This window comes from Procambarus clarkii, chromosome 64, assembly GCF_040958095.1.
Source record: "Procambarus clarkii isolate CNS0578487 chromosome 64, FALCON_Pclarkii_2.0, whole genome shotgun sequence".
Lineage (NCBI taxonomy): Eukaryota > Metazoa > Arthropoda > Malacostraca > Decapoda > Cambaridae > Procambarus > Procambarus clarkii.
Genome location: NC_091213.1, coordinates 16,144,807 through 16,288,985, shown reverse-complemented (window position 1 = coordinate 16,288,985; position 144,179 = coordinate 16,144,807). Strand labels below are relative to the sequence as shown.

Below are 144,179 nucleotides of genomic sequence, written 5' to 3'. Positions count from 1 at the left end.
AGGTAAAGAGGAACACAGTTTATTAAAGAATCTCAGGATCAGGGTCAGGAGCAGGGTCTGGATCAGGAGCAGGGTCGGCAAAATCAGGGTTAGGGGGCATGGGTAAACTTAGTAAGGAGAGAGGGAAGGGAGCGAGAGAACAGACCAGAGGCGGACTGACGGGGTCCGGAGGAGGAGGAGACAACTGAGAGGGGCAGGCAAGGACAGTTGGAGGAGGGGGGGGGGCAGAAATCAGGGAGTGCACCTCAGCAAGGGCAGCAACAGAGAGGGAATCGGGGGCGGAAGAAACCTCCATATCTGGGACAGGGGGTTCGACCATTGAAATGGGAGGGGATGTAGTGACAGAGTCAGAGGGAGGGGGTGAGGAAGAAAGTGAAACCTTCTTACCCGCCGGAGAGGAAGGAGAGGAGCCAGGCTTACGTTTCTGACTCGAGGAGACAGGCGTTCCAGTAACAACGTACTGGGCGACAGACTCAATGGTCTCAGCAGGAGAAGAGGAACGAGAGCGAACAACACGAAGATTGCTGGGAGGATGATGGATATCAGCCTGGACAGACAGGTGGCGTGGAGGGTCAAGAGACTGGGGGGAGGGTCTGGAAGAAAGAGTGGGGGGAGATGGGGAAGAAGACAAAGGAGATATGGCGGACTGGGTAGGAAGGGGGGAAATCCCAGATGGAGAACCGGGAGGGAGACCATCTGGGACAGGAGGCAAAGGAATAGGGGGAGGAGGTGGTGGGTGTGGTCGGGTTTAAGGCCTGGAAACGGTTGTGAGACTGAGGAAGACGGGAAGGACAAGGAGAGGTAGAACGCAACACGCGAGCATAGGAGACACCCGCAAAAGGGGTGAGACGACAAACTTGGCGTCTTGCTTCAGGAAAAGACAGACGATCACGGTGCTTCAAGTTGAGGACGGCTTCCTCGAGTTTGTAGTGCATACACGAGCGTGAGAAGGTAGGGTGGGCTTCACCGCAATTGAGGCAGCGAGCCTGGGGAGAAGTGCACTCGGACTTAGAATGACTATCGTCTCCACACATGGGGCATAGATACACAGTACTGGTGCATTTGAGGACACTGTGCCCGAACTTCCAACACTTATTGCATAGTCTAAGAGAGGGAATGTACTGCTTAACGGAGCATCTGGCACCAGCAAGAATAATAGAGGGCGGAAGGGCACTACTATCAAAGGTGATTTTTTACAACTCGAAGGGGCTGACGGCGACGACCACGAGGGGGGGTCGAGTAAACGTGTCCACCTGGAGGACAGACTGGCCTTGGACTTCGAGAATATGTTTAATATCCTCATGGCAATCTTTGAGGCCCCGAACACCAGTTGCAACATGGTGTGGGAGGGGAACAGTGCCAACACTGGCATTTAACCGAGCGTTCTTGGAGACCCGAACAGGGGTCTCTCCAATGCAGGACAAAACGGCTAAGCGAGTAGCTGCATCCTAAGAAGGAGCATCGACGACACACGTACCGTAACTGGTGGAGTTAAAAGTAACAGAGGCATCTACTGACTCAACAAGGTGTTTATGGAGGGAGAAATCGTCAGGAGAAGTAGAATCCAGATGGTGGAGATCAAAGTATTTAGCCCACGTAGCGGGACCAAACAAGGCGTTGTAAGTACTATTACGGGAAGGAATCGTGCGAGTGCGGCCGTGGCGGGAACGGCGTTGAGAACCCCCGGAGTTCATGGGGGTAAAAGGCGCAGTAGTCACAATGAGAGACGAGCTGTGCCAGGGGACGAGGTGGTCACCACTGGAGGCTGGGGACTCGACCCTACCGCAGAGGAGGGAGGGGAGCTGAGGGGAGTAGTCAGGTCGTCGGGGCACAATGCAGCAGGGGCTACAGGGCCTGGTCTTCCAACACAGTCCGACTCGGGGGCTTGGTCGCCCACCCCACGAGCCTGAGAAAGTACAAGGGAAACATTATCAGCCATGAAAACGAGGGAAAACTTTCATTCACGAATGTGCCCCCAAACCCACCATGGAGCCACAATTAGAGGCAGGACACCCAACAAGAAGCTATCGCCGATCTTGCCGGGGCCCCCCAGGGGTGCGTCGTGAGTATACGCCCCACAAACGCCACCTTAAGAACCGTGAGTCCGTCGAGAGTGGGTTCAGTGACGAAAGGAGGATTGACAATAAAAGGTTCCCCTCGCTCGAGACGTTGGGTACTACAGTTCTATGGGTGCAAGAGTATTCCTCCTCAAACACCCGGGCGTCAAAACAAAAGAAGGTCGAAAGAATAATCAAAACAGGCAAAAGGTCGGCAGGAAATGACAGTTTGATAGAAGAGGGGGGGAGGGATGAAAATGAAACATGAGGAAAAGGAAAAGGTGTCTGGCAAAATTGGTAAAGGCAGCAGCAGGAGCATAAGGCTGCAAAAGGACAGAGGACTGACCCATGGAGCATTACACTTCAGCAGCTGCCCACCAAGCCCCCTCACAGCGACAACGAGCCAGACACTGAGGGGGAGATCTTCTTGAAGTTCTTGGGGTACTGCTGCTCGCAGAATGCTCATTGACACTCCAAGACTGAACTCATCGGCGCCTCTTAAGGCAGTTTCTTAGGCTAACTATTCAGCTCTACCATGCATTCGGAGGCCAACATACGATGGAGATCACTGTAACGGACTCGGTTACCATCCTTATAATTTGTTGTGTTCGTGTCGCTCTGGACACAAGCATGTTGCAGTTACGCCTTAAAGAACTTTCTTATATTTGATTTATTGTTTTATTTATATATTGATTTGATATTATATATATATTGGTCATATAAATATTGATTATGTTGGGCTGTTCTATTGTTTTATATTATTCTACTGGATTATTTTGAAATGAGTTATTACTTGCTAGATCCCCCCCCCCTGGATTAATTTCTGCCCTTGCCCCTGATACGGTAACTGGTCCCCCCCCCCCCCCCCACCTTTTTCACATGTCCGGGTTTTCCCGCTAAAGTTCTGCTCGGTTTGGTAGTTACCTTACTTCGCTACAGACTAGTTTCCTGGAAGATCTTATTCTCTTCCTTTCCCCTTAGTTTGCTCTAGACACTCCTATCCCCTGTGCCAGTGTTCCTTTTCAGAGTTTTCCGCAGGGTATCATCCTGGCTTTATCAATTAATGTCAGTTGCCCAGTTCGCTCCCGGAAAATGTTTCCCCCCCCCCTCTTACAAACTAATTCCAGCAGTACCCTTAAGGGGTAGGTTCCTTGCCCGTCACGTTCCTATTGCATGCCAGCTTCTGCACACCCTTACTGCCTTAGTACTTCCAGAACCGACTACGGAAGGCGCACAAGGTACACCATTGATGAACGAGGAAAAGGGATGGAGCCCAAGGGCAGACTACTGCACCCATGAAGTCGACACCACCCTCACCGCTGTGGGGCGGGCCACAGCGACAACGACGGACACGGGGTCGACCCTGGGGAGTTGGCCTCGGTGAAGGCGGCTTCCCACTTCCCACACCCGCCCTGGGGCCAGCCTTGTAGGATTGGTCCCTGTGAGGGTGGGCTCCAGCGATGACCAGTCTTACGACATTGTGCACAGCGCCCCTACTTAGGTGTACAATCCCTGCTGTACGATCACCTCACAAGGACATTGCATGAGGGGAACACCTTGCCCTCTACGCTCTGGATCGTCGCGATGATGCCCTGTTGGCCTCACCAAGGACGCTGTTTAACTTGCAGCATGTTAACTGCCTAGTAAAACGGATAGTTTAACTTTAATTGTAAACAGCTAGTTTAACTGCCTAGTAGAACGGGTTTGGTAACTTTGTCAGTCAGGCGGAACCCGGCTGTTTTTAATGCCCTCTCCTGGGATGCGGGCATGGTTGCTGTAACAGAAACGAGTGGCCATATTCCTAGTTAAAGGTTGGCAAGTAAGAAATTATCAAAAGAAGGCACCAAACCGGGAAGGCTATGTAGCACCATCAAATATGCAAAATAATCAGAGGACGCTAAATATCACCAAGGATGCCAATACGAGAACAAAAACGCATAAGGCGAACGATATCAAAAGTATCCGAATCACCAAGAATTCTATCGAGGGACAGGTGACCGCAAGGGGCGGTCGGAAAGCAAGACACACGCTCGTCCTGGAACTCAGGACATTCAAGAAGGACATGCACGACCGTAAGAGGGACAATGCAACTAAGACAATAAGGAGCAGGGCGGCGCTCCATCAAGTGACCATGGGTTAAGCGAGTATGGCCAACACGCAACCTCGCCAGAGCTGTTTCCCACCGCCGGTTACGGTGGAAGGAGGATGGCCACGAGGAAACACAACATTTAAGAGTACGTAGCTTGTTACCAGTAACAGACAACCAAGAAGCCTGCCAACGGGTAAGGACTAAGGAATGGATAACTGGGTAAAAGTCGGAATACGGAATGCCTTTACGAGAGATGGGACAAGAGCGGACAGCTTCCTTGGCGGCAGCATCCGCACGCTCATTTAAAGACACACCAATATGGCTGGGAACCCAACAGAACTCAACCGACTTAAATTTACTGTGAACGAGAAACAGCCAATGCTGGATCTCGACAACTACTGGATGAACCGGATTAAAGGACCCGAGAGCCATGAGGGCACTACGAGAGTCAACAACAACTACAAAGGAAGACTGACAACGAGAAAGCAGGAGAAGAAGAGCATAGAGAATAGCATAAAGTTCCGCTGTAAAGATGCTAGTCTCCGGAGGCAAGCGACACATATAAGTGCGATCAGGAAAAACAACAGAGTAGCCAACACCGTCCGCTGACTTAGACCCATCGGTGAAGACAGAAACGGAGCGGGAGTGAGAAGAAAAGTGCTCGAGGAAAAGGCGTTTTAGAACCGTAGGAGGGGTAAAAGCTTTAGTGATACGGGTCAAGGATGTACAAAACCGCGGAAGAGGGGCCCCTCCACGGGGGCAAAGAAGGAACAACACGAGGAGAAACATCAGAAATACGAATGGAAAGAGAATCCTGTAGGCGAGATAACCGGACAGAAAGAGGGAGGTGGTGAAGAGGAACAGGAACCGCAGGAGGGGTAAAAGTTAAAGCACGACAGAGGCGAGAGGAAGGATGTTGCAAGGACCGCGCAAGATAGCGAAGACAGTAGCTATCACGGCGGTCCTGGAGAGACAGGAAGCCAGTGTCAACATACAAGCTAAGAATGGGAGTCAAACGAAAGGCACCAGAACTGAGGCGCAACCCAGTATGGTGCAAAGCATCAAGACGGTGAAGAGTAGAAGGAGAAGCAGACGAGTAAGCAAGGCAACCATAATCGAGCTTAGACAGGACGAGAGAGGAATGTAAAGCAAGGAGAGTGCGCCTATCTGCCCCCCAAGAAGTATGGGACAAGACCCGAAGGAGGGTAAGGGCCTTAGAGCACTCAACACGGAGGTAAGAGATATGGGGAGACCAAGACAAACGAGTGTCAAGGAATAACCCCAAAAGCTTTGCGGAATCTTTGTATTCAAGGGGATTACCATAAAGGGACAAAGAGGGACGAAGAACAACCCGTTTCCGCGTAAAGGTCATGGCACAAGTCTTAGAAGTAGAGAACTTGAAGCCATGATCTGTGGCCCAAGACGACACGGCATCAATTGCAAGTTGAAGCCGGCGTTGAAGGAGAGGCGAATCATCACCCTGACAACAAAGGGTAAGATCATCGACATAGAGAGCGGAGAAGACACCAGAAGGAAGAGAGGAAAGAAGACCATTGAGGGCAACCAGAAAAAGAGTAGTGCTCAGAACACTACCCTGGGGCACACCTTCGTATTGCTGAAAAGAGGGAGAGAGAGTGGTACCAAGGCGCACCCGAAAGGAACGACGAGAGAGGAAGCTGCGGAGAAAGAGAGGGAGATGACCACGAAGGCCAAAAGAATGAAGTTGAGATAGGATATGATAACGCCAAGTGGTGTCGTAAGCCTTTTCCAGGTCAAAAAGGACGGCAACAACGGAGGTCTTCGCAGCAAAAGCAGTACGAATATAGACCTCCATGTTCACCAGGACATCTGTCGAGCTGCGGCCCTTGCGGAAACCAAATTGAGAAGGGGAGAGGAGGTGATGGTGTTCCAGAAACCACATCAGACGAACGTTAACCATACGTTCAAAGAGTTTGCAGACACAACTGGTGAGAGCAATAGGGCGAAAGTCCTTAGGGGAAGTACCCAGAGACCCCGGTTTGCGAACAGGGAGGACAACGGCATCGAGCCAGTCCTCAGGGACTGACGACGACTCCCAGATCCGATTATACAGACTCAGTAAATACTGAGACGTGCTCGGAGGGAGATGGCGAAGCATCTCATAATGAATACCATCGGAGCCCGCCGCCGTAGAACCGCAGAGGGCCAGGGCAGAACGAAGTTCAGAGAGAGAGAAGGGATCATTATAGGGAAGCTGAAGATGAGTGCAGAAATCTAAAGGACGAGACTCAAGGACAGGTTTACGAAGAAGGAAAGATTGGGGAAGATGAAGACCAGAGTTAACAGAAGAATAGTGGGAACCCAGTTCGGAAGCGACCTGCAACGGGTCCGCCACAAGAGTATCATGGAGGTGAAGGACCGGTGAAACATCGGGAACGAACTTACCCGCTATCTTGCGGATACGCTTCCAGATCTGGGCCAGAGGGGTTTCGGACGTAATTGTTGAGACACAAGATGCCCAACATTCACGTTTAGCCGTACGGATGGCCCTACGGGCCACCGCACTCGCTTTCCGAAAGAAAAGAAAAGAATCGGTCGTCTGCCTACGGCGGTGCCTCTTCCAGGCTGTACGCTTACAGCGGACAGCCCGAGCACAGTCCGCATTCCACCAGGGAACGCACTTCCGTGGACCCCGGGAGGAAGAGCGAGGGATAGAGCGGAGGGCAGCGTTGAAGACAGTGTCATGAAAAAGGAGGAGAGCGCGAGAGAGAGGCAGAAGGGAGAGGTCAGAGAGAGTAGCACTGAGGGAAAATAGGGTCCAGTCCGCCTTAGCAAACTGCCACCTAGGGAAAGAGAGGGAAGGGCGAAAAGAGAAAAAGGAAACAAGGATGGGGAAATGATCACTTCCATGGAGGTCATCAAGAACCTGCCACGTGAAATCTAAGTAAAGAGAAGAAGAGCAGAGAGAAAGATCAAGACAAGAAAGGGTGCGAGTCCGAGAGTCCAAATGAGTGGGCTCACCAAAATTCAGAAGAGACAGGGAAGAAGAGAGGAGAAACGGCTCAAGAAGGCGACCCCGGGTATTCGTCAGAACGTCACCCCAAAGAGAATGATGACAATTGAAGTCACCCAGCAGGAGCACAGGCTCCGGCAAGGAGTCTAGGAGGTGTTTCAAATCAGGAAGAGAAAGCGGGACACTCGGGGGGAGATAAATGGAACAAACAGTGTACCATTTCCCCACAAAGACACGAGCAGCAGAACAATGGAGAGGTGAAGGAAAAAGTAAAGGAACAAAGGGAACATCAGCACGAATCAAAAGAGCAGAAGAATTAGAAGCCGCAGCAACAGCTGGGGGGGGGGGGGAGAGAAAGGAATAGCCACGAAAACGACCAGGACGAGCACCAAGCATCGGCTCCTGGAGACAGACACAAAGGGGCGATTACCGCGAAATCAGAAGTCGGAGTTCGAGGAAATTAGCGTAATAACCTCGAACGTTCCATTGAAGAATGGACAACGACGAGAAGAGAAAGGACAAAAACAGAGAACAAGGAAGAAACAAAGGCGAAAGAGCAACAGAGCACGTTAAAGAATATCAGGGTCGGGATCAGGGTGAGCAAAGTCAGGGTTAGGGGGCATGGGTAAACTGAGCAAAGACGGAGGGAAGGAAACGGGAGAACAGATCAGAGGTGGGCGGGCAGGGTCCGGAGGAGGAGGAAGAGGAGGAGACAACGGAGAGGAGCAGGCAAGGACAGCAGCAGGAAGAGGAGGGGTAGAAAGAGGGGAGCGTACCTCAGCAAGGGCAGCAACTGAGAGGGAAGCGGGGGCTAAAGAAACCTCCATAGCAGGAACAGGGGGCGCAACCACCGAAATGGGAGGGGAAGGAGCGAGAGAGGCAGAAGTAGGGGCCGAGGATGAAAGCGAAACCTTCTTACCCGCCGGGGAGGAGGAAGGAGAGGAGCCAGGTTTACGCTTCTGACGTAAAGAGACAGGTGTTCCAGCAACCATGTACTGGGCAACGGATTCTAGCGTCTCAACAGGAGAAGCTGAACGAGGGCACACGTCACGGCCGTTTGGAGAGCGATGGACATCAGCCCGCACCGACAGGCGGCGGGGAGAGTCAAGAGACGGAGGGGAAGGATGGGAAGGAGGAACGGAGGGAGACGAGGAAGAAGACACAGGAGACACGACAGACCGGGTAGAAGGAAGGGGAACCCCAGACAGAGGACCAGGAGGAGGATCCTTCGGGAGAGAACCCAAAGGAACAGAGGAGGGGGCAGTGGGCGCATCAGGGTCCAAGGCCCGGAAACGGTTGTGAGTCTGAGGAAGGCGGGAAGGACGAGGAGAGGAAGAGCGCAACACGCGAGCATAAGAGATATTAGCATAAGGCGGGAGCCGGCGAACCTGGCGTCTCGCCTCAGGAAAAGATAAACGCTCCCGGTGCTTCAAGTTGAGGACGGCTGCCTCAAGCTTGTAATGGATACACGCACAGGAGAAGGCAGGATGGGCCTCATCGCAGTTGAGGCAACGAGCCTGGGGAGAAGTGCACTCCGACTTAGAGTGACCTTCGCCACCACACAAAGGACAGAGAGAGACAGTCCCGGAACAGCGGAGGGCACCATGCCCAAACCTCCAGCACTTGTTGCAGAGCCGAGGAGAAGGAATGTACTCCTGGACAGAGCACCTCGCACCAGCAAGAATGACAGAGGGTGGAAGGGTCCTACCATCAAAGGTAATCTTCACAACCCGGAGGGGTTGACGGCGACTACCACGAGGGGGACGAGTAAACGTGTCCACCTGGAGAATAGAATGGCCCTGGGCAGCAAGGATATGTCGAATATCGTCGTGGCAGTCGCGCAGGTCCCGAACACCGGTCGCAACATGGGGCGGGAGCAAAATAGTGCCAACACTGGCATTCAACTGAGCGTTCTTCGAGACCCGAACAGGGGTCTCGCCAAGGCAGGATAAGGCAGCCAAGCGGGAAGCAGCATCCTGAGAAGGAGCAGCAACGACACGTGTACCGAGACGAGTGGGGTTGAAAGTAATATGGAGGCATCCACGGAATCAACGAGATGTCGATGGAGGGAGAAATCGTCAGGAGGCGCAGAATCAAGAGGGAGGAGATCAAAATATTTGGCCCACGAAGCAGGACCAAACAAGGCTTGATAGGTAGCAGAACTGGAAGGAATCGAGCGAGGGCGGCCGTGACGAGAACGGCGGTGAGAACCCCCAGAGAGAGAGGTTAAAAGGCGCAGTAGTTACAACTAGAGAAGGAGCCGCGCCAGGGGACGAGGTAGTCACCACTGGGGGCTTGGGGCTCGACCCAACCACAGAGGAGGGAGGGGAGCCAGGGGAAGGAGTCAGAGAGGCCAAAGGAGGAGCAAGGTCGGGGCCCAATGCAGCAGAGGCTACAGAGCCCGGTCTTCCAATACGGACCGACTCGGGGGCTTGGTCGCCCACCCCACGAGCCTGAGAAGGTAAACCAGAAGCAGCCGAAACAGGGATTATCATCATTACGAAAAGAAGAATTCATTCACGAATGTGTCCCCACACCCACCATGGAGCCACAATTAGAGGCAGGACACCCAACAAGAAGCTATCGCCGATCTTGCCGGGGCCTCCTAGGGGTGCGTCGTGAGTATACGCCCCACAAACGCCACCTTAAGAAACCGACAGTCCATCGAGATCGGGTTCAGTGACGAAAGGGGGATTGACAATAAAAGGTTCCCCTCGCTCTCGACGTCGGGTACTACAGTTCTACGGGTGCAAGAGTATGCCTCCTCAAGCACCCGGGCGTCAAAATAGAAGAAGTCCAAGGGAAGAACCAGAACGAGCAAAAGGTCGGCAGAAAACGGCAAGCAGATAGGAGAAGAGGGGGGAGAAAAACGAAACAGAAGGAAAAGGAAAAGATGTCCAGCAGAATTGGAAAGGACGGCAGCAGGAGCACAAGGCTCGAAAAGGACAGAGGACTGTCCCAAGGAGCATCACAATCCGACAGCTGCCCACTAAGCCCCCACACGGTGACAACGAGCTGAGCGGGGAGGGGGTAAAGGTTGGCAAGGAACACTCACCTCGCAAGGTCTAGTTGGTGGGCTCTTGCCTCTCTATGCTCATGGCACGTCGCGATGGCGCTCTGTTGGCCTCGGCAAGGAAGCTGTTTCACTTGTAGCATCTGTCTAGTAGACCCGGTTTGGTAACTTCTTAAGTCAAGGAAACCTGTCGCAGGCACGGTTACAGCCACAGTGCGAGTAGTCACATTCCTAGTTGCAGTGGCCAGCCGCTGCTCGCCCTTCGGGGTTGGGGGTTCCGCGACATTGGCCCTCACGGGATGGGGGGTGCTCCGCCGGAACCCCCAAAGTGCTAAGCCTGCAGATAGCTAAGAAATATTGTCATGAATTGTAATTAGTGTAAATTTAAATAATGCAACTTTCAATTACTAACTATAGATGTAACTATTAATTGTAATTGATTTAATACTTTATCATGATAATGATTGTTCATTATAATTATTCTTTAATACTCTACTGTTATGCATTAGTCACTAATTATTTATCATTTATCCTAATTAGCTATTTGATTCATTAAAAATAATTGCTTATCATTATACTATTTATTATTATTATATTTATTATATGATAATTTATTATTTATTATTAATTTATTATTTATTATTTAATTTATTTACTATTATAAAATAAACAAGTTTACTATTACTATTATATATTTACTATTTACTATTATAAAATTCAACTTTTGTATCTTACCTTGTATGGATGTACCTTACCTGAATAAAAAAATTATTATTTATTATTTATTATAAGTTCCCAATCTGAGCGCGTTTTCTTCCAACCTCAGAAAACGGACCATTTTTTAGTCTTTTTGGTTGTGTGTTGTATATGGGTGCTGAAGTTGAGTCTCTTGTCTATGAATGACCAAGGAACATTCCATCAATTTTATTGCTGATATTTTATACTGACTATCTTCTTGAGCTTATCTTGAAATGATTTAGGGGCTTTTATAGTGTCCCCGCGGCCCGGTCCTCGACCAGGCCTCCACCCCCCAGGAAGCAGCCCGTGACAGCTGACTAACACCCAGGTACCTATTTTACTGCTAGGTAACAGGGGCATAGGGTGAAAGAAACTCTGCCCATTGTTTCTCGCCGGCGCCCGGGATCGAACCCGGGACCACAGGATCACAAGTCCAGTGTGCTGTCCGCTCGGCCGACCGACTATCCGAAGCTTAATTTCATTTGATGATTTGCTTACAAATTAGATGTAGTAGCTCTTTTCTATGTTTAGTGTAAGTTTGTTGGTTGACATCCATGAGTACTCTTTTTTTTTTTTAATTCGTTATTTACAACATTATTTAGTGTGTGTGTGTGGGGGGGGGGTGGATTAGGGTCGGAGTAGATGAAGGTATATTGTCAGCAAAAGGTACAGTTTTAAGAATTTTAAGAGACATATGGCAGATCATTGATGTATATAGGAAATAGGGGAGGTCCTATAGGATGCTGTCCTGCCCTAGCGCCGCCCAGGGGTTAAACTTTGAATCGGAATGTTTAATTACGGATATTTTAGTCTCTGCCAGATGTTAGAGTATTTGGTACTCTTAGTTAGTTAAAAACACTGTGTTGATATAAAGCTAGGATGTTGCAATTATACTAAGAATTGAATGGTGGCTATTAAGGGTTGTATAGGAAGTTTGAGTAACATTGTTTACAGTACAATGAGTTACCAAGCCGGCACTAAATGCATATGGAAGCGTTTGATGCTGTCTCTCTTTCTCTCAGCTACACGATATAGGCATGGGCGGTTGGAATGGCATGGTCCTTTTCTTCTCTAGTTAAAAACCTCATTATTACTGAGGAGGTATTACCATGTTTACCAAACAAAATATCAACATTTTTGGCCTGACAAAAACACCCTACTGACATTCAGCAACTAGCTGAATGATGATGAGCTAGATGATGATACTAAATGATACTAGATGATGAGCGTGAATTGTTAACTAGTGCCTCTTAGAGCACAGTCTCATCATTACATCATTATAATAATAAACATACTTTTCATTCTTATAAGCCTAATGTTACCAGTCAAAACCAGTTTCTAAAGCACCTGCTACTTGCATGATCTCTTCTCATACTAAACCTAAGTTTGAGAAATCTCAGTCAGGAACACAACACCCCAATAATGTAACTTAATTCACTTTCAATGGGTGTGACAGGGGTCAACTCCTGATAGAGTTTGTAGTCATTGTAAGAGGAAAGGTCATGTTATTAATTCATGTTTCCAACTGCATCTCGAGTTAAGACCTACGGGTCTAGTTATGTGTAAGGGTTTGCAGAGTAAAAATTCAAAGTGTGTTAAATTAAATCCCAATTGGGTAACTATAAACCATATATGTTTCCAGGTGAAATATTGTGTAAAAAAAGAAGAGGTACATGGAAGCCAGTTATGTCGAGTGATACTGGTGCTTCCCAAACTCTTATTTTGAACAGTGTTCTCTCGTGTGTGGAGATGAGAGACATTAGTGAGTCTGTAGTTCTTCAGAGTATTGCAAGTTTCCAGTCAGTACCTATGATTGACATTAATCTAAAGTCCAAAATTATTCTAGGATTGTGCACAGTTGGTGTTAGTAAGCAGTTGCCTATCCCAGGTGTGGATGTTATCCTGGGTAATGATGTGCCTATTAACAATGTTGTTGGGAAGATTGGTCCCATTATGTTACCAAAACCTGTTATTTTAAGTGAACAGCCAGATGTAATGGATGGTGTTATCTACCCCTGCACGTGTCCAGTTCTGTGAGTGTTACGTTTGTCAGTTCTGTCATTACAAAGGTAAATGTTCTAGAGACCAGGAACCCTTCAACGGTGAAGTGGGAAGTGCATTTTCCGGATTCATTTTTGGCCAATCTGGATGTCAAGAGTGAGTCAGATGTAGAGGCCCCGCCATGTCCTAGCCTAGTGGATGGTGATGGGGAGTTGGCCAGAGTACCACTTACTTGCCCGCTCACTCCAGAGTTTGTCATTGGCTTTGTGTAAGTTAAGTAGGACTGACCCTACAATATCTGAGAGTAGTGAGGAGACAGTCTGTGATTCAAATTCGTTGTTGGAGAGTGTGGGAGATCACCAAGATGATCAACTTCTGACGAGTAAATGGAGACCCCTTGAGCCTCCCTCTTCAGTTGACTGTGAGGGTGTGACCCAGCTCCGTGACCCGGGGGCTCACCCAGAAAATGGAGTTTCATTACATTCAACGCTGGTTTTCTGAGGGAAGCCCTATCGGCTCTCTGGAGCTAGCCACCCAAAGAAAATCATAAGGAAGCATAGTTATTGTAGACAGTACTCTAAGCATCTCAAGATTATGTCATGGGAGGACAATTTGGTAAATATTGTGTAACATTTACTATTGGTAATATGTTTTCTAGGCCTAAATTGCAGTGCTGTGGCCAGTTATTCTTGTTAAAAGTGGATCAATTGTTTAGCATTAGGTAAATCCAGCCAGATTGTTCTTAGGCTTTTATGGCAACCCATTGTTGACCCATAGGAGCCATTCTCTCTTGTAGTAATGGACTGTATGTCGCCTTTGCCCAGAACTAGTGTTGTGAATAGAGATTTTACTACAATGAGTTGTACTAACAGATTTCCTGAAGCAAATGTTTGGAATTCTAGAGCAGTCTCTTATTTTGCATCTGGTACGTTTCTTTACTGTAAAAGTAGTTTCAGAACAAATGTTAAGTTCATGTGTAGTCCTGATTCCCAGAGCCAAGGTGGTGGTATACGGTTTCGACTGACTTTGAAGTATATGTTCAAGGCAACAGGTGAGAGTTACAAGTTGGAGTTGAACAAGCTCACATGTTCGGTTTGTTGAGTGTGAAAAGAGACATATTTTCCTTGGACGTTTCCAGGGTAATCTGGTGTTCATATACCAGAACTGGACCCCTAAGGCTGTTGTTGGAGTATTTGAAGTCACCAGGAAGAAGTATTTTACTGAGTGTACTCACTTAGTTGTACTCGCCTAGTTGTGCTTTGCATGGGTTGAGCTCTGGCTCTTTGGTCTTACCTCTCAACTGTCAATCAACTGGTGTACAGATTCCTGAGCCTACTAGGCTCTATCATATCTACATTTGAAACTGTGTATGGAGTCTGCCTAATGCATTTCACCTTTTGATTAGTTTGATACTGAAAAAGTTCTTTCTAATGTCCCTGTGGTTCATTTGGGTACTCAGTTTCCACCTATGTTCACATGTTCGCGTTCCACTCGTGTATATACTGTGGGTCATAATAAGTGCTATCCAAGTTCCAGAGTGGTTCTGCTACTTTCATGGGAGGCCAAGATGGCTATGATGAACTGTTTTGTTACAAAGTTCAATGTCAGGAGATGTGAGCTTGTTCTTGTGAATATGATACTGTGTTTGGGAGCTTTCATGTCATTTCATTCTGATATGATTTGTCCTACACTGGTTGTCACCTGAATCAGTTAAGACAGGTGATCATTGCAATTCTTCTTCTTCTTCTTGTCTGCTTCAACAGGCATAAGAGGTCTACTTCTAAGTCCTGTTGTCTTAAACCTTTCCCTTAAACAGATTCAGATTCAGATTCAGATGTTTATTCAGGTAAGGTATATACATACAAGTGATGTTACATTAATGGATTGATATATAGATAGAGCTAGTACATACAATGCCTAAAGCCACTATTACGCAATGCGTTTCGGGCAAGAAAAACATTAATATCTAGAACTTAATACTAATTGAGCATAAAGAATAAAAGATGTTGAGAACAAATACAAATAAAGATAAAAAAAAAAGGGGGAACATGACTGAAAAAGCAGCACAAATACAATAGGTTGACAAACAGTGTTGATTACAAAAAAGAAAAAAAAAAAAGAAAATAACAGACATGGGTTGACAATAGAGGAGTGAGGTAGATTACAGGGAATTTATTAGGTAGTGTTTAGTTTTTATCTTAAACTGGTTGAGAGAGGGACAGTCTTTAACATGGTTGGGAAGGTCATTCCACATTCTAGGCCCCTTGATTTGCAGAGCATTTCTAGTTTGATTAAGACGTACTCTAGGAATATCAAAACTGTATTTATTTCTGGTGTGGTGCTCATGGGTTCTGTTACAACCTTCTATGAAGCTTTTAAGATCAGGATTGGCATTATAGTTTAGCGTTTTATATATGTATAATACACATGAGAGAATGTGCATGGTCTGCACATGGAATGAAACTATGGTCAATAGAAATGCACATGTAATTTTGGAGCATTCTATATCTGCCATCCACCGGGACAGGCCCCCAGAAAGGTAAGCGTCCCAAAACAAACCCCGTTCTAGTTAAAAACGACGAAAATAAACAAACGAGTGGCCAGAACTCCCCAAATAAAACCGAGCAAACAAGCATGACGTCACACGAGCCACTTGGAGTTGCGCATCCCCCTCCCCTGGAGGGATAAGGGGGAGCCCCAGACCCCTGTGCTGGCGATTCCCACACCCCAGTTCCGAGGCTGGATATCACAAACGCAAAAACCAGCAACTGGAGGGAGGGAGGGTTGCCGGGGAGCCTCCGGGACTCACCCGGAAATGGCGTTTCATTACATTCAACGCTGATTTTTTTGGGGGAACCCCTACGGCTCCAAAGACTGAAAATAAAGAAGGGGACTTACCCGGGAGGCGGTCGGTGCTCCCCATCTCAACTCGAAGTCAAGACAGGCTGCAGCTGACGACCCAAAGAAACACAGGCCCGACTAGGCCCTGGAACGTTAAGGGGGCCAAGAGAATCAAATATGTCAAAAATGAAAACTGGTTCGATTTCAATCAAACTTTTTTGACGAGTTATATATGAATAGGGTTTCATCTGGTTCAAGTCTCAGCATCGTAGCATAAATAGGAAGGGAGAAAAAAAATATTGAAGGTGTCAAAATTTTTCAAAAATGGTCAAAAATGATTATCAAACACGTGTCAACTGAAATCATGTCTGTGACTTAGCTATCACAATATCATATATTAAAAAAAAATTGTTAAATTTTTTTTTCTTATTTGTTTATTGGACGATTTGCATGAAACTTATACACCTGATGGCACGTAAACCTATCTGTAAGGGTGACAAAGGGGCCAGGAAATTGGTTGATGTCAACCTCAGCCACAGATGGCAGCACCTTAGACTTTATTTTTTACTTATTTATTTCAAGTAACCTAACACTTTAATTTTTTATTCAATTTACATGAAACTTACACCTTATATGAAGAAAGTATGTCTCAAAAATATGTAGTCATTGTTTTTTCCTAAGTTCATTTATTGATTTTATAATAGCAATAAACATGTTACATTTGCATATATTTTTTTTTTTGGGGGGGGGGGGTCGCATTAGAAAGACTAAATATGTTTTGGAAAATCCCCGACTACAGATCCTTTATTGTATGCTAATGTGTCAGAAAAGTGTCATAGAATGTTTATATCTGAAACGTGTGGTTGCATATACACACTTGAAAATGTGTAATAGTCATTGAAAAAACAAAAAACAAAATAAATCTCCCTTTTTATTTAGGCTGCAGTACTGAAACTTGGAACAATTGCAGCCCTTTTCCTATACAACTAGTCAAAAAATATTGGTTGACACTGAACAACTTTTAGTAAACTAATCTCTTGACCCCTTAACCTTTTAGTTGTGCAAGACATCATATGATGCATTGAGTGACTTGCAGTAACTTGCACTCAGCATCATATGATGTTTTGGAGTACCGGGCAAGATTTAAACAGCCCGCAGATACACGGGGTTCACCACACCTATATCAAGGGTCTTGTAAACAGACGCCATTTAAAAAAAAAATTGTGGGCCAAATTCCCGGGTGTGAGGGGCCTCAGTATTGAGTGAGCTACCAAGCCTGACGCCCGCAGCATGAGCTCACAGCACTGCTGTTCAGCTTGTGACCACAGCATCGCCTAAAAATGCCATAATATACATGTTCTTGCTATTATCTGTATTTAGCTTTGATATTATTCCAGAAGACCCCTGACTGTGATAAAACTGACCAGGGTTCTGATAATTGCAGGATTGTGGTGATATTTAGCGCTGTGCTCCATGGAGGGAGGAGTAATGCCGTGGGAGGGAGGGTGGTGGCGTTGTCTTCTGACTGTGTGTGGCCACCTTTTATTGACTGTACTTACCATACCAGCTTAGTGATTCGCTATGGTGAACACAAATGTAGATACTTATATGTAACGTGTGTATAGAGTGTAATAAGAGCAATAGTAGTAGGTTGGGAGCCGCCATTTTGGTGAGGAAGGTGCATCGTCTGCACGACTTATCATGTTGTTAATTGGTGACTACTATGGTCTTTGGGCACCATACCAGCTTACTTGTACAAGTATAGTGAATAAAACAGGTAGATACTTATATATAATGTGTGTGTATAGTGTAATAACACCAAAACAGTATTGTTGGAGGAGAAATATTAGTGCGTCTGGCCTTGAGGGCGGCCGCCACCACCTGACTGTGTGAGTAGCTTCGTCTTTGTGCCTTTACTCACCATACAAACTTAGATGTATACTTATGGTGAACAAAACATGTAAATACTTATATATAACGTCGGTGTATAGTGAATAAATGCAAAAACAATATTGTGGGAGGGGAGTGTGGGCGAGTGAGGTGTTGAGGGAGGGAGTGGCAGGCTGGTGTGTGGCGGTCACTCCTCGCTACTTTTTGACTCATAATAGTAACTTAGTGGTTCGATATGGTGAACAAAACATGCAGATACTTATATATAACCTGTGTATATAGTGTAATAACCGACAAAGTATTTGTTCACTGTTTGATGAACATAATTATTGAATCAACAATATGCATACCATATTTTTGAGTACAGCGATGATTCACTCATTTTATCATATAAATATACCACACTACACACTATTGAATAATATTACAGGAAAAAAACTACGAAAAATCAAAGACATTGAAATACTTAGGTAATTATCTCTTTGTGGGGCACTCCTGCCTGACAGCTGGCGAGCAACAGATCATCTGGGACGCACGCCGAGTCAGCGCCTGTTTTTTGCCAGAATTCACCACCCTATAGCGGGCAATATATGCCACTTAGGATTTTTTTATAATTTTTCCCATGATCAGTGAACACAAATTAACAGGTTTAGAAGAAAAAATAATTTTTTTTTTTTTTTTGGTATGAGCCTGTGGGTGACAAATGCTAAATAGCCCGGCGCCATACAAGGGTTAATTGAGGTATCATACAGCCACGACCCTGTTTGACCGCCAAAAATCCCGCGCCCAAATGTCAGCCCAGGACATGCTACCAAAGATGGCAGCATGAGCAGCAAAGTTACGAACATCAAGGGCATGGGGTTAGACCACAGGCTAGCTAGACTTAATAACTCTGCGGACGACCTTAGAGACCCGTACCCGCAGACAGGGAAGAAGGGAAACAGGAAACAAACAGAAGGACCGCCAGGAAACTTCATACTGACGCCGAGACGAAGCCCACAAGTGGGACACCATCAAGGATGCCACCTGAACACCTTACAAATGGTGATGAACTCAAGTAAAAAATTCCAAATGGGAAGACTGGAGGAGAAGAGTGAACCAGTCTTGTAACGGGACGGGCAAATCTCCTGAAAGAGGCGGAGTCGCGGAAAAACCTCTGGGTTCACACACCGGGCAAGCAAAGCCTGAAACCACGGCCGGGACCGCCACCACGGGCCCAAGAGGACTACCCACACGTGGTAAGTCTCCAAGCGAACCAGGACCTGGAGCAACAGCTGAACCGGGAGGAAGAGGTACAGGCACTCCCACCTCGACCAGTCTTGCCAAAAGGTGTCGATCCAATTTCACAATTTCACAAATATTGGGATCAAAGAAGACTTTAAATAACAAACCAACACTCCTGTCCAATAACGATGGTCAGCTTTCAGCCTCAGATTCTGCTATTGAGTTCAATAGGTTCTTCTCTTCCATTGGGTCATCCCTTGCAAATGATATTCCATCTTCCAGTACTGACGTTAAGGATTATCTTACAGGTAACTATCCACAGTCTCTGTACCTAAAGCCTATTAATTCCACTGACGTCAATGAGATAATCCTTTCCCTTAAAACCAAGTCTAGTGCCCTTGAGGAGATACCAACTTTAATTTACAAAAAAAGCCTCCAGATCGTTATCCCCTGCTAAAGATCTGGATATCAATCCTGCCAAACTTGTCAAAAAATTTTGAAAAACTAATCTATAAGCAGCTTTACTCTTATCTAGCCAAACACAACATACTTAGCCCTTGTCAATATGGCTTCAGACCCAAAAAAAGCACTAATGATGCACTTATTAGTATGCTTAACTCGATTCATACAGCTCTTGATAAAAATGAGTTCCCTGTTGGGTTATTTGTAGACCTGCGTAAGGCTTTAGACACTGTCAACCACCAAAACCTTCTTCTTAAATTACATCATTATGGAGTCAGAGGACACTCCCTGCAATACCTCAAATCCTACCTTACTGACAGGCTCCAGTATGTTTCTGTGAATAATTCAATTTCTCCCACCCTACCCATCAACATTGGTGTTCTTCAGGGCAGCATACTTGGTCCTCTCCTCTTTCTCATCTACATTAATGACCTTCCAAATGCCTCCCAACACCTCAAACCAATTTTATTTGCTGACGACACAACCTTCATTTTCTCCAGTCCTGACCCCCTTGCTCTAAATGCCACAGTAAATACTGAGCTAAATAAAGTCCATCTTTGGCTAACTGCCAACAAACTCACCCTTAACATTGACAAAACTTTCTCTATTCTGTTTGGCAATAAATCCTCTAATCAAATAAATCTCAAAATTAATAATACCCAAATTTGTAACAAATTAGATGGCAAATTCCTAGGCATTCTCATTGACCACAAGCTGAATTTCCAGGGACACATTCTAAATATATCAAAAAACCAGCGTTGAATGTAATGAAACGCCATTTTCTGGGTGAGACCCGGAGGCTCCCCGGAGCTTTACCGGCTGATATGCTAATGTCAGACTTTGGCATCAGTCATGTGTATGGAGTTCTAGGGCCTACCGGGGACCACGAGCCAGAACCTGGCCCCCTCAGAGAGGCAAGGGGAGCAATGGCCTATAGAAACCCCCGTGTGGTTGGAAGCATTCTATGTCTGCCATCGACCGGGTCAAGCATCCAGAAAGGTAAGCATTCCAAAACAAACCCCTATTCTGGTGAAAATTGCTACCTAAGCCGAACTAGTGAATAGAACTCTTCAACAGAAAACACGGAAACTAGTATGACGTCATACGTCACCGCGCCGCTGTCTGCGCAGCTCCCCCCTCCCCGGGAGGGGGAAGGGGGAGCCCCAGACCTCCCACGCCGGCTATCCACCCATCAGTTCTGAGGCTGGATGTCAAAACACGCGAAAAACGCCGACCGGAGGGAGGGAGGGTTGCCGGGGAGCCTCCGGGTCTCACCCAGAAAATGGCGTTTCATTACATTCAACGCTGGTTTTCTGGGGGGAGCCCCGTCGGCTCCCCGGAGCTAACTACCCACAGAGGAAGGTCAAAGGGACAAAACCGGGAGGCGGACACCACGCACCCCCCAAGGAGGCGAGACAACCGGCAGCAAACGCCAACCCAAGGCGCCACAGCCCCGAAAATCCCGGGAACAACACGAGAACCACGAGCAGCAAGGCCCCTGCACGAACACCAAAAATCCATGCCCGAAAGACTGCAAGGCCACGTCGCCCAGACGGCAGCGAGAGCAGCGAAGCCACGAACGCCACAGGCATGAGGGAAGAACACAGGCAGCTTAGCCGCAAGAACACGGCTGACCACCCGGGACACCATCACCCGCGAACCGGGAAGAACAGAACCGGATCAACGCAAAACGCGCTCCGGACCCAAACGCCGTGGCACGCAAACAACAGCAGAGGGCCGCCACTGAACCCAAAAACGACACACCCCCGGCCCGACCAACAAAGCACCAACAAACCCTGGACCCCTCCAGAATGCAGCAGCCCCACCCCGCGCCAGAAAAGATGGCGACTGCTGCCATCAAACAACCAAAACGCTAAAACCGAAGGAGCAAGAAAACACAGCGAACCGACCCCCAGAGGCAAAGGCCCAAAGGAAAGAGCCGACGAAAAAACACACCGGAACCGAAGGGGCACTACCAACCGAGGAGAAGACAGAGCACGCTGACCAGAGACCAGGATGGTGCAAGCGGCGCACGAACAGGCCGGAGGTGAAATGACGCACAAGACAGCTGACTAACGGTGCAGAAGCAACACCAAGACCGAAAGCAAGCTGAAGCGGCTCCGCCTGCGCCGCACGAAAAGAGGCGACAGTATGTGGCAAGACGACGGCCCCCAACCCCCACTAGAAAACCAAGCCGAGAGTAAACCAAGCCAACAAGAAGGACCCACCGAAGAAGGGACAGGAAAAGGAAGGACCGCCAAAATACCCCATACTGCCGCCAAAAAAGCACGCAGGTGGGACACCTACCACGAAGCCACCCGACCACCAACCGGAGGCGAGACCACGAGGCAGAACATAAGCAGCCCCGACAAGGCCCCCCCGAGCCCAGGAAAAAGGCGGAGCCGCGAGAAGATCTCGGGCGCGACCACCGAAACCCAGGCGGCACAAGGAGATGGAACGTCTGCCGAACAGAAAAACTCCGAAGCATGCAAGCCCGCCAGGAGTTCAGAAACGACGGGTCCGACGCGAGACATCGCAAGAACCCCCCCCAAAAAAAATAAAACAACAACAACCGGCAGGGCAAGCTAGGAAAACCAAAGAAGGCGGAAGGGTCGCCGCCAGAACAGGACCCGAACCAAGGGGCACGAACAACTGCAACAGACCGAGACAAAGAAGCACATCACAGGACACAGGCTGACCAACGCCTAAGAACACACGCAGAACATTCCTGCTGCAGAAGAGGCAGGAAGAAAGAGCAGAAGCACAAAAAAAAAAAAAAAAAACCAGGAGAACAACCAGGGGTGGACAATCAGGCAGGGACAAAAACCCCACGCAATCCCCAGGCACAAAACGGCAGCAAAGCGCCACTCCACAACCGGACACAGGAACAAGGACACGCCACCGTGGAACACGGTACCAATGCTCACGTGCAGCAGCAGCAGCAACAGGCACCACTGCAACATGCAACATGTAAATAGCAACTCCCCTCTGCAAAGGCAGAGAACGGAGCAGGCAGACCCCAGACAGGGCCAACGGAGACACGACAAAACCCTGCAGGCCCAGAAACCTGCACCAGGCGACCGACGGCGGAGAAACCCCGCTCGATACCTGCAGGATGAGGTACTGGGAGCTCTTTTACACCTCAAGCCCGGCCCAAGGTCAGGCCAGACCGGCCAGAGGATGGCCCACCAGGTAGCTGCTAGGAGCAGTCCACCGGCCCACATACCCCCACAACCAGGACGGGCCGGAACTGCCATACGAAAACAGGCCAGTGCGCCCTGGAAGTCCACGGACGAACCAGCAAGAAGGCTTATGCTCGCAAGTAGGTCGTGTAACAAGCACAGACCACTGATGGTAATACAGTGTTCACCAAAAGTGCCAATAGCACCACTGCACTCCACTGGTACTATCCCGCAAGTTCTACCAGATAGGCGGGACCCAAGAGCCAGAGCTCAAATCCTGCAAGCACAGCCAGGAGCCTCACCAGGTGAGTACAGAACCAACCCTACAACCCCCACACCTCACAACATTAAAAAAGGAGGGTCCCCTGAACGACTCCAGCATGGGTTGGACATGCACATGAGGGGGACAGGAAGGGGTGATAAAGGGACAGTCACTGGTGTGCGAACGGTCTCAGTCGTACAAAATTATACCTAAATAAAGACAGGTATATGAACACCGCCGCATCCAGCGCCCGGCCAAAAGACGCCAGACCGCAGAAACTCACCTGGCGAATGGTGGCTCGAACTTGACACGACTCAACCGTGCCCAGAAGAACTTGGGAGCACCGCCAGGTGAAGACGCCAGAGCCGGACCCGCAGGAGAACAGGGAGAGGCGAAGGAGGCGGTCCACACCCATGACACAGAAAACCGCGGTGTCCTCCCCACAACTGGGAACCAGGACACCCCTGGCGCAAAGGGGCACATACCGCAGCCAGGGAGAAGAACGAGAGGCGAAGCACTGTAGCAAAAAAGGGCGCAAAACCCCAGCACTGAACCATCGCCCAGACCAAAACAAACTCCACGGCGCATGCGCATAACACGCTGGCCGAACCGCACACCCTCCCCGCGGGAAGGCGCCAGCCAGGACTATTGCACGAGAAAAAGAGCCAAAAGAGGAAGCAGGAACAATAAAACCGGCCAAAGAAGCAAAGAGCCCAAAAAAAGGGAACCCAAACGGGCGACAAGTAGCCCAAACGGCCGACAAGTAGCCCAAACGGCCGACAAGTAGCCCAACCGGGCGACAAGTAGCCCAACAGGGCGACAAGTAGCCCAACAGGGCGACAAGTAGCCCAACAGGGCGACAAGTAGCCCAACAGGGCGACAAGTACTAGGAGCCGACAGACGTTCCAATAATGCGGGAAGTAGCTAAAAACCTTCCCGTACCCTCGAGAACACAGAAGCCAACACTAGTCCCGAAGGCACACGAAGGCGCAGGCGCACCCGAGATCAAAAGTCACGCAGAACCCCATCGAACGGGGAAACATGACAAAAACACCGTCCCAAAAAGCGGGGGAGGAAACATCCACCCACAGGACGGAACCAACCGACTCAAAGGCCAAGGAACCGAGCCCGGGGAGGGGCCGACGTCCAACAGCACGTACGGCGAGTGGGGAGGAAAGACCCCACTCCGCGTAACCACAAGCCCCGCCTAGAGGGGGATAAAACCCCCCACGGGGTCTAACGGGGCCAAGGCCCCCCCAAGTCAGCCCCTCCCCAGCCCCGGGAACCTACACGACAGGCCCCGGGGCCGAGCCGTTCCCCCAAAGCCCCGGCCGTACCAGAAAACCGGGGCAGCCGTGAAAACACTAAGGAAGGGAGCCCACTGGCAGACTCATACAACACGGCTGGAGGAACAGGCCCAAATGCCCCCGTCACTACCCCGGAAGGGGAATTCCCCGAGACTGCCCGAGTCTCAACACCACCAAACACCCCGCCCTGAACCTACAGACGGTAAGGAACCGGATGCAGGCAGGAAGGGTGAACCAGGGGAAAAACGAAATACAACGGGGCAGCCCCGGGGCTCCCGGGGAGGAAACCACGAGAACGTTGCCACCACCAAGGCTCAAGTGCAACGCCCCTGCTGCCCGCACCCGCTTTGTTAGCACAACTGGGTAACCGAGCCACAACGAGCAACCAAACTCGCAGGACACCGGGTCGAAGGTGTCACCGACCCCACAGGCAGCAGACGGAGGCAAAACAGAGAGTCACCCAGAGACAAAAGGTGAGAGCAACCCTCAAACTCGCTGGAAGCGAGGGGGGGGCTCTGGGGTCACATCCATCGGACCCGCGCGCCCCCAGGGGTTTCCCAGGGTCCCGAGCGTTTACTTTAAGAGGACTCGCGCTCGGGTAATCCCAGGCAGGGTACTGCTAACCGGCACCCAAGCTACCAAACAACTTTCTAAGAGCTGAACCCCCGGGACGTGTACACTCACGGGGACCTAGCAGGGGGTACCACCAGAAATACTCAGAACACAAGGGACACAAGGGGCAAGAACGAAGGCAGACCCCCCCACCAGGTATATAAACAAAAGAAAAAGAAAACCCCGCAAGAGGACAGCGTACCCAAGAGGAACAGAGCCGGCCGCTATGATTGGTAAAGACAAGCTGCACAGTACCCCGCGCCCCACCAGTGCAAACACTGCCCCTTACTCTAAGGCGAACAAGGGAGACAGAACACCCGAGCACACAAAGAGCGGCCGAAAACCAAGCGGTAAACGGCCAAGCAGGGGCAGGACCCAAGGAACTTGTGGAAGGTGGCCCCAAGCCCCAAGGGCAGTACTTACAGGGCACCTAGGGAAGGGAACCCTAGGCGCATGCAGCCCGAGTACTGAAGAATCACACCCGGCTCACGCACCACCTAGAAAACAGACACCACACTCTAGGTACAGTGCTGAAACAACCACTGGAGCCGGAGCACATAACCATTGCCTATAGCATCAGCCGAAGAACTGATGGGTGGATAGCCGGCGTGGGAGGTCTGGGGCTCCCCCTTCCCCCTCCCGGGGAGGGGGGAGCTGCGCAGACAGCGGCGCGGTGACGTATGACGTCATACTAGTTTCCGTGTTTTCTGTTGAAGAGTTCTATTCACTAGTTCGGCTTAGGTAGCAATTTTCACCAGAATAGGGGTTTGTTTTGGAATGCTTACCTTTCTGGATGCTTGACCCGGTCGATGGCAGACATAGAATGCTTCCAACCACACGGGGGTTTCTATAGGCCATTGCTCCCCTTGCCTCTCTGAGGGGGCCAGGTTCTGGCTCGTGGTCCCCGGTAGGCCCTAGAACTCCATACACATGACTGATGCCAAAGTCTGACATTAGCATATCAGCCGGTAAAGCTCCGGGGAGCCGACGGGGCTCCCCCCAGAAAAAGTTTCAAAAACTGTTGGCATTCTTTCTAAGATCAGATATTATGTACCCCGCCCTGCCCTGGTGACTCTCTATTACTCCCTCATCTATCCATATCTCAACTATGTTATTTGTGCTTGGGGTTCTACTACCCAAAATCATTTACGTCCTCTAATTACTCAACACAAAGCTGCTATTAGGACAATAGCCAACTCTGGCCCCAGACATCACTCGGTACCCCTACTCAAATCTCTGAATATGTTAGACATTAAGTCACTGCACATTCTCTCATGTGTATTATACATATATAAAACGCTAAACTGTAATGACAATCCTGACCTCAAAAGCTTCATGGAAGGTTGCAACAGAACCCATGAGCACCACACCAGAAATAAAAATAGTTTTGATATTCCTAGAGTACGACTTAATCAAACTAGAAATGCTCTACAAATCAAGGGACCCAGATTGTGGAATGACCTTCCCAACCATGTTAAAGACTGTACCTCTCTCAACCAGTTTAAGATAAAATCGAAGCTATACCTAATAAATTCCCTGTAACCTACCTTACCCCTCTATTGTCAACCAATGTCTTTTTTTTAAAGAGCGCTGTTTGTCGACAGAATTGTATTTGTGCTGCTTTTTCAGCTATGTTTTCATTCCATGTTTTCATTTTACTCTTTATGCTCAATTAGTATTAAGCTTTAGTCATTTAAGTTTTTCATGCCCGAAACGCTTTGCGTAATAGTGGCTTTAGGCATTGTATGTACTAGCTCTATCTATAAATCCATCACTCTTTGTAAATTCTCTTGTATGTATGTACCTTACCTTAATAAACATTTGATTTGATTTGATTTTATTTGATCCTGACAGCCTCGCGGTCGGGGAAGGGCGCCAAATATACCAGAAGATGCCTCGACCACACAATGCAAAGAGGTCCACCTCCGGGAGCCCGAATGTCTGGCAGAGCCAATTGAATGAGTCGGCATCGACTGTCTATTCCGTGGACAGGTGAGCGAACAGGTGCAGGCTGTTCGCCAATGCATTGGACACTCCCCGGATGTGAACCGCCAGGAGAGCCAAACCCCGAGAACTCAGCAGACGAGTCACCTGAAGCGACCAGCCCCAAAGAGCCAAGGACCGCATTGAACCCCCTCGGTTCAAGCAATGAACCAACAGGGAGCAGTCCGAATGGAGCAGGATCGTCGATCCGTGGGTGACCCGAACCCTCCGAAGCTTCGAAACCCTCCGGGAATATTGACCACAATTAAAAAAAAAAAAAAAAAAAAAAAGCCGTGTGTTTAGGAGACCCTGAGGAAGCTGATGTGAACCCCGTGTAGCCACGGGAGTTTTGAATGATACGCTATACCTATAAGATCCCTGAGGCGCGTTGCGTACCATCCATCGAGAGCCTCAAGGCGCATTGCGCAGTGTAGTGGTTAAGGCCCAGAGCAGCCCAGGGGTTAAAGTGTGAAGACAATGATTCAGGATTTGATAAGGGGAATGTATATTGTATAGTTGCCACAGTGATTGGCGAGTGTTCTCATGTGAATAGTGTTATGTCATATTTGGAACTTTGGATTAATTAGAAAAAGACTTTGGGCCTTCAGAAAAAAACAGTGTTGAATGTAATGAAATGCCATAGTCTGGGTGAGCCCCAGAGGCTCAAAAAAGTGTAACCCAAGAACGAACAGAGCCCCAGAACTCCCCCCAAGAGAGCCAAGGTAACAAGCAAATCACCATTAACCCAACACGCCGCTCGTCCAAGCAGCTTCCCCCCCCCCCCCTTACCCCCCACCGAGCCGGTCGCTAGATCGCCAGTTCGGAGCCTGATGAAACGGAAATAATAAAAAAAACCAGCATTGAATGTAATGAAACGCCATTTTCTGGGTGAGTCCCAGAGGCTCCCCGGAGCTATCCATGGCTGATATGGATACCCTAACTATTTTGCATCAGTCGATGTGGGTGGAGTTCTAGGCCTACCGGGGACCACGAGCCAGAACCTGGCCCCCTCAGAGAGGCACGGGGAGCAATGGCCCATAGAAATGCACATGTGATTTGGAGCATTCTATATATCTGCCATCGACCGGGACAGGCACCCAGAAAGGTAAGCGCCACAAAACAAGCCCCTATTCTGGTTAACAACAAAAATCGACAAACGAGTGGACAGAACTCCCCCAGGAAAACGAACTAACAAGCATGACGTAACACGAGCCGCGCCGCATGTCTGCGCAGATCCCCCCTCCCCGGGAGGGGAAGCCCCAGACCCCCGTGCCGGCGATCCCCGCCCCAGTTCTGAGGCTGGATATCAAAACCATGAAAAAACCCACCGACCGGAGGGCGGGAGGGTGCCGGGGAGCCTCCGGGACTCACCCAGAAAATGGCGTTTCATTACATTTAATGCTGGTTTTCTGGGGGGAGCCCCTACGGCTCCCCGGAGCTACTTCACCAAAGACTACCTAAGAAAACAAGGGGACATACCCGGGAGGCGGTCGGGGAACCACTCCTCAACACGAAGTCGAAACAACAACCCAAGGACCCATCTGGAATGCAGCAGGCACATCATGCACCAGAAAAAAGGGAGAACGGCCGCAGACGAAGAAACCTATGACCACGACCATAGGAGCCAAAAACCACTGCGCCTGAGAAGAGCAAGAAGCTCTGCCACACGACCCCCAGAGACCAATGCCCACATAAAAAGAAAGCCGAGGCAAAGCAAACCTGACCCCAAGGAGCCACAACCACCAAGGAGAAGAAAAACAGGAGAGCACCCTGTCCAAAGACCAGGACGACACAGGCAGTGCATAAGCAGGCCGGAGGTGAAACAACGCACGATACAGCCTGCGAAACGGCGCAGAAGGAATATCGAAACCGAAAGCTAGCAGCAGAAACCAAGGTGCCAGACCCAGGAACGGCCCCAAGCACCACTACATCCTCTGCAAGCCAATCCTATGACAGCCCCAGGAGGGAAAAGAAAAACGCAGAACCAAAACGAAAATGCCACAAGCGTGCAAGTCCACCGCCACTAGTGCAGCTGACAGGGAAGGAACCCGCATAAGGAGCCGTCCCGCACCAACATCCCGCAGAAGGGCAGGAGCGAAAAGACTCATTAATAGGAGCAAGAACGCCCCCGGGAAAACGAGTAGCGCCGAGACAGCGCGAAGAGAAGAGATTAGCACAAAAGAACAAGAAGGCCAAACACCCAGAAGCTGCCGGGAAGAGGACCCACAAGCCCTAGAAAGGACCGGAGGGAAGCTCAACCAAATGACGACAGACGTACCAGAAAACGGGAAGGAGCAAAACCGTCCCGAACCTTCGAGAACAAAAAGAAGCAAAGGACGAAGGCACAAAAACCCCGTCGCACTCGAGACCAAGTCATGCAGAAACCCCAAGAAGTGGGGGACATGACAGAGAAGGCCCGTCCCGGAGAAAAGGGGCGAAGACTGTAGAAAAGCACCCACTGACAGGACGGAAACAACGGGCACAATGGACAAGGAAACCAAGCCCAGGGAGGGGCCGACGCCCACAAAGCACATGCAGAGAGGGGGAACGGAAAAACCCCACACCACAAAACCAAGCAAGCCCCGCCCAGAGGGGTAGAAACACCCCGGCGGGGACCAATGGGGCCTGAGGCCCCTCACGTTAGCCCCACCACAGCCCCGGGAACCCACCCTGCAGGCCCTGGGGCCGAGCTGTCCCTTCAAAGCCCCAGCGTCAAGAAAAACCCCGGGGCAGCCGTGAAAACACGAAGGAAGGGAGCCCACTAGGCTCTGGAACTTGAACCGAAACCAGAGGATAGGCGAGGGGCGAGATGAAGACCCCAAGCACATCCCCAGCCATCACAGTGAGGTGAGGACAAGACAGAGAATTCAAGGAACATGGAAAAACCAGGCCCGGCACAGCAAGACCGGCAAGGAAGGAAAGCCCCAGAGGGAGCACGGAAGGGCCGAACATAACGCCACAACCAACCCCAACACGCAGCTGCAGTACCAAAACCGCAGCAAAATGTCACCACACTCCCCAAGGAAGCGACAGAGAAGATAGATAAATCGTACACGAGTGGCACACAAGGGGATACAGGCGGAAACCGAGCACCCAACTGAGCCACAGGGACAGTAGAAGAACCGTGTGCAGTGTAACAGGCAAACAAAGGAACACATTAGGCAGCCCAACATGGGCTGTCCCCATACACAGCCCCAAGAGCAGAGACGAGAGCGCCCAAGAAGCACAGAAACCGCCGAACAGGCAAACGACAGGGGAGAGGCGGAACCAAAGAGCCAGAACCCAACCTGCAAGCACAAGGAGGCGAACACAAAACCTCCGACACAGGAAAACTTACTACCAAACAGGCAGTCCCACCGTTGCACTGCGGAACAAGGTGGAGGCGGGGCCCCGAACTCAAGCAAGGTTAGACAAGCATAGGAGAGGGGCAAGAGGAGTACAGGCAGGAGCCGCCTCGAAAGGGCCAAGAGGCCACCCGCAGACACCCGTGAACCGAGGAAGGAATAAGGTGGAGAGAACAAGAGCTACCCAGTATGGGCTAATAGCCCTGCAGTAGGCACCTCGGGTGATACGGCCCACGTTCTCAAGTACGTATGTACACCCATTCCTACTCCCAAAAACAAAAACAGCGTCAGGACGAAGGAGATGCTAAACCGCACCAACTCGCCTGCAGAACATAGGCGCTGAAGGGCCATGACGCAAGCTTTCGAGTCCGTATCCGCCGGAGGCGGCCAGGGCGCCCCTGCTGGAGAGGAGGGGAGCAGCGAAGGAAGCTCCCACCCTAGAACACAGGGAAAACCTCCTGACTTCCCCACACCGGCACCCCATAACACCCCCAAAGCAACGGGGCACGGATTGGATTAAAAAAAGAGCGAGAGGCGAAGCCTCCCCCCCCCCCCTGAGAAAATGGATACAGAACACGTGCGCACACCGCCCGGAACCAAAACAAACTCCCACGGCGCATGCGCAGGACGCGAAAGTAGCCCAACAAGGCGAGAAGGAGCCCAACAAGGCGAGAAGGAGCCCAACCAGGCGCGAAGTAGCCCAACCAGGGCGCGAAGTGGCCCAACAAGGCGAGAAGTAGCCCAACAAGGCGAGAAGCAGCCCAACAAGGCGAGAAGTAGCCCAAACCGCTACAAGGAGCGCAAACCCCGGGACACGCAGGAGGTAAGCCGCAAAGGCCAACTGCACCGCAGGCGAAGAGATGCGGTTAGCCGAAAACCTCCGGAAGACGGAACCGAAGAAACCACAGGGACACGGAACCGAACCCGGGGAGGAGCAGAACCCAAGCCCAAATCGTACGCAGAGGGGGGAAAGAAAACCCCACTCCTCGCAACAGTAAGTCCCGCTCAGAAGAACGGAAATCCAGGCGGGGCGCAATGGAGCCCAAGGCCCCCATGTCCGCTCCTCCCCAACCCCAGGAGCCTCTACACCAGGCCCCGGGGCCGAGTCAACCTCCAAAGCCCCGGCCCCACAAGAAAAAGCGGGCAGCCGAGAGAGCTGAAAGAGAAGGGGCCCACTGGCCAGACCCCGGAGCATCGGCCGGAGGAACAAACTCGAATGCCTCCGCAGCTACCCCGGACGGGGCAACCTCCGAAACTGCCCAAGTCTCAGAACCTCTAACCCCGCCCTGACCAGGAAGCCTGCAGATGCGTAGCGGCTGGAAGCAGGAGGGGGGAAAACAAGGGGGCGTGGAAGAACCAAGGCCGAAGCGACCAAAACCCCCAAGTCTGGGTCCCTACACAAGCGGGGCAGTATCGGGGCGTCTGGGGAAGCGACAAACCTGAGCGCGTCGCAACATCCTACCTTGCAACGCGCGAGCTGCCTGCACCCATGGGAATTCATCAGCAGACAGGGTGAATGGAGTCACGAACAAGCAACAAAGCTCGCAGGACTCGGGGGCGAATGTGTCACCGACCCAACAGGCAGTATGACGGAGGCAAAAACAAGGAGAGTCACCCTGAGACAAAGGGACAGAGCAACCCTCAACTCGCACAAAGCGAGAGGGGATGCAAGGGTCTCCACTATCGGACCCGAGAGCCCCCGGGGGGTTTCCCAGGGCCCCTAGACTGGGTCTGCTAAGGGTTATCCCAGGCAGGGTACTGCTAACCGGCGCCCCAAACTACCAAGCAAACTGCTAAAGCTGAACCCACGGGACGTGTCCACTCGCGAGGGCGAAGCAGGGGGTGCCACCACACAAACGAACCTAATATAAGGGGGTGGGATGTAACACAAGGCAGACCCTCCTACCAGGCAAAAACAAATATAAAAGAAAAACCACACAAGTGGACAACGTACCCAGAGGGAACAGAGCCTGCCGCTGTCATAGGTGAAAACTAGCTACGCAGTACCCTGTGCCCCACCAGTGCTATAACTACCACTTACCCCAAGGTAAACAAGGGAGGGAAAACCCCCAAACCCTCGGGGCAGCCAAACGCCAAGCAGCGAAAAGCCAACAGAGGTAGACCCAAGGCGACTTGTGGAAGGCAACCCCAAGCCCCAAGGGCAGTACTTACAGGGCACTCAGGGAAGGTGACCCTAAGCACATGCAGCCCGAGTACCTGAGAATACTACTCCCAGCTCACACGACCACCGTAAGAGCAGCACTGCAAACAAGTCACAGCACTGAGACAAGACCGGAGCTGGAGCCACACGACCGTGCATGATCCCATCAGCCGAGGAACTGGGGCGAGGATCGCCGGCGCGGGGGTCTGGGGCTCCCCCTTCCCCCTCCCGGGGAGGGGGGGGGAGCTGCGCAGACATGCGGCGCGGCTCGTGTGACGTCATGCTTGTTAGTTCGTTTTCCTGGGGGAGTTCTGTCCACTCGTTTGTCGATTTTTGTTGTTAACCAGAATAGGGGTTTGTTTTGTGGCGCTTACCTTTCTGGGTGCCTGTCCCGGTCGATGGTAGATATAGAATGCTCCAAATCACATGTGCATTTCTATGGGCCATTGCTCCCCGTGCCTCTCTGAGGGGGCCAGGTTCTGGCTCGTGGTCCCCGGTAGGCCTAGAACTCCACCCACATCGACTGATGCAAAATAGTTAGGGTATCCATATCAGCCATGGATAGCTCCAGGGAGCCGTAGGGGCTCCCACAAGAAAAATGCCGACCGGAGGGAGGGAGTGTGCCCGGGAGCTTTCGGGGCTTACCCAGAAAATGGCATTTCATTACATTCAACGCTGGTTTTTAGAGGGAAGCCCCTAGCACTGACGGCAGGACAACCAAACCTGCAAGGTGGTTCCTGTCTGAAAAGATTGTACTTCACTTGGAGTGTCAGAGAGAAGAGCGACATGGGGGAAAACAAGCTCCACAGGACTCAGGATTGTAGGTATCACTGACCCAACAGGTAGCATGAGAGAAACGGAAAGAATGATCATTGCCCCACGGCACAGACATAAGCCTCAATCTCGTACAAGGTGAGAGTGGGTTCAGAGGGAATATTCAAAGGTCACGCTAAAAATCTGTGGAGGATTACCAGGGCCTGAAGGACTGACCAAGCAAAACACCCAGGCACTGAGAAGCTTGTCGGAAAGAAATAAACCAACAAAGCCTAATTAATGCATCTATGAAGGCAAACTTCAGTGTGCCATGTAAAACAAAAAAAACCCTCAAGAATAGATCTAGACAAGGGGTCAAAAGACCCTTGAAATAACTTAGGTAAGACTCCCACCATGGTGGTTCAGTCTCTAATGAACGAACTCCTGAACACACTAGAGAAAAGAACTGTCAGTGCAGGGGCAGCACTAGTGAGCACACAGGATAGCCCTGAGCACATACAGGTCCAAGCATCATTTGAGCAAGGTCCACACAACAAACTGGACAGAAAACATGCTCATGAAACTATAATACAGAACAATATGAAGCAAATGACTCCTGCAGCTTAGAAGCAGTGGGACCCGTACAACTGGTTGACGACCCTGGAGCCCTAGACTGAATGACCATAGTCATACATATAAGTAACAGAACTGATGTGTGACTGGAGGAGGCTTGGAGTCCCAGTTACCCCCTCCACCCTCCTCTTCTATTGGTTAGGCTTACTAACCTATTGGTTAGTGTTAGTAAGTTTGCGCTAGTTTCAAGAGATTCAGTTGTTTGTTTACATTGAGAAAGTTTATTTGGCAGTTTTAAGTTTTTTTTTAACTAGCCAGAAGTCTATATTGGTTCACTGACTCTCTGGATGCTTTTCTAGTCAGGTGGCAGTGTCAACTGTTCTCTGCGTCCCTATGAGGGGGTCACGTTCTGGCTCATAGTTCCCAGTAGGCCAAACAAAACTCTGTGGCTGATGTGACCTAGTAGAAGTTGGAAGCCATCTCAGCGAGATGGCTTCAGGGAGCCACATGGGGCTTTCTCCGATAAATGCAGATTGTGAGAATATCCCTCACCTCACCTTTTCCCTTATAAAGCACTAGGACTATATATTTAAGTTTGCGAGCTTAGCACGCAGTATATCCTTTCATGACCAAATATTACATTCAGTCCAAAAAATCTACCAATTATAGGCTATTCATGCCCGTGTCACCTCTTGGGTGGTATAATCTTCATCAATCAATAAATCGTATTTGTTAGATGTGATTACAGCCATTGTAAGTAAAATATCATCTGTAATATAGTCTACTCTCAACTTGACATTACTCTAAATACATTTTATATATATTTTATTAAATACTGTGATGAACATAGGTTATGTTACACATTCCTGATGCACATCAATATCAATACAATTCAACATTCCTAATACAAATGAAAAGTCATTCTTACATTTAAAATGAATATGAATACTGTACACTGCAGGCATGTCAAACATGCTGTCTGCGAGCCATATGCGGCCTTTTGCAAGCATACCTGCGGCCCACACAAAGGATACTGTAATTTTATATATAATAAAACAAAAAATATTCTGCAATAATTTTTATTTTATGACTTCAATTAGTTTTTGTGTGTGGCCCTTCATGATAACATAAATGTGACCTATATGACACTCGGGGAAACCCTCAGTTTGACATTCCTGCTGTACAGCATCTAATAATTCAACTCGTCCTTGCATTTAAAAATAATCTGAATACAGTATTTCCAAAACAGTAGAATAATGTAAATTTTGAACTAGACAGATTTTTGCTTGCATGCAGCTGATTACATTCAGTTATTAAAATAACCTGTAAGAGCAACTAGCCCTATGATTTTTATAAAACATTTAAATACACATTGCTGTACTGCACTGTATATGAAGCTAGAGAAAATAAGACTGGTACAGTACCTAATTGTCGTATAAAATGTCCATCTTAAATTTAAAATTCTTTATGGAGTGGGATTGTTTTAGATGCGATATGAAATATAAAAATAAACAAATGCTACATAATGAATGATTTTCATTACTTTGAACTTTTTTTCTTTCTTTTCTTCTTTTTTTGATCATCTGAACTGGATGATTTTGATGAATCTGAAGAACTGGAGGAGCTGGAAGATGAGCTTGTTGACGAGTCAGAGTCTGAGGAGTCAGAATCTGAATCAGACGATGACGATGATGATGATGATGAAGACGATGATGATGATGACGAAGAGGAAGAGGAGGAATCAGAATCACTCGAGTTGTGTTTCTTTTTGTCGCGCTTCTGTGACCTCTCTTTATGTAACACCATCTTTCTTCTGAAAACAAATGAAAAAAATACATAGAGCCACCTTAACCCTTAAACTGCACAACATATCAATAGTTGTGGTGAGTAACTGTCATGGAATTGCACACCACAGCTATTGATGTGTTGGAGTATCACGCAAGATTTAAAAGCCCCACGGCTGCACAGGGCTCACATCAGCTTCCTTATGGCTCTTGTAAACAGACGCCATTAAAAAAAATTGTGGGCAACATTCCCGGGTGTGAGAGCCTCAGTACTAACTGAGCAACCAAGGATGGCACATGCAGCATAAGCTAACAGCATTGCTGTTCAGTTTGTGACCACAGCATCGCCTAAAAAGTCCAAATATATAACTTTTATTATTTAGCCATGATAATATTACAGAAGACCCCTGACTGTAATAAAAATTACCAGGATTCTGATAATAGCAGGATTGTTGTGATAATTAGCACTGTGCATAGTATGCTGGGAGTAGTAATGCTGAGGGAGGGAGGGAAACAGCGCCATCTGCTACCTCTGCATGGCCACTTGTTATTGTCTGCACTCACCATACCAGCTTTGTAGTTCTCTATGGTGAACACAAATGTAGATACTTACATATAATGTGTGTATTAGTATAATAACAGCAAAAGGAGTATGTTGGGAGGAGCCATTTGGCTGACGGAGGTGGCGTCGTCTGCTTGACTTGTCATGCTGTGTAGAGGGTGACCACAATGCTCTTTCGGCACCATACCAGCTTAGTTGTAGTTATGGTGAATAAAATGTGTAGATACTTACATATAATGTGTGCATATAGTATAATAACACTGCAAACAGTATTGTTGGGGGAGAAATGATAATGCATATAGCCTTGAACCAGTGAGGGAGGCAGCCGTCAGCTGACTGTATGTGTGTGGCAACCTCTCTTATTGTCTGAACTTGAAATACCAGCTTAGCTGTACAGTTATGGTGAACAAAACATGTAGATACTTATATATAATGTCTGTATATAGTGAATAAAAGCAAAAACAGTATGGTGGGAAGAGGAATGTTGACGCGTGAGGTGTTGTTGAGGGAGGGAGTGGCGGCGAGTGACTGCCTGGTTGGTGTGTGGCGGCCACTCCTCGTTGCTTTTTGACTTACCATACCAACTTAGTGGTTCGTTATGGTGAACAAAACATGCAGATTTTTACATATAATGTGTATATAGTGTAATAACAGCAACATTTTTTTATTGTTTTATGAACATAATAATTTAACAACTAATATGCACACTATAATTTTGAGTATAGCAATGGTTCACACATTTTTATGCTATAAATATTATAAAATATTTTATTTTTTTATTATATAAATGTATCACACCACACACTATTGAATAATATTACTGCAAAAAACAGAAAAATTCAATCAGAGACATTGAAATAATTAGGCAAAATATCTTTGTGGCAACTTCCGCCTGACTACTTGGGTGAAGCAGACCGCCTTGGACGCTTTCTCTGTCAACGCCTCTTTTTTGTCAGATTTCCTTGCCCTATTGCGACCAAAATATGCCACCTACGATTTTTTTTTTATTTTTCCCGTGATCAGGACCAGAAATGAACACTTTTATAAGACAAAATATTTATTTTCTTAATTTTTATGTCTTATGCCTATCTTTCTGGGTGTCTAACCCCAGTCGATGGCAGAATAGAATACTCCCAAAAAACAGTGAGGCTTCCTTGGGCCATTGTTCCCTGCATGTCTCTGAGGGGGCCAAGTTCTGGCTCATGGTCCCCGGTAGGCAGAACTCCAATTGAATGAAGCCCCAGACTAATATAGGTAATATCAGTCCGATAGCTCCAGGGAGTCAACGGGGCTCCCTCAGAAAAATTCCCAAATAGATCGGTAAGCAAATAAGTCCCCCACATGTACAAATATAAAGTTACTTAAAACTATGAAAATGAACAAGTCAGATAAATGTGATACACTGATAATATGAGAATACTGTAATGATACTGATACACAACACATCAATAATCTTACCTTACCCTACATGAAATATATAAATATCTTTAGCTCTTCAGAGCTCAACAAGATATATACCAACCTCTCCTCTGTACCTCAGGCCAGTCAAGAGGGACACCAAGAACAGCCCAGAGGTAACATCAGGTCAATACCAACTCTATTGATCAATAACAATTACTACCCTCTTAGGGTACACGTAACTTAAAAATCATATTCTCTAGTACTCACTGTATGGGAACATATGCAGATGTTCATTTATATAATAATATGAATAACTCATAATAGTTAAATCATTACAACCCCCCATATTATAATAACCAACCACCCAGTTGGCTGCCCTGAAATCACGACTCAGATACACACACACACACACACACACACACACACACATCTAGTTTGACACTGCACCAAACATCAACAAAACCTTGAAATATTTTATAGTCCGATGTTCATACGGATGTGTACAAAACTGACAAGATACACCTGGTCACTAAACATGAATGACATATTATAAATGACAGTAATTATACAATTTATTTACGAAGTGTGACGATATTAATTTAACACTTTGGCTCGGTAACGACTCAGCATTGTGTTGTCCGTTTACTAGAAGGAAGTCCGGTAATGACCTAGCATTGCGTAGTCGGAGGCGGCAAATTTGAGAGGGGCGTGCCGTGGTTTTGGACATATGCTTATACTCCTGTGGGGAATTTCATTGCGAATGCATTGATAACAAAATGAAAGATCTAGGACCAGAATTGAGGTAACAAAGTTGAAAAGAGTATACCCATTTTATTGCTCTATATTAGAGCTCACTGGAGTAACGCTCCATCACTTTCTCTATTTGTTGTGCATGATACGCCGGGCTTTTGGACTTTATATTTGCATATACTCCTGTAGGGAATTCTATTGCGAACACAATATCAAAATGAAAGTCCTAGGACGAGAGATGAGATGTCCAAAGAGAAGAGAGTGTACACATTTTATTGCTCTTGTGCGCTCCCGAGAAACACGCTCTCACTTTCTCACTGGGCTTTTGGACTTTATATGCATTTAGTCCTGTAGAGAATTCTATTGCAAACACATTGAAACCAAATTGAAAAATCTAGGATGAGAATTGAGATGACAAAGTTGAAAAGAGTATACACATTTCGGTACGATCACGCTTTCTATTGTAATGAGAGGCGCCTTGGGGTGGCGCAGCGCTCTCTTTCTGGTAACTTTCATCCTGTCGGTGAGTGGATTGCACTGCATTTTTTGACATTATATGCATATACTCCTGTTGGGAATTCTATTGCAAACACATTGATACCAAAATGAAAGACCTAGGACGAGAATTGAGGTGGCCAAATTGAAAAAGAGTGTACAGTGGTACCTCGGAATACAAGTGTACCTGTTTACCTGTTTAAGAGTTTTTTAGATTACGAGCAGGATATGCTCGGAAAATTTACATCGGAATACGAGGGTGTTGATACACGTACAGGCCGACTAGAGCGTGGTGGCACAGGGATCGCGCCTCAGTTTACCAGTGCCTCACGCCCAGTGACTATCCCGCCTGAATTCTTCACAAGGATTTACAGTTTTTTGTCAGATTTTTGGCCATTTGAGCATAAAAGTTATTGTTATATATCTCGCCATGGGTCCCAAGAAAGCCAGTGGTAAGGTTCAACCTAAGAAAATAGTTGTGAGTAGAGGCAGTAGAGGATGTCCCTTCTTCATTAAGAAAATGTTTGAAGTATGGGAAGAACTGCAAAGTTTTGATGAAAAAACTCACCCAGATAAAGCTGTAGCAGGCCGTTGCATTGACCTTTTAAATGACAATGTAATGTCTTACTACAGACAAGTGTTAATATGTAGGGAAAACAAGTGTCTTTAGACAGATTCTTAGTAAGACAAGAAAGCAGTGGGGAGCCGGTGGCTGAGCGGACAGAACACTGGACGTGTGATCCTGTGGTCCCGGGTTTGATCCCAGGTACCGGCGAGAAACAATGGGCAGAGTATCTTTCACCCTGATGCCCCGTTACCTAGCAGTAAATAGGTACCTGGGAGTTAGTCAGCTGTCACAGGCTGCTTCCTGGGGGTGGAGGCCTGGTCAAGGACCGGGCCGCGGGGACACTAAAAAGCCCCGAAATCATTTCAAGATAACCTCCCTCCTCACCATTTTCCATACGCCAACAGCAGTCATTCAGCAAGGGTAAGTAATAACTTGAACATACTTTTGTAGTGTAGATTTAGATGAATTCGGTATAAAATTTTGTTTGAACAAGGTTTTTGGGTAGTCAGGAACGGATTAATTCATTTCCCATTATTTCTTATTGGGAAATTAGCTTTGCTTTACGAGCTTTCGGATTACGAGCTGTCTCCAGGAACGGATTAAACTCTTAAACCGAGGTACCTGCTTGATACCTGCTTGATGGGGTTCTGGGAGTTCTTCTACTCCCCAAGCCCGGCCCGAGGCCAGGCTCGACTTGTGAGAATTTTGTCCACCAAGCTGTTGCTTGGAGCGGCTCGCAGGCCCACATACCCACCACAGCCCGGCTGATCCGGAACTTCTCTTAGAAATCAATCCAGTTTTCTCTTGAAGATGTCCACGGTTGTTCCGGCAATATTTCTTATAGTCGCTGGGAGGACGTTGAACATCCATGGACCTCTGATGTTTATACAGTGCTCTCTGATTGTGCCTATGGCACCTCTGCTCTTCATTGGTTCAATCTTGCATTTTCTTCCATATCGTTCACTCCAGTACGTTGTTATTTTACTGTGTAGATTTGGGACCTGGCCCTCCAGTATTTTCCATGTGTATATTATTTGGTATCTCTCTCGTCTCCTTTCTAGAGAGTACATTTGGAGAGCTTTGAGACGATCCCAATAATTTAGGTGTTTTATCTCGTCTATGTGTGCCGTATATGTTCTCTGTATTCCCTCTATTTCAGCAATCTCTCTTGCTCTGAAGGAGGAAGTGAGTACTGAGCAGTACTCGAGACAGGACAACACAAGTGACTTGAAGAGTACAACCATTGTGATGGGATCCCTGGATTTGAAAGTTCTCGTAATCTATCCGATCATTTTTCTGGCTGACGCAATATTTGCTTGGTTATGCTCCCTAAACGTTAGATCGTCGGACATCATTATTCCCAAATCCTTGACATGCTGTTTTTCTACTATGGGAAGATTCGATTGTGTTTTGTACTCTGCATTATGTTTCAGATCCTCATTTTTGCCGTACCTTAGTACCTGAAATTTATCACTGTTAAACATCATGTTATTTTCTGCTGCCCAATCGAAAACTTTGTTGACATCTGCTTGTAGTTTTTCAATGTCTTCAGCAGAGGTAATTTTCATGCTGATTTTTGTGTCATCTGCAAAGGACGACACGAAGCTGTGACGTGTATTTTTGTCTATATCAGATATGAGAATAAGGAACAGTAGCGGTGCAAGGACTGTACCTTGAGGTACAGAGCTTTTAACATTGCTTGGACTCGATTTTATGTGATTGACTGTTATTCTTTGTGTTCTGTTCGACAGGAAATTGAGTATCCAGCGTCCTACTTTTCCAGTTATTCACATTGACCTCATTTTGTGAGCTATCACCCCATGGTCACAATTGTTGAACGCCTTTGCAAAGTCTGTGTATACAACATCTGCATTTTGCTTTTCTTCTAGGGCTTCTGTGATTTTGTCATAGTGGTTGAGTAACTGTGACAGACAGGATCTTCCCGCTCTAAATCCATGTTGTCCTGGATTGTGCAATTCATTGTTTTCCATAAAACTAGAAATTTGATTCCTAATCACTCTTTCAAACACTTTTATTATATGTGATGTTAGTGCAACTGGCCTATAATTTTTTGCCAAGGCTTTACTTCCCCCTTGTGCAACGGAGCTATACCTGCAGATTTAAGTGCTGCTGGTATCTTCCCTGTATTCAGGCTCTTTCTCCATATTACGCTGAGTGCTCTCGCTACTGGTACTTTACATTTCTTTATGAATATTGAATTCCGTGAGTCAGGCCCAGGAGCTGAGTGCATAGGCATATTGTCAATTTCTCTTTCAAAGTCTGACGAGTTTGTGGTTATATCCGTTATATTATCTGCAGCTTGAATGTCATTCATAAAGAAGCTGTCTGGGTCATCAACTTTCATGTTGTTTATTGGTGTGCTAAACATAGCCTCATACTGGCTTCTTAGACTTTCACTAATCTCTTTGTTGTCCTCTGTGTACGTACCTTCATTTGTAATTAACGGTCCAATACTGGTCGAGGTTTTGGATTTTGATTTTGCGTATGTGAAAAAATATTTCGGATTTTTCCTTATCTCTTGTATAGCTTTGTTCCAATTCCATTTCCTCAGATTCCTATGATCGCTTCAACGTTTGTTCTATTTCTTCGATTTCCCTGCTTAGGCTTGTTTTCCTTGCTTGTGATAGTTGTGTCTGCCGAAGCATTTCCGTTATTTTTTTCCGTCTCCTGTACAGTCGTCTGCATTCTCTTTCTAGAGTGATCCTCTTTCTGCCCCTCCTCACAGGTCCGTGCTTCAAGCAGACCTTGTAAGCTTCAGCTGTCAGTTGAGCTATTCCCTGTAATTACCTAAGTGTAATTACCTAAGTGTAGTTACAGGATGAGAGCTACGCTCGTGGTGTCCCGTCTTCCCAGCACTCTTTGTCATATAACGCTTTGAAACTACTGACGGTCTTGGCCTCCACCACCTTCTCACTTAACTTGTTCCAACCGTCTACCACTCTATTTGCGAAGGTGAATTTTCTTATATTTCTTCGGCATCTGTGTTTAGCTAGTTTAAATCTATGACCTCTTGTTCTTGAAGTTCCAGGTCTCAGGAAGTCTTCCCTGTCGATTTTATCAATTCCTGTTACTATTTTGTACGTAGTGATCATATCACCTCTTTTTCTTCTGTGTGGGAGTTTTGTCGCTTAAGACCGTCTCCCATTGAATGGTTGCAAGGTCTACATTTATTTTTTCCCAGTCAATCCTCTTATTGTTGAAATTGAATTGATTGAATATTCCTTCTCGCTTGTTGGGTCTCTTAGACCTACTACCGTTATTTATGCTAGTTCGCACTTTAATGAGCTTATGGTCTGAGTATGAAGTATCTGAGATTGCTATGTCTCTGATTAGTTCATCATTGTTTGTGAATAACAAGTCTAGTGTGTTTTCGTTCCTAGATGGTTCTGTAATCTGTTGATTGAGCAAGAATTTGTCACAGAATCTCAAAAGTTCTCTGACCTGTGGTTGGTTATTTCCCGGGTCATTCCCTGCTATGATATTTGTGTTTGCCATTCTCCATCTTAAGACTCGGTAAATTGAAATCTCCAAGGAAGATAATATCTAGAGCTGGGTTTGCTAGGTTATCAAGTATGTTCTCTATTTTTTGCATCTGCTCTGTGAATTCCTCAATTGTTGTATCTGGCGGTTTATATTTTATAATAATAATTAGGTTTAGTTTCTCTACCTTAATTCCAAGTACCTCTACCACCTCATTAGTTGAGTTTAGTAGTTCTGTGCATACCAGGTCCTCTTTAATATACAGACCTACTCCTCCATTTGACCTAGTTTTTCTATCACATCTATATAAATTATAATTTGGAATCCAGATTTCACCATCCATGTAATCTTTTGTATGAGTTTCCGTAAGTGCCCCAAATATTGAGTTTGACTCTAATAGGAAGCCATTTATGAACTAAACTTTATTCCTTGACTTTGGCTTTAAACCTTGAATGTTTGCAAATATGAATGATTGTCCATATTGTGTGTCACTTCTGGAAGGTTTTGGTAGTTCTCCCTCCTCTCTACCCTGACCCAGGGTGTGTTGTTGTTGCAATGGTTTGTCCAGTTTTGGAAGTGATACTGGGGAGTGTGGTAGTCTCTGTGTAGTTGGGGGTTGTAGTATGTGTGGGCTTGATGACGAACCGTAGTCCAGTCTTGGGCATTTCCCCCTCTCCATCCGTACTCCTGCCACGTTTCTGCCTGTCTGTTTCTCCCTCTGTTTCTGCCTACCTCTAAAAAAATTTCAGGGCTATTATATTGGACTTCCTCTCTTATATAGTGCTGTGTACCTCTGACGTGGAAATCAGGGCAATGAAGATCGTAGCATTTCCTCTCATTAACTGAGAGTTTGCATAGCTTAGGGTGAAAATATCTACACTCTGTATCAAAACGACATCTGCCTTTCCCTAACCAGTTTCGGCATTTCTGTGGGTGCTTGAATGAGCATTCCGTGCCTCTGGGCCCATATCTGCACTGTCCTTTTGCATAATACCTGCAAATATTTTCATCTGTGATTGTATTATTGTATTATTCTTGTTTGTACCCGTGCACGACTTGGCTACCTCTGTGTTTTTTGTTCCAACTTTCTCGTTTCTGCATTCATTCTCGGTATTGCCCTTATCTTTTTCCTTGTTGCTTTTGTCTTTCTCATTTGTGTTCTCATTCGTCTCATTTTTCTCTCCTTATTCATATCACCAGTTTGCTCTACAATATTGCCTTCATTTTTGTGTACCTCGACACTATGTCCTTCTACATTGCTACTTTGACTCTCTAAATTCTCAGTCCCTGGGTTGTGCTCAGAGTTCGTTGCTGTCTTTATATACTCTGCATATATTTCTGGTAGTTTTTGTGTGAATTGTAGCCTGTGTACTTCAGGAATGTTATTCATTAGTTTGGTAATGTTTTCCCACATCTGTCTGTCACTTTGACAGATCCAGTAGTTACCTTCCCGGTTTGCATATTGTGTAGATAATCCTGTACAACTCAGGTGAAATCTTATATTACAAATGTTACATACAATGCCTACAACACTCTTCTGAAGTGACTTAAGGCAGCCTCCACACACCTCCATGTTGGGTTTGTGATGTTATAATATTATATGCATATATTTATAATATTATATGTATGTATATATAATATGTATACAGGATATTTATAATATTACATATGTTTATTTGTTCAAGTTTGTGTTGGGGTACTTATCGCCTTGGAGAAAATATGGTCCTCTTGGGACCGTCTAGTTGACCATTGTTTTTCCCAGGTCGGGGGGGGGGGGGGGCAGGATGCCACCGGTTGCCAGTTACTTGATTTATACACTGATTATTCATTATGTGTACCCCTGTACACATTTTATCGCTCTTGCACGCTCCCGGGTAACACGTTCTCTGTTGTGTATGGTATGCTGGGCTTTTGGACTTTATATGCCTTTAGTCCTATAGAGAATTCTATTGCGAACACAACGATGCCAAATTGAAAAACCAAGGACAAGAATTGATGAGGTAACAAAGTTGAAAAGAGTATACACTTTTCAGAATTACCGCGTGCTCCCGCGGAATGCCCAAACCCACCCGCGATAGTGCGGCGCACGCGCACCCAGAACATCAAAGGGTTTAATGCCATTTGTCGACTGCACCTGACCCCATTTTCTGTGTTCATTCTTGGAAGGCTGTGATCTCACTAAAACAGGCGTAGTTTCCTTCGTATCATATGCTTTTCTTTCCTCAGAGGTGGTATGAGAGGTACGTTGGATGGCAGAGAGCAGTCCACAAAAAGTGGCTAACATGGCCAGTCCTCACGAATGCAAGACTAGTTTCTATCAGAACAAGAAATTCTTGGAAATTACTGGTCATTGAAGGCAATAAACTGTCTGTGATAGCCAGCGAGCTACTGAACACGACTTACCCAGGGTAACCAAGTTGTGTTCGTAGACAGAGTGAATGTCTGTCAGTCCTCTAGGTTAAGGCTTGTTTGCGATTAAGTCTTGAGAAGAAGCCAGTGAGCATGCTGCTGGAGTTAGTGTGTAGACACTGTGGTAATAATGTGGAAGACTGGCAGTTGAATTGTTGGAAAAGGGGACTCGCTGGCGTGAGTACCTCGGAAGAAGGGCACACAGGGAAGGAGCCCTAAGTATTGTGCTAGGAAGACTACTCACCGTGGTAAAATATCGCAGAGATTTTTGTAGTGTCCTGAGTGAAAGTGACATATATAGGGTGTTAGCTGTGGTGTATATATTCGTGTATGTTTCTTGTAAATAATTACCTGTACACAGTATTTAAGTACTAGTACATTTGGTGATAGTTTTGTCTAGTGTTGTTTAACTCCCTTCCACTTCCCCCTTTTGGTTGTCTATTACTGCTCAGTTCTTAATAACTTCACCCTGACTTGGTGTTGGATCTGTGAAGATAAGGGCACCAAGTCCCTAAAGAGACGAAAACAAATCAAGTTACTGGCTAAGTGAGGCCGTAACACAAAGTTAGGACACAGTGTATTTTAATAATATCCAGTATATACTGGGTCATAACAGTACACTCCCCTATTGAACTGTCGAAATTCAATCTTTCAATTATTCCATCTTTTTGTTTGGGAGTCCAATCCCAGGCACCTGTACCCACAAGGGCCCTATGTAGTTTAGTGGCCAGCCACCGAGTTGCCATGTCACAACTGATGTTTTTTTTTTTGTGTTTACCCACATCGGACAGAACCCTTACCCTCTTTCACTGTTTTATATCTGTGCTTATTTTTTGCATCCTGCAAAATGAAGATTCAAAGCAGCCAGTGCCAAGATGGCCGAATATAGTCCACAGAATTACCCAAAGCCACCCAATGGTGACCAAAACTTCCTAGCATTACATAAGTAATAAAGAAATGTGGAATATTTACCAACAATAAAGTTGGTGCTGAATGTACAACATGAAAAATCCAGCGTTGAATGTAATGAAACGCCATTTTCTGGGTGAGTCCCGGAGGCTCCCCGGAGCTATCCAGGCTGAATGGATGTGTATAACTTTCTGGCATCAGTCAATGCATGGAGTTCCTGTCTACCGGGGACCACGAGCCAGAACCTGGCCCCCTCTAGAGAGGCACGAGGAGCAATGGCCTATAGAGACCCCCCTTATGATTGGGAGCACTCTATATCTGCCATCGACCGGGACAGGCACCCAGAGAGGTAGGCGCCCTAAAACAAACCCCTATTCTGGTAAACTATTGCGACCGAAGACCGAACAGGTGGACAGAACTCCCCAAACGAAAATTAGCCCTCATGACGTCATCATGTTGCCGCGCCGCTGTCTGTGCACCCCCCCCCCCCCCCCTCCCCGGGAGGGGGGAGGAGGGAGCCCCAGACCCCACCATCGGCGACCCAACCATTAGTTCTTAGGCTGGATGTCAAAAATGCGAAAAACACCGCTGACCGGAGGGAGGGAGGGATGCCGGGGAGCCTCCGGGACTCGCCCAGAAAATGGCGTTTCATTACATTCAACACTGGATTTCTGGGGGGAGCCCTGTCGGCTCCCCGGAGATAACTACCCAAAGATAAGGAAAAAACAGGGACTTACATGGGCGGCAGTCCGTCCTCACTCCTCAATGCGAAGGCGAGACAACTGGCTGCAACCGCCGACCCATAGCAACGCAGGCCCGACGAGGCCCAGGAACATTCACCAGGTAGCAAGCGGCCAAGACCCTGTTCGATCTCCAAAAACCCCGGGCCCGAATGTCCACCCAAGACATGTTGCCAAAGACAGCCGCCAAAGCAGCAAATTTACGAACATCATGGGCCCGGGGAAAAACCGCAGGCTGGCTACACTTAATAACCCTGCGGACAACCTGAAAGACCCGAGCCCAGGAACAAGGAAGAAGGGAAACCGGATCAACCCAGAGCGCATCCCCGGCAACAGAAGCCGTGGCACGCAAATAACGGCGGAGAGCCGCAACCAGACACAACACATGATGCACCCCCGGCCTGACCAACCAAGCATCAACAACCCACGGCCCCCTCCGGAATGCAGCCGTCTCATTCTTCGCCATAAAAGAGGGAGATGGCTGCAAACGAACAAAACGACCACCAGGACCAAAAGAGCAGAAACCCCGGCGCCGGAAGAGAGCATGAAGCTCGCCAACCCGACCCCCCGAGGTCAATGCCAACATGAAAAGAGCCTTGGAAAAACAATCCCGAACGGAAGGGGCCACCACAAACCTGGGCAAAGAGAGAAACGAGAGCACGCTGTCCAAAGACCAAGATGGCTCAGGCGGCGCATGAGCAGGCCGGAGGTGAAACAACGCCCGAGATAACTTGCGAAACGGGGTGGAAGTAACATCATCCCCGAAAGCAAGTTGAAGCAGCTCCACCAACGCCGCACGATACGAAGCGACAGTATTTGGCAAAAGATGACGGTCCTGAAACAGCCAAGAGAGAAAGGACAGAACAACCCTATCAGAGACCAAAGTGATAGGAAAACCCGGAAGGACCGCCAGGAAACCTCATACTGCCGCTGAGACGAAGCACGCAGGTGGGAGACCAACAACAAAGCCACCTCGAAGCCAGTCTCGGGACCAAAGAGCCAAAGCTCAACCCTCGCAAGCACAATTAGGTGAGTACCTGCGCACCATACAACGAATGATAAACCTGAGTCAAAAACACCAGACGCAAAGACTCGAGGAGAAGATGGAACCAGCCTCGTACAGGGCCGGACCGATCTGCTGAAAGAGGCGGAGCCGCGAGAAGACCCTCGGGTACAGACACTGAGCAAGCAGCGCCTGAAACCAAGGCTGGGCCGGCCACCAAGGGGCCAGAAGGACAACACGACCCTGGTAAGTCTCCAAGCGAGTCAGGACCTGGAGCAACAGCGGAACTGGGGGAAAGAGGTACAGGTAACCCCACCTCGCCCAGTCCAGCTTGAAGGCGTCGACCACGACGGCTTTGCAGTCAGGAAAGGGCGCCACATAAACCGGGAGATGCCTCGACCACGCTGACGTGAAGAGATCCACGTCCGGAGTCCCAAACATCCGGCACAGCCAACAGAAGGAGTCGGCATCGATCGTCCACTCCGAGGACAGGGGACGGAACCGAGACAGGCTGTCCGCCAGAATGTTGGACACCCCCCAGGACATGAACGGCCAGGAGAGCCAAACCCCAAGAACTCAGCAGACGAGTCACCCGAAGCGACCAGCCCCAAAAAGCCAAGGATCGCATCGAACCCCCTCGGTTCAAACAATGAACCACCGGGGAGCAGTCCGAATGGAGCCGGATTGTCGATCCGCGAGCGACTCGAATCCTCCGGAGCGACATCCACACTGCCGCAAACTCCCGCACCGTGCTGTGAGCCCAACGGAAAGATGGAACCCACCGCCCCTGGCCGGCCTGGTGAGCACTGGTCACAAAACCGCAGCCAAGAGACGACGCGTCCGTGTACACATCGAGCAAGGGCATGGGAAGGCACCAAGGCACCGAACCCCGAAAAACCCGAAGAGGAAGTTGGCGACGCAGCAACCGACGCAAAGCCCCCTGAGGTCGAACCCGACGATCGCGAGAGAGGCAGAAGGGCCGGCCCCGAAGGAACCAGAACAGCCGACAAAGCCACATCCGACCCGGCGGGTAGACCATCATGGCAAAGTTCAGGCTCCCGCACAAACTCTCGAGCAACCGCCTTGTGACCCGGGAACCCCTCAGAATCGGGCGAAGGCGGGACCGCAGGCGCAAGAGAGCCGCCGGAGTAAGAAACAAGGAAGCAGCACGAGCGTCCCAAACCAGACCCAGCCAAGACCGAACCTGGCGAGCTGGGAAAGAACCAAATCCCTAGCGAGCAGACACGCGGACTGGCTGGGAGCCCAAACCAGCCAGTTGTCGAGATAGGCCAGCACCCGAACACCTAGCAGACGCAGGCGGGCCACCACGACCCGAGTGAGGCGTGTGAAAACGCGTGGCACCAGATTCAACCCGAAGGGAAGACAACGAAAGCGGTAACCTTGACGCCCCACAACAAAACCGAGCCAGTCCCTGAACTCCGGATGAATCGGGACGTGCCAATACGCATCCTTGAGATCCAGGGACACCATCCAAGCGCTCCTCTCCAAGAGAAGACGGACCTGGGACAGCGTAGTCATCCGAAAGGAGGGGCACAACACCCACGGGTTCAGACGGGACAAGTCCAGAATGAACCGGAGGTCCGCGCAGTCCCGTTTTGGAACCGGAAACAGGCGGGAAACCCACCTGGGGGACGACGTCGTTTCGACTACGCCCAAGCAAACCCACTCCGAGATGACCCGACAGAGCGTAGGAGAAGAGGCTTGCCCCACAAGCCCCGAACCCCCCCCCCCCCCCCCCCCCGAGGGAGGAAGAGCCACCAAACACTACCACAGGCTGCGCGAAACGACCCGAAAAGCCCATGAATCATGGGACCAGGCGTGGGAAACCATGCAAGCCCCCCCCCCCCTCCATCGCCCCATCAATGAGGCGAACCGCGAAAGGGCCGACGCGCCTTGCGAGAACCAAGGCGGCGAACAGGACGGAGCCCACTCCGTCCAGCAACAGCCAGAACCGAAGGCGCCGCCAGCCCAGAATCTGGCACCAAAGGCCTACCCCGACGAAAAGACCCGAGCCCTGGCACGACCCTTCCGGGAAGGCCTCCCACGAGCTTCCCGGAGCAACAACAACTCCATCATAGGCCGACAACTGACCGAGGCCGCCTGTAGATACTGCCCCACAGTAGACTCCGCAAACAGCAATGGACAACAGGGCGAGGACAAACGAAGAGCCAGGGCCCAGGTGGACTCCAAGGAGGAAGCCAGCACCTCCTGACGACACGCGAGGTGAGAAGCATAGAACCGCGAAACCGCATCACGCAGGATGGGCGCGAAGAGCTTCAACAAAGCCGACGATGCCCGCACAGCCGAGGGCAGCGCACCAGACCCAGCAGCGGCCCCAAGCGCTCCCACATCCAACTCGAGCCAATCCGAGGATAGCTCAAGGAGGGAAAAGAAACGCAGAGCTGAAGCAAGCAGGCCACGAGTCCGCAAATCCTCTGCAATCAAGGCAGCCGAGAGGGAAGGAACCTGCACGTGAAGCTGCATGACACCAACATCCTGCAGAAGGGCAGGGGCGAACAAACAAGCATTCAGATGGTCGAAAGCGCCCCCCCAGGAGAACCTGCAACGCCAAGGAAACCTCTCGCCACTCAAGCGCGCGGGACCGACAGAACAAGTGCCAAGCCTCCAACGAAAAGAGAGGACAGTCTGCCAACCAGGACGACTCTGGAATCTCATAACGAAACCAGCACGAACCTGGGGATCCGTACACGAAGGAACGAGGATCCATCAGGAAGGCATAATCCGGGTCACGCAAGAGGTAAGCCGCCAAGGCCTCCCGCACCTCCGAAGCCGAAACACGGGAAGCGGGAAACCTATGGAAAGATGGAACCGAGGAACCCTCGGGATCACGGAACCGAACCTGGGGAGGGGTGGACACCAAATCCAATTTGAATGCGGAGGGTGCGAAAGAGAGCCCCTCTCCTTGTATCACCAAGCCCCGCTCGGAGGGCAAAAAAACCGAGGCGGGGTCCAACGGGGCCCAAGGCCCCCAAGCCAACCGCTTCCCAACCCCAGGAACCTCACCCAGAGGGCCCGGGGCCAAGCCGTCCTCCTGAGCCCCCACCCCCAAAGAAAAGGTGGGAGCAGCCGACAAAGCAGGAAGAAAGGGGGCTCACTGACCAGACCCAGAAGCTTTGGCAGAAGGACCAGGCTCGAATGCCTCTGCCACTCCCCCAGAAGGGGGCACCCCCGAGACTGCCCGAGTCTCACAACCGACTAAACCAAGCCCCGGCTCCGAAACCCTCAGACGTTTAGGAGCCGGCAGCAAGGGGCGGGGGGACCGAACGAGCAACAGAAGGGGAAGGACTTGGAGGGGCGGACGGAACCAGAGCCGAAGCGACCCCCACTCCCAAGTCCGGGTCCCAATAACCAAAACGGGGCAGTCTCGGGGCATCCGGGGCAGCGACCAACCTAGCGCGTTGCAGCAACCTAAAGCGAGCATGCAACGCCTCAGCTGCCCTCACCCGCATATCAGGCGCAGTAGCCTGGGTGAACTGGAGAACGTACAGACAACACACGTCGCACGACTCTGGGTCAAAACAATCACCGACCCAACAGGCAGCATGGCGGAGGCAAAACCGATGAGTGTCCCCCCGAGACAAGGGGACAGAGCAACCGTCAAATTCGCAGGACGCGAGAGGGGACTCAGGGGTCACATCCATCGGACCACGTAGCCCCCGTGGGGTTTTCCAGGGCCCTTAGTCTTGATAACATGTGAAGGGAAGCCCAGGCAGGGTACTGCGAACCGGCACCCAAAACTACCAACAAACTGCTATAGCTGAACCCCCGGGATGTGTACACTCACGGGGACCAAGCGGGGAGTACCACCAAATAGACAATCTGGAGACAAACCCCAAGAACAGTGATGGGGACCAAACAAACAGACCCCCCCACCAGGCAAAAAACAAAAACAAAAGAAAAACCCTGCAAGAGGACAACGTACCCAGGCGGAACAGAGCCGGCCGTTATTAATGGTGAAAACTAGCTGTGCAGTACCCTGTGCCCCTACCAGTGACGAAAACTACCCCCTACCCAGAGACAAACAAGGGCAAGAAAAAACCCCAGCTGACCCCAAGGGTGGCCAAGTACCGAGCAGTACACGGCACAGCGGAGGTAGACCCCAAGGCGACCCAGGGAAGGTAGCCCTAAGCCCCAAGGGCAGTACTTACAGGGCACCTAGGGAAGATAACCCTAGGCGCATGCAGCCCGAGCACCGTGGAATAATACACCTGGCCCACACACCACCGGAAGGGACAGCTCACACCACTAGGAACAGAACTGCAACTGCAAACAGGAGCCAGAGGCACAACCGCACCAGATCCCATCAGCCTGAGAACTAATGGTTGGGTCGCCAACGGTGGGGTCTGGGCCTCCCCCCTTCCGGGGAGGATGGGGGGGTTGCGCAGACGGCGGCGCGGCGACATGATGACGTCATGAGGGCTAATTTTCGTTTGGGGAGTTCTGTCCACCTGTTCGGTCTTCGGTCGCAATAGTTTAACAGAATAGGGGGCTTGTTTTGGGGCGCCTACCTTTCTGGGTGCCTGTCCCGGTCGATGGCAGATATAGAGTGCTCTCAATCATAAGGGGGGTCTCTATAGGCCATTGCTCCTCGTGCCTCTCTAGAGGGGGCCAGGTTCTGGCTCGTGGTCCCCGGTAGGCAAGAACTCCATGCATTGACTGATGCCAGAAAGTTATACATATCAATTCAACCTGGATAGCTCCGGGGAGCCGACGGGGCTCCCCCCAGAAAACACAGTTTTACTCAGAAATAATCTCATTTCATAATGAAATTAAAGAAAAAAATGTGGCTGGTGACACAATAGAAAGTTGACGATCCAAGCAACAACAATGTTGTGGAGCATTATGCTAAATATTGTAAATATGCATTCTACTAGTTAATATCACCAATTAAATTTGCAACAATTTGAACATAGAAGTGCGACGATGAATCACTGTGTACAGGACGCTTATATACCAGCACTCTCCACGCAACAATATATCTTGGACAGGTCGCTCCAAAACATTGGTGGTTGGAGCGTTGACTTCTTGCTGCATCACCTGACTCATATTCTCATCCTATTTCAGTATAAAATTAGGTTATTTCCGAGTAAAACTATGTTTTTCATGTTCTGCATTCAGCACCAACAATATAGTTGGTATATATACCAAATTTCTTCATTACTTATGTAATGTTAGGAGGCATTGGGTAGCATTGGGTAGCTTTAAATGGCTTTGCATAATTTTACGGCTCCTTGGATTACGGAAAAGACTAAGCATTTTCACCAGAAAATGAAGCTTTGTTATAACTGTATGTACAGTGGTGGATGGCTAAGGGGCTTTAACCTCTGTGATGCACCACATTTATTGTGACATTCTGGCTGTGTGCCAAAAATAAAGTGTTCCCAATTTTGTTTTCTTTATTTGTAAATTGCTAAATCCCTCTCCTGAACATGTACACGTAAAAAAAAACACCAGCATTGAACATAAAGAAATGCCATTTTCTGGGTGAGACCCGGAAGCTCCCTGGAGCTATACCGGGCTGATGTGTATATATTAGACCGTGTCAACAGTCAACCGATGGAGTTCTATAACTACCGGGGACCACAAGCCAGAACCTGGCCCCCCTCAGAGAGGCACGAGGTACAATGGCCTATAGACACCCCCATGCAGTTGGAAGCAGTCTATATCTGCCATCTACCAGGTCAGGCACCCAGTGAGGTAGGAATCCCAAAACAAAACACAACTGGTGAAAGTTGTGTTTGAAAGTTCTAACCAAAAGCCGAACGAGCAAGCAGAACTCCCCAATCAGAAAACAAGCAAACAAGCATGACATCACCACACCACAGATGCGCAACTCCCCCCTCCCCGGAAAAGTAAAGGGGGGTTCCCAGACCTTGCACGCCGGCTACCCAACCCCAGTTCAGAGGCTGAATATCAAAACCGCTGACCGGAGGGAGGGAAGGATGCTGGGGAGCCTCCGGGTCTCACCCAAAAAAATGGCGTTTCATTACATTCAACGCTGGTTTTCTGTGTAGAGCCCCTTCGGCTCACCAGAGCTATCCAACTAAAGATAAAGTTAAAGAGGGACTTACCCATGAGGCGGCCGCCACTCGCTCCTCAAATCGAAGTCGAGACAACTGACTGCAACCTGCGACCCAAGGCAACACACACCCGAGAAGGGCTAGGAACATTAACGAGGAACAGTATGGCCAGGACCCTGTTCGACCTCCAAAAGCCCCCATGCCCAAATGTCAGCCCAGGACATACTGTATTACCAAAAACAGCAGCCAAAGCGGCAAACTTAGGAACGTTATGGGGCACGGGGATAGACAGCAGACTGGCTGGACCAAATAACCCTGTGGAAAACCTGGGAGACCCGCGCCCAGAATCAGGGAAGAAGGGAAACCGAGTCAACCCAAAGCTCGTCCCCTGACAACGGAAATTGTGGTGCGCAAGTAGCAGCGAAGAACTGCAACCGGACACAAAACATGATGCAACCCCAGCCGAACCAACCAAGCTTCAACAACCCAAGGACCCCTTCAGAGAGCAGCAGTCTCATTCTTCACCAGAAAAGAAGGAGACAGCTGCAAACGAACAAACCAACCACTAGGACCGAAAGAGCAGAAACCCCTGCGTCAGAAGAGAGCGTGAAGCTCCCGGCCCGACCCCCAGAGGCCAATACCAACAAGAAAAGAACCTTAGAAAATCAGTCCTGAACCAAAGGGGCCACCACAAACCGAGAAGAGAGAATAGACCACCCAGTCCAATGACTAGGACGGCTCAAGCAGTGCATGAGCAGGCCGGAGGTGAAACAACGCCCGAGAAAGCTTACAGAATGGAGCAGAAGTGACATCCACCCCAAACACAAGCTGGAGCAACACCACTAGCACAGCATGATACGACGCGACAGTATCCGGTATAATATGATGGTCCTGAAACAACCAAGAGAGAAAGGACAAAACAACCCGATCAGAAATAAAAAACTACCTACGACGAGCCAAAAAGTACCGAAAGAACTGCTAGGAAACTTTATACTGTTGCAAAGACGAAACATGCAGGTGGGACACCATCAATGAAGTCACCTGATCACCATATAGGTGGTGATAAACCCATGCCAAAAAGACCAGACACGAAGATCAGAGGAGAAAATTGAACCAGCCACATTCCAGATTGAACCGATCTGTCGAAAGAGACGAAGGTGCAGAAAGATTCTCGGGTTCGGATACCAAGCAAGCAGCACCTGAAACAAGGGCTGGGCCGGTCACCAAGGGACAAACAGGACTACTCTTCCCTGGTAATTTCTTTGATTGTCTCAAGTCCTCCAAACGAGCCAGGTGGGAAGAGGAAATAAACCAGGAGATGCCTCAACCACGCCGACGTGAAGAGGTCCATCGCCGGGCGCCCGAATGTCTGGCAGAGCCAAAGGAACGAGGCATCTTCAACCTTCCATTCCGTGAATAGGGGAATGAAACAGGACAGGCCGTCTGCCAGGACGTTGGACACCCCCTGGATATGAACCGCCAGGAGAGCCAAACGCCAAGAACTCAGCAGACGAGTCACCCGCAACGACCAGCCCCAAAGAGCCAAGGACTGCATCGAATCCTTTCGGTTCAGGCAATAAACCACCGGGGAGCAGTCCGAATGGAGCCAAATCGTCAATCCGCATGTGACCCGAACCTTCTGAAGCGAAAGCCACACCGCCGTGAACTCCCGCACCATGCTGTGAGCTTGACGGAAGGACGGACCTAACCCCCCCCCCACTCTGGTCAACCTGGTGAGCACTGGTCAGAAAGCCCCAGCTGAGAGACAACACATCTGTGAACACATCGAGCGAGGGCTCAGGTAGGCGCCACAGCACTGAACCCCGAAAAGCCCAAAGAGAAAGCCGGTGATGCAACAGCCAACGCAAGGGTCCCCGGGTTCCAAATCCAGCAATCGTGAGAGCAGTAGAAGGGATGTCCCTGAAGGATCCAGAACAGCCGCCGAAACAAGATCCGACCTGACGGATAGATCAGCATGGCAAAGTTTGAACTCCCGCACAGCTGCTCGAACAACCAACGAGTGACCCGGGTACCCTCCAAAAACAGCCAAAGGTGGGATTGCAGCCGCAGCAACGCTGCTGGAGGGGGAGACAAGGAAGCAGTCTGAGAGTCCCACACAAGACCCAGCCAAGTCCAAACCTGAGAGGAAACCAAATGGGACTTCCTCCACTTCACCAAGAACTCGAACCCGGCGAGCTGGGAAAGAACCAAATCCCTGGCAAGCAGACACGGGAACCTGCTGAAGGCCCAGCAGGTCCGATTCTGACTTACCTTGATTCTGACTTACCTCGACGACTGGCTGGTGCCAGTCGTCGAGGTAAGTCAGAATCTGAACCGCTAACAGATGCAAAAGGTCACCACAACACAGGTGAGGTTTTGTGAAAATGTGAGGTGCCAGATTCACACTGAATGGAAGGCACCGAAAGCGGTAAGCTCACCACCACACGACAAAACCGAGCCAGTCCCTGAACCCCGGATGAATTAGGACATACCAATACGCATCCCGGAGGTAAAGGGAAAACATCCAAGTGTCCGGCTCCAAAAGCAGCCGGACCTTTGACAGAGAAGTCATTCGAAAGGAGGGGCAAAAACCCAGTGGTTCAGACAGAACAGTTCAGAATAAACCTCAAATCTGCATAGTCCCATTTCAGAACCGGAAGCAGGCGGGAAACCCACCTGATGGACACTGTCGTTTCGGCCAAGCCAAGCGTACCCACTCTAGGATGACCTGACAGAACACTGGGGAAGAGGCTTGCCCACCAGACCCAAACCCCATAGGAGGAGGAGCCACCCAACACTTCCACAGGCAGGAGGAAATGACCCAAAACGCCCAGAAATCGTGGGACTAGGAATGAGCAAACAGCGCGAACCTCCCCCCCCCCCATCGCCCTGTCAATGGGGTGAACCGCGAAAGGGCCAATTACCCTTATGAGAGCCCAACCAATACTCAGAGTAATCACTGCGCCGACTAGATGTCGACGGCTCCACAGGAGGGATCGGCCCCGAATCTGGCACTATTGGCTTACAATGACTGAAAGAACCTTGAGCCTTGGCACGACCCTTATGGGCAGGACCCCCATGCCCCTCCCTCCCCAACGAAGAACCAACAAGTCCAATATAGGCTAGCAGCCGGACGAAGCTGCCTGCAGAAAATGCACCACCACAGACTGCAAACAGCAACGGACAAAAAGGGGACGAAAACCTAAGAGACAAGGCCCAAGCAGATTCCAAAGAGTGGACGAGCACTGCCTGTCGACATGCGAGGCAGGAAGCAAGGAACAAAGACACCGCTTCCTTCAGAATTGGTGCAAACAACTTCAACAAGGCAGCCGACACCCGAGCTGCCTAGGCAAGTACATCAGACACTGGCCCCAGAACCCAGCTCCTCCACATCCTCCTTGAGCCAGTCCGAAGACAGCTCCAGCAACAATAAGAAGCGCAAGACTGAAGCCAAATGCCCACAGGTGCACAAATCTTTGGCCATCAGGGACACCGAAAGGGAGGGGGAACCTGCACATGAAGCTGCACCTGGCCGATATCACAAGGAAGCACAGGAGCAAACAAGCATGCACTGAGGTGCCCCAGGTAAACCTAAATAACCGTAGTCAACTCCCTCCATTCAAAAGTGCGTGTCCGACAATGCATACCACGCCCCCAAGGAAAAGAAAGGGCAGTCTGCCAGCCAGGAATACTCTGGCACCTCGTAACACATCCATTAGTCCTTAAACTGCGCATGGCATATATATACGTCATGAGTAACATGTCCCACGGTGTGCATGGCGTATATATACGCCATACGGTGCCAGGCACGATTCAAATGGCCCGCGGCTACACGGGGTTCACGTAAGCTTCCTCAGGGCAGCCGAGTGAGTGAGGGAGGCAGCCGCCAGCTGACTGTGTGTAGCAACGACTCTTACTGCCTGAACTAACTATATCAGCTTAGTTGTACAGTTGTGGTGAACATATAGATACTTATATATAACGTCTGTATATAGTGTAATAACAGCACAAATGGTATTGTTGGGGGAGAAATTTTAGTGCATGTGAACTTGAATGAGTGAGGGAGGCAGCTGCCAGCTGTGTGTAGCGAAGTCTCTTAGTGCCTGAACTAACTATATCAGCTTAGTTGTACAGTTGTGGTGAACAAAACATGTAGATACTTATATATAATGTGTGTATATAGTGTAATAACTGCAAAACTGTTTATTGTTTTATGAACATAATAATTGAATCACTAATATGCACACCATACTTTTGAGTATAGCAATGATTCACCCCTTTTATTATATAAATACATCACACTATTGAATAATATTACTGCAAAAAAACTAAGAAAAAATCAGAGACATTGAAATAATTAGGTAATAATATCTTTGTGGCAACTCCCACCTGTCAGCTCGGGTGATGCTGACCGCCTCTAATGACCGCTCTGTCAACGCCCACATTTTGCCAGACTTCCTCGGCCTATTGTGGCCAAAATATGTTACCTACGATATTTTTTTATTTTTCCCGTACTCAGGGAACACAAATTAACATTTTTTAGAAGACGAAATAATTTTTTAGAATTTTTTTTTCTTGCGCACAGGGGTGTAAATCTCCTCAGGACCCCTTAGCAGCTTAAGGGTTAAGGAAATGAGAAGCCAAACCCAAAAGAAGGTCCCATTATCGAGGCGTAATCCGGGTCTCGCAAGAGGTAGGCCACAAGGGCCTCCCACACCTCCCTCGGTGGGATGCGGGAAGCCAAAAACCTCAAGGAGGGAACAGAGAAACCCAAGAGAACCCAGAACCAAACCCAGGGAGGAGTCGAACCCATATCCAACTCGTACAGGGAGGTGGGATAGGAAAACCCCTCCCCTTGTAACAACAAGCCCTGTGCCGAGGGTACCAACTCCCAAGAGGGGTCAAATGGAGCCCAAGCTCCCCAAGTCAACTCCTCCTCAGCCCTGGGATCCTCCACAGCAGGACCTGAGGCCAAGCCATCCTCCAAACCCTCTGGCTCTGGAGAAAAGACAGAGGCCACCAGAAAAGCAGGGAAGAAGGGAGGGGGGGGGGCCACTGGCTCGACCCAAAAGCCCCAGCAGGAGAAACAGGCACGAATACCTCTGCCGTCGACCCGGAAGGGGCAGTCCCCGGGGCTGCCCGAGTTTCACCACCATGACAGCCCTGCCCCGACTACAAAACCCCTCAGACATTTGGGAGCCCGGGAGGAGCAGGGGAAGAGAGGGGGAGCAGGATGAACCACAACAGAGGAAGGACAAGAAGGCATGGTCAAAACCAAAGTCGAGGCGACTAGCACCCCCAAGTCCGGGTTCCTATAACCAAAGCGAGGCGGCTGCGGGGGCCACCCGTAAAGGCAACCAACCTAGTGCGTTGCAGCAACCTAAACTGCACATGCAACACTGAAGCTGCCTGCACCCGAATATCAATATCAGTAGACTGGGTGAATTGGAGTACAAGCAAGGAACACCACTTGCAGGATTCTGGGTCAAAGGTGTCATCGACCTAACAGGCAGCATGGAAGAGGCAAAGATGTTGAGTGTCTCCCTGAGACAAGGGGACAGAGCAACCTTCAAACTCGCACGAAGCGAGATGGAACCCAGAGGACACATTCATTGGATCAATAAGTCCCAACAGAGGTTACCAGGGCCCTTAGGCCGACTGCTAAGGGAAGACCAGGCAAGGTACTGCTAACCGGTTATCCCAGAACTACCAAACAAAGAAAATGCTAAACTTGAGACATGTGCAATCATGGGGACCTAGCGGAGGGTCACCAAAATCATACAAGTGGTCCTACAGCCACACCAGGCAGACCCCCACTGGGCAAAACAAAACAAAAGAAAAGAAACACACCACAAAAGCACAACATTTCCAGGAGGAACAGAACTGGCTGCTATGCATAATATAAGACAGCAGCCCAATACCATGCGAGTGATGATGCTACCTTCTACCCAAGGCAAAACAGGGGTAGGAAAAAATCCCAGCTGACCCCAAGGGCGGGCAATCACCAAGCAGCACAAAAAACCTGCGTAGATAGCCCCAAACAATTTGTGGAAGATAACCCCAAACTGTAAGGGCAGTACTTACAAGGCACCTAGGGAAGGGAACCCTAAGATCATGCAGTCCCAATACTTCTGGGGGTAACACCTGACTCACACATGACAACACCAAAGCACACCATCACAAGGCGCAGCACTGCTCAAGGATTGGAGTCAGAGTTGATCGACCGCTACCCAACACAACAGCCTCAGAACTGGGGTTGGGTAGCCGGCACGGGAGGTCTGGGACCCCACTTTCCCCCCTCTTGGAGAAGGGGGAGTTACGCAGACAGCGGCACAGTGGCTGTGGTTACGTCATGCTTGTTTGCTTGTTTTCTGATTGGGGAGTTCTACTTGCTCGTTCAGCTTTCGGTTAGCAATTTTTCACCAGCTGTAGTTTGTTTTGGGATTCCTACCTTTCTGGGTGCCTGACTTGGTAGATGGCAGATATAGACTGCCTCCAACTACATGAGGGTATCTATAAGCCATTGCTCCTCATGCCTCTCTGAGGAGGGGCAAGGTTCTGGCTCTGGTCTCATGTAGGCAATAGAACTTCACAGCTGATGTGACCAAGGGACCTGATAGCTGAGTGGACAGCGCTTCGGATTCTTAGTCCTGATGTTCCGGGTTCGATCTCCGGTGAAGGTGGAAACAAATGGGCACAGTTTCTTTCGCTGTGATTACCTAGCAGTAAATAGGTACCTGGGAGTTAGACAGCTGCTACGGGCTGCTTCCTGGGGGTGTTTAACAAAAATGAGGCCTGGCTGAGGACCGGGCCGCGGGGAATGCTAAGCCCCGAAATCATCTCAAGATAACCTCAAGAAGATAGTAAATAGTAGTACACTATCAATGACAGTAGCTTCAGAGAGTCACCGGGGTACAACCAGAAATAGATGTTTCAATACATTCAATGCTGGCGTAAACACAAAAAAGTTTATAATCTTTTCACGCTCCTAACATCAATTCTCGAGCTACGTTTTTCATTTTGGTATCAATGCGTTGGCAAAAAATTCTCTACAAGATCATATGCATAAAATGTCACCCAAGCATTTGCTATCCCACCACGAAATAAATAAACACGAAGATGACCCGCCGTGACACCCAAACAGGAAGTAAATGTTCATACTCTTTCGTTTGTTGCCAGCCTCACAGTCATCCTACAGCGCTTATTTTGATATCACTGAACTCGCAATAAAATTCCCCACCCAGACATATGCCTATCAATGTCTAATTATGTTCCGCACGAGTGTGGGAACTGGGCGAAGCGTTAGCCGTGATTTCAGCAGCGACAACACTGTTGTGATGCAGCGCTTTGAAAGTTTATACTTATTTCACTGTCATGACATTATTTCTCGAGCTACAAATTTCATTTTTATAGCAATGTGTTCGCAATAGAAAGTTTTATAAGAACATGGGTAGAATTGGCCAACAGAGCATCAAATAAATTTGCGGCAAATAAAATCTTACGCGAATCTTACGCGTGTTTGTACCCGTGAGCGTAAAAAGTTTTTACTTTGCTCATGTTTTTTCAAGTTTATACTTGATTCACTCCGTTTTTTTTGTTTGTATAGTGTTCGGAATAAAATTCTCTACAAAGACATATGCATACAAATGTAGAATCATGATCGCGGCCAACACAAGAGTGTGTGGAGTGCGCGATTACCCTCGTTGTGTCACCAATTCAATAGTCTCTCCTCTAAGTTACAATACATTGCCGTTTTCTCAAATAGGCACAGTGCCTATTAGAGAAAACAAAAATTTAATGGCAAACATATTCATACAAACCCCAAGTCGATCGAGTACTAAATACCCAATATAACACGGTCCGTAAATTTACGTCGTGATCCGACAAGCAGTTAAGCAAACCGCCCGTAATTCCAAGTCGAAAATCCAGGAAGTGTTAAATTAATTAATTAATAATATCTTGAACAAGTAACACAAGTGATTTTAATCTAACTGCCATTATTAAATGGCAGTCTATAAACTCTCAATACAGGCAGGGTCCAACATACAAACAGGAAACATTCCTAAAAAGTTTTGCAAATTGGCAGTTCATACTCAAACTATATAAACAAAATTATACATAAACTATTTTTTGGGAAAATACATAACACATCTTACTTACTGTATCTAGAATGATGGATGTTGCTCTCCTTTATCTTATTTTATGCTTTTTAAAGAGTAAAGAGGCCAATATGGCCAATTTGGAGGCAGTTCTTAAAAATTGAATGTTTGTAAGTCGGTGATCTTTTATGCAGCCATTTAAATACAGTATACTGTACTAGTTTTGTTTTACTTACAACTTTACCCAGCATGGTGTTCAATAATGTGTTCTTTATTCAGAGACAAAGAACTTCTCTGCATAAAATAACAAGTCAATATTAATCTTTAACTATACGAAAAAATAAATATATAATTACAAGTTCTCAGACTGTTGTTCCTGCTTCTCCTGCTTGACTCTCTTGTTCAGCATGGATGTTCGAGAGTCTCTGTGAACATATTTCCTCTTACCCTTACACTCATACGTCCAATGACCAAGTTCCAGGCACTTCTGGCATCGTACACTTTCTGTTGATAGTTTCCTAAAAATAAAAAAAAGCAAGCATTAAATATAATGAGATGCCAATTTCTGGGTTAGCCCTAGTGGCTTCCTGAAGCTACCATCTCCGATATACAGTATACACTCGATTTATTGACCTAAGTTGGGCTGTACCTGTTGTAATCCACAAGTTAGGAAGGAATATTAGCTAGTGAATCAAGCACTACAACACTTAACAAATACATGTTAAGTATTCAGACTGTGGTCACAGATCGAGGTAAGGTCAAGGGATTAACACAGCAGCTGCTTGCCCAAACAAATGTAGTAGCCAAGAGGATAAAGGGTGACTTCAAGTTTCTAGGAACAAGGTGACCTACAGTTAATCAGATTACATACCCTCCTTGGGAGGCAGGGTGTAATGGTTGAAGCTATGGCTGGCTAAGGATAGTCTGTTGGGAGGAGTGGTTCAGGCAAGTCCTCCACATCTCTCTCCGTGGCAGCAACGAAGTAGAACTGACAATATGTGGGAACTCGATGTGATCTTGTTACCTTACCTTGAGGTTACCTTGAGGTGCTTCCGGGGCTTAGCGTCCCCGCAGCCCGGTCGTCGACCAGGCCTCCTGGTTGCTGGACTGATCAACCGGGCTGTTGGACGCGGCTGCTCGCAGCCTGACGTATGAGTCACAGCCAGGTTGATCAGGTATCCTTTGGAGGTGCTTATCCAGTTCTCTCTTGAACACTGTGAGGGGTCGGCCAGTTATGCCCCTTATGTGTAGTGGAAGCGTGTTGAACAGTTTCGGGCCTCTGATGTTGATAGAGTTCTCTCTCAGAGTACCTGTTGCACCTCTGCTTTTCAACGGGGGTATTCTGCACATCCTGCCATGTCCTCTGGTCTCATGTGATGTTATTTCTGTGTGCAGGTTTGGGACCAGCCCCTCAATTATTTTCCACGTGTAAATTATTATGTATATCTCCCGCCTGCGCTCAAGGGAGTACAAATATAGGCTCTTTAGTCGGTCCCAGTAATTTAGATGTTTTACTGAGTGGATTCTAGCAGTACAGGCTCTCTGCATGCTCTACAGGTCAGGAATTTCTCCAGCTTTGAAAGGGGCTGTCATTGTGCAGCAGTACTCCACTCTAGAGAGCACAAGCGTTTTGAAAAGTATCATCATCAGTATAGCATCTCTAATTTGAAAGGTTCTTGTTATCCAACCTGTCATTTTCTTGCAGTTGTGATGGCTACTTTATTGTGTTCTTTAAAGGTAAGGTCTTCCAGCATGAGTACACCCAGATCCTTTACATTGCCTTTTCGTTCTATGTTATGATTTGCCTGAGTTTTGTACGTGGTTTCCGTTTTTATATTTTCATTTTTTCCGTAGCGCATGAGCTGGAACTTATCTTCGTTAAACACCATATTATTTTCTGTAGCCCATAGAAAGACCTGATCTACATCTGATTGGAAGTTTGCCGTGTCCTCTATGTTGCCAACTCTCATGAAGATCCTAGTGTCATCTGCAAAGGATGATACAGTGTTATAGGTTGTGTTCTTGTCTATGTCCGATATGAGGATGAGAAAAAGTACTGGAGCAAGCCCAGTACCCTGAGGGACTGAACTCTTCACAATTGATGGGCTGGATTTTATTTTGTTGACTATTACACTTTGGGTTCTGTTAGTCAGGAAATTGTAGATCCATCTGCCTATTTTTCCAGTAATTCCTTTTGAAAGCATTTTATGTGCAATAACACCATGGTCACATTTATCAAAAGCTTTTGCGAAATCTGTGTAAAATACATCACGTTTTGTTTGTCTTCCAAAGCATCTAATGCCATATCACAGTGGTCCAGCAACTGCGACAGGCAAGAGCGCCCAGTTCTGAAACCATGTTGTCCGGGGTTATGGAGATGCTGTGATTCCATGTATTTTGTGATCTTACTTCTTAGCACTCTCAAAAATTTTTATGATGTGCGATGTTAGTGCTATCGGTCTGTAATTTTTTGCCTCTGCCTTATTTCCTCCTTTATGGAGTGGTGCCATCTCTGCTGTTTTTAGTATGTCAGGAATAACGCCAGTATCTAGGCTTCGTCTCCACAGAATGTGAAGGGCCTGCGATAGTGGTTTTTTACAGTTCTAGATGAATATAGAGTTCCAAGAATCCGGGCCTGGTGCAGAGTGCATAGGCATACTGTTTATGGCTTCTTCAAAATCCAGTGGGGTTAGGGTGACGTCTGATATATGATTTGATGTTGGTATCATATCCATGAAAAATTAATTTGGGTTATCAATCTTTAGTGTGCTTAGTGGCTCGCTGAAAACAGAGTCGTACTGCTTCCTCAATAACTCGCTCATTTCTTTGTTGTCATCGGTGAAAGTTCCATCTCCCTTTCACAGGGGCCCGATACTAGATGTGGTTTTTGATCTTGATTTTGCATAGGAGAAAAAATATTTCGGATTTCTCTCTATTTCACTGATGGCCTTTTGCTCTCTTTGCCTCTCCTGGGTTTTGTATGATTCTTGTAGCTTGAGTTCAATTGTTTCTATTTCTCTACCTAACCTTCTTCGCCGTTCTTGAGGTAGGGTGCGACTCTCAAGTTGTTCCGCGATTCGTTTTCTTCACCTATATAGGGAACGACGTTCCCATTCCAATCTGCATCTCTTTCTCTTTTTTTCTTAGGGGTATGCGGTTTGAACATATTTCTAGTGCTACTGAGCTTATTTTTTCCAGGCACTGGTTCAAGTTTGCATTTTCTAGCTGTTCTTCCCAGTTTATTTCTGTGAAGTCCTGGTTTATTTGCTCCCAGTTTATCTGTTTATTATTGAAGTTGAATTTGCTGAAATCTCCTCCACCGGGAATATGGACTGGTTTTGAAGGTCTATCCCCCATGGTTGTCAGAACTTCAATTAAGTTGTGATCTGAGTAACAGGTATTTGTAATCATTATGTTCCCGATCAATTCATCATTATTAGTGAAAATGAGGTCCAGCATGTTCTCCTTCCTAGTTGGTTCTACTATTTGCTGGTTTAAGGCAAACCTGTCGCACATCCGTAGCAGGTCAGTTGCACGTGCCTGTTCATTTAGGCTACTTCCTGGTACTCTTTCTGATATTACTGTATTAGCCAGGTGCTTCCATTTCAGGTGCCGTAGGTTGAAGTCCCCAAGCAGGATGATGTTTGGAGCTGGATTTGTGAGGTTTTCCAAGCAGTGTTTTATTTTCATTAGTTGGTCTTTAAACTGCTGAGGGTTTGCCTCCGGTGACTTATATACAAGGACAATAACTACATTTAGGATCTCTATTTTGATTATCAGCACTTCCACCATATCATTTGAGGTGTTTAGCAGCTCAGTACAGATGAGTGTGTCTTTGATGTAGAGGCTGACCCCATCCTGAAGCCGGTGTTTCCTATCACATCTGAAAAGATTGTACTCTGAGATCCATATCTCACCATCATGGTAGTCCTTTGTGTGAGTTTCCGTTAGGGCTGCAAACACTGCATTCGCCTCATGAAGGAGACCATCTATAAAGTGAACTTTGTTGGATTTGCGTGTTTATATACCCTGGATGTTGGCAAATATAAATGATGTTATCGTGTTAGTGGAAGTGCTGGATGCTTTACTTGGTGTTAATATCTGAGGCTCTGGTAAGGAGGCCACTCTGTTTGCATCCTCTCTAGCATTTGACCGAGTTGGTGGTAGAGTCTGGTCATTTTTAGCCATTCTTCTCCTCCTCTTGCTAAAAAATTATCCCGGTCGATGGAGTAGTGGCTGTTTTCATAGTGGTGGTCTGTCGGTTTTATTCGCCTGGTACCCCTTATATGAAAAGCTGGACATTCAGCATTGAAGCACTCTTTCCTGTCCAAAGAGTTCTTGCAAATTTCTGGGTGAAAGAATTCACAGCTTTTGGTACATCTACCTGTATTGAGGAGGTTTCTGCACTTTCTAGGGTGATCATCACCCATTTCTAATACCAATAGATTTTAGGGCCTTGTTTTGTTTGTTTCCCTTTGCCAAGGACCGCACTCTGCTGCGGCATCCCCGACACTGTGCTCTGCTCCGGGGCCATCAACACCACGCTCTGCTCCGGTGCCCGCGACACCGCACTTTGCTCCGGCGGCATTGACACCGCGCTCTGCTCAGGCGTCCCCGACTCCGCGCTTTGCTCAGGCGTCCCCGACTCTGCACTCTGCTCAGGCATCCCCGACTCCGCACTCTTGCTCAGGCGTCCCCGGCTCCCCACTCTGCTCAGGCGTCCCCGACTCCCCGCTCTGCTCAGGCGCCGCTGCCACCGAGCTCTGTGCCGCATCTGGTTGTACCTTGGTGTCATGTACAGTTTGTTTGAAGACATTAGAAATTGCTATGCAGGCATTTATTAGTGATTCTCTGTTTTCGGCTGGAGTTTTATCGAGGATTTCCATCATCTTCAAAAAAGTTACATCATCCTTTTTGCAGAGCCAGTACACAGAGTGGTCACTTGGACCATTTCTCCTTGAATTATTAGTCATGTTGGCACATTTTTTGTGTATGGCTGCTGAACAGAGTTGGCATTGAAAGCTCTGTTGGTAATCTACCTTCATATTGCATTCTATGCACGTTCTTATCAAAAACATTTTTGTTGAATGCTTCTGTTCAGTGGTGGTGGTCTTACAAGGTGGGGTGATGACCGTTGGGGGTTGACAGTGTGTGTTGACCGTGGGTGTTTACCAACTTGAGATAGGCCTGGAGGAGGCTGTATGGACTGGCAGTGTTGCTACCACGTGTCGCACTCTTAATTTGTTTTGTTCACTTCTTAGATTACATTACTTGCATTTTCCCACTAGTTATCTTACAGTAGAGACGTCTAGTTTCTGTGTCTGGGCACTAGTTACCTGAGTACGTTACACTATTTGGAAGAATACACACACAGTGGGTACTCGGGGTGGGCCTACCTCCAAATGGCCCTTGTTTACATACACACGACGGCCTTATTTTGGCTACCCCGGAAGGGGAACTCCCTGAAACCGCCCGAGTCTCAAGACCATCAAATCCTCCCCCCCCCCCCCCCCGACCCTGAACCCACAGACGGTGAGGATCCGGATGCAGGGAAGAAGGGGAAGGGGACCATACTAGACCACAACAGGGGAAAGACAAACGGGCGCGGACGGAAACAAAACCGAAGCGACCAACACCCCCAAGCCTCGGCACAACAACCAAAACAGGGCAGCCTCGGGGCTTCCGGGGAGCAAAGAACCTAGCACATTGCAACCACCTGAACCCAACGTGCAACGACCGTGCTGCCTGCACCTGCATAGTCAGCATAAGACTGGGTAACTGAGTCACAAACAAGCAACAAAACTCACAGGTTTCCGGGTCGAAGGTGCCACCAACCCAACAGATAGCAGACGGAGGCAATAACAGCGAGTCACCCTGAGACAAGGGGACAGAGCAACCCTCAAACTCGCAACCCTCGGGGTCACATCCATCGAACTCATTCGCCCCCGCGGGGATTCCCAGGGTCCTGAGATGGAACTCTCACTCAGGGAAGCCCAGGCTAACCTAGCTAGGGAAGGGTGCTTTAGGCACATGCAACCCAAGTACTGAAGAATACCTCCCAGCTCGCACACCACCTAGAAGACAGACACCACACACAAGGCACAGTGCTGAAACAACCACTGGAGCCAGAGCACACGACCATTGCCTATAGCATCAGTCTCAGAACTGGGGTGTGGATGGCCAGCGTGGGGGTTTGGGGCTCCCGCCTTCCCCCTTCCAGGGAGTGGGGAGCTGCGCAGTCGGTGGCGCGGCGATGTGTGATGTCATACTCGTTTGCTAGTTTGTGTTTGGCCAGTTCTATCCACTTGTTCGGCTTTTTGTAGCAATTTTCATCAGAATAGAGGTTTGTTTTGGGACGCCTACCTTTCTGGGTGCCAAACCCAGTCGATGGCAGACACAGAACGCTTCCAACTACACAGGAGTTTCTACAGGCCATTGCTCCTCGTGCCTCTGTGAGGGGGGGGGGGCCAGGTTCTGGCTCGTGGTCCCCGGTAGGCTCACAGAACTCCATACACATGCCTGATGCCAAAGTCTGACTTTAGCATATCAGCCTGGATAGTTCCAGGGAGCCGACGGGCCTCCCCCCAGAAATTCCCCTGCATCTAATGCGGCCGTATTATGGATGGGAGACTGAGCGCCATAGGCTTGGGAGCCAGATGAGCACCTCAATGAAAAGATGAGCACCTCAATTTCTCACCTTAATGTTTCTGCTACGTCATTCAAATTGGTATCAAATTGTTCACAATAGAATGATGTAAAGGGATATTTGCATATAAGAACATATAAATCTCACTTTTCTATACTTTCTACGAAAACTCAAAATCTTTTCCCTCAAACATGTTTCTTTCAATGCTTTCATTATGGATTAGATCTGTTCTTGATCAGTATTCATCTGGAATTTGTAGTGTTTATTAAGCCGGTAACAACAAATACCTGAGTTAAAATAAAGTGTTAACTTTATTTTAACAACCAACTTTTTAACTTGGGGAACCTTTTTCACAAGAGAAGGCCGCGACTGTCACAAAAAAATTTAATGACACTGTTTGCATCATCGGACATACTCCGTATTTTGATTCCCTGATGCCCAACATCGGGCAGAATCGGGCAGCGAAAGTGCTAATGCCTCTAATCTCTCCTCGTAGCTCTTGTTCTTCAAAGACATTTAGTTGCATGTCTTTACACCTTTTCTAGTTTGTTGATGTGCTTCTTAATATATGGGCACCATACAACTGCTGCATAGTCCAGCTTTGGTCTAACAAAGTCATAAACAATTTCTTTAGTATCCACTCAATTTAACAACCTTTATGGGGAGGGGCCTTATACCCTATATAACGACCTATACCCAGGTCGTTAAATCTGGGGCTCCTATAAATCCAAAGGTTTCGAAATGTTGGTAACTGTTTAGTCATATTTAAGAGAGCAACAGGATGGATGGATGGATAGATGGATGGATGGATGGTGGGTGGGCAGGAAAGTGGGCAGGCTGGATGAATGGGTAACTGGCAGGCAGGCAGGTGGGGGTGGGCAGGTGGACTAGTTGGCTAGTGGGCGGTTGGGGTGGGCAGGTGGACTAGTTGGCTAGTGGGCGGTTGGGGTGGGCAGGTGGACTAGTTGGCTAGTGGGCGGTTGGGGTGGGCAGGTGCACTAGTTGGCTAGTGGGCGGTTGGGGTGGGCAGGTGGACTAGTTGGCTAGTGGGCGGTTGGGGTGGGTGGATAGATTGGGTGCTGGCTGGCAGGTAAGTGGGATATATGGATTGGTGGCTCTGGTGGGTGGGTGGGTTGATAGGTGGGCAGGGGGGGGGCAGGTCGGGTGGATGGGTTAGTAGGTAGCTGACTAGTGGGCAGGCAGGCAGGCAGGGTTAGCAGGTGGGTAGGTGGATAGTTGGATGGATTAGTGGCTGACTGGCAAAGTGGGTAGGAGGATGAGTAGGCAGGCGGGCTTCTGGGCTTCAGACTGCTTAACTGCCTTTGACTGGTTACGACTGACTGTGACTTGTGACTGTGAATGTCTGACTTGTGATTGTAAGTGCTTGACTGACTGTGACTTGACCATGGCTGCCTCTGACTGGTTGTCACTGTGACTAGCTCTGACTAGATGCTGCCTAACAGAGTCGGTGAAATCTGTGAAGTGAAAATCTAATTGCTGGCCTAGCGAGGGCCAGACTATTGTATACAGCATCTTGATAGTGACTAAGTTACATACAAAAATTTGGTTTTTAATACAGTTGCACATTTATTGGGTCTTTCCTTTGCCTTCATTCAAGCACTAAAGCATTATAGTAAGTTTCTCAATTATTAATATTATTATTATTATTAAACTAGCTGTACCCAGCCACAGCAACCTTACCCTGTCTCCCAGTCCTCCCCACCATTTCCTCCTCCCCCGTCCCCTCGTCCTCCCAACCATTTCCCCCCCCCCACCCCACCTGTCCCTATGTCCTCCGCACCATCCCCCATTCCACCGTCCCCTCATCCTCCTAACCATTCCCCACTCCACCATCCCCTCATCCTCCCCACCATCTCCCACTGCCCCGTCCCCTTGTCCTCCCTACCATTCCCCCCACCCACGTCCCCTTGTCCTCCCCACCATCCCCCACTCCCCAGTCCCTATGTCCTTCCCCCCATTCTCCATTCCCCTGTCCCCTTGTGCCCACCATCTCCAACCCTCCCGTCCTCTCGTCCTCCCCACAATTACCCCACTCCCCTGTCCCCTCGTCCTCCCCACCATCTCTTACTCCCGTCCCCTCGTTATCCCCACCATCTCTTACTCCCGTCCCCTCGTTATCCCCACCATCTCTTACTCCCGTCCCCTCGTTATCCCCACCATCTCTTACTCCCGTCCCCTCGTTATCCCCACCATTCCCCACGCCCTCGTCCGATGCATTCTCAAATGATCTGATGTTCCCATAAGAAAATTGGGAACATCAAATGATCTGATGTTCCCATCACTGAAGATAACAAAAACAGTTAAAAAACGAAATGAAAAAAATGACATAATACAAAAATATATTATACTCACGAAATGAACGGTATGGCAAACAACACAGCTCAATTCCAAAGCAATGTCACACAAAATAATTAAATCAAAATGAAAATAAATCAAAATCTGTGAAAAATTAAATTTGTCAAAGTAATTGGAAACATTGAAATGGAATCCTAACATATTTAGTATAGTGTGTGTTGCTCTTACATGCAACAGATGGCGCTATTTCTTGAAAAAAAGAATGTTTTTACCTGTCACAGGTGTGGCATCTATACAATGGGGCCTCGACTTACGATGCTAATCCGTTCCCAGAGATGGATCGTAAGTCGAAATATTGTAAGTTGAAGCGATTTTCCCATAAGAAATAAAGGGAATTGAATTAATCCGTTCCCCACCCTCCAAAAAATTAACATACAAATACATTTTATACTGAATACAATGCTTTATTCTAACTACAATACAGTACCAAAGTTTCTCTTATCTTTATGGAGGGCTCTTGATGGTGTATGGAAGATGGTGATGAGGGGGGAGGAGGAGAGTTGTTACTGTTTGGAAAGGGGAGTCCCCTTCCATTATCACATCAGGCAGTGATGTTTTCTCTGGTGGTACTCTCTCTCCTACATTTTGCCTGAATACCACTAGGACCAGGTTGTGGTTCAGTGCTTGTTTGTCTCGCTACAAATTTGTCAAGAGACATTTGTTTTTCCCTTCGTTTTAACATCTGTCTGTAATGATGCATCACAGTGTCATTGAATAGGTTAAGGCAACGACCTACTGCAGCTTGATTTGGGTGAGTCGTTTCAGCAAAGGTTTGCAATTCTTCCCATGCTGCACACATTTTCTTAATTGTTGACGAAGAGACATTCTGTACTCTTGTTTCTGCTCTATGGTCAACCCTACATGGGTTTTCATATGTTGAGCCTAACCACTGACTTTCCTGGGACTCATGGTGTGATATATAATAATTACTTTAATGTTCAAAATGTAAAAAATCACCACAAAAGCGGAATTTCTTATAGGCACGATCGTCACTAAGCAGGCAGCTGTAGTAAACTGAGGCAGGTCGGCCGTGTGACCGGGAACACACGCTCGGTCGACCCAAACGTGTACCAACAAATATCGGAAGTCGACGACACCATTGGATGTCGAGTCGCATTTTTCGATGAAATTTACATCGTAACTCGAAATTATCCTAAGTACGTAGGGGCAATCGTATGTCGAGGTGCCACTGTACTAATACTTACAAAATGAATAGTATGGTAAACAATACAGCTCAATTCCAACACAATGTCACTCAAAATAATTAAATCAAAATTAAAATAATTAAAAATCTATGAAAATTAAATTCATCAATGCAATCAGAAACACTGAAATGGAATTGTAACATATTTAGTATAGCGTGTGTTGTTATTACATGTGAACAGATGGCGCTGTTTTTTTTTTTAAATCATGTTTTTACCAGTCACAGGTGTGGCATCTATATAGTAGATATATAAGAACACGTGCGTATTCGAATGAGACATTGTGTCAAAACCTCAAAGCAATCGGTGAAGAACTTTCGGAGATTACAGCATGTGTTGCTCTTACGTCCAACAGATGGCGCTGTTTTTCAAAAAAGCATGTTTTTTCCTGTCACAGGTGAGGCAAGTATATAGTAGGTATATAAAAACATGCTCCTATTCGAATGCAACGTCTTGTCAAAATTTTAAAGCAATCGGTAAAAGAGGTTTCAAAGATTTCCCTCGCATGAAAAACACAGTTTTTCAAAAAACCAGCGTTGAATGTAATGAAACGCCATTTTCTGGGTGAGTCCCGGAGGCTCCCCGGAGCTATCCCAGGCTGATATGCTAATGTCAGACTTTGGCATCAGTCATGTGTATGGAGTTCTTAGGCCTACCGGGGACCACGGCCAGAACCGGGCCCCCTCAGAGAGGCAAGGGGAGCAATGGCCTATAGAAGCCCCCGTGTAGTTGGAAGCATTCTATGTCTGCCATCGACCGGAACAGGCACCCAGAAAGGTAAGCGCCCCAAAACAAACCCCTATTCTGGTTAAAATTGCTACCTAAAACCGAACTAGTGGATAGAACTCCCCAACCGAAAACAAGCAAACTAGTGTGACGTCACACACTGCCGCGCCGCTGTCTGCGCAGCTCCCCCCTCCCCGGGAGGGGGAAGGGGGAGCCCCAGACCCCCCGCGCCGGCTACCCACACCTCAGTTCTTGAGGCTGGATGTCAAAAACGCGAAAAACCGCCGACCGGAGGGAGGGAGGGATGCCGGGGAGCCTCCGGGACTCACCCAGAAAATGGCGTTTCATTACATTCAACGCTGGTTTTCTGGGGGGAGCCCCGTCGGCTCCCCGGAGCTAACTACCCACAGACAGAAAAAGAGGGACTTACCCGGGAGGCGGTCGTCGCTCACCCCTCAACTCGAAGCCAAGACAACTGGCTGCAACCGCCGACCCAAAGCAACACAGGCCCGACGAGGCCCAGGGACATTCACAAGGTAACGAGCAGCCAGGACCCTGTTCGACCGCCAAAATCCCCGCGCCCGAATATCAGACCAAGACATATTCCCAAAGACGGCAGCAAGAGCCGCGAACTTACGAACGTCATGGGCACGGGGATAGACCGCAGGCTGGCTGGATCTAATAACCCTGCGGACGACCTGAGAGACCCGAACCCGCGAACAGGGAAGAAGGGAAACCGGATCAACCCACAGCGCGTCCCCAGACACAGAAGCTGTGGCGCGCAAATAACGGCGAAGCGCCGCAACCGGACACAAAACATGATGCACCCCCGGCCTGACCAACCAAGCATCAACCACCCATGGACCCCTCCGGAACTCAGCAGTCTCATTCTTCGCCAGAAAAGAAGGAGACGGCTGCAAACGAACAAAACTATCACCACGACCAAAAGAGCAGAAACCCCTGCGCCGGAGGAGAGCATGAAGCTCCCCTACCCGACCCCCAGAGGCCAAAGCCAACAAGAAAAGTGCCTTGGAAAAACAATCCTGGACCGAAGGGGCCACAACGAAACGAGGAGATGAAAGGAAAGCAAGCACTCTGTCCAAAGACCAGGACGGCTCAGGCGACGCATGAGCAGGCCGGAGGTGAAACAATGCACGAGACAGCTTGCGAAACGGCGCAGACATAACATCGATACCGAAAGCAAGCTGAAGCGGCTCCGCCAGCGCCGCACGATACGAAGCGACAGTGTTAGGCATAAGATGACGGTCCTGAAACAACCACGAGAGGAAGGACAAGACCACCCGAACAGACAAGGAGCTAACACGACGAAGACGCAAAAAGAAACGGAAGGACCGCCTGGAAACTTCATACTGCCGCCGAGAAGAAGCCCTCAGGTGGGACACCAACAAGGAGGCCACATGATCACCATAGAGATGATGATAGACTCGAGTCAAAAAAACCATACGCGAAGACTCGAGGAGAAGATCGAACCAGCTACGTGACGTACCGGCCCGATCTGCTGAAAGAGGCGGAGCCGCGGGAAAACCCTCGGGTTCGGACACCGAGCAACCAGCGCCTGAAACCAAGGCTGCGCCGGCCACCAAGGGGCCAGAAGGACAACTCTCCCCCGGTAAGTCTCTAAGCGAGTCAGGACCTGGAGCAACAGCCGAACCGGGGGAAAGAGGGACAGGAACCCCCACCTCGACCAGTCTAGCCGAAAGGCATCGACCCCGACGGCCTCGCAATCGGGGAAGGGCGCCGCATAAACGGGAAGACGCCGCGACCACGCCGACGCGAAGAGGTCCACTTCGGGGCGCCCGAACGTCTGGCAAAGCCAACGGAAGGACTCGTCGTCGACCGTCCACTCCGTGGAGAGGGGAACGAAGCGAGACAGGGCGTCGGCCAAGACGTTGGACACGCCCCGTACGTGAACCGCCAGGAGAGCCAAACCCCGAGAACTCAGCAGACGAGTCACCCGAAGCGACCAACCCCAAAGAGACAAGGACCGCATCGAACCCCCGCGGTTCAGGCAATGAACCACCGGAGAGCAGTCCGAATGGAGCCGAATCGTCGATCCGCGGGCCACCCGAATCCTCCCCAGAGCAAACCACACCGCCGCGAACTCCCGCACCGTACTGTGAGCTCGACGGAAGGACGGATCCCAACGCCCCTGGCCGGCCTGGTGAGCACTGGTCACAAAACCCCAGCCGAGAGACGACGCATCCGTGTACACATCGAGCGAGGGCTCGGGTAGGCGCCAAGGCACTGAACCCCGAAAAACCCGAAGAGGAAGCCGGTGATGCAGCAACCGACGCAAGTCCCCCGGGGGTCGAACTCTGCGATCGCGAGAGAGGCGGAAGGGGGAACCCCGAAGGAACCAGAACAGCCGTCGAAGCCAAACCCGACCCGGCGGGTAGACCACCATCGCGAAGTTCAGGCTCCCGCACAGCCCCTCGAGCAACCGCCGGGTGACCCGAGGGCCCTCCAGAAACAGACGAAGGCGGGACCGCAGCCGCAGGAGAGACTCCGGAGGGAGAGACAAAGAGGCGGTTCGAGAGTCCCACACGAGACCCAGCCAAGTCCGAACCTGAGAGGGAACCAGATGGGACTTCCTCCAGTTCACCAAGAACCCGAACCCGGCGAGCTGGGAAAGAACCAAATCCCTGGCTAGCAAGCAAGCTGACTGGCTGGGAGCCCAAACCAGCCAGTCGTCGAGGTAGGCCAACACCCGAACACCTAGGAGACGCAAACGAGCCACCACAACCCGTGTAAGGCGTGTGAACACGCGAGGTGCCAGGTTCAACCCGAACGGGAGACAACGAAAGCGGTAACTCAGACGCCCCACTACAAAACCGAGCCAGTCCCTGAACCGCAGATGAATCGGGACATGCCAATAAGCGTCCCGGAGGTCCAGGAACACCATCCAAGCTCCCAGCTCCAAGAGGAGCCGAACCTGAGACAGCGTAGTCATCCGAAAGGAGGGGCAATGAACCCAGGGGTTCAGACGGGACAAGTCCAGAATGAACCGCAGGTCCGCGCAGTCCCGTTTCGGAACTGGAAACAGACGGGAAACCCATCTGAGGGACGACGTCGTTTCGACGACGCCCAAGCGTACCCACTCCAAGACGACTCGACAGAGCGCAGGGGAAGAAGCCTGCCCTGCCAGCCCCGACCCCCCAAAGGGGGGAGGGGCCACCCAACGCCACCGCAGGCCGCGAGACACGACCCGAAAGGCCCACGAATCGTGGGACCAGGCGCGGGCGAACAGCGCAAGCCGCCCCCCCATCGCCCCGTCAAGGGGGCAAACCGCGAAAGGGCCGGCGACCCTTACGAGACCCAGAACCCCGCACAGCGCAAACACCGCGCCAACCAGACGAGGGAGGGTCCGCAGGAGGAGCCAACCCCAAACCTGACACCAGAGGCCTACCACGACGAGAGGAACCCCGAGCCCTGGCACGACCTTTCCGGGAAGACCCACCCCGGGACCCCCGGAAAACCAACAAGTCCGACATCGGACGACAAGCCGCCGACGCAGCCTGAATAAACTGCGCCACGGCCGACTCCCCAAACAGGAGAGGACAAAAAGGTGAAGAACGCCAAAGAGCCAGAGCCCAAGCAGATTCCACTGAGGAACCCAGCACCGCCTGCCGACACGCGAGACGGGAAGCATAGAACAGGGAAACCGCATCCCGCAAAATCGGCGTGAACAGCTTCAACAAGGCAGCCGACGAACGCGCAGCCGAGGACAAGGTGCCAGACCCCGGGACGGACCCAAGCGTCCCCACATCCTCCACGAGCCAATCCGAAGACAGCTCCAGGAGGGAAAAGAACCGCAAGGCCGAACACAAAAGGCCCCGGGCGCGCAAGTCCTCCGCCACGAGCGCCGCCGAAAGGGAGGGAACCTGCACATGGAGCTGAATAACGCCCACATCGCGGGGAAGGGCAGGGGCAAACAAGCACTCATTCAGGTACTCAAGTTCACCCCCCAGGAAAACCTGAAGCACCGTGGAAGCTTCCCGCCACTCCAGCGTGCGGGAACGACAGAAGGAATGCCAGGAATCCAGACCAAACAAGGGGCAGTCTGCTAGCCAGGACGACTCCGGAACCTCGTAACGGAGCCAGAAAGGGAACGAAGTCCCAAACCTGAACGTGGACGGATCCATTTCCGAGGCATAATCCGGGTCACGCAGGAGGTAAGCTGCAAAGGCCGCTCGCACCACACCAGGTTGGATGCGATAAGCCGAAAACCTCCGGAAGGACGGAACCGACGTACCCGGGGGAACACGGAACCGAACCCGGGGAGGGGCCGACACCAAATCCAACTCGTACGCAGAGGGGGGGAAAGAAAACCCCACTCCTTGTAACAATAAGCCCCGCTCAGTGGGAAGAAAAACCCAGGCGGGGTCCAGCGGGGCCCAAGGCCCCCAAGTCAGCCCCTCCCCAGCCTCGAGGTCCGTCACCACAGGACCCGAGGCCGAGTCCTCTCCCCAAGCCCCGACCCCACAAGACAAGGACGGAGCAGCCGGAAAAGCTGGAGGAAGGGGGGCCCACTGGTCAGACCCTGAAGCTTCGGCCGGGAGACAAGACTCGAATGCCTCTGCCGCCCCCCCGGAAGGGGCAACCCCCGAAGCTGCCCGAGTCTCGAGATCAAGTAACCCCTGCTCCGACCCCGAAACCCTCAGACGCTTCGGGGCCGGAAGCAGGGGCGGGGGACCAGAACGAACAGAAGGGGAAGGACGAGGAGGTGCGGACTGAACCAGGATCGAAGCGACCCCCACCCCCAAGTCCGGGTCTCGAAAAGCAAAGCGGGGCAGCCCCGGGGCATCCGGGGAAGCAACCAACCGAGCGCGTTGCAACAGACGAAACCTAGACCGCAACGCACGTGCCGCCCGTACCCGAATAGAATCATCAGAGGATTGGGTAAATTGAGTCACAAGCAAGCAGCAACACTCACAGGACTCAGGGTCGAAAGTATCACCGACCCAACAGGCAGCGTGGCAGAGGCAAAAACAATGAGGGTCACCCTGAGACAAGAGGACCGAGCAACCCTCAAACTCGCACACAGCGAGTGGGGACTCCGGGGTCACATCCATCGGACCCACGCGCCCCCTAGGGGATTCCCAGGGTCCTGAGCGTTTACTTTAAGAGGACTCGCGCTCAGGTAGTCCCAGGCAGGGTGCTGCAAACCGGCGCCCAAAACTACCAAGCAAACTTCTAAAGCTGAACCCCAGGGACGTGTACACTCACGGGGACCTAGCAGGGGGCGCCACCGAGGAGAACAGTGGAAGGGCAAAAACAAACTGAATAAAAGGACAGAACCCCCCACCAGGCAAAAACAAAAAGAAAAACAAAACCCCGCAAGAGGACAGCGAACCCCAAGGAACAGAGCCGGCCGCGATGTCGGGAAATACAAGCTGAGCAGCACCCTGCGCCCCTACCAGTGCAAACTGCCTCTTACCTGCCGGTAACAAGGGAGAACAGAACACCCAAGAGCCCAACAGGCGGCCGAAAAACCGAAAGGTAAAACGGACCAGCAGAGGCAGACCCCGAGGAGCCTGTGGAAGGTGGCCCCAAGCCCCAAGGGCAGTACTTACAGGGCACCTAGGGAAGGCAGCCCTAGGCGCATGCAGCCCGAGTACTGAAGATAACTCCTGGCTCTCGCACCCACAAAACTAACACCACGCGCAAAGCACAGTGCAGTAGCGACACCGGAGCCAGAGCACACGACCATCGCCTATAGCATCAGCCTCAAGAACTGAGGTGTGGGTAGCCGGCGCGGGGGGTCTGGGGCTCCCCCTTCCCCCTCCCGGGGAGGGGGGAGCTGCGCAGACAGCGGCGCGGCAGTGTGTGACGTCACACTAGTTTGCTTGTTTTCGGTTGGGGAGTTCTATCCACTAGTTCGGTTTTAGGTAGCAATTTTAACCAGAATAGGGGTTTGTTTTGGGGCGCTTACCTTTCTGGGTGCCTGTTCCGGTCGATGGCAGACATAGAATGCTTCCAACTACACGGGGGCTTCTATAGGCCATTGCTCCCCTTGCCTCTCTGAGGGGGCCCGGTTCTGGCCGTGGTCCCCGGTAGGCCTAAGAACTCCATACACATGACTGATGCCAAAGTCTGACATTAGCATATCAGCCTGGGATAGCTCCGGGGAGCCGACGGGGCTCCCCCCAGAAAAGTATATTTTTCCCATCACAGACATGCCATCTATATAGTATGTATATGAAAACCCGCTCGGATGCAAATGGAACGTTGTGTCAAAATTTCAAAGCAATCGATGAAGAACTTTCGGAGATTAGCGATTTTGAACAAACGAACATTTACATTTTTATTTATATAGATAACAGAGGAGGGGAGATGGGGGTCATGTGTCCACATTACAATGCCAGTTGCCCAAGGCTGGGGTGGCGGGGGGATGGGGGTGGTGCACAATAAACTATTGTCGGATGCAGAAGTGAAGCCTAGGCCATTTGTCACGATAATTAGTGATGGCTCTTACTTTGATTAGGGATTTGTAATCCAACTGAGTCTTTATTCTTAATTTCTATTAAAATGCTACTAAAATATATTTCCTGTGGATGAGTATGGGGGTGCAAAATGAACTATCACTCAAAATGAGTATGGGGTACACAATGAACTACCACTCACAGGATGAATATGGGGTACACAATGAACTACCACTTACAGAATGAATATGGGGATGCAAAATGAACTACCACTCACAGGATGAATATTGGGTACATAATAACTGCCACTCGCAAGATGAGTATGGGGTGCAAAATGAACTACCACTCATAGGATGAATATGGGGTGCAAAATGAACTACCACTCATAGGATGAATATGGGGTGCAAAATGAACTACCACTCATAGGATGAATATGGGGTGCAAAATGAACTACCACTCATAGGATGAATATGGGGTGCAAAATGAACTACCACTCATAGGATGAATATGGGGTGCAAAATGAACTACCACTCACAATCATTTCTCATTGAAATTGAATGTTATATCTGTAAGAATAGATTTCATTCGGCTTGTACAGGAGTAACACTATGGCACTGAGAGCTGGTCATTTGCTCTGGGTGTGTAAAAATGACCTGCCAGCTTGGAATATCTTAAAAAACCTTCTAGATAACATGACGCATGATCGGAAAACATCATTCATTGGAAGCCTACCAGCCATCCAGAAGGAGTGGGAAAGGAACAACAATTCTAATATACCAGGGGCGGAGGCTATAGTCAGGGATGAAACTGAGGCTGAAACTCAGGAAGTTGTAACCTCTGACTCAGTAGGCCCGGATGTAGATGACAGTAAACTAGAAAGTGTAACAGACAGCACTGACAGCTCGATAGGTACAGACACTACGACGGTTCCCGATAGAGCAATTCAGAACAGAAGGACAGACATGCCAATTTTATGCAAAGGGCATATGCAGACATAGATATGCTGGTAATAAGAAAGGATTAGAATGCAGTTACCAACATCCCAAAAAATGTTTAAATATGCTTAGGAAAGGTGAGTGTCGATTTGGATCAATATGTAGGTTTTTTCATCCTGACATGTGCCAAACCTCACTGGAGGACAGAAAATGCTATGACCTCAGCTGCCCACACTTTCACGTGAAAGGCACAGAACGCTACATAAAGAGCGGCAAGCAGGATAATGAATTTGGAGGAAACTCTATAAATTTTTTATACCAGACCGAAAGAGAATTCAAAAGGAGGAGCATGGAGAGTGTATGGAACTGGATGCCAGATCCACTTGCATTCCAGAATTACAGATACAATTACACACCGAAAGGAAACTACAACTACGACAGGCAACTGCCCTACAACAATCAGTACTGGTCAGAATAAACTCATTATGTCCACGCACAATGGGCTTGCCAAAAAAGTCTCCCATTCAAACTATCTCTAATAGAGTACAGTGGTACCTCGGAATGCGAGTGTCCCTGTATGCGAGTTTTTCGGAATACGAGCAGGATTTCCTCGAAAAATATGTCTCGGAACGCGAGGGTTACCTCGGGACACGAGTTTGTTTATATGCGTACAGGCCGACCCAGCGCGTGGTGGTTCGGCGATCGTCGCCCCTCCACCCCTCCGCCCCTCAGTTTACCATTGTCTCGCGCCCAGTGACTACCCCACATCAATTCTTCTCGCGGATTTTCAGTGTTTTGTTGGATTTTTGGTGATTTGACTATACAATTTGTTATTATATATCTCACCATGGGTACCAAGAAAGCCAGTGGTAAGGATAAAGGCCAGAAAGCCCATGTGAGGATGACAATAGAGGAGAAACAAGAGATCATTTGGAAGCATGAGAACGGTACACGTGTTGTTGAACTTTGTAGGCAGTACAACAAAGCCACATCAACAATATGCACCAAAGAAGAAAAATGAGATTATGAGTGCTAAAGTGGCAAAAGGAGTCAGAACAATAACGAAACAAAGACCACAAATACTTGAAGAAGTGGAAAAGTTGTTATTAATTTGGATACACGACAAGGAGTTAAGGGGTGACAGTGTTTCGGAGGCCATTATTTGTGAGAAAGCCAGGGTTTGGACAGATTTGTGGTGAGGAAATCGAGCAGTGAGCCTCAACCAGGACCTAGTGGCACTCAGATAAAACGTCCCAGGGAGAGCACACCAGAAAGGTCTTCACTGTCTGATGTGATAATGGAAGGGGACTCCCCTTCCAAACAGTAACTCCTCTCCTCCTCCCCCCTCCTCACCATCTTCCATATGCCTACAGCATTCAACAGCAAGGTAAGTAATAACTTGAACATAGTTTTGTAGGTTTATTTAGATGAATTAGGTATAAAAATTTAGTTTGATGTTGGGTTTTTGGGGTAGTCAGGAACGGATTAATTCATTTCCCTTTATTTCTTATGGGGAAATTAGCTTCGGAATACGAGTTTTCGGAATATGAGGCGTCTCCAGGAACCAATTGAACTCTTAAACTGAGGTATGCCTGTAATCTCATTCATCTTTGCCAACATACAAGGACTGAAAACAAGAACAAACAACAGAGTACAGTTCATAAATGGCCTCCTCATGGAGTCAAATGCAGTATTTGGAGCTTTCACAGAAACCCATGCAGGGGAATTGTTGAACAGTGAGATCTGGATTCCAGGATATAACCTATACAAGTGTGATAGGAAAATTAGGTCACATGGAGGAGTGGGTCTGTATATCAGGGAAGACCTTGTATGCTCAGAGCTCCTAAACGATACAATTGAGGTGGTAGAGGTACTGGGATTAAAAATAGAGAAAATAAATTTAGTGATTATTCTAATATACAAACCGCCAGATGCAACGGCTGAGGAATTCACAGAACAGATAAACAAAATAGAGAATAGCTTTGATAATTTAGAGAACCCGATACCTGATATTATTTTCCTAGGTGACTTCAACTTGCCTAGTCTCAGGTGGAGAATAGCAAACAATAATATTATACCAGGAAATCTATCGGAACCTAACCAACCACAGATTAGAGGACTACTTAGATTCTGTGACAAATTTTCACTCAATCAGCAGATATCGGAGCCAACGAGAAATGAAAATATTTTAGATCTGGTCTTTACGAACAATGAAGACATTATCAGAGACAATACGATATCAGATACCACATACTCAGATCACAAGCTCATTGAAGTGCAAACGACCATCAATACTCAGAATAGACCTAAAACGTTGATAAAGTGAGAGGGGACTATTCAGTAAATTCAATTTTAATAATAAAAGGATAGACTGGGAGATAATAAACAGGGAACTTACAAACATTTCATGGGAAACTGTTCTAAGTAATACAAGTCCTACAGAAGGAATAAAAAAAACTGACTTCGGAAGCGTATCAAGTCTGTCTGAAACATGTTCCTTTGAGGAAAGCCAGAAAGAGATCCAACGTAGAAAGAGAACGCAGACGACACTATAAATGCAGGAAGAAAATAATGGAACTGCTTATGCAGACACGAATTTCCCGTCAAAGAAGGAATAATTTAAATAGAGAGATTGAAGAAATCAAGCAGAAATTGAAACACTCATATCAAACTGAAGAAAGGCAGTTAGAACAGAAAGCAATTCAGGAAATAAAGAAAAATCCAAAATATTTCTTCACATATGCGAAATCAAAAGCAAAAAACCACTGCCAGTATTGGACCTATTCGTACAAGTGAAGGTTCATACACGGAGGATGACAAAGAAATTAGTGAAATCCTAAAAAGCAGTATGAGGACATGTTTAGCACTCCAATAAACAACATGAAAGTGGAAGATCCAGACAATTTCTTTATGCAGGATATTCAAACCCCTGTAAATATAACTGATATCAACACGAGCGCACTTAATTTTGAAAGAGAAATTGAAAACATGCCCATGCACTCGGCCCCAGGTACAGACTCATGGAATTCAATATTTATAAAGAAATGCAAAGTGCCGGTAGCACAGGCACTCAGTATAGTGTGGAGGAAGAGCTTGGACACGGGGGAGATACCAGATGCACTTAAAGTAGCAGACATAGCCCCTCTACACAAGGGAGGGAGCAAAGCATTGGCAAAAAAATATAGACCAGTTGCACTAACATCGCACATAAAAGTATTTGAGAGAGTGATTAGGAGTCAGGTCACCAATTTCATGGAGACCAATGACCTTCACAACCCAGGCCAACATGGATTTCGAGCGGGAAGATCGTGCCTCTCACAGCTACTTGAGCACTACGACAAAGTCACTGAGGCATTAGAAGAAAAACAGAATGCTGATGTGATATACACTTTAGCTTTAGCTTTGATTTCCAAAGAGCTTGGAAAGGATGGGTGTGGGAGGAAGAAGGATGGGGCGATGAAATTCTTGGAAGAGGATTTGGATCTGGAGAGAGGAGGCTTGAAAGTTCGGTGGCCCGTCCACCGTGGATTGGAGATGTTTTTTCAGTCAAAGCCTGTAGCTTGGGTTCTTCTAAGGCGGCAGGAGGCTAGTGGTGGGGCAGAGTGATGTCGTCCTGGTTCACTTGAGGTGGTCTGTCTGGCTTGGAGGAGGCGTCTTCCTTATTGAGGTGGTGAGAGGTAAGTTCACTGTTGCTTGGTGGTGTCTTGGCCACAAGGTATTCGCATGTACTTCCCAAATGACAGCGGTGGTATTGGTGTTCCTGTCGGGTCTTCATCATCTTCCAGGAAGGTTACTTGTCCCATCTTGAAATCGAATTTAGGGTCGATGTATTCTCTCTTCAGAGCGCTGAGGTCTACATATAGTTTCCACGGTCCTCATGATGGACAAACACAGGGTGAGGAAAGGTGGTCTTGAGCTTGTTGATGATCCTGTTGCATTCTAAGGCAAGGAATATTCTTGTGCTTCGGTTGCCGTTGAACTCGCCATCATGATTGAGGTAAAGGCCATAGTAGGGCTTTTTCTTGCTTGATTTGCTTGGGTTTGGGTCGAAGTCTGAGGCCACATATATGACGGCCTTATCCACGTCAGATGGAAGCAATAGTTTTTCTTGGGACTCTGGTGCTGGTTCTGGTTCTGAATCTGGTTCTGACTCTGATTCCACTTGCTGACGTTTTGCTTTCCTTTTCGACCGTCGCCCCCGGCCAGTGGGGGCAGGTGTTGAGGTTGACTGGTCTGCTGTGGAGGTGGTCTGGGTGGATGCTGTTGCCTGGGTGACTGGTGCTGGGTTCGACTCCGGTGGGGGTGGTAGCGGTATGACTGCAGTTGCTGGTGGTGTTGTAATCTGGTCTGTTTGGGTTGAAGCAGCGTTGTGATGTTGAAATAGGTCTGCTGGTATCAACATTGTGCGTAGGTTGTTCTGGGCGAGCAGCCTGTTCAGTACTCTTACGTATTTGGCGTTGTCTGTTCCCGCCTCCCTCTCAGCTACACTGATCGGGCATGGGATGAGAGTGGTGTTGGTCGAGGCCGCTGATTGGTTGACAGTCAAGTTGGTTGGCTGAGCTGCAGTCGCCTGTGTCCTGGGTCCCCATTGGGGGATGGTCTGGCCTGTGTGGACGTCTGTGTAGCAGAAGCGTTGGGAAGCACTGGAAACGATGTAGCTTGGATATTGAAGCTCGTCGGCTGATTGGTTGTTGGGTTGGCAGTTACTGTTTTTTTTATTTCATCTAGTCGTACTTGGCAGTCCATGGAGACGGCGATGTGAACTCCTCCACAATTGAGGCACAGTTTGGTGGTTGACTGGCAGGTTTTGAAGTGATGATCCTGGGTACAAATGCTGCATTTAACCTCTGCTTGTTGGCAGTTCTTGGTATCATGATCGTACTTGTAACACTTAAAGCATTGGCGTATGTTGTAGTAACGTTCCTTCTTTACAGTGTCAGGTGTGATGGAAATATCCAGGCATCTAAATCCATTTTCCACAGCTTGGGTCGTTGCCACAGCTGTTGTGAAGGTGACCTTGAGAGTAGGCCTTGGGTTGTCGTCGTTCTTGATGACCTTGACTGTAGCAGCAGTCAGAGCCGGGTTTCTAGTGTTGATACTATCAAGTATAGTGCCAGGGTCCTGGGTGGCGATGTAGACACTCGTGTGGCTGACGAAGATGGTTCGTTCAGCCAAGTAGCGACGGGTAGGAGTGATGATCAGGTTGGAGTTTCGTAGGGAACCTGGTGTTCTGGTGCAAACAGTTGCTCCAGAGCTTGCTCGCTTGAATAGAGAAGTACAGCGCCGTCAGCATCGTCACGGATGTCCAATGGGGCTGCATTCGTGATGTCGACGATTTTCCTTAGTAATTGGGGCCCGGTGTAGGTGGTTTCGTCACGAAGCCGGACCTTGATGCGGTAGATCATGGCTCTAATCGTTGCTGCCCAATGTTTACCCACCCAGCAGTGCTGGGTGCAGGAGAGCCTGATCTAGAGTGTTTCTCTTTATCTTTTCTTTGTCTTGTCTTTCTTTGTTTATGTTTATGTTTATCTTTATCTTTATGTTTTATATGTGATATACATGGACTTCGCAAAGGCTTTCGATAAATGTGACCATGGCGTGATAGCACACAAAATGAAGTCAATGGGAATAACCGGTAAAGTAGGACGCTGGATACTCAGTTTTCTGTCAAACAGGACTCAGCGAGTAACGGTCAACCATATAAAATCTAGTCCAAGTGCAGTTAAAAGCTCTGTACCTCAGGGTACAGTCCTTGCACCGCTACTTTTCCTTATTCTCATATCACATATAGACAAAAATACAAGTCACAGCTTCGTATCATCCTTTGCAGATGACACAAAAATCAGTATGAAAATTATCTCGGCTGAAGACACTGAAAAACTTCAAGCTGATATTAATAAAGTTTTCGACTGGGCATAAAAAAATAACATGATGTTTAACAGTGATAAATTCCAGGTACTCAGGTACAGTAAAAATGAGGACCTTAAACATAATACAGAGTACAAAACACAATCAAATGTACCCATAGTGGGAAAACAGCATGTAAAGGATTTGGGAATAATAATGTCTGACGACCTAACGTTTAAGGATTATAACCAAGCAAATATTGTGACAGCCAGAAAAATGATAGGATGGATTACGAGAACTTTCAAATCCAGGGATCCCATCACAATGGTTGTACTCTTCAAGTCACTTGTGTTGTCCCGTCTTGAGTACTGCTTAGTACTCACTTCCCCCTTCAGAGCAGGAGAGATTGCTGAAATAGAGGGAATACAGAGAACATATACGGCATGCATAGACGCAATAAAGTACCTAAATTATTGGGATCGTCTCAAAGCCCTCCAAATGTACTCACTAGAAAGAAGACGAGAGAGATATCAAATAATATATACCTGGAAGATACTGGAGGGCCAAGTACCAAATCTACACAGTAAAATAACAACGTACTGGAGTGAACGATATGGAAGAAAATGCAGAATAGAACCAGTGAAGAGCAGAGGTGCCATAGGCACAATCAGAGAACACTGTATAAACATCAGAGGTCCGCGGTTGTTCAACGTCCTCCTAGCAAGCATAAGAAATATTGCCGAAACAACCGTGGACATCTTCAAGAGGAAATTAGATTTATTCCTCCAAGGAGTGCCGGACCAACCGGGCTGTGGTGGGTATGTGGGCCTGCGGGCCGCTTCAAGCAACAGCCTAGTGGACCAAACTCTCACAAGCCAAGCCTGGCCTCAGGCCGGGCTTGGGGAGTAGAACTCCCAGAACCCCATCAACCAGGTATCAACCAGGTATCACAGGATAAATATGGGGTGCACAATAAACTACTGCTCACAGGATGAGAAAGGGCTGCACAATAAACTATGATTCGCATGATGAATATGGTGTGCACAATAAATTACCACTTGTTACTAACGGAGTACCACAGGGTTCAGTTCTTGCACCAGTAATGTTCACTGTCTACATAAACACTCTACCAGAAGGAATACATAATTACAGTGGCACCTTCGTTTATGAATTTAATCCGTTCCAAGAGACAATTCTTGCACCAAAAATTTGTAAACCAAAATGAATTTTCCCATAAGATATAATGTAAATTGAATTAATCCGTTCCACACACCCAAAACTATTAACTTAAAAGTCCATTTTATACAGAATACTACTCAAAACTATTAACTTAAAAATCCATTTTATACAGAATACTACTCAAAACTATTAACTTAAAAATCCATTTTATACAGAATACTACTCATATATTTTTACTATACCTTACCATTATTGAACACTCTTGTTAGCGTATGGAAGACGGTGAGGAGGGGGAAGAGAAGAGGAGTTAGTGTTTGGAAGGGGAGTCCCCTTCCATTACAACATCAGGCAGTGATGACATTTCTGGGGTACTCTCTCCTACATTTTGCAAGCATACCACTAGGACTTGCTTGTGGCTCACTGCTTGCTTGTCTGACTTAGAATCTGTCTATAGATACTTAAAATAAAATATAAAAAACCAGCGTTGAATGTAATGAAACGCCATTTTCTGGGTGAGACCCGGAGGCTCCCCGGAGCTTTACCGGCTGATATGCTAATGTCAGACTTTGGCATCAGTCATGTGTATGGAGTTCTAGGGCTTACCGGGGACCACGAGCCAGAACCTGGCCCCCTCAGAGAGGCAAGGGGAGCAATGGCCTATAGAAACCCCCGTGTGGTTGGAAGCATTCTATGTCTGCCATCGACCGGGTCAAGCATCCAGAAAGGTAAGCATTCCAAAACAAACCCCTATTCTGGTGAAAATTGCTACCTAAAGCCGAACTAGTGGATAGAACTCCAACAGAAAACAAGGAAACTAGTATAACGTCATACGTCACCGCGCCGCTGTCTGCGCAGCTCCCCCCTCCCCGGGAGGGGGAAGGGGGAGCCCCAGACCTCCCACGCCGGCTATTCACCCATCAGTTCTGAGGCTGGATGTTAAAACACGCGAAAAACGCCGACCGGAGGGAGGGAGGGTTGCCGGGGAGCCTCCGGGTCTCACCCAGAAAATGGCGTTTCATTACATTCAACGCTGGTTTTCTGGGGAGAGCCCCGTCGGCTCCCCGGAGCTAACTACCCACAGAGGAAGGTCAAAGGGACAGAACCGGGAGGCGGACACCACGCACCCCCCAAGGAGGCGAGACAACCGGCAGCAAACGCCAACCCAAGGCGCCACAGCCCCGAAAATCCCGGGAACAACACGAGAACCGCGAGCAAGGCCCCTGCACAAACACCAAAAATCCATGCCCGAAAGACCGCAAGGCCACGTCGCCCAGACGGCAGCGAGAGCAGCGAAGCCACGAACGCCACAGGCATGAGGGAAGAACACAGGCAGCTTAGCCGCAAAAACACGGCTGACCACCCGGGACACTATCACCCGCGAACCGGGAAGAACAGAACCGGATCAACGTAAAACGCGCTCCGGACCCAAACGCCGTGGCACGCAAACAACAGCGGAGGGCCGCCACTGAACACAAAAACGACACACCCCCGGCCCAACCAACGAAGCACCAACAAACCCTAGACCCCTCCAGAATGCAGCAGCCCCACCCCGCGCCAGAAAAGATGGAGACTGCTGCCACCAAACAACCAAAACGCTAAAACCGAAGGAGCAAGAAAACTCAGCGACTCGACCCCCAGAGGCAAAGGCCCAAAGGAAAGAGCCAACGAAAAAACACACCGGAACCAAAGGGGCACTACCAACCGAGGAGAAGACAGAGCACGCTGACCAGAGACCAGGACGGTGCAAGCGGCGCACGAACAGGCCGGAGGTGAAACGACGCACAAGACAGCTGACTAACGGTGCAGAAGCAACACCAAGACCGAAAGCAAGCTGAAGCGGCTCCGCCAGCGCCGCACGAAAAGAGGCGACAGTATGTGGCAAGACGACGGCCCCCAACCCCCACCAAAAAACCAAGCTAACAAGAGTAACCACAGTAACCACCTAAGAAGGGACAGGAAAAGGAAGGACCGCCAAAATACCCCATACTGCCGCCAAGAGAAGCACGCAGGTGGGACACCTACCACGAAGCCACCCGACCACAAACCGGAGGCGAGACCGCGAGGCAGAACATAAGCAGCCCCGACAAGGCCCCTCCGAGCCCAGGAAAAGGTGGAGCCGCGGGAAGATCTCGGGCGCGACCACCGAAACCCAGGCGGCACAAGGAGATGGAACGTCTGCTGAACAGAAAAACTCCCCAAAGCATGCAAGCCCGCCAGGAGTTCAGAAACGACCGGTCCGACGCGAGACATCGCAAGACCCCCCCAAAAAAAAAAAACGGCAGGGCAAGCTAGGAAACCAAAGAAGGCGGAAGGGTCGCCGCCAGAACAGTACCCGAACCAAGGGGTACGAACAACTGCAATAGACCGAGACAAAGAAGCACATCACAGGACACAGGCTGACCAACGCCTAAGAACACAAGCAGAACATCCCTGCTGCAGAGGAGGCAGGAAGAAAGAGCAGAAGCACAAAAACCCCAGGAGAACAACCAGGGGTGGACAATCAGGCAGGGACAGAAAAACCCCGACGCAATCCCCAGGCACAAAACGGCAGCAAAGTGCCACTCCACAACCGGACACAGGAACAAGGACACGCCACTGTGAAACACGGTACCAATGCACACGTGCAGCAGCAGCAACAGGCACCACTGCAACATGCAACATGTAAATAGCAACTCCCTTCTGCAAAGGCAGAGAACGGAGCAGGCAGACCCCAGACAGGGCCAACGGAGACACGACAAAACCCTGCAGGCCCAGAAACCTGCACCAGGCGACCGACGGCGGAGAAATCCCGCTCGATACCTGCTGGATGAGGTACTGGGAGCTCTTTTACACCTGAAGCCCGGCCCAAGGCCAGGCTAGACCGGCCAGAGGGTGGCCCACCAGGCAGCTGCTAGGAGCAGTCCACTGGCCCACATACCCCCACAACCAGGACGGGCCGGAACTGCCATACGAAAACAGGCTAGTGCGCCCTGGAAGTCCACGGACGAACCAGCAAGAAGGCTTATGCTCGCAAGTAGGTCGTGTAACAAGCACAGACCTCTGATGGTAATACAGTGTTCCCCAAATGTGTCAATAGCACCACTGCACTCGACTGGTACTATCCCGCAAGTTCTACCAGATAGGCAGGACCCAAGAGCCAGAGCTCAAATCCTGAAAGCACAGTCAGGAGCCTTACCAGGCGAGTACAGAACCAACCCTACAACCCCCACACCTCACAACATTAAAAGGAGGGTCCCCTGAATGACTCCAGCATGGGTTGGACATGCACAAGAGGGGGACAGGAAGGGTTGAAAAAAAATGGGACAGTCACTGGTGTGCGAACGGTCTCAGTCGTACAAAAATATACCTAAATAAAGACAGGTATATAAACAACTCCGCATCCAGCGCCCGGCCAAAAGACGCCAGACCGCAGAAACTCACCTGGCGAATGGTGGCACAAACTTGACACGACTCAACCGTGCCCAGAAGAACCTGGGAGCACCGCCAGGTGAAGACGCCAGAGCCGGACCCTGCCGGACCCGCAGGAGAGCAGGGAGAGGCGAAGGAGGCGGTCCACACCCATGACACAGGGAAAACCGCGGTGTCCTCCCCACAACTGGGAACCAGGACACCCCCGGCGCGAAGGGGCACATACCGCAGCCAGGGAGAAGAACGAGAGGCGAAGCACTGAAGCAAAAAGGGCGCAAAACACCAGCACTGAAACACCGCCCAGACCAAAACAAACTCCATGGCGCATGCGCATAACACGCTGGCTGAACGGCACACCCTCCCTGCGGGAAGGCGCCAGCCAGGACTACTGCACGAGAAAAATAGCCAAAAGAGGAAGCAGGAACAATAAAACCGGCCAAAGAAGCAAAGAGCCCAAAAAGGAACCCAACCGGGTGACAAGCAGCCCAACCGGGCGACAAGCAGCCCAACCGGGCGACAAGCAGCCCAACCGGGCGACAAGCAGCCCAACAAGGCGACAAGCAGCCCAACAGGGCGACAAGCAGCCCAACAGGGCGACAAGCAGCCCAACAGGGTGACAAGCAGCCCAACAGGGCGACAAGCAGCCCAACAGGGCGACAAGCAGCCCAACAGGGCGACAAGCAGCCCAACAGGGCGACAAGTAGCCCAACAGGGCGACAAGTAGCCCAACAGGGCGACAAGTACGAGGAGCCGACAGACGGTCCAATAATGCGGGAAGTAGCGAAAAACCTTCCCGTACCCTCGAGAACACAGAAGCCAACACTAGTCCCGAAGGCACACGAAGGCGCAGGCGCACTCGAGATCAGAAGTCACGCAGAACCCCATCGAACGGGAAAACATGACCAAAACACCGTCCCAAAAAGGGGTGGGAGGAAACATCCACCCACAGGACGGAACCAACCGACTCAAAGGCCAAGGAACCGAGCCCGGGGAGGGGTCGACGTCCAACAGCACGTACGGCGAGTGGGGAGGAAAAACCCCACTCCGCGTAACCACAAGCCCCGCCTAGAGGGGGATAAAAAAAAAAACCCACGGGGTCTAACAGGGCCAAGGCCCCCCCAAGTCAGCCCCTCCCCAGCCCCGGGAACCTATACGACAGGCCCCGGGGCCGAGCCGTTCCCCCAAAGCCCCGGCCGTACCAGAAAACCGGGGCAGCCGTGAAAACACTAAGGAAGGGAGCCCACTGGCAGACTCATACAACACGGCTGGAGGAACAGGCTCAAATGCCCCCGTCACTACCCCGGAAGGGGAATTCCCCGAGACTGCCCGAGTCTCAACACCACCAAAAACCCCGCCCCGAACCTACAGACGGTAAGGAACCGGATGCAGGCATGAAGGGTGATCCAGGGGAAAGACAAGGGGGTGTGGATGGAACTGAAGCAACCAACACCCCCAAGTCCCAAAACGAACAACAACGGGGCAGCCCCGGGGCTCCCGGGGAGGAAACCACGAGAACGTTGCCACCACCAAGGCTCAAGTGCAACGCCTCTGCTGCCCGCACCCGCTTTGTTAGCACAACCGGGTAACCGAACCACAACGAGCAACCAAACTCGCAGGACTCCGGGTCGAAGGTGTCACCGACTCCACAGGCAGCAGACGGAGGCAAAACAGAGAGTCACCCAGAGACAAAGGGTGAGAGCAACCCTCAAACTCGCTGGAAGCGAGTGGGGGGACTCTGGGGTCACATCCATCGGACCCGCGCGCCCCCAGGGGTTTCCCAGGGTCCCGAGCGTTTACTTTAAGAGGACTCGCGCTCAGGTAATCCCAGGCAGGGTACTGCTAACCGACACCCAAAGCTACCAAACAACTTTCTAAGAGCTGAACCCCCGGGACGTGTACACTCACAGTCTGACATTAGCATATCAGCCGGTAAAGCTCCGGGGAGCCGACGGGGCTCCCCCCAGAAATCGCTTCGACTTACGATCCGACTCTGGGAACGGATTAGCATCATAAGTCAAGGCCCCATTGTATATATTTTCCTATTGATTTATTTAATTTTCTAGCATTATACAATTTACTTATTTACAATTTGTTTATTTAAATAAAACATAATTTATTGTCCAACTCTGTTGTTTCTCTCAACCTCAGAAATATATTTTTCAACTATACGTAGTACTGATGTACAGCACCATAAATTTTGTTTTTCATCCTAATAAAACCAGTTGTTTTATATGTTACTGTTAACATTAAATATTGCTTATGTAGTGTTAAAACATTTACCACTAATGCTATAAATCTAAAATAAAGCACCATGTTAAATTAGTTGTTTAAATTTAAATAAATTAACACCTCACTGTGTTAAGATTTACCCCAAAATAAACTAATTAAATTATAACACAATAATTTTAAGATATGCCCAAAATGCGGTGTGTGATTAGTAACTTTAGACAGAATTAAAATATCTTCTATGAAATCATCATAATCATGTCCATAAAAAAATGTCCAAAGAAATATTTTATATATTATTATCATTATTATTGAACAAATCCACAGGAGCCTTGATGAGGGTTCGAACCTATTCAAACCCTCATCAAGTGTTCCCAGATGCGCTATAGTCGACTGCACCACGACATGGTCTAAAGAATTCTTTTTACCATGTCGTGGTGCAGTCGACTAGAGCGCGTCTGGGAACAGTGCATAGGTTCGAACCCTCATTGAGGCGCCTGTGGATTTGTTCATTGATATATCACATTAATTTGATTTCTCTGTGTATTATTATTAATATTATTGCTTTGAAAATTTTCACTAAAAAAGCAGTATCAGAAATGAACCCCAATCTAAGTATAACTGAAATACTAAATGTATCTAAAATTTCTGAAAGGGTAAAACAAGGGTAAGTCATCTCTGACTGGATGGCTACAATTACTCGAATAAATACTTTAGTGCAATACAATACTGGGTTTAAATTAATCTCTCTCTCTCAGTTGTGTGCCATTTTGACCCCTCAATAATTCAGCACCTACCTGTATGCCCAATCCAAGTCACTATCCTTACCTAAGGTTAGGGGGCAAACTAGTATGAGGCATAATGCTAATAATAATTCACTTAGTCAAGGACAGGAAGCCTGTGTATGCTTTAGGCTTGTATAGAGGCCGTCCCTCCCCCTACTGAAGATCAAACTAATAATTCTACTTCTAATTAAATTCTAATTCATAATACTGACCCTACCCAAGATGCAATCTACAACAGTAACCTACCCAACAGTAGCCAGTAAACAGTGTACCTATTTACTGCTAGGTGAATAGAGGCATTAGGTGAATGGAAATATGCCAGACCATTTCTGTCATGCCCAGGAATAGAATTTGGGATCCACATTTGTGAGTCGATAATGAAGCCAAGTACACTACGAGACCCCAATAAGACAAAATAACCCCACAGTAATCTTACTCGCGCTCCACTTTCAATCTGCTCATTACAAACCTCACCTCACAATAACCAAACATAATATAGCTAACCTAATACAACTAGAATGAACAGAGAAATATAGCTGGAAGACTGTATAAAATGGAGCAGCTCCTTATACAGATATTCAAAGCAAAGTTTGCCTATACCTTACCCAATGATCTTAAGAATCATGGAAAGCATGGATTGATGGAATGCGATATATTACACTAAAAATCTCCTAGTGACCTACTTACGGTTTAGAATTTAATAATCCACCAGCTCCAACAGGCATCGTTAGCGAGTATTTGGTCGAGCAACTGAGAAAAAATTCCCGTCGTAGTTTCTTCCTGACGGTACCTGTCCTGATCTTCAAGGCTGATTCTGATGAGTTGTGGTGTGGCCCTTTTACGGGTATAATGTGGCTCGTCACTGGTGTGGCCCTTTTTCAGGTGTAATGTGGCTCGTCACTGGTGTGGCACTTTCACGGGTGTAATGTGGCTTGTCACTGGTGTGGCATAAGATGTTGTGATGGGTGCAGTCTATCAGATGGACGCTGTGGTGGGCTGACCGTTCTCTCTGGCCCCACTCAAGAGCCCAAACTCCCCTAAACCTGATTTACCGTTTATTTATTTATTCATTTGTTTACTTATTTATTTATATACTGTATATACAAGAAGGTATATTGGATTTAAGAGAGTACATAGCATTGATTTGAGATATATTTTTTAGATATATCCAAGAGTTATTACATTCTTGTACAGCCACTAGTACGCGCGTAGCGTTTCGGGCAGGTCCCTGGAATACGATCCCCACCGCGAAGAATCGTTGTTACAACCAAGTACACACTTTACTGTTCAGTTAAACAGAGGCTACAGTTAAGGATCTGCGCCCAGTAAATCCTCCCCGGCCAGGATACGAACCTAGGACAAGGCGCTCGCGGAACGCCAGGCGAGTGTCTTACCACTTCACCACGGAGACATGTTTTAACATTCTTGTAAAGCCGCTAACAGGCATAGCATTTCTGGGTGGTCCTTAATCTAACATATAATTTTAAGTGGGTAATTTCTACTAAACATTAGTTATGCTGATGATATAATGAGGAATGCTAACCACTGGGTATGCTAACATGCAGAACACTTTTAACTCTGTATTAGACTCATGTCAGGACCTAGGTTTAGTCATCTCAGCAGAAGAAGCAAAGATACTAAATCGGCGCCCACCCAGGCAGGGAGGAGCTGTTCGCAAGATGAAACTGTATGATGTAATAGGTAATCAAGATGTAATAGGACCCATTATCACCACACCAGAAATAAATATCTCTTTGATATCCCCAGAGTTAAACTTAATCTGTGTAAACACTCTATGCAAATAAAGGGACCCAGTTTATGGAACTCACTCCCTACTGAATTGAAAAGCTGTCCAACTTTTACATCATTCAAAATCAATACTAAAAAGTACCTAATTTCATCTTCATAGTTTTTCACTTTTTGCCTTAAAATTGCACTGTATGAATTGCTACCCAATCTCCCAACCTTTATGTTCCCAATTTGAACATCTTTACCATTGTGATCATTGCTGTTTTCTTATATGTGCTGCCAATCTGTTGTATGGTGTTTATAAATCTTGTTTATCTGTATCTTTTGCTACCCAGTCTCCCAGTCTTTATGTACCCAATCTGAACATCTTTACCATTATACAATACAATACAAACAATACAATACAATTTTATTTAGGTAAGGTACATACATACAATAAATATTTACAAGGATTGTTTAACTTATAGGTATAGCTAGTACATACAATGCCTAAAGCCACTATTACGCAAAGCGTTTCGGGCATGATAAACTTAAATGACAAGCTTAATACTAATTGAGCATAATGAGTAGAATGAAAACAAGAAATGAAAAAATAGATGAAAAAGCAGCACAAATACAATTATGTCGACAAACAGCGCTCTTTAAAGAAAAAAACAGACATTGGATAACAATAGAAGGGTAAGGTAGGTTACAGGGAATTTATTAGGTATAGCTTCGCTTTTAACTTAAACTGGTTGAGAGAGGTACAGTCTTTAACATGGTTGGGAAGGTCATTCCACATTCTGGGCCCCTTGATTTGTAGAGCATTTCTGGTTTGATTAAGTCGTACTCTAGGAATATCAAAACTGTATTTATTTCTGGTGTGATGCTCATGGGTTCTGATACAACCTTCTATGAAGCTTTTGAGATCAGGATTGGCATTATAGTTTAGCGTTTTATATATGTATAATACACATGAGAGAATGTGCAGTGACTTAATGTCTAACATATTCAGAGATTTAAGTAGGGGTACCGAGTGATGTCTGGGGCCAGAATTGGATATTGTCCTAATAGCAGCTTTGTGTTGAGTAATTAGAGGACGTAAGTGATTTTGGGTAGTAGAGCCCCAAGCACAAATACCATAGTTGAGATATGGATAGATAAGGGAGTAATAGAGAGTCACCAGGGCAGGGCGTGGTACATAATATCTGATCTTAGAAAGAATGCCCACAGTTTTTGAAACTTTTTTTGATATGTTTAGAATGTGTCCCTGGAAATTAAGCTTGTGGTCAATGAGAATGCCAAGGAATTTGCCATCTAATTTGTTACAAATTTGGGTATTGTTTATTTTGAGATTTATTTGATTAGAGGATTTATTGCCAAACAGAATATAAAAGGTTTTGTCAATGTTAAGGGTGAGTTTGTTGGCAGTTAGCCACAGATGGACTTTATTTAGCTCAGTATTTACTGTGGCATTTAGAGCAAGGGGATCAGGACTGGAGTAAATGAAGGTTGTGTCATCAGCAAATAGAATTGGTTTGAGGTGTTGGGAGGCATTTGGAAGATCATTAATGTAGATGAGAAAGAGGAGAGGGCCAAGTATGCTGCCCTGGGGAACACCAATGTTGATGGGTAGGGTGGGAGAAATTGTATTATTCACAGAAACATATTGGAGCCTGTCAGTAAGGTAGGATTTGAGGTATTGTAGGGAGTGTCCTCTGACTCCATAATGATGTAATTTAAGAAGAAGGTTTTGGTGGTTGACAGTGTCAAAAGCTTTACGCAGGTCCACAAACAACCCAACAGAGAACTCATTTTTATCAAGAGCTGTATGAATCGAGTTAAGCATACTAATAAGTGCATCGTTAGTGCTTTTTTTGGGTCTGAAGCCATATTGGCAAGGGCTAAGTATATTGAGTTTGGCTAGATATGAGTAAAGCTGCTTATAGATTAGTTTTTCAAAAATTTTTGACAAGTTTGGCAGGATAGATATAGGTCTGTAGTTGTTAACATCTGTGAGATTACCACATTTGTGGACAGGCGTTACTCTCGCTTTTTTTAGAATATCTGGGAAGGTTTGGAGTTCAAGTGACTTGTTGAAGAGCAAAGCAATAGCAGGGGCTAAAGATCTGGAGGCTTTTTTGTAAATTAAAGTTGGTATCTCCTCAAGGGCACCAGACTTGGTTTTAAGGGAAAGGATTATCTCATTGACGTCAGTGGAATTAATAGGCTTTAGGTACAGAGACTGTGGATAGTTACCTGAAAGATAGTCATTAATGTTTGTACTGGAAGATGGAATATCATTTGCAAGGGATGAACCAATGGAAGAGAAGAACCTATTGAACTCAGTAGCAGAATCAGAGGCTGAAAGCTGACCATTGTTATTAGACAGGAGAGTCGGTTTGTTATTTAAAGACTTCTTTGATCCCAATATTGTGATCATTGTGATCATTGCTGTCTTATATGTGCTGTCAATCTGCTGTATGGTGTCTATTAACCTTGTTTAATTAAATTACTAATCAAGCTGTCAATGTAATTAATCAGAGCTTTAATATAACAATGTGCTTTAATATACCTACTTATCTCTCTCATCTCATTTTTCTCTTGTAATGTATCTTTATCATTTATCAATTCTGATTGAAATTACCTACTTAAAATTATCTGCTAGATTAAGGACCTGCCCGAAACGCTGTGCGTACTAGTGGCTTTACAAGAATGTAAATACTGTACTATCCAATGTATTCTCACAAACCCAATGTACCTTCTTGTATATATATAAATAAATAAATAAATAAATAAATAAATAAATAAATAAATAAATAAGTATGATGCCTCCCAGTTTGACTATGTTAACAGATTCAAATACCTTGGCCTTGAGGTGCCACTGTATGGTCTTGTTGTATTCAGACTCTGTCATCTGTATAAAGAGAGGCTCCAAGCTCTCAAGGTTCAACTCGCGCACTGCTCCTGTGCCAGGTAAGTCCACTACGGGCTCACTATAACCCGTGCTACTTGCCCCGCTCCTGTGCCAGGTAAGTTACGGGCTCACCATAGCCCGTGCTACTTGGAACTTGTTCTGAGTAGCTAAATCTATAACAACAACAATAACAACTCTCAAGGCTGTTGCAGGTTATCACTCAGGCTATGGTGCCAATGTCAGAATTGTCAAAATGATGTACCTTGCATACATCAGATCTTTAGTGGATTATGCTGCACCTCTGCTTGTTTTGATGCCTGAAAGAAAGCTTGGAGGGCTTGAAAAATAGCAGAACGAAGCTTTGAGGATAATCCTTGGGTGCCCTCGTACCACAAAGATACTTAACATGAGAAAGGAACTTAATATTTTCCAAGCGTTGATGATCGTGTTACTGAAATTAACTGTCAAATTGGTATAAAAATGCTTAGGCTAACTCATCCTAATCCTTGCGCAGAAGCCCTCCAGAATTTCTTTATTGAAGATCAGCATTGTTCCAAATGGATAACTAAAACTGGAACTGAATTCAAAATGTATCAGGTTTATAATTTGTACCAAGAGAAACAACAACGGCCCTTTCCTGCACCGTGGGAGAATACATCCTTTCCAATTTTAATCCCTCCCTTTCCACCCAAGAAGCAAATTAGAGATCAGCCCAAGCTTCGTCTTGAGGCAAAGCTCAACGCCTTAAGCCATATTGAAGCTCTGCCCACAGAGCATTCTCTCTCTCAAATTATATACACTGATGGTTCCCTGCACCGCACCACGGGTGCAGCTGGAAGTGCAGTTGTCCTGACAATGGGCGATGGCTTGTACTTTGAGTGGGGAGTCCGTATAAACAACTGGGCCTCTACCCTTCAGACTCAACTATTTGCCTTGCTCCTTGCACTGAAATGTGTACAAGTCTCCAAACTTGATACATTAATTGTAAGTGACTCTTTATCATCCTTAAATGCTCTCAACTCTTTAAGACATAACTGTAACATGCTCGTGTCCGAAGCTAGACACAAATACAACAAAATAATTAAAAAAGGTAACAGAGTCCATTACATGTGGTCTCCATCTCATGTTGGCCTCCGAATCCATGAGTTTTTTTTTAGTTTAGTTCATTTATTATGCACCCCATACCCATCTTGTGGGCGGTAGTGGAAAGGGTTACAGAGGCACATAATGGGCTCAGGGACTGAACCCCACAATCCATTTAGCTAAGCAAGTTACAATCTTGATGAGTTAGTTACAAAATTCAATATAAGTCATCACATCAACAATGGGTTCGAGATCGACCTCAAGTACAGGTTCTAAATTAAGCAACTGACATATGTGGAGAGCTAGTGTCAAAATTTATATGTTTGTCCTGCACACCGCCCCCCATCCAGTGGGCAGCGGTAGATAGGTTACAATCACTTAGTTATTACCTACAGTTAACAAACTGGGGATATTTGGCTAAAATTTCTGGTAGCAGATCATTTTGAATGAAATATTGACACATTTATTTATTTATTTATGCATATACAAGAATGTACATAAGGAATGTGAGGATACAAATATGGTAAATACAATCTTGTAAAGCCACTAGCACGCGCAGCGTTTCGGGCAGGTCCTTAATCTAAGAAAATTTTAAGGAGGTAAATACTTGCAAAATTTATAGACAAAAAAATGATAACAGATTACATGAAATGGAAAAAAAAGATGAGAGAAAATTGTAGGTACAGTATATTAAAGCACATAGGTAGCTAAGATTGATTGCAATGACAGCTTGAATGGTAGTTGACAACAAATTGGTAGGCACAATACAGCAGAAACAATATAAGATTGATTGCAATGACAGCTTGAATGGTAGTTGACAAAAATTGGTAGTCACAATACAGCATATGGCTAGCACATAAAAGAAAACAGCAATGAACACAATGATAAGGTTGTTTGATATTACATAAAAATTAGGAGATTGGGTAACACTAGGTACAGAGCAAATTTAAAGCTCAGTGTAGGAAACTAAGAAGATGAAGTTAGGTACTTTTTGGTTTTGCTTTTAAATAAGGCAAAAGTTTTACAGTTTTTCAATTCACTAGGGAGTGAGTTCCATAGACTAGGTCCCTTAATTTGCATAGAGTGTTTACACAGATTAACACTCACATAACCAAATAAAACTCTACAAGGATGGGGATATACCGTCAACTGATTTAGAAATGGCAAATGAATTTAATAGTTTCTTTTCATCGGTTGGTGCTAATCTTGCCAGTAAAATCCCACAGACTCAGACACATATTAACACATATCTCTCAGGCAGCTATCCAAACTCTCTTCTCCTTTCACCAATCAGCCCGGCAGATGTTGTGTCCATCATACACTCTCTAAAAACCAAGGCAGGGAACACCAGTGAAATTCCGTCCATTGTGTACAAGAGAGCCTCCCATGCCCTTGCCCCACCCATAGCACTACTGTTCAACAAATCTATAGAGTGTCACACCTTCCCTGATATCCTCAAAAAAGCAAGAGTAACGCCAGTCCATAAAGGAGGCAATCCGGCGGACATAAACAATTATATCCTCCATGGCTATCTATTGACCTTAATTCCACCTCTAATTGTTTCAATTCCTTGTTTGCTTGCATTTATTGTTGTGTCCTGCCATAATTATTCTCTAATTTAGCAGACTCAATACTTTGTAAGCTCTTATTGTATTGTTATATTATTATATTGTGTTTGCTATAATTACTTCCTATTTTTACAGCAGATTTGTTTTTCATCTGTTCATGTAATTGCTTATCTTATTGTATTGTGACATTCTTTTCTATATTGACATATATTTTCTGTCTATTGTTACTTACAGTGTACCTGAGAGTACCTGTAAGCAATCTACCTCTTTTTTAATTTTTGCTCAATTTTTTTGTATTTGCTTAGTCCTGTTTATATTTTTGTTTTGTATATCTATATCTTGTGTTTTGTATAGTCCATGTTTATATGTTTTTTTCTTTAATCTCATTCATTACCTAGGTTTCCTAGCCTAGCCATACTCCCTTACTCCATTGTACCCCTGTAAGCCCCTTTTGTGTTTGTTTGGTACAGTATTGTGTACTTTTATTTCTTTTTGTTTTTCTTGTTTTTCCGGCAATCAGCTTTTTTTTTATGCAGTCAAGTATAGACCCAGAACTTAACCTCTTATCCACTATCTATGACAATAATCACTTTAATGATCTAAATTGCAGATATTTTGCAGCACATGATGTAAACAATGTATTAACTCATAGTCACAATATCTCTGTTATCAATTTGAACGTTAGATCCCTAGGCAAACACTTCGATGATGTTAGTGCCTTGATTGAAGCTATTGACAACAATTTCTCTTTTATTATACTTACTGAAACATGGTTGAAAGATGATACTACTCAACTCTTTAACATGCCTAACTACTCAGCAATCCACAACTGTCGTCAACTTCAGAGAGGTGGTGGCACTGCTCTTTACTACCACCAAGAACTAACATGCTTAAAAGAAATTAGAACTAGAGACTGCTATGGGGAGTATATCTTCGCCAGCTTCAGAGTCAAGGGTGCCGAGTCTGTCCTGTCTGTGGGTGCAGTTTATAGAATTCCTAACACTGATGTGTCCGAATTCAACTCAAACCTTAGAAATCTAATACTTGATAACAGACTGAACAAAAACCACCTAATTATCGCAGGGGACTTTAATATTGACCTCTGCGAGCCAGAACACCCTACTGCTGTTAGCTTCCTCAACTGTATGAATTCCTGCTTCCTCATACCCTTAATCACTAGACCTACTAGAATCACTGATAGCACTGCCACGACTCTAGATCACATCTGGACAAATATAACCTCTCCGCTTACTTCAGGTATAATCACCGATAGCACTACAGACCATTACCCCACATTTCTCTTAACTAACATTAGCAAACCACCTCTAGAAACAAGGGAGTTAAGCTTTAGGCTGCACAATGAAACTGCTATAAACAATTTTATAACTGCTGCTGATAATGTCAACTGGGAGTCCGAGTTAGGTAACATAGGGGACATCAACCTAGCAGTGCAATCTTTTCTACAAACAACTCTTAGCCTTTATAATACCCACTGTCCTATGCTTACAAAACAAGTCACAACCAAAAGGCTTAACAATCCCTGGCTTACAAAGGGAATACTTAAATCTATTAATAAAAAACATGACCTTGAGAAAAAGTATAGGTTAGGGATTGTCTCCAAAGAATTCTCAAAGAATTACTCATTATTGCTATCTAAGATAATTAGACGAGCCAAAACTAAGTACTACGAAGATAAATTTACCCAAATAAAGAGCAACATTAAACAAACATGGAGAACAATTTCACAAATATTGGGATCAAACAAGTCTTTAAATAACAAACCGACTCTCCTGTCTAATAACGATGGTCAGCTTTCAGCCTCTGATTCTGCTATTGAGTTCAATAGGTTCTTCTCTTCCATTGGTTCATCCCTTGCTAATGATATTCCATCTTCCAGTACTGACATTAAGGACTATCTGACAGGGAACTATCCCCAGTCTCTGTACCTAAAGCCTATTAATTCCATTGACGTCAATGAGATAATCCTTTCCCTTAAAACCAAGTCTGGTGCCCTTGAGGAGATACCAACTTTAATCTACAAAAAAGCCTCCAGATCTTTAGCCCCTGCTATTGCTTTGCTCTTCAACAAGTCACTTGAACTCCAAACCTTTCCAGATATTCTAAAAAAAAGCGAGAGTAACGCCTGTCCACAAATGTGGTGATCTCACAGATGTTAACAACTACAGACCTATATCAATCCTGCCAAACTTGTCAAAAAATTTTGAAAAACTAATCTATAAGCAGCTTTACTCATATCTAGCCAAACTCAATATACTTAGCCCTTGCCAATATGGCTTCAGGCCCAAAAAAAGCACTAACGATGCACTTATTAGTATGCTTAACTCGATTCATACAGCTCTTGATAAAAATGAGTTCCCTGTTGGGTTATTTGTGGACCTGCGTAAAGCTTTCGATACTGTCAACCACCAAAACCTTCTTCTTAAATTACATCATTATGGTGTCAGAGGACACTCCATACAATACCTCAAATCCTACCTTACTGACAGGCTCCAATGTGTTTCTGTGAATAATACAATTTCTCCCACCCTACCCATCAACATTGGTGTTCCCCAGGGCAGCATACTTGGCCCTCTCCTCTTTCTCATCTACATTAATGACCTTCCAAATGCCTCCCAACACCTCAAACCAATCCTATTTGCTGACGACACAACCTTCATTTACTCCAGTCCTGATCCCCTTGCTCTAAATGCCACAGTAAATACTGAGCTAAATAAAGTCCATCTGTGGCTAACTGCCAACAAACTCACCCTTAACATTGACAAAACTTTCTATATTCTGTTTGGCAATAAATCCTCTAATCAAATAAATCTCAAAATAAACAATACCCAAATTTGTAACAAATTAGATGGCAAATTCCTTGGCATTCTCATTGACCACAAGCTGAATTTCCAGGGACACATTCTAAACATATCTAAAAAAGTTTCAAAAACTGTGGGCATTCTTTCTAAGATCAGATATTATGTACCACGCCCTGCCCTGGTGACTCTCTATTACTCCCTTATCTATCCATATCTCAACTATGGTATTTGTGCTTGGGGCTCTACTACCCAAAATCATTTACGTCCTCTAATTACTCAACACAAAGCTGCTATTAGGACAATATCCAATTCTGGCCCCAGACATCACTCGGTACCCCTATTCAAATCCCTGAATATGTTAGACATTAAGTCACTGCACATTCTCTCATGTGTACTATACATATACAAAACGCTAAATTGCAATGCCAATCCTGATCTCAAAAGCTTCATAGAAGGTTGTAACAGAACCCATGAGCACCACACCAGAAATAAATACAGTTTTGATATTCCTAGAGTACGACTTAATCAAACCAGAAATGCTCTACAAATCAAGGGGCCCAGAATGTGGAATGACCTTCCCAACCATGTTAAAGACAGTACCTCTCTCAACCAGTTTAAGATAAAAACTAAACACTACCTAATAAATTCCCTGTAACCTACCTCACTCCTCTATTGTCAACCCATGTCCGTTATTTTCTTTTTTTTAATCAACACTGTTTGTCAACCTATTGTATTTGTGCTGCTTTTTCAGTCATGTTCCCCCTTTTTTTTTATCTTTATTTGTATTTGTTCTCAACACTTTTTATTCTTTATGCTCAATTAGTATTAAGTTCTAGATATTAATGTTTTTCTTGCCCGAAACGCATTGCGTAATAGTGGCTTTAGGCATTGTATGTACTAGCTCTATCTATATATCAATCCATGAATGTAACATCACTTGTATGTATATACCTTACCTGAATAAACATCTGAATCTGAATCTGACCAATATCAAATCTACCCATTCTATCAAAAATATTTGAAAAAATTATTTACAAACAGCTCTATTCCTACCTCGTAAAATTCGACATACTCAGCCCCTGCCAGTTTGGCTTCCGGTCCCAAAAGAGCACCAACGATGCAATCATTAGTCTCCTTGACGTTATCTACTCAGCCCTTGACAAAAATGAGTTTCCGATTGGACTCTTCATTGACCTAAGAAAAGCCTTTGATACTGTTAATCACAACTACCTCTTACTTAAACTCCAGCATTATGGAATCCGAGGCCTTGCCCTTGACTACATCCGATCCTATCTTAGTGACAGACACCAATATGTAACCATCAATGATACAACTTCGTCCACTCTACCAATTACCGTTGGAGTGCCACAGGGCAGCATCTTAGGACCTCTTCTATTTCTTATATATATAAACGATCTGCCTAATGTCTCTAATATTCTCAAACCTATACTGTTTGCTGACGATACTACTCTTATCTATTCAAACCTCAACCCACATACACTAAATAATGTTGTGAATAATGAATTAAAAAAAAGTCCATTTATGGATGTCAACGAACAAACTAACATTAAACATCGAAAAGACTTACTACATCTTATTTGGAAGCAAATCATCAAATGCAATTCAGCTACAGATAGACAACATTAACATCAGTAATAAAGATGATGGCAAGTTTCTTGGCCTATTCCTAGACAAGAGACTCAACTTCAGCACCCACATTCAACACATAACTAAGAAAGTCTCTAAGACAGTTGGTATACTCTCCAAAATCAGATATTATGTTCCTAACTCTGCTCTCCTCTCACTATATTATGCACTAATTTACCCCTATCTTAATTATGGTATCTGTGCATGGGGGTCTACCACTGCAAACCACCTTAAGCCCATCATCACACAGCAAAAATCTGCTATCAGAATGATAACTAACTCAGCTTTCAGACAACACTCAGCTCCCTTGTTTAAATCCCTAAACTTGCTAAATATTAACTCCCTCCACACATTCTCTTGTGTCAACTACATTTACAAAACCCTGTTCTTAAATGCAAACCATGCTCTGAAACTCTCCCTGGACAGATGTAATAGGACCCATTATCACCACACCAGAAATAAATATCTCTTTGATATCCCCAGGGTCAAACTTAATCTGTGTAAACACTCTATGCAAATTAAGGGACCTAGTTTATGGAACTCACTCCCTAGTGAATTGAAAAACTGTAAAACTTTTGCCTTATTTAAAAGCAAAACCAAAAAGTACCTAACTTCATCTTCTTAGTTTCCTACACTGAGCTTTAAATTTGCTCTGTACCTAGTGTTACCCAATCTCCTAATTTTTATGTAATTTCAAACAACCTTATCATTGTGTTCATTGCCGTCTTCTTTTATGTGCTAGCCATATGCTGTATTGTGACTACCAATTTTTGTCAACTACCATTCAAGCTGTCATTGCAACCAATCTTATATTGTTTCTGCTGTATTATGCCTACCAATTTTTTTTGTCAACTACCATTCAAGCTGTCATTGCAATCAATCTTAGCTACCTATGTGCTTTAATATACTGTACCTACAATTTTCTCTCATCTTTTTTTCATTTCATGTAATCTGTTATCATTTTTTGTCTATAATTTTGCAAGTATTTACCTCCTTAAAATTTTCTTAGATTAAGGACCTGCCCGAAACGCTGCGCGTGCTAGTGGCTTTACAAGACTGTAATTACCATATTTGTATCCTCACATTCCTTATGTACATTCTTGTATATGCATAAATAAATAAATAAATAAATTAAGTTTGACCCTGGGGATATCAAAGAGATATTTATTTCTGGTGTGGTGATAATGGGTCCTATTACATCTGTCCAGGGAGAGTTTCAGAGCATGGTTTGCATTTAAGAACAGGGTTTTGTAAATGTAGTTGACACAAGAGAATGTGTGGAGGGAGTTAATATTTAGCAAGTTTAGGGATTTAAACAAGGGAGCTGAGTGTTGTCTGAAAGCAGTTAGTTATTATTCTGATAGCAAATTTTTGCTGTGTGATGATGGGCTTAAGGTGGTTTGCAGTGGTAGACCCCCATGCACAGATACCATAATTAAGATAGGGGTAGATTAGTGCATAATATAGTGAGAGGAGAGCAGAGTTAGGAACATAATATCTGATTTTGGAGAGTATACCAACTGTCTTAGAGACTTTCTTAGTCATGTGTTGAATGTGGGTGCTGAAGTTGAGTCTCTTGTCTAGGAATAGGCCAAGAAACTTGCCATCATCTTTATTACTGATGTTAATGTTGTCTATCTGTAGCTGAATTGCATTTGATGATTTGCTTCCAAATAAGATGTAGTAAGTCTTTTCGATGTTTAATGTTAGTTTGTTCGTTGACATCCATAAGTGGACTTTTTTTAATTCATTATTCACAACATTATTTAGTGTATGTGGGTTGAGGTCTGAATAGATAAGGGTAGTATCGTCAGCAAACAGTATAGGTTTGAGAATATTAGAGACATTAGGCAGATCGTTTATATATATAAGAAATAGAAGAGGTCCTAAGATGCTGCCCTGTGGCACTCCAACGGTAATTGGTAGAGTGGAAGAAGTTGTATCATTGATGGTTACATATTGGTGTCTGTCACTAAGATAGGATCGGATCAAGGGCAAGGCCTCGGATTCCATAATGCTGGAGTTTAAGTAAGAGGTAGTTGTGATTAACAGTATCAAAGGCTTTTCTTAGGTCAATGAAGAGTCCAATCGGAAACTCATTTTTGTCAAGGGCTGAGTAGATAATGTCAAGGAGACTAATGATTGCATCGTTGGTGCTCTTTTGGGACCGGAAGCCAAACTGGCAGGGGCTGAGTATGTCGAATTTTACGAGGTAGGAATAGAGCTGTTTGTAAATAATTTTTTCAAATATTTTTGATAGAATGGGTAGATTTGATATTGGTCTATAATTGTTTATGTCCGCCGGATTGCCTCCTTTATGGACTGGCGTTACTCTTGCTTTTTTTTAGGATATCAGGGAAGGTGTGATACTCTATAGATTTGTTGAACAGTAGTGCTATGGGTGGGGCAAGGGCATGGGAGGCTCTCTTGTACACAATGGACGGAATTTCACTGGTGTTCCCTGCCTTGGTTTTTAGAGAATGTATGATGGACACAACATCTGCCGGGCTGATTGGTGAAAGGAGAAGAGAGTTTGGATAGCTGCCTGAGAGATATGTGTTAATATGTGTCTGAGTCTGTGGGATTTTACTGGCAAAATCGCTGGAACATTGGTTATAGAATTGTCTCTAAATTCACGTATCTTTTCGCACTCTATCACATAGTGACGGAGGGTGTGCGAATAATTTTGTTGACACAGTTTATATTTGGTCAGGTCTACATCAGCAGATAATGAGAATTCCCAGAGATACTTGTAACCGAGTCTAAGCCGAGCAGTAGTAACATCTAGAAGTCTGCTGATTTTATTGGATGATCCATAGATGTGTGGCTCCTCTTGCATGATAGTATGATGATAGATGGAATTACTGGTGTCAATTTCACTTTGCCTCAGAACTACAAGATCTTGTTGAAGTTCTCGGTGTACTACTGCTCTTAGATTGCTCATTGATAATCCAAGGTTACACTCAACGGCTCCTTTAAAGGCAGATTCTTTGGCTAACTTATCAGCTCTGTCATGCATTCGGAGGCCAACATGAGATGGAGACCACATGAAATGGACTCTGTTACCATCCTTAATAATTTTGTTGCATTTGTGTCTAGCTTCGGACACAAGCATGTTACAGTTATGTCTTAAAGAGTTGAGAGCATTTAAGGATGATAAGGAGTCACTTACAATTAATGTATCAAGTTTTGAGATTTGTACACATTTCAGTGCAAGGATCAAGGCAAATAGTTCAGTATGAAGGGTAGAGGCCCAGTTATTTATACGGACTCCCCACTCAAAGTATAGGCCATCGCCCATTGTCAGGACAACTGCACTTCCAGCTGCACCCGTGGTGCGGTGTAGGGAACCATCAGTGTATATAATTTGAGAGAGAGAATGCTCTGTGGGCAGAGCATCAATATGGCTTAAGGCGTTGAGCTTTGCCTCAAGACGAAGCTTGGGCTGATCTCTAATTTGCTTCTTGGGTGGAAAGGGAGGGATTAAAACTGGAAAGGGTGTAACCTCCCACGGTGCAGGAAAGTGCCGTTGTTGTTTCTCTTGGTACAAATCATGAACCCCATACATTCTGAGTTGAGTTCCAGTTTTTGTTATCCATTTGGAACAATGCTGATCTTCAATAAAGAAATTCTGGAGGGCTTCTGTGCAAGGATTAGGATGAGTTAGCCTAAGCATTTTTATACCAATTTGACAGTTAATTTCAGTAACACGATCAACAACGCTCAGAATATTAAGTTCCTTTCTCATATTAAGTATCTTTGTGGTACGAGGGCACCCAAGGATTATCCTCAAGGCTTCGTTCTGCAATTTTTCCAGCCCTCCAAGTTTTCTTTCAGGCATCAAAACAAGCATAAGTGCAGCATAATCCACTAAAGATCTAATGTATGCAAAGTACATCATTTTGACAATTCTGACATTGGCACCATAGCCTGAGTGATAACCTGCAACAGCCTTGAGAGCTCGGAGCCTCTCTTTAAACTGACGACAGAGTCTGAATACAACAGGACCATACAGTGGCACCTCAAGGCCAAGGTATTTGAATATGTTTACATAGTCAAGCTGGGAGCCATCAGACAGTTGCATCTTGCGAACAGCTCCTCCCTGCCTGGGTGGGCGCCGATTTAGTATCTTTGTTTTCTCTGCTGAGATAATTAAACCTAGGTCCTGACATGAGTCTAATACAGAGTTAAGAGTGTTCTGCGTGTTAGCATACCCAGTGGTGTGTATCATTATATCATCAGCATACCCAGTGGTGTGTATCATTATATCATCAGCATAGCTAATGATGTGGACGTTGGGTTTGCTCGGTATAGAGTTTAACAGCGTGTTTATTAAAATATAAAATAAAATAAAATAAAATAAAATAAAATAAAATAAAATAAAATAAAATAAAATAAAATAAAATGTTTATTTAGGTAAGGTACATACATACAATAAATTTTTACAAAGAATGGTTGACTTATAGGTAGAGCTAGTACATACAATGCCTAAAGCCACTATACAATACAATACAATACAATACAATACAATTTTATTTAGGTAAGGTACATACATACAAAATTTTTTTACAAGGATTGGTTGACTTATAGGTAGAGCTAGTACATACAATGCCTAAAGCCACTATTACGCAAAGCGTTTCGGGCATGATAAACTTAAATGACAAGCTTAATACTAAATGAGCATAATGAGTAGAATGAAAACAAGAAATGAAAACATAGATGAATTATTACGCATGATTATTACGCATCATATAATTATTATTATGCATTCATTATTACGCATAGATGAATTATTACACTATTACGCAAAGCGTTTCGGGCATGATAAACTTAAATGACAAGCTTAATACTAAATGAGCATAATGAGTAGAATGAAAACAAGAAATGAAAACATAGATGAATTATTACGCATGATTATTACGCATCATATAATTATTATTATGCATTCATTATTACGCATAGATGAATTATTACACTATTACGCAAAGCGTTTCGGGCATGATAAACTTAAATGACAAGCTTAATACTAAATGAGCATAATGAGTAGAATGAAAACAAGAAATGAAAACATAGATGAATTATTACGCATGATTATTACGCATCATATAATTATTATTATGCATTCATTATTACGCATAGATGAATTATTACACTATTACGCAAAGCGTTTCGGGCATGATAAACTTAAATGACAAGCTTAATACTAAATGAGCATAATGAGTAGAATGAAAACAAGAAATGAAAACATAGATGAATTATTACGCATGATTATTACGCATCATATAATTATTATTATGCATTCATTATTACGCATAGATGAATTATTACACTATTACGCAAAGCGTTTCGGGCATGATAAACTTAAATGACAAGCTTAATACTAAATGAGCATAATGAGTAGAATGAAAACAAGAAATGAAAACATAGATGAATTATTACGCATGATTATTACGCATCATATAATTATTATTATGCATTCATTATTACGCATAGATGAATTATTACACTATTACGCAAAGCGTTTCGGGCATGATAAACTTAAATGACAAGCTTAATACTAAATGAGCATAATGAGTAGAATGAAAACAAGAAATGAAAACATAGATGAATTATTACGCATGATTATTACGCATCATATAATTATTATTATGCATTCATTATTACGCATAGATGAATTATTACACTATTACGCAAAGCGTTTCGGGCATGATAAACTTAAATGACAAGCTTAATACTAATTGAGCATAATGAGTAGAATGAGAACAAGAAATGAAAACATAGATGAAAAAGCAGCACAAATACAATTATGTCGACAAACAGCGCTCTTTAAAAAAACAGACATTGGTTGACAATAGAAGGGTAAGGTAGGTTACAGGGAATTTATTAGGTATAGCTTCGTTTTTAACTTAAACTGGTTGAGAGAGGTACAGTCTTTAACATGGTTGGGAAGGTCATTCCACATTCTGGGCCCCTTGATTTGTAGAGCATTTCTAGTTTGATTAAGTCGTACTCTAGGAATATCAAAACTGTATTTATTTCTGGTGTGGGGCTCATGGGTTCTGTTACATCCTTCTATGAAGCTTTTGAGATTAGGATTGGCATTATAGTTTAGCGTTTTATATATGTATAATACACATGAGAGAATGTGCAGTGACTTAATGTCTAACATATTCAGAGATTTGAGTAGGGGTACCGAGTGATGCCTAGGGCCAGAGTTGGATATTGTCCTAATAGCAGCTTTGTGTTGAGTAATTAGAGGACGTAAGTGATTTTGGGTAGTAGAGAACCAAGAACAAATACCATAGTTGAGATATGGATAGATAAGGGAGTAATAGAGAGTCACCAGGGCAGGGCGTGGTACATAATATCTGATCTTAGAAAGAATGCCCACAGTTTTTGAAACTGTGCATATTAAGGGACCTAGTCTATGGAACTCACTCCCTAGTGAATTGAAAAACTGTAAAACTTTTGCCTTATTTAAAAGCAAAACCAAAAAGTACCTAACTTCATCTATTTAGTTTCCTACACTGAGCTTTAAATTTGCTCTGTACCTAGTGGTACCCAATCTCCTAATTTTTATGTAATATCAAACAACCTTATCATTGTGTTCATTGCTGTCTTCTTTTATGTGCTAGCCATATGCTGTATTGTGACTACCAATTTTTGTCAACTACCATTCAAGCTGTCATTGCAATCAATCTTATATTGTTTCTGCTGTATTGTGCCTACCAATTTGTTGTCAACTACCATTTTAAGCTGTCATTGCAATCAATCATAGCTACCTATGTGCTTTAATATACTGTACCTATAATTTTCTCTCATCTTTTTTTTTCATTCCATGTAATCTGTTATCATTTTTTTGTCTATAAATTTTGCAAGTATTTACCTCCTTAAAATTTTCTTAGATTAAGGACCTGCCCGAAACGCTGCGCGTGCTAGTGGCTTTACAAGACTGTAATTACCATAATTGTATCCTCACATTCCTTATGTACATTCTTGTATATGCAAAAATAAATAAAATAAAAATAAATAAAAAAACTTTTTTTTATATATTTAGAATGTGTCCCTGGAAATTCAGCTTGTGGTCAATGAGAATGCCAAGGAATTTGCCATCTAATTTGTTACAAATTTGGGTATTGTTTATTTTGAGATTTATTTGATTAGAGGATTTATTGCTAAACAGAATATAGAAAGTTTTGTCAATGTTAAGGGTGAGTTTGTTGGCAGTTAGCCAAAGATGGACTTTATTTAGCTCAGTATTTACTGTGGCACTTAGAGCAAGGGGGTCAGGACTGGAGTAAATGAAGGTTGTGTCGTCAGCAAATAGAATTGGTTTGAGGTGTTGGGAGGCATTTGGAAGGTCATTAATGTAGATGAGAAAGAGGAGAGGGCCAAGTATGCTGCCCTGAGGAACACCAATGTTGATGGGTAGGGTGGGAGAAATTGTATTATTCACAGAAACATATTGGAGCCTGTCAGTAAGGTAGGATTTGAGGTATTGTAGGGAGTGTCCTCTGACTTCATAATGATGTAATTTAAGAAGAAGGTTTTGGTGGTTGACAGTATCAAAAGCTTTACGCAGGTCCACAAATTCAGATTCAGATTCAGATTCAGATGTTTATTCAGGTAAGGTATATACATACAAGTGATGTTACATTAATGGATTGATATATAGATAGAGCTAGTACATACAATGCCTAAAGCCACTATTACGCAATGCGTTTCGGGCCAGAAAAACATTAATATCTAGAACTTAATACTAATTGAGCATAAAGAATAAAAAGTGTTGAGAACAAATACAAATAAAGATAAAAAAAGGGGGAACATGACTGAAAAAGCAGCACAAATACAATAGGTTGACAAACAGTGTTGATTAAAAAAAACAAAAAAAAAAAAAAGAAAATGAAAATAACAGACATGGGTTGACAATAGAGGAGTGAGGTAGATTACAGGGAATTTATTAGGTAGTGTTTTGTTTTTATCTTAAACTGGTTGAGAGAGGTACAGTCTTTAACATGGTTGGGAAGGTCATTCCACATTCTGGGCCCCTTGATTTGCAGAGCATTTCTAGTTTGATTAAGACGTACTCTAGGAATATCAAAACTGTATTTATTTCTGGTGTGGTGCTCATGGGTTCTGTTACAGCCTTCTATGAAGCTTTTAAGATCAGGATTGGCATTATAGTTTAGCGTTTTATATATGTATAATACACATGAGAGAATGTGCAGAGACTTAATATCTAACATATTCAGAGATTTGAGTAGGGGTACCGAGTGATGTCTGGGGCCAGAGTTGGATATTGTTCTAATAGCAGCTTTGTGTTGGGTAATTAGAGGACGTAAGTGATTTTGGGTAGTAGAACCCCAAGCACAAATACCATAGTTGAGATAAGGATAGATAAGGGAGTAATAGAGAGTCACCAGGGCAGGGCGTGGTACATAATATCTGATCTTAGAAAGAATGCCCACAGTTTTTGAAACTTTTTTTGATATATTTAGAATGTGTCCCTGGAAATTCAGCTTGTGGTCAATGAGAATGCCAAGGAATTTGCCATCTAATTTGTTACAAATTTGGGTATTGTTTATTTTGAGATTTATATGACTAGAGGATTTATTGCCAAACAGAATATAGAAAGTTTTGTCAATGTTAAGGGTGAGTTTGTTGGCAGTTAGCCAAAGATGGACTTTATTTAGCTCAGTATTTACTGTGGCATTTAGAGCAAGAGGGTCAGGACTGGAGTAAATGAAGGTTGTGTCGTCAGCAAATAGAATTGGTTTGAGGTGTTGGGAGGCATTTGGAAGGTCATTAATGCAGATGAGAAAGAGGAGAGGGCCAAGTATGCTGCCCTGAGGAACACCAATGTTGATGGGTAGGGTGGGAGAAATTGTATTATTCACAGAAACATATTGGAGCCTGTCAGTAAGGTAGGACTCGAGGTATTGTAGGGAGTGTCCTCTGACTCCATAATGATGTAATTTAAGAAGAAGGTTATGGTGGTTGACAGTATCAAAAGCTTTACGCAGGTCCACAAATAACCCAACAGGGAACTCCTTTTTATCAAGAGCTGTATGAATCGAGTTAAGCATACTAATAAGTGCATCGTTAGTGCTTTTTTGGGTCTGAAGCCATATTGGCAAGGGCTAAGTATATTGAGTTTGGCTAGATATGAGTAAAGCTGCTTATATATAAGTTTTTCAAAAATTTTTGACAAGTTTGGCAGGATTGATATAGGTCTGTAGTTGTTAACATCTGTGGGGTCACCACATTTGTGGACAGGCGTTACTCTCGCTTTTTTTAGAATACCTGGAAATGTTTGGAGTTCAAGTGACTTGTTGAAGAGCAAAGCAATAGCAGGGGCTAAAGATCTGGAGGCTTTTTTGTAAATTAAAGTTGGTATCTCCTCAAGGGCACCAGACTTGGTTTTAAGGGAAAGGATTATCTCATTGACGTCAGTGGAGTTAATAGGCTTTAGGTACAGAGACTGTGGATAGTTACCTGTAAGATAGTCCTTAATGTCAGTACTGGAAGATGGAATATCATTTGCAAGGGATGAACCAATGGAAGAGAAGAACCTATTGAACTCAATAGCAGAATCAGAGGCTGAAAGCTGACCATCGTTATTAGACAGGAGAGTCGGTTTGTTATTTAAAGATTTCTTTGATCCCAATATTTGTGAAATTGTGCTCCAAGTTTGTTTAATGTTGCTCTTTATTTGAGTAAATTTATCTTCGTAGTATTTAGTTTTGGCTCGTCTAATTATCTTAGATAGCAATAATGAGTAATTCTTTGAGAATTCTTTGGAGACAATTCCTAACCTATACTTTTTCTCAAGGTCGTGTTTTTTGTTAATGGATTTCAGTATTCCCTTTGTAAGCCAAGGATTGTTAAGCCTTTTGCTTGTGACTTGTTTTGTAAGCCTAGGACAGTGGGTGTTATAAAGGCTAAGAGTTGTTTGTAGAAAAGATTGCACAGCTAGGTTGATGTCCCCTATGTTACCTAACTTGGACTCCCAGTTGACATTATCGGCAGCAGTTATAAAATTGTTTATAGCAGTTTCATTGTGCAGCCTAAAGCTTAACTCCCTTGTTTCTAGAGGTGGTTTGCTAATGTTAGTTAAGAGAAATGTGGGGTAGTGGTCTGTAGTGCTATCGGTGATTATACCTGAAGTAAGCGGAGAGGTTATGTTGGTCCAGATGTGATCTAGAGTCGTGGCAGTGCTATCAGTGATTCTAGTAGGTCTAGTGATTAAGGGTATGAGGAAGCAGGAATTCATACAGTTGAGGAAGCTAACAGCAGTAGGGTGTTCAGGCTCGCAGAGGTCAATATTAAAGTCCCCTGCGATAATTAGGTGGTTTTTTTCAGTCTGTTATCAAGTATTAGATTTCTAAGGTTTGAGTTGAATACAGACACATCAGTGTTGGGAATTCTATAGACTGCACCCACAGACAGGACAGACTCGGCACCCTTGACTCTGAAGCTGGCGAAGATATACTCCCCATAGCAGTCTCTAGTTCTAATTTCTTTTAAGCATGTTAGTTCTTGGTGGTAGTAAAGAGCAGTGCCACCACCTCTCTGAAGTTGACGACAGTTGTGAATTGCTGAGTAGTTAGGCATGTTAAAGAGTTGAGTAGTATCCTCTTTCAACCATGTTTCAGTAAGTATAATAAAAGAGAATTTGTTGCCAATAGTTTCAATCAAGGCACTAACATCATCGAAGTGTTTACCTAGGGATCTAACGTTCAAATTGATTACAGAGATATTGTGATTATGAGTTAATACATTGTTTACATCATGAGCTGCAAAATATCTGCAATTTAGATCATTAAAGTGATTATTGTCATAGATAGTGGATAAGAGGTTAAGTTCTGGGTCTATACTTGACTGCATAAAAAAAGCTGATTGTAGAATCAGAAATAAGTAGAAATAAGCTATAAAATAGGGAAAAATATATACACAATACTGTACAAAACAAACACAAAAGGGGCTTACAGGGGTACAATGGAGTAAGGGAGTATGGCTAGGCTAGGCAACCTAGGCAATTAATGAGATTAAAGAAAAAACATGTAAACATGGACTATACAAAAGACAAGATATAGAAATACAAAACAAAAAATATAAGCAAGACTAGGCAATACAAAAAAAACAAATTGAGCAAAAATGAAAAAAAAAGAAAAAATGAGGTAGATTGCTTACGAGTACTCTCAGGTACACTGTAAGTAACAATTCGCAATTTGAGATGCAGGCAAAGCCAGGGGTACAATGGAGTAAGGGAGCATGGCGAGGCTAGGCAACCTAGGTAATAAATGAAATCAAAGAAAAGTTGAATAATAAACATAGGCAAATTTAAGCTAATGATTAATAACTATAGATAGTTCAGTAATGATTGTATAATTAAAAAGACCTGAAGAACTTCTTAATAACTCAATTAAATAATTTCGGTAAATGACTAGGTAAGAGTAAGTTAAAAATTAAGTCAGAAAATGAACCAAGGAGACTTAGGATACCTAGCCCCACTAGTTGACAGGGGGTGAATTAAGTTAATTCATTGGGAGTGATAAGGTGAGACAAACCACATTGGGAGAGGAAAGTGTTGAGGTTTTCTTCTCTAGTAATAGTAAACATTTTGCCCTCTGCGGTTTTTCTCACCTTTATCAGACCATCTCTAACGAAGCACTGATGAATCGCATCTGGGTTTTGTTGACGGATTTGACGCAGGCGGTAGAGGATTTGCTGTCTGTTCCTGGTCAAGCACTCGTTGATGTATAATCCCTTCCGTTGGGATGCAGCTGTCCGGACTAGATTGGATTTCGTGAACTGGGAAGACAGCTTCAGGCGAATTTTCCGTTGATTTAGACCTGATGGATTCTTTTTGCCTACTCTGTAGGCAGCAATAACGTCAGTTTTGTTTAGATTGAGCTGCAATTTGTTTTTTAAGAGATCCTGAGCTATTTCGACACAATTTTCACCTTCATGTTCCACAGGTATATCTTGGGACGACACGATAACAGAATCTAGCAGCTTTTGCTGGTCTTGTTCCTCCTGGGAGACGGAACGTTGAGCTGAAAATGTACTGATACATGCAGTCATTTTGCTGAGAGCTTCCTCCTGTTTTTTTAAGGCTTCATCAGTTTTCCGAAGGTTGTTTTCCTCATGGAGATCATTCAAATCATGCTGTAGTTGGTCTTGGCTAGCCTTGTAGTTTCTAATATCCTCGCGGAGGAGGGTTATTTCTTGTTGTTGTTGTTGGAGATTAGCGCGGTTCGCTAGATTCTCGTTGAGAAGACTCAAGATGATAGTATTTTGTGACTCGAGGACTAGGCACAACTTTTTGAACCACTGATTCTCGGTCCAGTTAGTGAATTCCGGTGAGGGACCGGAGGCTCGCTTGAGTTGCTTATACTGGGATGCTAGCATGTTCATAGGAGAGGGTTGAGAGGACTCTGCTCCCTTGCTCAATGGGGTGGAGGGGAGGGCAGCCCCGCCACCCCGGACCCCAGAGCTTCCAGACGGAGAAACACGGATATTGTTAGAGTTGGCCGGGATGGATGTCTTGTTAAGGGGTTTGTTGCCCTTATTTCCCTGCACAGTCACATTTTTAGGAGACATGATTGGTTAGAATGGACTGGGGGGTATATGTTGAGAAGAAACTTGCGTCAGGCAGCGCGGTGGCGGCAGCATGCACTGGTACTCACACCGAAGAGGATTGTTTTGAAACTTATTTGAGATGAAATGAGTTGATTTTGGTCGGTTACTTTGGTTTTGCTATAACATGCTTGGACTCCATGTACTTAGCTGCCTGTGGGTGGTGGTCTACATCATCTGGCGTAAGTTTAAGGGCTGATATACAGCTTAGAGTGAGGAGCGTAGCGTGCACGTATACTAGAGAAGGCAGCAAGCCTAGCAAGAGAGAACCCAACCAATAACCCAACAGGGAACTAATTTTTATCAAGAGCTGTATGAATCGAGTTAAGCATACTAATAAGTCCATCATTAGTGCTTTTTTTGGGTCTGAAGCCATATTGGCAAGGGCTAAGTATATTGAGTTTGGCTAGATATGAGTAAAGCTGCTTATAGATTAGTTTTTCAAAAATTTTTGACAAGTTTGGCAGGATTGATATAGGTCTGTAGTTGTTAACATCTATGAGATCACCACATTTGTGGACAGGCGTTACTCTCGCTTTTTTTAGAATATCTGGAAAGGTTTGGAGTTCAAGTGACTTGTTGAAGAGAAAAGCAATAGCCGGGGCTAAAGATCTGGAGGCTTTTTTGTAAATTAAAGTTGGTATCTCCTCAAGGGCACCAGACTTGGTTTTAAGGGAAAGGATTATCTCATTGACGTCAGTGGAATTAATAGGCTTTAGGTACAGAGACTGTGGATAGTTACCTGTAAGATAGTCCTTAATGTCAGTACTGGAAGATGGAATATCATTTGCAAGGGATGAACCAATGGAAGAGAAGAACCTATTGAACTCAATAGCAGAATCAGAGGCTGAAAGCTGACCATCGTTATTAGACAGTAGAGTCGGTTTGTTATTTAAAGACTTCTTTGATCCCAATATTTGTGAAATTGTACTCCAAGTTTGTTTAATGTTGCTCTTTATTTGGGTAAATTTATCTTCGTAGTATTTAGTTTTGGCTCGTCTAATTATCTTAGATAGCAAGTTTGGAGACAATTCCTAACCTATACTTCTTCTCAAGGTCATGTTTTTTATTAATAGATTTAAGTATTCCCTTTGTAAGCCAGGGATTGTTAAGCCTTTTGGTTGTGACTTGTTTTGTAAGCAAAGGACAGTGGGTATTATAAAGGCTAAGAGTTTTTTGAAGAAAAGATTGCACTGCTTGGTTGATGTCCTCTATGTTACCTAACTCGGACTCCCAGTTGACATTATCAGCAGCAGTTATAAAATTGTCTATAGCAGTTTCATTGTGCAGTCTAAAACGTATCTCTCTTGACTCAAGAGGTGGTTTGCTAATGTTAGTTAAGAGAAATGTGGGGTAATGGTCTGTAGTGCTATCGGTGATTATACCTGAAGTTAGCGGAGAGGTTATGTTTGTCCAGATGTGATCTAAAGTCGTGGCAGTGCTATCAGTGATTCTAGTAGGTCTAGTGATTAAGGGTATGAGGAAGCAGGAATTTATACAGTTGAGGAAACTAACAGCAGTAGGGTGTTCTGGCTTGCAGAGGTCAATATTAAAGTCCCCCTGCGATAATTAGGTGGTTTTTGTTCAGTCTGTTATCAAGTATTAGATTTCTAAGGTTTGAGTTGAATTCGGACACATCAGTGTTAGGAATTCTATAAACTGCACCCACAGACAGGATAGACTCGGCACCCTTGACTCTGAAGCTGGCGAAGATATACTCCCCATAGCAGTCTCTAGTTCTAATTTCTTTTAAGCATGTTAGTTCTTGGTGGTAGTAAAGAGCAGTGCTACCACCTCTCTGAAGTTGACGACAGTTGTGGATTGCTGAGTAGTTAGGCATGTTAAAGAGTTGAGCAGTATCCTCTTTCAACCATGTTTCAGTAAGTATAATAAAAGAGAATTTGTTGTCAATAGTTTCAATCAAGGCACTAACATCATCGAAGTGTTTACCTAGGGATCTAACGTTCAAGTTGATTACAGAGATATTGTGATTATGAGTTAATACATTGTTTACATCATGTGCTGCAAAATATCTGCAATTTAGATCATTAAAGTGATTATTGTCATAGATAGTGGATAAGAGGTTAAGTTCTGGGTCTATACTTGTCTGCATAAAAAAAGCTGATTGCAGGAAAAACAAGGAAAGAAAGGCAAATTACAAGGTAGAAATAAGCTATAAAATAGGGAAAAATATGTACACAATACTGTACAAAACAAACACAAAATGAATAAAAAAAAAAAAAAGTTAGCTTGCAAGGGGCTTACAGGGGTACAATGGAGTAAGAGAGTATGGCTAGGCTAGGCAACCTTGGTAATAAATGAGATTAAAGACAAAATATATAAACATGGACTATACAAAACACAAGATATAGAAATACAAAACGAAAATATAAACAAGACTAAGCAATACAAAAACAAATTGAGCAAAAATGAAAAATGAGGTAGATTGCTTACAAGTACTCTCAGGTACACTGTAAGTAACAATTTGCAATTTGAGATGCAGGCAAAGCCAGGGGTACAATGGAGTAAGGGAGCATGGCGAGGCTAGGCAACCTAGGTAATAAATGAAATCAAAGAAAAGTTGAATAATAAACATAGGCAAATTTAAGCTAATGATTATTAACTATAAATAGTTCAGTTATGACTGTATACTTAATAAGACCTGAAGAACTATTAATGCACTCAATTAAATAATTTCAGTAAATGACTAGTTAAGAGTAAGTTAAAAATTAAGTCAGAAAATGAAACAAGGAGACTTAGGATACCTAGCCCCACTAGTTGACAGGGGGTTAATTAAGTTAATTCACTGGGAGTGATAATAAGGTGAGACAAACCACATTGGGAGAGGAAGATATTAAAGATATTAAATAAGGTAGGACTGAGGACACCACCCTGCGGGGTACCTAGTTCAAAGTCTCTTGTTACACTCCTATGCCCCTGGAAAAATACAGATGACTTCCTGTTGGATAAGTAACCCCTGATCCAACAAAGAAGCCGACCACCAATATTCATTCTTGCAAGCTCACTCAAGATAACATGTCTATTTGCAATATCAAAGGCAGACTTAAGATCTAGGAAGGTGGTATATGACTTTTCAGTGTGCAGGGTAAGAAAGGTGGTGACGCAATGATGCACACTCCTTCCATGCATGAAGCCATATATCTGGGGGGATAGCATGGTTCTTATTCTATGGAGGAGACGGTTTAGGACCATTCTCTCGAATGTTTTGCAAATGCAGCTAGTAAGGGAAATTGGGCGGAAAGCATTCTCTTGATTTGGCTTGGGAATTGGAATGATTATACTGTTGGTCCAAGAGATAGGAAGTTCCCCAGTAACATAGTTCATATTATAAAGCTCAAGCAGGGGATTCCCTGGTACTAAAGGGAGCAGACGCAATATGTCATAAGTGATACCATCTTCACCGGGGGATGTGGCTTTGCCTTTGTTTAGGGCCGAGAGTAATTCAAACTCAGTAAATGGCACGTTGCATTCATCTTCCTTGTGGAGCATGAAGTCAACGAGCCTTTCTCGATCTCCATAACCAGCATTTAATCTGAACTGTATGTCTGGGGGAAGATTATTGAAGCTAGAGGTGGTTGCCTAAGCATCGATTAACTTGTTTGCTCTGTGTAGAGGGTGAGGGTGTGCTACTTGGCCGATCTTATCGCCTTTAATTCTTTTAATATCCTTTTATGCCTGGCTGAGGGGGGTGTGAGAGTTGAGACTGTTAACAAAAGTTTCCCAGTTATCTTGCCTGAGCTCTGTCATGCGCTCCCTCGCCTTGGCTAGGGCTTTCTGAAAGAGCTTGAGCATTGCTGGCGTACGTGTTTCCCTATATGCAAGCCCAACTCGTCTGGCAGTGCGTTTCAAAGTACGCAGTTTGGGGTCATTGTAATAGGCATGGCGTTTATTACCTTTCATATCGTTCCGACTATTGGATGGTGCAGGGGGCCGACCTAAAGGGTCAGCAAACATCTGAATGCTCTGTACTAGACCGTCGTTAAATGTCTGGACTGTGGAGGGATCATAAGTGCTGTACCACTCTGATACATGAGCAACAAAGTCTTCACGTCGAGCAGGAGGAACACTGAGCCGTTTGCGTTTGAAAGTCCCACCGGGCAGGATGGTATTTCCTATACATAGAGTAGTCAATCTAGGGTGATGATCTGACAACAAATCTGTTACAATAGATGATGTGCACCAGACGTGAGAGACGTTGAAACCAACACAGAGGTCTAGAATGCCTCCACAAATATGCGTGGGTTCAAGGTCACCCACAATCTGCACATCTTGATGACTATTTAGTATCGACAGCAGTTGATTCCCATTCCCGTTACTGAAGCGAGAGCCACCAATGTCCTTGTGTCTAGCATTGTAGTCACCAAGAATGATGGTGGGCTCTGCTTGAGCGCAGGCCGGAAGATCAATATAATTTAACTTTCCTGCTGGAGCATATAGATTAAATACATTGAGGACAGAGTTGCCCACATAGATCCTCACTCCATGATACTGTTGACCGGCAGTTTGTTTTTCTGGCAGAAGTTGATGGGGTAGGGATTGTTTGATGTATAGAATGCAAGAGTTACTGGATCTGAGGTTGTAAGAAACAAATGAGGGCAATTTCGGGGGTGAGGATCTTGCGGGAACTCTGCACTCCTGGAGACATACAATATCGATGTGTTCAGTGGTTACTTTGTTATGTAAATCTGAGAACCTTTTTTTGAGGGATGCAACGTTCCAGCTAAGGATGAATAACTTTGTTATTTGTTCATTTAAAGTCAGCATTATATATTGATATTATTAGTTCACTTAATATATATTATCTAGATACATATTATCTATTGCACTACGGTATAAGTCCAGGAACATTTCTTAGTTTATTACCAATGTCACACATTTGCATCCAATGGTCTAGTACAATTTGTCTCTCATTTCCAGCTATAGAGTCGTTTTGAACATACTTTAGCACAACTTTGGCAGTTAACCTGCGTGGAAGGGCTTGTTATAAATAATTGTGTGGTGGGCTTCTATGGGGGACTGGTACTATTAAGGGGTAAGGGTAGTTAGAAGACAGAGTATCAAATATGGGAGAGCTAAAAGGCCCGGCCCCCAAAATAAATTATCCACAGTAATAATAACTTGCTACTAGACCATATAGGTTAGTCTAAGGGTTGATCAATGCACTCCCACACAGGAAGAAGGGATACTCTATAATTCATGTACTTATTTATTAACCCCTTAACAACCCCCCATATACACTCACACCAATAACAATAATAATAATAACTTTACCACACTATCTTACGTTAAAAGCCTTGGTCCACATAGGCAGGATACAAGGTTTACACTAATAACAAGCTAGGGTAAAGTACTACTGGATAAGCACTGAAGCTGGATGCAGCTTAGGGTAGTGAGACCATGTGGTACCCTAAACCAAAACACAACACTTAGGGTTACCCAAAATACTGGCAACTACTACCCCCAGGTCTCACCAATCGTTACTACCAGAGTAGGTACACTTAGAAATCATACAATACTTAACTTAATGGTACAGGAACTTAAGGTAAGGGAAATAAGTAAGAGGAGAAGGGAGGAGAGTAGGGATGCAGCCACAGAGTAGGTCTCTTGCCCACGAACGCCAGCCAGAGAAGAAAGCTCCTAGCGACCAGCTAGGCCTCCCTCATGTCGTGGTGCCGGAAGGAGCCTAATTGATCGTGCAGCTAAGCACATTAAAGATCTTCCCCTATGCAACGTATTGTTACTTTACAAATGATTAGAAAGTATTAGTAAGCAAAGTTGGTGCCTATGTTATTATTTAATAATCAACCCCCCAGCTCAGTCTTTAAATGCTCTTTGAGAAACAAGAATAGTCTTACGTCTGGCAGGGAAGATACAAACAATTGTCGCTCGTGATGCATTCAACTGTACTACCAGGAAGTTTAATAGCTCAATTTTGACCTCTGGTTTCCACTGGAGAACCCAGGGTCGTAACACTCCTCCCCCCTTCAGAGAAAAAAAAATGTGACTACTAGAATAGTAGTCATATTTTTTTGTAAAAGTATACAGAGAATAAAAAGAAAAAACGTATGACAAAAACAAAAAATCAATCAAAAACAATTTCTCTGCAAAAAAAAAAAAAATACAAAGGAGTTCTCTGAAAGAAAAAAAAAACATACACAAAAAAATAAAAGAACAGGGAAGTAAAGAAATTGGACACGGAATATTTAATGTCACAGGAGAACCTAAAAAAAAATAACTAAAGCATGACAGTTGGTAAATGGCTTTCTGTGACTCAGATGAATGTTATTCAGGCAACCGGGACAGAGCGTCGGCTATCACGTTGAGTCTGCCCGGTAGGTGGGTAATGGAAAGATTGAAGTCCTGTAGGTACAACGCCCACCTGAGGATGCGTTTATTCTTACCCTTCATCTGAGTCAGGAAGACTAGTGGGTTATGGTCCGTGTACACTTCCACTATATTACCTGTGAGGTAAACTTCGAACTTTTTACATGTTAACACTAGCGCCAACGCCTCTTTTTCTACCACTGAATAATTGCGTTGCGCCTTGTCGAATTTCACAGAGTAATAATACACTGGGTGTTCCACCTGATCATCCCCAGTTTGCAACAACACTGCACCAGCACCCGAGTCAGACGCGTCAACATGAATTTTAAACGGTCGGTCGAACCTTGGACTAGCAAGCACTGGGGCGGAAGCTAAGATCAATTTCAAATTTTTAAATGCCTCTGCACAGTCTGATGACCACTTAAATTTAACGGCTTTCTGCAACAAGTCTGTGAGAGGAGTGGCAACACTGGAAAAGTTCTGACAAAAACGTCGATAGTACGCACACATACCGATAAATCTTTGAACGTCCTTTTTAGACTTTAGTACTGGATACTCCAGAATGGCACTGATTTTAACTTGCCGAGGTAACACTTTTCCTTGGCCCACTTCATAACCGAGGTACGTCACTGTGCCTTGGCCAAAATGACACTTTCTAGCATTTAAGGTAAGATTTGCCCTTTTCAAGATTGCAAACAACTGGCGTAACCTAGCTATGTGGTCAGCCCAATTACTGTCAAAGAGCACGATATCATCTAAATACGCCCGACAATTTGGCACCTTAGCGAGCAGAGAGTTCATGAGTCTCTGGAACGTGGCAGGGGCATTACGCAAGCCGAACGGTAACACTTGATACTCAAAAACACCCTCGGGTGTCACAAACGCAGTTAGTTGTTTAGCACGTTCAGTGAGGGGGATTTGATAATACCCCCTCGAGAGGTCAAATTTCGAGACGTACTTGGCATTTCCCAGCTCGTCGATGCAGTCCTCGAGGAGGGGCAGCGGATAGGCATCCACAATGGTCACCTTGTTGAGCTGCCGATAGTCGGTGCATAATCGCCAGGAGCCGTCTGGTTTGGGGACCAAAAGGCAGGGCGAGCACCAAGAGCCCTGGCTCGGCCGGATGAGGCCGTGCTGGAGCAAGAAGTCGACCTCCTTCTGTACGATGGCCTTCTTTTCTGGACTCATCCGATAGGGTTGAAGGCGAATGGGAGTGTAGTCCGTCAACTCAACATCATGGCAAATGGCATCAGTCTGGGTCGGGACCTCCCCGAACAGACTGGAAAATTCATCAACCAACGACTGCACCTCTTCACGTTGGGCCATCTGCAAATGGGACAGTCTCTCCTCCACAGCATTCACAGAACTAGAATTATTGAAAATGAGATTAGTTGGGTCCCCAGAACAATCATCCCCTCTCTCACTGGAAATGAAAACATTGGTTAGTGCAATGGGCCTGGGGCCCTGGAACTTCTTCAGCCGATTTACATGTATGAGCATTACCTGGTTACGTTTGTCAGAGTGCCTCACTTTGTACGTGAGGTCCCCTGTCTTTTCTGTCACAATTCAGATTCAGATTCAGATTCAGATGTTTATTCAGGTAAGGTATATACATACAAGTGATGTTACATTAATGGATTGATATATAGATAGAGCTAGTACATACAATGCATCGTATCCTCACATTCCTTATGTACATTCTTGTATATGCATAAATAAATAAATAAATAAATGCCTAAAGCCACTATTACGCAATGCGTTTCGGGCAAGAAAAACATTAATATCTAGAACTTAATACTAATTGAGCATAAAGAATAAAAAGTGTTGAGAACAAATACAAATAAAGATAAAAAAAAAAGGGGGGAACATGACTGAAAAAGCAGCACAAATACAATAGGTTGACAAACAGTGTTGATTAAAAAAAAGAAAATAACAGACATGGGTTGACAATAGAGGAGTGAGGTAGATTACAGGGAATTTATTAGGTAGTGTTTAGTTTTTATCTTAAACTGGTTGAGAGAGGTACAGTCTTTAACATGGTTGGGAAGGTCATTCCACATTCTGGGCCCCTTGATTTGCAGAGCATTTCTAGTTTGATTAAGTCGTACTCTAGGAATATCAAAACTGTATTTATTTCTGGTGTGGTGCTCATGGGTTCTGTTACAACCTTCTATGAAGCTTTTGAGATCAGGATTGGCATTATAGTTTAGCGTTTTATATATGTATAATACACATGAGAGAATGTGCAGTGACTTAATATCTAACATATTCAGAGATTTGAGTAGGGGTACCGAGTGATGTCTGGGGCCAGAGTTGGATATTGTTCTAATAGCAGCTTTGTGTTGGGTAATTAGAGGACGTAAGTGATTTTGGGTAGTAGAACCCCAAGCACAAATACCATAGTTGAGATAAGGATAGATAAGGGAGTAATAGAGAGTCACCAGGGCAGGGCGTGGTACATAATATCTCATCTTAGAAAGAATGCCCACAGTTTTTGAAACTTTTTTTGATATATTTAGAATGTGTCCCTGGAAATTCAGCTTGTGGTCAATGAGAATGCCAAGGAATTTACCATCTAATTTGTTACAAATTTGGGTATTGTTTATTTTGAGATTTATTTGACTAGAGGATTTATTGCCAAACAGAATATAGAAAGTTTTGTCAATGTTAAGGGTGAGTTTGTTGGCAGTTAGCCAAAGATGGACTTTATTTAGCTCAGTATTTACTGTGGCATTTAGAGCAAGAGGGTCAGGACTGGAGTAAATGAAGGTTGTGTCGTCAGCAAATAGAATTGGTTTGAGGTGTTGGGAGGCATTTGGAAGGTCATTAATGTAGATGAGAAAGAGGAGAGGGCCAAGTATGCTGCCCTGAGGAACACCAATGTTGATGGGTAGGGTGGGAGAAATTGTATTATTCACAGAAACATATTGGAGCCTGTCAGTAAGGTAGGACTCGAGGTATTGTAGGGAGTGTCCTCTGACTCCATAATGATGTAATTTAAGAAGAAGGTTATGGTGGTTGACAGTATCAAAAGCTTTACGCAGGTCCACAAATAACCCAACAGGGAACTCATTTTTATCAAGAGCTGTATGAATCGAGTTAAGCATACTAATAAGTGCATCGTTAGTGCTTTTTTTGGGTCTGAAGCCATATTGGCAAGGGCTAAGTATATTGAGTTTGGCTAGATATGAGTAAAGCTGCTTATATATTAGTTTTTCAAAAATTTTTGACAAGTTTGGCAGGATTGATATAGTCTGTAGTTGTTAACATCTGTGGGGTCACCACATTTGTGGACAGGCGTTACTTTCGCTTTTTTTAGAATATCTGGAAAGGTTTGGAGTTCAAGTGACTTGTTGAAGAGCAAAGCAATAGCAGGGGCTAAAGATCTGGAGGCTTTTTTGTAAATTAAAGTTGGTATCTCCTCAAGGGCACCAGACTTGGTTTTAAGGGAAAGGATTATCTCATTGACGTCAGTGGACAATGTAGGGGCCTTCGTACTTGTGGGACATAGTGTTCCCTAGTCGAGGCTTTAATACCAGGACAGGGTCGCCAGGCTGAAATACCCGTAACTTAGATTTAGCATCGTTACATTCTTTCATCTTTTCTTGGGCCTTGCCAAGATACTTTAATGCAGCCGCCTTGCAGTCCTTGAGTCTCTGGTGGTGTTGCGCAAAGAAAGCCGAACCTTCGGTTCGAATTCGGACGAACCGAAGGCCGAACCGAACCGAAAGGCCGAACCGAAAGCCGAACCTTCGGTTATGCCCGAAACGCTCTGCGTAATAGTGGCTTTAGGCATTGTATGTACTAGCTATACCTATAAGTTAAACAATCCTTGTAAATATTTATTGTATGTATGTACCTTACCTAAATAAAATTGTATTGTATTGTATTGTATTGTATTGGTTAACGTTACGTTCCCTAACAGATTCTCCTGTAACATTTGCAAGGGTCCACGAACTTTATGGCCAAAGACTAACTCAAAAGGAGAACAACCCAGTGAACTTTGTAATTCCTCTCTAGCCGCAAACAAAACATACGGTAAATTCTCATCCCAGAAGGTGTGGGAACTCTCGCACGATGTCTTCAACATCTGCTTCAGAGTTAGATGGAAACGTTCAATTACCCCCTGACTCTGTGGATGGTATGGGCTGGAAACCTTATGAGTTATTCCATGTTCCTTACAAAATTGCTAAAAAATATCAGACTTAAAATTAGTACCATTGTCAGTTTGCACGACCCGAGGCAGTCCAAAAGTGGAAAAAAATTGCAACATACGAGCAACAACAGTTTTTGCTCGGATGTTCCTTACAGCAAAAGCCTCTGGGTAACGAGTAGTGATACACATCATCGTGATTAGGTAAATATTACCAGACTTAGTTCTAGGCAATGGTCCAACACAGTCCATTACCACATGAGAAAATGGTTCCTCTGGCACGACAATAGGCCTTAGAGGAGCTTTAGGTGGAGTCTGGTTTGGTTTCCCAACCAGTTGACAAACAATACACGCATTACAAAATTTTGCCACATCGCTTTTCAGCTTGGGCCAGAAAAAATACTTTAAAATTTTGTGATACGTAATATTTATACCTTGATATCCCCCCATAGGATCATCATGAGCAGCTGCCAAAACTCTTTCTCTATAGCAGGTCGGCAACATAACCTGGTGGACTACCTCCCACTCATTTGACAAGGGAGCACTCTGTGGTCTCCATTTTCTCATCAAAATCCGATCATTGTAGTAGTATCCAGTTGCTGCATCTACAATTTCCTCCATAGAGACAGCTGTCTCATGACAATCTGCAAGAGTGGGGTCAGCTTTCTGTAACTCACTCAAGGAGGCATCTAGGCCTTGGTCAGATGCCATTGGCCGAGGCTCAACAGTGTTCTCCTCCACCTCCCCACTACTCTCGGTAGATGGCGGTGGCAGGCTCTCCACAATGTCCTCGGCCACGTCATCGAGTCGGGCCATGAATGTGTCTGCGAGATCCACTTGGTTATCACCACTCGGAAAGCTCCTCGTGTCCTCGGGATTTACCACCTTGGCAAGCACAGGGCTGCCCTTACATTTAAGTCCCATAGACCTGGTCACCGCGCACGCAGGGTACACAACATTATCCTCTGTGGCGGGTGGATCCAGGCAAACCTTAGGGGTAGGCAACATAATAGGCAGTCTGGAGTCCCCTACCTTATCCCCTGCTAAATCATTACCAACTATTACATCAACATTAGGGAAAGGTAGGTATGAAGTGACTCCGACTGTACAAACACCCTTGTGGAAATCAGATTCCAGGGTAACCTTATGGAGGGGTACTGCTCGAGTATCACTAGTGACACCCTCGACCAGTACCACCTCTCCAGTGTCGAGAGTGTTGGCACCTTGCAACGCACTCTCTAAAATTAAAGTCTGGATGGCACCGGTGTCTCGGAAGATCACCACGTCCTTCCAGGAAGAACCCTCAGACAAAAGTAGTCTCCCTTTTGATAAGAATGGGGTAAGCAAGTCCAACCACTGTGGGTTGGCGGTCTTACTCCCTAACCCTTCCGAAGGCCTCAAGCCCTGTGTCACAACTAGAGCATTGGGTCTTTTTTCCGGGTACAGTTGCCAACAACGGCTAATAGTGTGGTTTGGGCGATTACAGTGACCACAAAAACGTCAGGGAGAAGAGACATTACTAACAGAATTACCCTTCGGTTCACCCTTAGGTGCCGTGGGGCTAGACACTTTAACAGGGTTAGTTATGTCTGAAACAGAAGGTGCATTAGGTAAAGGGTTAGATTGAGCTGGTCTGGACTGGCTGTGGGTATAAGTTTTGCTACTCTGTGGGGTATAATTATTTTTATTGGGCCTTTTGCCTGCCAATTGGTAGTTTTCTGCCAACTTGGCCAAATCCCCTATTTTAGAATTTAACTCTATCCTTCCTTTAATGTACTGTGAAACATTCTCTGGCATAATATCTATAAAATGCTCCATTAAAACTAAGTTCCTGAGAGCCTCGTATGTTTCGGCTTTCGCCGAGCGAATCCATCTATCAAACAATCTAATTTGATCACTAACAAATTCAGTGAGCGGTTGGTTGTGAGTAGGCCTAAGGTTGCGATAAACTTGGCGGTGAGCTTCAGGAGTAATTTCATATGCCCGCGAAATACATTCCCTGACTTTATCATATTCGAAACACTCGTCGTCAGGCATGTTTATAAAAATATCTTGTGCTTTACCCCTAAGTCTTCCCTGTAGGATTTTCACCCACTCTTCCTTTGGCCAGTTCATGGACATGGCCAATCTCTGAAAATAGTTGAAAAACCTTTCAGGGTCTGACTCGGAAAATTCAGGCAAATTATGCTTTTTCTCATAATGCCTGGGGTTTGAATCCCCGGCAGGTGGAGGTCCAGTGGCATTCGCTCTAATTCTAGCCTCCTCGGTTTTGAGTCTTTGCCCCTCTAATTTTATTCTTGCTAACTCTAGAGCTAATTCTCTATCCTTATGAGCTGCACTTTCTGCTTGGCTAGGCTGGCATAAAGGTGTATCACTTGCCAATAGTTCTTCATCAATACAATGTTGTAATATTTCATTCACCAAAGTCCACTTTTTATCCGCGTCATTTAATTCTAGGCCAAATTCCTTGCCTAACAACATCCTAAATTAGACTTGGTAAGTTTCTTTATCTCTACTGCTGAAGGCTCCCTTGCCAGTCTCTGCATTTCAGATGACATCACTAATAATTTTAGCTCCCAGCCAAAGAAAAAATTAAAAAATAAAAATTGGAAAAAACAAAAATTTGCACGGCCCCTAACACAAGGCCACACTAACCTTAATCGTGAAGGGATCCCGCTGGGTGTCCAGTCAGTGCAAGAATGTCCTTTGCTAGATGAGCTGGACCCTAGGCTAGCACACAACCGTTCTGCGGAAAACAAAAATTTTTAGTTTTGGCATTCAAGAATCAAATTTTTTACACTTATAATGTTCCTCCCGGACTGGCCAACCACTTGTTATAAAATATTATGTTGTGGGCTTCTATGGGGGACTGGTACTATTAAGGGGTAAGGGTAGTTAGAAAACAGAGTATCAAATATGGGAGAGCTAAAAGGCCCGACCCCCAAAATAAACTATCCACAGTAATAATAACTTGCTACTAGACCATATAGGTTAGTCTAAGGGTTGATCAATGCACTCCCACACAGGAAGAAGGGATACTCTATAATTCATGTACTTATTTATTAACCCCTTAACAACCCCCCATATACACTCACACCAATAACAATAATAATAATAACTTTACCACACCAATAACAATAATAATAATAACTTTACGTTAAAAGCCTTGGTCCACATAGGCAGGATACAAGGTTTACACTAATAACAAGCTAGGGTAAAGTACTACTGGATAAGCACTGAAGCTGGATGCAGCTTAGGGTAGTGAGACCATGTGGTACCCTAATACAAAACACAACACTTAGGGTTACCCAAAATACTGGCAACTACTACCCCCAGGTCTCACCAATCGTTACTACCAGAGTAGGTACACTTAGAAATCATACAATACTTAACTTAATGGTACAGGAACTTAAGGTAAGGGAAATAAGTAAGAGGAGAAGGGAGGAGAGTAGGGATGCAGCCACAGAGTAGGTCTTGTGCCCACGAACGCCAGCCAGAGAAGAAAGCTCCTAGTGACCAGCTAGGCCTCCCTCATGTCGTGGTGCCGGAAGGAGCCTAATTGATCGTGCAGCTAAGCACATTAAAGATCTTCCCCTATGCAACGTATTGTTACTTTACAAATGATTAGAAAGTATTAGTAAGCAAAGTTGGTGCCTATGTTATTATTTAATAATCAACCCCCCAGCTCAGTCTTTAAATGCTCTTTGAGAAACAAGAATAGTCTTACGTCTGGCAGGGAAGATACAAACAATTGTCGCTCGTGATGCACTCAACTGTACTACCAGAAAGTTTAATAGCTCAATTTTGACCTCTGGTTTCCACTGGAGAACCCAGGGTCGTAACAGGGCTCCACTACACAAGGTTTCAAGATCACTAGAAGTTTCCCCTGATAGGCAAGCGAACACATGTTTAGAGGGTTCAGGGGTGGAAGGGGGAGTTTGGCAGTCATTGCTTACAAGTCCCCTCATACGCATGAACATCATCGAAATATCGCTGGTGGATTTTTTCTCATGTTGGAGTTGTTCTTGCAGCCGCTCCGTTTGCTGCTGTGACTGCTGCTGGTGTTCCTGCAACCGGTCACGAAGGGCAACCACTGCTTGAACAGTGGAGCGACCCAAGGGCGAGGTGGTAGGGAGGCTGAGGTTGCGATCTGTCTCATTTTGATCCAGTTCCTTAACCTCCACTTCCAGTTGACTGTGGGGTCCAGCTGTGGATGGTGGTCTCACAGTAGGTGACATTATCCCAGAACCAGGAAGTGGCCACTCTACATCAGGGGAAGGCCCACCACTGGCAGAAGATGCAGCACCTGGTTCTTGTGGGGGAGCTGGGATGATGGCAGGAGTCTTCGGTCTGGCACCGGTCCCCTTGTGCACTTCGTAATTGAAAGGTGGTGAGTTTGGCAGCCAGCTGGAGCGAACATCACCTCCAGATGGCTCTGAACAGCGAGTGGGACTGATTGCAGCATTTGGCAACTGCTCTTCATGGTGGTGTGAAGGGTATAGCGAGTGTTGTGTCAACACCTCCGGGAGGCAGGTTCCTGGCACCTGACGGGCAGGCGCATGTTGAACAGACACCTATCGTCTGGCCCCGTGGTGTACTTGGTGCTTGGCAGATGGTGAAGTATTTGGTATCCAGCTGCTACGAACACTACGTCCAGGTGGCTCTGCACAGGAATTAGAGCCGGCAGCTGTACCTGGCAACCGTCCTCCCGGGTGGGCGGGGCCGGGCACCTGGCCGTAAGCAGCTGGTCGCTTGACACAGTCAAGGTGCCAGGCTTGAACACCGCTCCTGCCACAGTTTAGGCATTTTTCACTTACTGACTGCAGTTCCTTTATGAGTTTAAAACACACCTCAGATTTATGAGGTTCACCACACACGGCACAAGAAAAGTTTTTGCTTGTGCAGTACCTGGCTACGTGACGTCCCCATCGTTGACACTTATAACACCTACGAGTTTCTCTGTTTGCTGTATCAAAAGCTGCTGCTAGGTCGATGAAGACTGTTTGAGGGGAAGCTTCAATATGTGCGAAGTACTCAGCAAAACAGTGCTGTGTACTGAGCCCAGGCATAAATCCAAACAGTTGGGGTGACAGGGGCCCCTGTATACGATACTTGAGTCGGTTAAGAACAATACGTTCAAGCACTTTGCAAACACACGATGTTAGAGATATGGGTCTATAATTATCTGAGTGTGGTTTGGGGATGGGAACAATGACACTCTTTGTCCAAGCATCAGGTAATACTCCTTCACGTAAACTCATTCTGTACAACACTAATAGTGGATTACCTGGTACGTGTGAGACTAATCTCAGTAGACTGTAAGTAATACCATCCTCTCCAGGAGCAGTTGATTTTCCCATCTTTAGTGCATGATTTAATTCCCATTCAGTTACATCATTAAGGTCCGACACGTCGATAGCTGTACAGGCAAGATTGATGGTTCGTTGTCTGTTGGGGCGTGTGTCATCAAGTTTGTGCTGTATGTTAATTGGGAGTGAGTCGTAGCTCGATGTTAGTGCCCATTGATCAAGAAGGATGCATGTTTGCTTGTTCTAGTGGGCTGTGGTGCAGCGGTTTGGTTGGGCTGCTTCTAGAGATTTTTCGTATCTTTTCCCAAACTTCAACAAGTGTTGTTTGCTCATTTATACTTTTTTTTTTATTATTTTTACATGCAGAGCATGCAAATTAGATACAATAAAAATACAGAATACATAAAGGAAAACAATAGACCACCGGCCAGAAGGGCCGACAGCATAGCACAACAAAACACATACACAAAAAAAACATGAAAAATACAGCATACATCAAAGCACAAAACAGAATACAATGGCAATCCAGCAATCACAGTACAAAACAACACCTCCAGAAAAACAAAACATACAACAAGAGGCATAGCAGGAAACAGAACAGTGCAAACACAAGACTGTCCAAACACGTACAACAGGTAAAGCAACATAAAATCAATACATTAATAAAAAAACACACACCAAGCCATCCGCCCCGTAAACAAAAGGCGAGGCCAAAATAAACAATTACAATAAACACGCACACCTGAAAACAAATCAGGCATAAACACAACAACTAGCCTGAAGGACCAAGAATGCAACAACAAAGTACATCAAGAAACAAACAAATCAATACACAACCATAAAAAGTCACAAAACACCGGCCTGAAGGGCCGACATCAAAAACACAAGAAAACAAAAGAAAAATACAACAAAACATCACAACACCACACCAAACACACAGCAAGCACACAGACTACGAAAAGATCTCATACTTGTCCGGCCACTCTTCCGCCGGGAAGCGAATACAATACGCCTCCCAAAGTAACATAATGTCCTCCGAAACATGGTCACTATTGAGCGTACGAGGATCAGGCATTAACTCTGGCACACCTACAATAAAACACTTAGCCCGACGAATCCAGATGGTAGAAGGGCACCACGGATCAGGACGCACACGGTCAACAATTTCAAAATTCAACGGATGGTCAGCATCAATCGCCACTCCGGAGGCCAAGATGAGAGGGAGAAGCACCTTCCCATGAGGCCGGGCAATGGGCAGCACACTGGGAGCCTCCTCGGCTGCCTCACAGGGCCCCTCGTCAACCACTGAACGTTGTACCTGCTGGGACCCCCCACGCTTGGCATCTTTTTTCAGCACCAGCTTGATGCCTCGGCTCGCACCAGGATCCACACCACCCACGCCTGTAGGAGGAACCACCTCCCACTGCGTAGAACCTTCTGCAGGAGAAAGAACAGGAGGTAAATTAGACGCACAATCATCGTCAACAGCTGACACATGGACATCAGCCACCACCAGCGTCGTAGAGCACAAGGCACCCGGAATCGCCACACCATCTCCCGAAGCTCCACCCGCGTCGTAGTCCTCCATATCAGCCCAAGCAGTAGAAGAGCGCCTAGAACGCTTGGGCACTGGCCGCACATCCTCACAGCCGGAGGCGGACCCAGAACCACGGCCCTCACGAACCAACGCCCGTCGCAGTACTGCAGCAGCCTCAACCACATGGGGAACCGGGCCGCACACAACAGGATGCTCCGCAGCCCCCCCAACACCCAGCACAGCCGGAACACCTGGCGAGGGTGCAGGACCAGCCGCAGCAGCAGGAGTCGAGGAAGACGCAGACGCACTCGGCGGAGGGACAACAAGCACCGGGGGCATGTCGGGTGACGCAGGAGGGGCCGCATCAGCAGCGACTGGGACCTGCTCCACTTCATCCCCGGAATCCACGCCCTGAGGGAGCGGCGGGAAATCCTCCTCCCGGAATAAGTTAACAGGTGCAGCAGGGGTCTCAGAGCACCCGGCAGCCTGATGCCCTAACTGGCCACACCAGAAACAAGTACGGGGCTGCCGGGCATAATACACCCGAACGTAGTAACCTAGCAGCCGGACAGAAGATGGGATATCCGACCGCAGGCGCATACCTAAGGTACGGACGTTCGTCTGCTTCCCAGCATACTTCCCCGAGGAAAGCTTGTTCACCCGCACACTGATGAGTACACCATACATCCCGAAGAAGCGCCGGAGAAGGTCTTCAGGGAACTCCAGGGGCGCACCGTGCACACTGACATATGTCAGGGCACCACTTCGGTCCGAGATCGTAACGGAGCCGGCGCCATCCGGCAACTGCAATGAACGCCCCTCGTTCCGCCGGAGGAAGTCCCGATACTCCTCCTCCCCCACGAACTTGACAATCACCCGGTGGGCCGTAACAAGCTCAACGCCATACACAGCTTCCACCGGGACACGAAGCATGTCGCACATAACTAACTCAATGGCCGGATAACCAGCCTTACACGTGAATTCCAGGCCCACGGAATTTACCCGCAACACAGGAGGAATGGCCAGGCCCCCCATGTCAAAACGGCCACGTCAGCACGCAGCCAGGCAGGCAACCTCATTTATACTTTGTAGGAACTCTTCCCACTGTTTATTACATATAACGTTGCTCATGTCTCTCACCTCTCTATTTGCAACTAGAAATGCATGCAAGTCACCTTGTGCTTTGGTTCGTTTGTACGTATCTCCAAGTTGCTTTATTCGTTCATGTTCTTTAACAAATACGGGGTCAAGGACCCACTTGGGTGGTGGTAGGTGTTGCCCACTTCTGCTAGGCTTACGACCTGTTCCCCAACACACCCATGTGTCGTAGTAGGTAGTAATCGTATCAACGAGATCTCTGGAGAAGGCTTGTACATTTGTTATTGTGTAATCTTGATACCATTTTGAAATACAATTAATTAAGTGGTCATGCAAGCCATATGGAATATTCATTTTCCGTCTCTGATGTCTATTAGGTACATCACACTGTACCTCATAGGAAGCAGAAACTGCATAGTGATCACTAACCAAGTAAGTAATTATCAAAAGAAGGCACCAAACCGGGAAGGCTATGTAGCACCATCAAATACGCAAAATAATCAGAGGGCGCTAAATATCACCAAGGATGCCAATTCGAGAACAAAAACGCATAAGGCGAACGATATCAAAAGTATCCGAGTCACCAAGAATTCTATCGAGGGACAGGTGACCGCGAGGGGCGGTCGGAAAGCAAGACACACGCTCGTCCTGGAAGTCAGGACATTCAAGGAGGACATGCACGACCGTAAGAGGGACAATGCAACTAGGACAATAAGGAGCAGGGCGGTGCTCTATCAAGTGACCATGGGTTAAGCGAGTATGGCCAATACGCAACCTCGCCAGAGCTGTTTCCCACCGCCGGTTACGGTGGAAGGAGGACGGCCACGAGGAAACACAACATTTAAGAGTACGTAGCTTGTTACCAGTAACAGACAACCAAGAAGCCTGCCAACGGGTAAGGACTGAGGAATGGATAACCGGGTAAAAGTCGGAATACGGAATGCCTTTACGAGAGATGGGACAAGAGCGGACAGCTTCCTTAGCGGCAGCATCCGCACGCTCATTTAAAGACACACCAATATGGCTGGGAACCCAACAAAACTCAACCGACTTAAATTTACTGTGAACGAGAAACAGCCAATGCTGGATCTCGACAACTACTGGATGAACCGGATTAAAGGACCCGAGAGCCATGAGGGCACTACGAGAGTCAACAACAACCACAAAGGAAGACTGACAACGAGAAAGCAGGAGACGAAGAGCATAGAGAATAGCATAAAGTTCCGCTGTAAAGATGCTAGTCTCCGGAGGCAAGCGACACATATAAGTGCGATCAGGAAAAACAACAGAGTAGCCAACACCGTCCGCTGACTTAGACCCATCGGTGAAGACAGAAACGGAGCGGGAGTGAGAAGAAAAGTGCTCGAGGAAAAGGCGTTTTAGAACCGTAGGAGGGGTAAAAGCTTTAGTGATACGGGTCAAGGAAGTACAAAACCGCGGAAGAGGGACCCTCCACGGGGGCAAAGAAGGAACAACACGAGGAGAAACATCAGAAATACGAACGGAGAGAGAATCCTGTAGGCGAGATAACCGGACAGAAAGAGGGAGGTGGTGAAGAGGAACAGGAACCGCAGGAGGGGTAAAAGTTAAAGCACGACAGAGGCGAGAGGAAGGATGTTGCAAGGACCGCGCAAGATAGCGAAGACAGTAGCGATCACGGCGGTCCTGGAGAGACAGGAAGCCAGTGTCAACATACAAGCTAAGGATGGGAGTCGAACGAAAGGCACCAGAACTGAGGCGCAACCCAGTATGGTGCAAAACATCAAGACGGCGAAGAGTAGAAGGAGAAGCAGACGAGTAAGCAGGGCAACCATAATCGAGCTTAGACAGGACGAGAGAGGAATGTAAAGCAAGGAGAGTGCGCCTATCTGCCCCCCAAGAAGTATGGGACAAGACCCGAAGGAGGGTAAGGGCCTTAGAGCACTCAACACGGAGGTAAGAGATATGGGGAGACCAAGACAAACGAGTGTCAAGGAATAACCCCAAAAGCTTCGCGGAATCTTGCGGAAACCAAATTGAGAAGGGGAGAGGAGGTGATGGTGTTCCAGGAACCACATCAGACGAACGTTAACCATACGTTCAAAGAGTTTGCAGACACAACTTGTGAGAGCAATAGGGCGAAAGTCCTTAGGGGAAGTACCCAGAGACCCCGGTTTGCGAACAGGGAGGACAACAGCATCGAGCCAGTCCTCAGGGACTGACGACGACTCCCAGATCCGATTATACAGACTCAGTAAATACTGAGACGTGCTCGGAGGGAGATGGCGAAGCATCTCATAACGAATACCATCGGAGCCCACCGCCGTAGAACTGCAGAGGACCAGGGCAGAACGAAGTTCAGAGAGAGAGAAGGGATCATTATAGGGAAGCTGAAGATGAGTGCAGAAATCTAAAGGACGAGACTCAAGGACAGGTTTACGAAGAAGGAAAGATTGGGGAAGATGAAGACCAGAGCTAACAAGAAAAGTGGGAACCCAGTTCGGAAGCGACCTGCAACGGGTCCGCCACAAGAGTATCATGGAGGTGAAGGACCGGTGAAACATCGGGAACGAACTTACCCGCTATCTTGCGGATACGCTTCCAGATCTGGGCCAGAGGTGTCTCGGACGTAATTGTTGAGACATAAGATGCCCAACATTCACGTTTAGCCGTACGGATGGCCCTACGGGCCACCGCACTCGCTTTCCGAAAGAAAAGAAAAGAATCGGTCGTCTGCCTACGGCGGTGCCTCTTCCAGGCTGCACGCTTACAGCGGACAGCCCGAGCACAGTCCGCATTCCAACAGGGAACGCACTTCCGTGGACCCCGAGAGGAAGAGCGAGGAATAGAGCGGAGGGCAGCGTTGAAGACAGTGTCATGAAAAAGGAGGAGAGCGCGAGAGAGAGGCAGAAGGGAGAGGTCAGAGAGAGCAGCACTGAGGGTAAATAGGGTCCAGTCCGCCTTAGCAAACTGCCACCTAGGGAAAGAGAGGGAAGGGCGAAAAGAGAAAAAGGAAACAAGGATGGGGAAATTAACACTTCCATGGAGGTCATCAAGAACCTGCCACGTGAAATCTAAGTAAAGAGAAGAAGAGCAGAGAGAAAGATCAAGACAAGAAAGGGTGTGAGTCCGAGAGTCCAAATGAGTGGGCTCACCAGAATTCAGAAGAGACAGGGAAGAAGAGAGGAGAAACGGCTCAAGGAGGCGACCCCGGGTATTCGTCAGAACGTCACCCCAAAAGAGAATGACGACAATTGAAGTCACCCAGCAGGAGCACAGGCTCCGGCAAGGAGTCTAGGAGGTGTTTCAAATCAGGAAGAGAGAGCGGGACACTCGGGGGGAGATAAATGGAACAAACTGTGTACCATTTCCCCACAAAGATACGAGCAGCCGAACAATGGAGAGGCGAAGGAAAAAGTAAAGGAACAAAGGGAACATCAGCCCGAATCAAGAGAGCAGAAGAATTAGAAGCCCCAGCAATGGCTGGGGGGGAGGAGAGAAAGGAATAGCCACGAAAACGACCAGGACGAGCACCAAGCATTGGCTCCTGGAGACAGACACAAAGGGGCGAAAACCGCGAAATCAGAAGTTGGAGTTCGAGGAAATTGGCGTAATAACCTCGAACGTTCCATTGAAGAATGGACAACGACGAGAAGAGAAAGGACAAAAACAGAGAACAAGGAAGAAACAAAGGCGAAAGAGCAACAGAGCACGTTAAAGAATATCAGGGTCGGGATCAGGGTCAGCAAAGTCAGGGTTAGGGGGCATGGGTAAACTGAGCAAAGACGGAGGGAAGGAAACGGGAGAACAGATCAGAGGTGGGCGGGCAGGGTCCGGAGGAGGAGGAGGAGGAGGAGGAGGAGGAAGAGGAGGAGACAACGGAGAGGAGCAGTCAAGGACAGCAGCAGGAAGAGGGGGAGTAGAAAGAGGGGAGCGCACCCCAGCAAGAGCAGCAACCGAAAGGGAAGCAGGGGCCAAAGAAACCTCCATAGCAGGAACAGGGGGCGCAAGCACTGAAACGGGAGGGGAAGGAGCAACAGAGCCAGAAGGAGGAGCTGAGGAAGAAAGCGAAGCCTTCTTACCCGCCGGGGAAGAGGAAGGAGAGGAGCCAGGCTTACGCTTCTGACTTAAAGAGACCGGTGTCCCAGCAACTACGTACCGGGCAACGGATTCCAGTGTCTCAACAAGAGAAGCCGAACGAGAGCACACACGACGGCCGTTAGGAGAGCGATGGACATCCGCCCGCACCGACAGGCGGTGGGGAGAGCCGATAGATGGAGGAAGAGGATGGGAAGGAGGATCGGAGGGGGACGAGGAAGAAGACACAGAAGACACGACAGACCGGGTAGAAGGAAGGGGAACCCCAGACAGAGGACCAGGAGGAGGATCCTTCGGGAGAGAACCCAAAGGAACAGAGGAGGGGGCAGTGGGTGCATCAGGGTCCAAGGCCCGGAAACGGTTGTGAGTCTGAGGAAGGCGGGAAGGACGAGGAGAGGAAGAGCGCAACACGCGAGCATAAGAGATATTAGCATAAGGCGGGAGCCGGCGAACCTGGCGCCTCGCCTCAGGAAAAGATAAACGCTCCCGGTGCTTCAGGTTGAGGACGGCTGCCTCAAGCTTGTAATGGACATACGCACGGGAGAAGGTAGGATGGGCCTCACCGCAGTTGAGGCAACGAGCCTGGGGAGAAGTGCACTCCGACTTAGAGTGACCTTCGCCACCACACAAAGGACAGAGAGAGACAGTCCCGGAGCAGCGGAGGGCACCATGCCCAAACTTCCAGCACTTGTTGCTGAGCCGAGGAGAAGGAATGTACTCCTGGACAGAGCACCTGGCACCAGCAAGAATGACAGAGGGTGGAAGAGTCCTACCATCAAAGGTAATCTTCACAACCCGGAGGGGTTGACGGCGACTACCACGAGGGGGACGAGTAAACGTGTCCACCTGGAGAATAGAATGGCCCTGGGCAGCGAGGATATGTCGAATATCGTCGTGGCAGTCGTGCAGGTCCCGAACACCGGTCGCAACATGGGGCGGGAGCAAAATAGTGCCAACACTGGCATTCAACTGAGCGTTCTTCGAGACCCGAACGGGGGTCTCGCCAAGGCAGGATAAGGCAGCCAAGCGGGAAGCAGCATCCTGAGAAGGAGCAGCAACGACACGTGTACCGAGACGAGTGGGGTTGAAAGTAATGGAGGCATCCACGGAATCAATGAGATGTCGATGGAGGGAGAAATCGTCAGGAGGCGCAGAATCAAGAGGGAGGAGATCAAAATATTTGGCCCACGAAGCGGGACCAAACAAGGCTTGATAGGTAGCAGAACTGGAAGGAATCGAGCGAGGGCGGCCGTGACGAGGACGGCGGTGAGAACCCCCAGAGAGAGAGGGGTTAAAAGGCGCAGTAGCTACAACTAGAGAAGGAGCCGCGCCAGGGGACGAGGTAGTCACCACTGGGGGCTTGGGGCTCGACCCAACCACAGAGGAGGGAGGGGAGCCATGGGAAGGAGTCAGAGAGGCCAAAGGAGGAGCAAGGTCGGGGCCCAAAGCAGCGGAGGCTACAGAGCCCGGTCTTCCAATACGGACCGACTCGGGGGCTTGGTCGCCCACCCCACGAGCCTGAGAAGGTAAGCCAGAAGCAGCCGAAACAGGGGTTATCATCTTGACGAAAAGAAGAATTCATTCACGAATGTGCCCCCACACCCACCATGGAGCCACAATTAGAGGCAGGACACCCAACAAGAAGCTATCGCCGATCTTGTCGGGGCCTCCTAGGGGTGCGTCGTGAGTATACGCCCCACAAACGCCACCTTAAGAAACCGACAGTCCGTCGAGATCGGGTTCAGTGACGAAAGGGGGATTGACAATAAAAGGTTCCCCTCGCTCTCAACGTCGGGTACTACAGTTCTACGGGTGCAAGAGTATGCCTCCTCAAGCACCCGGGCGTCAAAATAGCAGAAGTCCAAGGGAAGAACCAGAACGAGCAAAAGGTCAGCAGGAAACGGCAAGCAGATAGGAGAAGAGGGGGGAGAAAAACGAAACAGAAGGAAAAGGAAAAGATGCCCAGCAGAATTGGATCACTAACCAAGTGATTTACCAACGAACATTCCATTCTATCTTGCACAAGGTTTCTACCCATTACATAATCAAGTCTGCCTCCCAATAAATGAGTTTGGGTATCCGTAGTATACCCGGTTAATCTGTTGTCAAACATATTTGATAAATTTCATCCATTTTTTTTTTTTTTCATTTTTATTTTTACATGCAAAGCATGCAAATTAAATACAATAAAAACAAATACAAAATACATAACAAAGGAAAACAATAGGCCACCGGCCAGAAGGGCCGACAGCATAGCACAACAAAGCACACACACGAGAAAAGCATAGAAAATGACAGCATATATCAAAGCACAAAACATAATACAATGACAAACAAGCAAACACAGTAACATCACAAAACAAAACCTCCAGAAAAACAAAACATACATCAAGAGGCATAACAGGAAACATAACAGGACAAACACAATACATTCCAAACAAAACATAAAGGACAAACACGTACAACAGGTAAAGCAATACAAAAACACCAGGTCAAACGCACAGCACAAACAATACAGGAACAAAAAGCACACACCAAACCACCCGCCCCATAAACAAAGGGCTAGGCCAAAATAAACAATAAAAAATTAACAATAAAAATAAACAATCAAAACACGCACACCTGAAAACAAAACAGGCACAAACACAACACACATGCACTGGCCTGAAGGACCGACAACAAAGTATATCATGAAACAAAACCAGACGCGTCAACACAAAACAAAACAATACAACTTTATACAAAAGTTTTCAAAGACTAAACAACGGCCTGAAGGGCCTACAACATAATAATTAATAATAATAATTTTTTATTTAGGCAAAGGTACATACATAAAGAGATTTTACAAAGTTTGTTGGCTTTATAGATAGAGCTAGTACATACAATGCCTAAAGCCACTATTACGCAAAGCGTTTCGGGCAGGAAAAAACACTACTGACTAAAGCTTAAAACTAATGGGTAAAAAGAAAAAAATGCGTTGAGTACAAATAAAAATAGGGGTAAAAGAGGGGGGAACATTGTTGAAAAAACAGCACAAATACAATTACAAATTATTACAGAAAATTACATTAAAACAGCGTTGATTTGAAAAAAAAAAAAAAAAAAAAAAAACATACATGGGTTGACAATAGAGGGGTAAGGTAGGTTACAGGGAATTTATTAGGTATAGCTTCGTTTTTAACTTAAACTGGTTGAGAGAGGTACAGTCTTTAACATGGTTGGGAAGGTCATTCCACATTCTGGGCCCCTTGATTTGTAGAGCATTTCTGGTTTGATTAAGTCGTACTCTAGGAATATCAAAACTGTATTTATTTCTGGTGTGGTGCTCATGGGTTCTGTTACAACCTTCTATGAAGCTTTTGAGATCAGGATTGGCATTACAGTTTAGCGTTTTATATATGTATAATACACATGAGAGAATGTGCAGTGACTTAATGTCTAACATATTCAGAGATTTGAGTAGGGGTACCGAGTGATGTCTGGGGCCAGAATTGGATATTGTCCTAATAGCAGCTTTGTGTTGAGTAATTAGAGGACGTAAGTGATTTTGGGTAGTAGAGCCCCAAGCACAAATACCATAGTTGAGATATGGATAGATAAGGGAGTAATAGAGAGTCACCAGGGCAGGGCGTGGTACATAATATCTGATCTTAGAAAGAATGCCCACAGTTTTTGAAACTTTTTTTGATATGTTTAGAATGTGTCCCTGGAAATTC

General features: G+C 46.3%; 1 protein-coding gene across 1 annotated transcript; it reads right to left on the bottom strand.

The window, feature by feature from the left end:
* Window positions 1-34,292: 34,292 nt before the first annotated feature.
* Window positions 34,293-94,528, bottom strand: LOC123768898 (zinc finger CCHC domain-containing protein 10). The gene is made up of 3 exons (XM_045759678.2): window positions 94,228-94,528; window positions 62,124-62,285; window positions 34,293-35,297 (listed from the first exon to the last, which is right to left on the bottom strand). Exons 1-3 carry the CDS (start codon window positions 94,263-94,265, stop codon window positions 35,024-35,026), a joined length of 474 nt encoding a protein of 157 aa, XP_045615634.1. The 5' UTR covers window positions 94,266-94,528; the 3' UTR covers window positions 34,293-35,023.
* Between the last annotated feature and the right edge of the window lie 49,651 nt (window positions 94,529-144,179).

Coding starts and splice junctions, on each gene's coding strand:
- LOC123768898 (XM_045759678.2), bottom strand. CDS start 94,265: ATGCCTGTTGGAGCTGGTGGATTATTAAATTCTAAACC. Junction 62,286..94,227: donor GGATTATTAAATTCTAAACC/GTAAGTAGGTCA, acceptor TTTTATTTTTAG/GAAACTATCAACAGAAAGTG. Junction 35,298..62,123: donor GAACAACAGTCTGAGAACTT/GTAATTATATAT, acceptor ATTTGTTTTCAG/AAGAAAGATGGTGTTACATA.